This window comes from Salvelinus alpinus, chromosome 35, assembly GCF_045679555.1.
Source record: "Salvelinus alpinus chromosome 35, SLU_Salpinus.1, whole genome shotgun sequence".
In the NCBI taxonomy this organism is placed as follows: Eukaryota; Metazoa; Chordata; class Actinopteri; order Salmoniformes; family Salmonidae; genus Salvelinus; species Salvelinus alpinus.
In genome coordinates this window covers 8,506,526-8,646,290 of record NC_092120.1, presented here as the reverse complement: position 1 = coordinate 8,646,290, position 139,765 = coordinate 8,506,526, and the positions used below count along the sequence as shown (strand labels likewise).

Here is a 139,765-nt window from a genome sequence, read left to right as displayed (position 1 = left end):
TACACAGGTTGCAGCTGGCAGGTCCATAACAAGGCATGCACACACAAGTACATGTGCCACACACACAGTCCAGTCCGGATAACTAGGAGTTGTACTATAAGAACCCAGGTCACCGCAGGTAGCTAGCGTGTCATAATGTGAACTGTCCCTAACCTCCGCCTCCCTCCCTGGGGCCTGGTCTGTCACCCATTGGTCTGTTTACCTGCCCTGTGACCTTCTGCCTGGGAGAACATCCCCTTCATTAACTACTGGAGCACTACTCCGCCATGCACAGAGGGATCACAGCCCAGGGCGCAGCCTCCTACTGAGGGGATTGAGGTGAGACAAACTAACATTTACACTACGGTTTCCTCTACTAACACATAAAAAGAGATGTTCTGAAATGGCATCTGTGCTAGTCTCAGGTGAGGCTGTGTTAGGTCAAAGCAATATCGAGGAGGATGCCTTGCAAGAATTTAATATCACTTATAGCTATCTTTGTTCAACGTCAGTAGAGATGGAGGATAGAGAGGAGATGACTTCAGGCTACTGAGATGTATCCTCTCGGCCACAGCAGGCGGCTAATTGGGGGCCGTCTCCAGTAGACTACCTCGAATAAGAGACTGATTAACAGAACGGGGAGCCGTAATGGCCCCGCTCTCCAGTTGCATTCTCTCTCCTTTTCATCCAATGCCCTTCAAGAGAATCTGCACAGCCAGAACGGCACAGGCCCGGCTCTAGCTCTGCATTTAAACTCTCATTAAGACAATTCTCCTCTGCCATGGTGAACTATTGGGCATAAAAACAATGGAATAGAATAGGCAATGAGGGTAAGATTTTGTATGTCGAAAATAAGGACTTATCGTTATGTGGCGAGCTACCGTGACTAGGTTTAGTTTGTTGTTGATTATGCAGGGTTACAGTGCAAGTAACATGCACATTCAAGTATGCACACGTTATTTGCATGGACATCTAATGGGCCTGTGGGCATATGGGTGTGGAATCACAATGCAAACCAGAACCACAGTTATATATAGTTCCTCTCACATCTCCTGTGTTCCCTGGGAGGTGTTCGAGGTTGTGGGAGCCTTGTGCTGATCATACATGGAAGTCACAGGAGGTTGGTGCCACCTTCATTGGGGAGAACGGGCTCGTGGTAATTACTGGAGCGGCATCAGTGGAATGATATCAAACACATGGTTTCCATGGTTTCCAGGTGTTTGATGCCATTCCATTTGCTCCATTCCGGCCATTATTATGAGCCGTCCTCCCCTCAGCAGCCTCCTGTGATGGAACTCATTACCACCTACTATGGTGTTGCTATAGATGTGCTCTTCACAGCGTCTGTCCTTAACACTAACATTACACATAGCACACTATAAATGCATGGACACATTTAGTGTTACAAAAACACAATCATACAGGCTGACACACACACATACTGTCACGCACACACAATGTATGCATACTAATAACCACATTTACACATGCACACCCACCCCCGCATGTCACATATGAAGAATATCAAACTGCTGTACATGCATCAAAAGGCATTACCGACAATATCCTCCAGACAGACAACCCCATGAGCACATAATGATCCTTCCTACAGCATCTAACACACCGCATCAAGTCTGTCTCTCTCAGATAATCATTTTTATGTCACAATTCATCAGAATCTCAATATACAGTTCGCTATATCATGCTCCTCCATCTCTCCCACCTCTCAGTGTGTGTGTGTGTCAGAGATAGACAGTTCAATAGCAACAGCAAAGTATAAAGTGGGTGAGTGGACATAAATAAATTGCAGTGGGCGAGGAGCACAGTGTGTGAGGTAATCAATAGGTAGCAGTGAAGGACACTTGGTGCAGTGTGGAACAGCAGGCCAGCCCTGCGTGAAAGACATGACACAAACACTGGTTGCGCGTTACAATGACGCTCAACATGACAGTCAACACAATACAGAAAGACACACATACACCGAGTGTACAAAACATTAGGAACACCCGCTCTTTCCATGACAGACTGACCAGCTGAATCGAGGAGATGAAGTGGAAGAGACAGGTTAAAGAAGGATTTTAAGCCTCGAGACATGTGTCATTCAGAGGGTGAATGAGCAAGACAAAATATTGAAGTGCCTTATGACGGAGTATGGTAGTGGGTGCCTGGTGCACCGGTCTGAACGGAGTACGGTAGTGGGTGCCAGGTGCACCGGTCTGAACGGAGTACGGTAGTGGGTGCCTGGTGCACCGGTCTGAACGGAGTACGGTAGTGGGTGCCAGGTGCACCGGTCTGAACGGAGTACGGTAGTGGGTGCCAGGTGCACCGGTCTGAACGGAGTACGGTAGTGGGTGCCAGGTGCACCGGTCTGAACGGAGTACGGTAGTGGGTGCCTGGTGCACCGGTCTGAACGGAGTACGGTAGTGGGTGCCTGGTGCACCGGTCTGAACGGAGTACGGTAGTGGGTGCCAGGTGCACCGGTCTGAACGGAGTACGGTAGTGGGTGCCTGGTGCACCGGTCTGAACGGAGTACGGTAGTGGGTGCCTGGTGCACCGGTCTGAACGGAGTACGGTAGTGGGTGCCAGGTGCACCGGTCTGAACGGAGTACGGTAGTGGGTGCCTGGTGCACCGGTCTGAACGGAGTACGGTAGTGGGTGCCAGGTGCACCGGTCTGAACGGAGTATGGTAGTGGGTGCCAGGTGCACCGGTCTGAACGGAGTACGGTAGTGGGTGCCTGGTGCACCGGTCTGAACGGAGTACGGTAGTGGGTGCCAGGTGCACCGGTCTGAACGGAGTATGGTAGTGGGTGCCAGGTGCACCGGTTTGAGTGTCAAACTGCAACGCTGCTGGTTGTTTTTCACATTATGATCGTTTTACTGTAGACACCAGTCAGTGTGTGTGAGTGCATGCCAGTCAATTTAAGTGTTCACCAGAGCACACTAAGTCATTGTGTGTGTGTGTGTGTGTGTGTGTGTGTGTGTGTGTGTGTGTGTGTGTGTGTTATGTGTGTGTGTACAGTAACAGACTACAATCCTCATTGTAAGTGCTTATGTACACACACGTCATTCAGAGCTGTGTTGATGGGAGTCATATCAGTGTTCCCTGAGGAGACACTACACTACCTCTTAAACACCCAGCACAGCACAGGGCTCTACATATTTAATACAGAGCTCAGAGGACAGAAGAGTGGAAGAAGGGAGAAGAGGGAGAGAGGATTGATTTCTTGCCAGCTTTACTGCCCAATCCTCCTGAAGTAGTTAGTGTGTGTGTACGCTTCTGCACAAGTGTGTGTCAGACCGCGTTAGACACGGCAAAAGGAGGGAACACACACACGGAGAGACAGGAGTGTGTGTGGGGAAGAAAGGTACCTGTGTAACAACACAGAGTCAGAAGGATGGAACAGAGCTGATGTGAGTGTTTTTGATCTGCTGCTAAGGGAATGGAGGCTACTCAATGTGAAGGATAAGGCAGAAATAGCAGCTATTACACACCTAGATGGGCAGTGACTTCCTTTCTACTCCAACTGTCTTCGCCTGGGCCGGTATTCTGTCTGTTCTCAACATCTCACAACGCTCAACTTTCTTTTGGTCTGTGTACCAGGGTTGGGGTAACTTCCATTTCAATTCAATCATTGAAAAGTTTCCATTCACTTTCTATGAGAAGTTTGCAGTTCTTGAATTTCAGTTCACTTCCTGGATTGAAACTGAATTGATCCCAACCCTGCTGTGTACACAGTAGCAGCCACCTGAACAGGAGCAGATCATGGCATTGTTCTCTGTGTAATCTATCAATGGCTTGTTGATGTTCAACACTTCCTGCAGGCGACACACACACGCACAGCGGTATCAGATAGACGTGTATCAGATAGACGTGTATCAGATAGATGTGTATCAGATAGATGTGTCTACTCTAGGTGACACATACCCATCTTTCTTCTAGACACAGACACACCTGTTAGACCTGTATCAGGTGCCTCGGTCTCTGCTCTACCAGCTCAACTGGAGGTGAACAACACCGGTCTCTGAGACACCTGTATTAGGACCATCAGTGTTTCCTCTAGGTGACAGAACTGTCTAGCAGGTAGCAGCAGCCAGGTAGCAAGAGTGACAGGAGCCTGACTGTCTGACTGACTAGCCAAGATAAAAGCTCAACCCCTTCCTCTGAAACACACCTGTCAGCAGACCATTAAGCAATATTAGGCTAGTTGACTTAGCATACATGCCATAGACAACAGTGTCCACTGTCACAAATAAAATGCCACCAACCCGTTTGACAGAAAGACACTCTCCCTTCACCCTCTGCTATATGACACCAAGGAATGTTCACCTGCACCAAAGCCCATCATCGCATTATCTTCACTCACTCCAACTCATTCTTTCTCTTTTTTCACGCACCAAACCTCGAGCTCCTTTCAAAAACGACTGCCATCATACCAGACTTAACACAGGTCCAACGCCTGAAGGAAAAGGGTGTTACTGAAAACTGAGGAAAAATATGACTGAAATAAGAATTCCAAAATGCCTGGCTGATTAAAAATGTGAATTAAACAAAACACTGGGGGGGGTAAAGTCTTTCAGAATACAGAATGAAAGAGAACAAAGGTTATACGAGTCTAATTATTCATCTATCGGTCTACAGATCTACAGTCGTCTATCCATTGTATAGTGGAAGAACATCTCTAGTGACCAGTAACTTGGGTAAATGCATACTGTGTCTGTGTGACATGTCTTGGCTGTGACATGCTCTCCCCACCGCCTGCAGGAGCGCGTGTGTGTGTACACGCTTGTGTGTAACATGCCTCTGCTGTATGGATCATGAATATTATTCATAAGGCTGAATGTCAACATTGATGAATCATTTTGCTGTAAAATGTCACCAAACACCAGTGTGTGTGTGTGTGTGTGTGTGTGTGTGTGTGTGTGTGTGTGTGTGTGTGTGTGTGTGTGTGTGTCTCGCAGCTCCACCGCTGGACGGGGTGGCAGGCTAGCTATGACCCTGGTTGTCATCACTGTACAAAAACATTACTACCACAAATAGAGACAGGAGGGATGGAGGGAGAGAAGAGAGTGGATAGGGAGAGGAGGGGGGAGTCAGTGAAGGAGACAGGGTGGACAGGGTGGACAGGACAGCCAGAGCTATAGGGGACAGGCATGGAGACTTAGCCTCAGAGACAGGCTATAGGCCTGGATACTGTACAGCACCTCAAGTTGCAGAGAGCCCAGTGAAACTAGTCTCTGGATATTAGATGATGTCAGCAGAGAGTTCAACACAATAGTATCAACCCACACAACTCCCTGGCAAAGACACACAACTTCCTGACAAAGACACACACAACTCCCTGACAAAGACACACACAACTCCCTGACAAAGACACACACAACTCCCTGAAAGACACACACAACTCCCTGACAAAGATACACACAACTCCCTGACAAAGACACACACAACTCCCTGACAAAGACACACACAACTCCCTGACAAAGACACACACAACTCCCTGACAAAGACACACACAACTCCCTGACACAGACACACACAACTCCCTGACAAAGACACACACAACTCCCTGACAAAGACACACACAACTCCCTGACAGACACACAACTCCCTGACAAACACACAACTCCCTGACAAAAGCTCCAGCAGATGTTACATAACGGAGCTTTTCTTGTTGCATTTTAAAAGCACTGCTCCATCCCACCATGCCTGTGACCTTTAAGGTTGAGAGAGTGTAATGAGGAGTGGGGCTATACACTACAGTCAGGCTCAGGGCCCATGGATGAAGGACAAGGAAGGAGGGAAGGAATGAAGGAGGGAGTGTGATCTCTGCTCCCTCTGCCTCTTCCAGCTGGTGTTCTCTTTCCCCTCTCGCGTTTTCTCCTCCATCACTTTTCATCTGCACTCATCTTTCACCCCTAACCACTTGTGCCCCTACTCCCTCCTTCCCTCCCATCGCGCTCTTTTTCGCTCTCTCCTCCACACAAATGACTCAGTGGAACCGGTCAACTGTTACAAAATTCCCCCTGCAGCTCAACCTGCCTAATACAAAGCCTGGCTCATCAAGTCAAATAGACTGCCTACACACAATGGGAGCAGACACACACACAAACAAACAAGAATTGAATACAGCAGCAGCCACGCACCCCCCCCACACAGTACTGAACGCAGCAGCCAAGCACCCCCCCCCCCCCCCACAGTACTGAACGCAGCAGCCAAGCACCTCCCCCCCCCCCCACACAGTACTGAACGCAGCAGCCAAGCACCCCCCCCACACAGTACTGAACGCAGCAGCCAAGCACCCCCCCCCACACAGTACTGAACGCAGCAGCCAAGCACACACACCCCCACACAGTACTGAATGCAGCAGCCAAGCACACACACACCCCCACACAGTACTGAATGCAGCAGCCAAGCACACACACACCCCCACACAGTACTGAATGCAGCAGCCAAGCACACACACACCCCCACACAGTACTGAATGCAGCAGCCAAGCACACACACACCCCCACACAGTACTGAATGCAGCAGCCAAGCACACACACCCCCACACAGTACTGAACGCAGCAGCCAAGCACACACACCCCCACACAGTACTGAACGCAGCAGCCAAGCACACACACACCCACACACACACACACACACACACACACACACACACACACACACACACACACACACACACACACACACACACACACACACACACACACACACACACACACACACACACACACACACCCCCACACAGTACTGAACGCAGCAGCCAAGCACACACACCCCCACACAGTACTGAACGCAGCAGCCAAGCACACACACCCCCACACAGTACTGAACGCAGCAGCCAAGCACACACACCCCCACACAGTACTGAACGCAGCAGCCAAGCACACACACACCCCCACACAGTACTGAACGCAGCAGCCAAGCACACACACACCCCCACACAGTATTGAACGCAGCAGCCACGCACACACACACCCCCACACAGTACTGAACGCAGCAGCCAAGCACACACACACCCCCACACAGTACTGAACACAGCAGCCAAGCACACACACACCCCCACACAGTACTGAACGCAGCAGCCAAGCACACACCCCCCCCCCACACAGTACTGAACGCAGCAGCCAAGCACACACACCCCCCCACACAGTACTGAACGCAGCAGCCAAGCACACACACCCCCCCACACAGTACTGAACGCAGCAGCCAAGCACACACACCCCCCCACACAGTACTGAACGCAGCAGCCAAGCACACACACACCCCCACACAGTACTGAACGCAGCAGCCAAGCACACACACACCCCCACACAGTACTGAATGCAGCAGCCAAGCACACATACACCCCCACACAGTACTGAATGCAGCAGTCAAGCACACACCCCCACACAGTACTGAATGCAGCAGCCAAGCACACACACCCCCACACAGTACTGAACGCAGCAGCCAAGCACACACACCCCCCCACACAGTACTGAACGCAGCAGCCAAGCACACACACCCCCCCACACAGTACTGAACGCAGCAGGTAAGCACACACACACCCCCACACAGTACTGAACGCAGCAGCCAAGCACACACACACCCCCACACAGTACTGAACGCAGCAGCCAAGCACACACACACCCCCACACAGTACTGAACGCAGCAGCCAAGCACACACACACCCCCACACAGTACTGAACGCAGCAGCCAAGCACACACACCCCCCCACACAGTACTGAACGCAGCAGGTAAGCACACACACACACCCCCACACAGTACTGAACGCAGCAGCCAAGCACACACACACCCCCACACAGTACTGAACGCAGCAGCCAAGCACACACACACCCCACACAGTACTGAACGCAGCAGCCAAGCACACACACACCCCCACACAGTACTGAACGCAGCAGCCAAGCACACACATTATACAAAATCGTCCAACCACATAAATTGTCACACATTCATATGTGAACCACACATGCTACAAAAGGTACATCACATTACACCAGTAGCCATGCAGTGCCAAAGCCACACACACACCCCAACTTCACACACACTACAGAAGGCAACCTAATGCATTGTTCCACAGACACTGTGAACAGTGATTAACTAGGGAAGAGGAGAGCTGAGAGAGACTGATATAAAAGACATATTACCACACCGGGACAGCAGCAGTGTAGAGGGCCCTAAGCAGGATAAACGACCACAGACAGCCTGGCCACAGACGTGATAGGCTACGCACGCAGAGAAAACCTCAGACACTAGACTGACCATGTAGCACAGAAACAGATCTAGAAATGGAACAGCTCCATACATCACATGGCCTGTGTCCCAAATTCACAACCTATTCGCTATGTAGTGCACTACTTTAGACCAGAAATGGGCTCTGGTCAAAAGTAGTGCACTACATAGGGAATAGAGGGCCATTTTGGCCGCATCCCTGGTGTGGGCCTATGGAGGATAAAGGACAGGAGAAAAGCTTATAGAGATAAATTGTAGAATAGAGGCATGGGGCTACAGATGATTGAAGACTAGAGACTCCCAGACCAGACACACACTAAAGTACAGCTAAACCAATATAGTGCTGCTACGCCCAAGGAGCCATAGGTGGTAAAGATGAGAGCTCTAATATTGCTCTGTGTGTGTGTGTGTGTGTGTGTGTGTGTGTGTGTGTGTGTGTGTGTGTGACTAAGGCCCAGGCTGCTCATTGCTCTCATATGTCACACACACTGCTCTCGTGTCAGACACTCCTCTGCACATGGACATGAATCAGGCCTCTCCATGGAGCCGACCCACAGCACCATATTTGTGCCCCTGTCACTGTGCACCTGTCACGGTGGCCCTGTCACTGTGCACCTGTCACTGTGGCCCTGCAGTGTGTTAAGAGCAGGGCTCAGCAGACAGGTAGATACACCACACAGTTCAATACCTTCAGCTCCCCTCTGTTCTGCCCTCTAGACAACGTCTGGCTTGCAACAGAGAAGCTCAATAAGTTGAAAGGGGAAGGAACTCCTTTCCTCACAGAATAGATTGTGATCTGATGGGCTGCAGGTAACACTGGGGGGTTGTCAGTCTCCTGTGGTAACCAGATCAGAGAAACAGGGAGAGAGATATAAGGGGAGGAAGAGAGACTGTGTCTCTGAGCAGTGAGGTGGGATGTCAGATTCTCACCATCCATCTCCCTTCTTTATTATGAGAGAGTGACAGAGAGAGAGTGAGAGAGAGTGACAGAGAGAAAGGTAAATAAAAGAGGTGAAAGAGTAAGCAGAGAGAGTGACAGAGAGAGTGACAGAGAGAAAGGTAAATAAAAGAGGTGAAAGAGTAAGCAGAGAGAGAGCGAGAGAGAGTGATGGAGATGGATGTCTGATAGAGAGAAGAAAAAGAGGTGTTTAGATGGAGAGACAAAGGTGAATGGAAGAGATAATACAGAGTGTGTGTAGAAGTGTCAAGAGAAGTTGCCTCACACACAGACATAGCTGTGTGAAGTAGTCACAGTACTTCCCACAACCTGACTCTATTTGATGTCAGACAAAGAGAACAGAAATAGACTTCACTCCTACAGAGAGACGAGACCACACAGTCACTGAATAAAATCACTCTGGACTACCTCAGAGAGAAGACGCACACAATCTCTATCCAGTGTGTGAGAGTTGCATGTACATCGTCACAAACACACACTGTGACCAGTTGATTCACTCTAGACCTGACAAGAGTCCAATAAAAATATCCTATGAGTTATCCTGATCAACCTAGAGCCAGAGTATTTCTGTTTGTTTCTGCTCTTCTCTTGGTCTGTCTGTCGTGAGAGCACGATTGAGAGCCTGTTGAGACGGTGAGTGCCCGAGCCAAACACACACACATCTATTCTTAGAAGCAGAGCAGGGGTAACCATTCTCATATGGATAAAGATCTGATTGACAGACAGTAGGTCAGTGCTGCCAGCTAACCAGGACCCTGAAAATGTATTATTATTATTCTGTGTGCTTCAGGGAGAGGTTTAGTTGCAGGTACATCCCAGCATGGGAACTTGATGTACGCACACACACACACACACACGCGCGCGCACGCGCACGCACACCTCTCATCTGCAGCTGCCGTCTGTTTTTGCAGGTGGTGGTTGAGGTCACTGCACCACTGAGTGGGACATATAGAGAGAACACACACACACACACACACGGATCTCACAGAATCTAAACGAACACAGCTGCACTAACCCCATGCCCCCCCTCGTCTAATCCTACTCCCCGCGTTCCTCTCCTCACCCCAAACCAACCCACTCCTAAACCTACATCCTCTATCACCTCCCCCTACACTATACTGAAACCCATCACCCTACAACAACCCCCCCGCTTCTCCTCCACAGTCCTCCTCCCAAACACACACTGTCATGTGGAAGGTGCATTCAACTGGATCTACATTCATCTATCTACCCCCCTCTACCTCCACCCCCATCTCAACCCTGTCAGATGCCCCCTCCCCTCCCCACCCCTACTGCTCTGGTGGCAGTGGGCCAACCATGCAGCACCCCTGGGAGCCCTGCTACCCACAATCCCCTGCTCCCTGTCTGCCGTCAGCTCCAGCCCGGTCAGCATCAGGACAGGAAGAGTAAACTCCTTGGGACGCTAGGGGATACAGGGGGATACAGGGGCATCCACCCCCCCCCCCCCCCCCCCACAACAGCAGACCAGGGGTTGAGTGTGTGTGTGTACAAAATGTAGCTTAATAAAACCCTGAGAAGAGTCAACATTATGACTTACTGATAAAGAGGAACAATACCATTTCCTGTGTCTGTTATGCTAAAGAGTAGTCTCAGTAATCTCAAGAGTTCAAGTGTGTTCTGCTTTAGTGTACTTGACATTGACAAGAATATGGTGTAGTAGTGTGGAATGCAGACATATTGCAGACAGACAGGTACCCAGGCTAGGCCAGGAGAAGCCATCATTTTGCAAACAGCAGGGAGTAGAAGATCAAATACAGCACATGGAAAAAGTGCTCTGTAAGGTGTCAAATATTGTCATTGGTGTGCAGCACCCAGCTCATACATAGTATTTGGTTTAAAAATATATATTTACATTTTTTTGAAAAACAGTACAAAAAAATGAATACACCGTAAATCTGTGGCTCTGGATTGGAGAAAGTCAAACAGAATCTACACAAAGCATGTGATGAAGCCAAAAGGAGTTTCCATTCACATTAAAAAAAGGTCAGAACCAGGCTGGCTACTCACATAGGTCATTGAAGAGATGCCCTCATGGGTCAGCCCATCAATACATCATACTGTGATTCACTCATCAGGCTAGCTATCACACTCTGGGATCGTTGAGTCAGGCCTGGAGCCTAAGGGTGAGGGGTTAAACGGAGACAGGTGGCGGTAGGCTAGCTTCTATTCATCCATCAGCAGACTAGAACAGGTTAATGTGTGTGTTAAGGCTGTGTGTTAATCTATACACTACTGTATGGACTGGACAGTAGCTCAGACAATTAGAAGCCATGGACAGTATAAACGTTGAATGCTGCAGGGTAAACGGGCGTACACACAGATATGTATACATATGTGTCTACCAACTCCGATGTCCACACACACAGGTCTCCTCACACACAGGTCTCCTCACACACACACAGCACACCCCTCAGGCCATCATACCAGACACAGAAACAAACTATCCCACTTTGCTGGAGTCTAAACACACAAATATGCCGTTACAGTACATTCTTCCGTGCACAAACACAGAAACACACGATTATTCCTAACCGAGTCCGACAGAGACACAAAAACAATGTCTGCCTCATCCTCCCGTCACAGGGAGCCAGAACAGGGCCACCATGACAGTGCCCCGGGTATCACTACAATATAACTACAGCGGATTGACACTGGACTGGTACAGCACTACGTTAGAACAGGGATTGGACAACATTGAGAGCTTGGCACCGCAGTGTCAGTTTGGATTCAAATCTAGATTATGTGGTTTTTGGTTGAACAGCCAGGTTTTGGTTTAAGGGGTCACTACTCTTAAACTATTCAATATTTCTGTTGAGCTCAACACAGTCTGGGTGTATCCCTCTCAGGTGTTTCAAGTGATGCCACCATTTCTGTTCTGTTGTGAAAGGAAGTCTTTAGCATTCAGCCAGGAGCCCAGAGAAGAGAGTGAGTGTCGTCTTCTCATTGTTCCAGCCTCAAACTCAAAGCAATTAGTGGAGCCAGATGGCTGTCTGGACTCTGAATAAATAGTTTGAGCATCGGCGGAAAAACCCTATAGACGACACACACACAGACCTGTGGCAATGAGTCAAGACACGGAAGATACGGACCTAAAGAACCAAATTGGTTCTAGCAGAGACTACAGGGCAGAAAAACATTCAAACCTTCACACAATGAATCCATTTCGACTTCATCTCTGCACTGTATTACTGTGGGGAGTGAAGGTCACACGGTTTTACAGTGATAAAATGATGGGCGCATGCAAGCACGCGTCTCCTCCCACTTTTTTGACCAAACCAGTCTGGTTGAGTCAGAGGGTTCAAAGAATGCAGCCCTTGAGAGCTGGTCTAATTACTTAGTTTCAGCCAGCATGCACATTCCCCAACTGATAAACTCTCCCTCTGCCTCCAGAGTAACACTAAAGCAACACCACATTCCTAAGCCATTACACACAATATCGGTATGTTTCCTTGACTCTCCCACTCTTGTCCAAACTACCCGTTACCACAGCAGCGGGGTCACTCCATCCAACCAGATGACATATGCAAATCAATCAAACAAACAAACAAACAAACAAACAAACAAACAAACAGGGGGAGGGGCTTGGGTGTGAGTTTTTTTATTTTACCTTTATTTAACTAGGCAAGTCAGTTAAGAACAAATTCTTATTTTCAATGACGGCCAAGGAAGTGGGCGAACTGCCTGTTCAGGGGCAGAACGACAGATTTGTACCTTGTCAGCTCGGGGATTTGAACTTGCAACCTTTCAGTTACTAGTCCAACGCTCTAACCACTAGGTGTGAGTGAAACGTGAGCTAACACAATTCACCTACAATGGCCTCTCACCCCCTCTAACCTTCATGTTGATTCCCATAGCCTATGTTATCAGCACTCTGTTGACAATGAACAGTTTTATCACAACCGAAACGAGACAAACAGCAAGACTCAGCACCCTCCATGGTGTGCCAACATGTGACACTAGCCAACAGAGGACATTGATAATAAATATACCCAGATACCTACATTAAATTATTATTTATATTCCTTCTATGTACATAATGCACAGCAACAAGGTCATCATTTCAAAAATCAAGAAAACTTTAATTGCAACCAAATAGAAAAAAATACATAAAAAATAGAAAGACATGACAAATAGTGACAAATTCTAAAATGATTCTTTAAAAAATAAAATAAACAAGTTCATAGAATGGTGAATAAAAAGCACATTTTGTGGTGAGATTGTTTTGAGTGTGCACCGTGCACCATTTTGTGGTGAAATTGTTTCGAGTGTGCACCGTGCACCATTTTGTGGTGAGATTGTTTCGAGTGTGCACCGTGCACCATTTTGTGCAGTAAAAGCACATTAAGCCTGTTTTGGCGTAGTAATCACAGCAAAGCAATCGAGAAATAAAGCACTCCAAAAACATAAATTATAAATCACTGCAATAAGAGATAAAAAGATAAGGACTAAGCATTGATACAGAAGAGAATAAATCCTTCATGCTTGCCGCTGAGAAATAGAACACGTGACACCATAAATTAGTAATTCTTTATTTTTCTTTCCGCTAGATACTGTATTTATATATTTATACTATGTACACGTCAGGGGAGAGCGATCGAGACAAGGAAGCTAAGGCTTCGATTAGTCATCAGTGTTTAGAGCCAGAGGAGGACGATGTGGATTATCAACAACAACTAAATAACCTAACGCTGTGTTAGCTGCAGGTCAGGAACATTACATCAACTCTCTAAAAGCATTTTTATATTAAAACCTTTGTGCCAGGCAGTACAAGTGGAGGTCAAGAGAAGTACATTCCCAGAAAACATTTACTTAAAAAAAACAAAATGTTGTAAAAGACTGAAGACATAGTTGGATAGTGATTTTCTAGAAGCATTTTACTTCGGGACCAGTCAGTGGAGGTCAAGTTTGGCCAATTGGGTATTTTATTTTGGGAAAGCTGTAAAACGTAGCACTCACAGAGAGAGAGCAACAGTACAGATGATTCTCAGAAAGTGTTCTTAGAACACATTCTACTTAAAATCCCTGACATTGGGCAAGAGGAGTGTGTGTGTGGCTCTCTCCCAGTCTCTGGAGAACAGAAGGGTCTGTGAATGTGCTGACAGAGTTCTGACCACTGAGCTTAGTTGGGATCACTGAGTGTTTGTGTGCGTTTGGGAAAGTGTCTCTCCTACTAGTTCCCTCTTTCTGTGTGTGTGTGTGTGTGAGAGCGAGATCAGGCTGCAGTGGACAGTGTACAGTAATGTCTCCTCTAACTCCCTATGCTAAGAGACAGAGGGGGCAGGAAATGGGGGTTACATTAGGGTTACACACCCTGTGGCACTGACAGATGTCCCAAAGCCCCTGAGCCACACACACAGCGCTGACTCAGAAACCACACACACACAGCGCTGACTCAGAAACCACACACACACAGGCGCTGACTCAGAAACCACACACACACAGTCGCTGACTCAGAAACCACACACACACACAGCGCTGACTCAGAAACCACACACACACACACACAGCGCTGACTCAGAAACCACACACACACACAGTCGCTGACTCAGAAACCACACACACAGTCGCTGACTCAGAAACCACACACACACAGTCGCTGACTCAGAAACCACACACACACAGCGCTGACTCAGAAACCACACACACAGAGCGCTGACTCAGAAACCACACACACAGAGCGCTGACTCAGAAACCACACACACACAGCGCTGACTCAGAAACCACACACACACACAGTCGCTGACTCAGAAACCACACACACAGAGCGCTGACTCAGAAACCACACACACAGAGCGCTGACTCAGAAACCACACACAGAGCGCTGACTCTGTGGGAGCTAGTCTATCTGATAAATAGTGAGTGTGTTTATGGGTGAAGGGGTAGGTATCTTAAGTATGCTGATTGAGTTTAGTGAACCTGCCAATCCAGTTATTTCAGTCATGAGCCTACTGAAAAACTCATAAGTTTACAAGTATCAACTATTGTTCTTGAGATGAACTAGATTCACCAGTATTTAATAGCTGAAGATGTGCATCATATACATCCTACACCTTTTCATTGAGGGTTGTCTATTCAAGCAGTTACATTCTGAGTACAGTATGATTGGCTCCGATGGAACTTTGACCATGGCCAAACCAGGAAGTGAGTTCCACATGACAACATTGACTCTATACAGAAGTTATTTACACGTATAAATATCCACATTTTTTCCACAGGAGTTCGACAAGAAAAATAAAGATCCGTACATATATACTATACAGATACCTCACACCAAAAAATACATACAACTTTCTCCCTTCCCTCCCTCTTCACATTACAAACAGAAGGACATTATCAATATTTCTCCAAAGACACACTTTATCACCTTCATACAAATATAACTCGTGGGCATATCCTGTTTTGGTGTTACACACAAGTGCAAAGATTGGAGATACGTGTTTGTTAGTGGTCATGATAAGTAGTTCACTACAGGCCTCTACGCTGACCTTCTTTAGGAGCACGTGTGTGGCTAAGTTGAAAAATGTAGGTGCACACAAAGAAATTTAGGAACACAGTGAAAAATATTTGAGGTAATAAAGCTAGAATTAAAAACTGTTCTCAGCACACTGGGGCTCCTAAATAAAAAGTTGCACAGCAAAATATTTAGGCGCATATGTGAGTAAAATGGTTGCACTGTAGAACCCTGCTCTAGGCATGTGTACTGTATCTATAATGTGTATGTAAGTCAGAGTTTTGGCCTATACTGAGGCCATAATGCTATCAATCTATTGTATTGACAGACTTAGGCTATCGTGTTATCAAGTGATGATGGTTAGGCGAGTCGCACAGTGGGTCAGTATCTATCCCTTCCTCTCTGTCTCCCCCCTCTCCGTTCCTTTCTCTCCCCCACACCAAGGTCAACCTCCACCACAAGAGTTAACGTCATCCTGGAACACTACTACACGTCGCTCTCTCACCAGAGTGTGTGTTTCTCTGTGAACCCTATGGGTTAAAGTTAAAGGGCCCTATTAGAGGTGCATCCCACAGGCACCCTCCACCCTCCACCCCATGACCTCTGGCTGGCTGTGACCCAGAAACAGACCCAGGCTTAACGGGCCAATCAGGTGCCTCACCTGGTCAGGGCGGCCAAGGAAACCCCACTGATTAACCAGGAAACACGATGAATCACAGGGGAGTCATGAGCTAGGAGTTGTTAAGGGGCGGATTCAGATCTGGGGTATTGAGGGTAGGAAACTAAGGCTCTTCAGGAAGACAGCTGGTCATAGCCTTCCAGTGGTCATCTGTTTGCCTCTAGTGATGTATAATAGTTGTACATGGTGATATTGGCTTGAACAGCCCTCGACTGTCTTGTTAGAAAGACAAATTAGTCACTAAACTATCAGGCTCCGGTCTGTCTGAATCATGAAGGATTATACCCAGACCTCTGCTAGTCAATATAGGTCCTATAATAGGTCATACACCCCCTGTGTATGCACAGAATCAATCAATTCATTTGACTTAATTTATATCTTAATTGGCTACAGATGCAAATATGCCATCATGTATTTGGATTTCTATATACCTTGTGATTGTATAGATTGACAGAGCAACATATACAATGGGATAGGAGGAAAAGCCGAGATGTACAGTGAGCAGGGCCATGGCTGTCTGAGTCAGGTCTGGCAGGAGGAAGGGGGTACAGTACAGTAAGTGGGGTGTTTGACACGTAGGGAGGGAGCCATGCAATACTCCCTCTGCTCTCCTTGTGTCCCTGACCTCCACACAGCCCTGTGTAAATCACACACACACACAGGGTAAAGAGAGGTGATGGAGAAAGACTGGTGGAGGAGAGACTGAGGGAGAGAAGGAGAGAGATGATGGAGAAAGACAGAGGTAAGAGACAGGGTAAGGAGGGAGGAGGGAGAACGGAGGAGAGGGAGAACGGAGGAGAGCGAGGAGGGAGAGAAAATGTCCACGTCATACCATCTAAGCGGCGGTAATTTGGTGTGTGTGTGTGTGGGCTAAGATGAGCAGTGACTTCACGGCTCATTAGCAATCAAACTCTTCGTGTCAGGAACACCACAAGAAGAGAGGGATCAAACAAAGGAGAGGGAGAACAGCCCTGCTGTTTGAGCCTTTTCTTTTTCTCCCTCTCTCAATTCATCCTAATCCCTCTCTCCCCGTCTCTCCGGACATGAGAACAGCTGTACGGTTCCCTCTATCCATTCCCTCCCTACTATCAATCCCCCTTTCATGCACTCTTCATCTAGATGACTACCCCTCCTTCAGTAAGTTGTTTATCATTTCAGAATGTCCCAAACTAAATTCTGCACATACTTCCAGTTGATGGCACAATAGCAGAGAGAAAATGAGGTAGAAAGAGGAGGCCTACTGCAACATACAGACACAAGAGAGTTTGACATTTTACTTAACGACAACTACATCGACCACTTCCCCTGCCAAACTTCCTGTTCCCTTCCCCAGTACTGTCCCATACAGCAGAAACAAGGTTACTGTAGCCGGAACAAACGTTGTCCCACAGGAGAGAGACGAGAATAGCAGGGAGCAGATACCATCGTGACACCCCTTACATTGCTACTGTGCATTTAGTGGAGATAAGAGTGAATATTTTAGTGAGGAGTTTCTCTAGCTAGCGAGGGAACGGCTGCACGGAGATGCCATTTTACCCACAAGTACCAACTACAATGTGTCTCTCTGGAGGCTTCGATCTCCAAGGTCCCTAAACTAAAGAAATGAGGAACACAACAGACAACAGAGCAGCGATGTGAAAAAGATAGTTTCAGGATTTCTTTCATTGTTTTGGTAGATAGACATCAAGTGATCCACTTTTCATATTGGGACCAGAGAAAAATACTTGTTTTATCAATGCACCAGTCCTCCATCTTGTTTCTGTACATTCCCTCCCTCAGCCACTTCATTCAGTTCATCTTGTTTCTGTACATTCCCTCCCTCAGCCACTTCATTCAGTTCATCTTGTTTCTGTACATTCCCTCCCTCAGCCACTTCATTCAGTTCATCTTGTTTCTGTACATTCCCTCCCTCAGCCACTTCATTCAGTTCATCTTGTTTCTGTACATTTCCTCCCTCAGCCACTTCATCTTGCTCTCTCTATGGGCTGCATTTGTGGTCGTTGTTAATATATTTCAAATGATCCAACAGAGGAGTACCCAACACCACCAACTCCTTTAGAAGGAGGACATTTTCATTCTTCCATCCCGCTTTCCCTTCCTCCTCCTCTTCCTCTGCCCGTTCTCTCTACACGTACACGGCAGTCCGTGAGATGACCGACCCGTCGCGCTGAGACTCCATGTCGTCGTCAAGGTAACCGCTCATGATTCCGTCCTGGTCATGTGGTGGGCGGAGCTGCAGGATGGGCCCGCCCCCTCCAAAGTTGTCGTAACTCTCCTCGTCGTCCTCCAGCTGGTCAAACTTCCTTCGCTCTGCCTCGTCCAGCTCGCCACTCAGCAGGATGTCCTGTGCCGTGGGCGCCGTGGCAACCGCCCCCTCACCACGCCCCCCCAGGTGCAGTGGCACGTGTTGATTGGCCTTGTCAGTCAGGCCATCATGGGCGGAGCCCTCCTTGTAGACGTAGATGGGGCTGTTGTTGTTGCCGCCCGCCCCGTTGCCCCCGGCGCCAGCACCAGTCCCGTTCTTGCTCCCCTTCTTGCCGGCACCGAAGAGACGCGACTTTATGTCGTAGGAGCTGTGGTTTGGGTTGCCACGGTAACCCTGCTGTTGCCGGCGGCTCCGGGTGACCAGGACGGCAATAAGGGCGGCGACGAGGAGGAGGGCCAGAAGGGAGCCAATCACAGCACCTGCCACCACAGCCGTGTTGGAGGGGACCACAGAGGGTTCTGTAGGAAGGAGGGAGGGAAGGGAGAGGAGAGAAGAAGAGGATGAGACCGGTGGAGGAAAGCAGATTGAAAATGAAAGCAGATGGAGGGAAAATAAAGAAAGAGGACAAGAGGGAGGAGGGAGGGCGAGAAGAAGAGGGGGGGTTGGATGATGTCAGTAGTCTGCACTGTATTCCATGTGATGTGTTCTTGCATGTGGGAGTGTGTGTGCTGAGGCTTTAACAGCAGTGTTTAACGTCACTGCCATTTCCTACTCTCCCTCTGAGCTGCTCTTGTCCCCATTCCCTCACAAACGTCCTAATAACGTCAGAGCAACATTTCAACAAGGTCTCTGCAACATCAAGGCAACGTGCCAATGACATCTCCTCCTAAACAGTGTGAGGGCAGTGTGCAGGTTCTCTTTAGTCTCAGCCCCCTCACCCATAAAATAGCAGAACGACTGAGCAAAAACAAAAGACATCCTCTGGAGTCCAGAGGGCAAGAACAGGTGGAGGCCATGCAGGAGGACAGGACAGGATGATGATAAATGGATGGAGGGATGCAGCCAGGGATGAAGGATAAGAGGAGTAGGATGCAGGGTGGTGGTGACTGACAGAGCGAGACAGCAGAATGACAACTCCTGCTTCAAGCTACTATAATGCAAAACAGGGGACAGTCCGTCTGCCCTCTCTCCCCTAGCTACTGAACACCCAGCTCTGTTGTATAAGCCCCGGACGGCGCGCATTTTCCCTCATACCTAGTTTGGTCCTATTACAAGGCTCATGACTCCAGACACACCAGCTGGCGAAATTGCTAGTTATTTGCTACCACTCTCTACCGCTTTCTTCTTAGCCATCTCTCCCATCCTCCTCCCCCTCTATCTACTACACCTTCCTTTTCTCCCTCCCTCTCATGTCCCCCACCCCTCTCCCTCAGCCCCTACTCTCAGTTTCTCTTTCCATACACACACACACACACACACACACACACACACACACACACACACACACACACGCGTACACGCGCATCCCCCCCCCCCCACACAGTAGCTAAACCTTTCCATTGATACATGACAGTGAGACTTGGTCCTCTAATCCATCCTATAATAAAAACACAGGAACTGCATTTACACCTCTGTCTCCAGTGGACCCAGAAGACCTAGAGCCTCAGTACCTGGAGGTGCTAAAGGATGGAGTAGGTACAGGGGTCCCCTAAACACTGATACAGGGTCAGGTGCCACACCCATCAAGATTGTCTCCGAGTAAGAGTGCTGATCTAAGATCAGTCCCCTCTGTCCATGTAATCTATATCATTATGATTTATAAGGCAAAACTGATCCTTGATCAGCAGTGAGACGCTTTATTAATACAGGCCCTGATATTTTCTAATCCTCCCCATGGTTAAAGGTTGGTTAATTAATCTGGTACTAGATATGTGGTTCGGGGCAAAAAGGTTGGTGTCTGGTCTGGGTGATACAGCAGAGGACAGTAGAGCGCTAGTAGAGCACTAGAGCAGAGGACGCTAGAGCGCTAGAGCAGAGGGCGCTAGAGCGCTAGAGCAGAGGGCGCTAGAGCAGAGGACGCTAGAGCAGAGGACGCTAGAGCAGAGGGCGCTAGAGCAGAGGACACTAGAGCGCTAGAGCAGAGGGCGCTAGAGCAGAGGGCACTAGAGCAGAGGACACTAGAGCAGAGGACACTAGAGCAGAGGACACTAGAGCGCTAGAGCAGAGGGCGCTAGAGCAGAGGGCGCTAGAGCAGAGGACGCTAGAGCGCTAGAGCAGAGAGCGCTAGAGCAGAGGGCGCTAGAGCAGAGGACACTAGAGCGCTAGAGCAGAGGGCGCTAGAGCAGAGGGCGCTAGAGCGCTAGAGCAGAGGGCGCTAGAGCAGAGGACACTAGAGCGCTAGAGCAGAGGGCGCTAGAGCAGAGGACGCTAGAGCAGAGGACGCTAGAGCAGAGGGCGCTAGAGCAGAGGGCGCTAGAGCAGAGGGCGCTAGAGCAGAGGACGCTAGAGCAGAGGACGCTAGAGCAGAGGACGCTAGAGCGCTAGAGCAGAGGGCGCTAGAGCAGAGTACACTAGAGCGCTAGCAGAGGACGGCAGAGCGCTAGTAGAGAGCGGCAGAGCGCTAGTAGAGGGCGGCAGAGCGCTAGTAGAGGGCGGCAGAGCGCTAGTAGAGGGCGGCCCTCTAGCTAGAGCAGAGGACACTAGAGCGCTAGTAGAGGGCGGCAGAGCGCTAGTAGATGGCGGCAGAGCGCTAGCCCTCTACTAGCGCTCTGCCGTCCTCTACTAGCGCTCTAGCGCCCTCTGCTCTAGCGCCCTCTGAGGGCAGAGGACGCTAGAGCGCTAGAGCAGAGGGCGCTAGAGCAGAGTACACTAGAGCGCTAGTAGAGGACAGCAGAGCACTAGCAGAGGACAGCAGAGCGCTAGCAGAGGACAGCAGAGCGCTAGCAGAGGACAGCAGAGCGCTAGCAGAGGACAGCAGAGCGCTAGCAGAGCGCTAGTAGAGGACAGCAGTGTTGTGCCCCAAAGTTTCACTAAACAGCTTCCTGTAAGGGAATGCTTCCTCTCCCACGGTGTTTGGCCTTTTAAACAGCATGAGACAAGCTCTCACCAGCATGATCACACACACAACATATGTTTTACTATCCTTGTGGGGACCTAAAATGGATTTCCATTCAACATCCTATTTTCCCTAACCCCTAAGCTTAAAATAGCTTTTGTCCTCATGGGGATGTGGGAAATCTCTCAACGAGAGAGAATTTTGCTTACACACACACACACACACACAGGGGAGACGCTTCTCCCAGTCAGGCAGTAAACACACTGAGCACAACGCCTTGGGAAGAGCGGTACACAATCCTGTCAATGAAAAATGCACTCATATCTCCCTCACTCTCACAGGACTGGCGCAACACAGTTTCTCTGGACCCCCACCAGGTCAGCCCCTCCCCTCCCTCAAATATAATCGAATGCCTCAGCCAGAGAGCCACTCACAAAGTATAGACAACCAATCACTGTCCACGATGCTGAAAGGGTCTATACAGCTGCCTATCAAAACCATGATAGGCTTTCTGTGGTGTCAGGGAATGTAGCCTATTGCTTTACTGGATAAATGTAATCAGTAATTAAAAAGTTGGAAATTCAAACATTGCCAATGGTCAAATGCATGTTCAATACAACAGCATACTAAATCAGCAACCAATTGATGTATTATTTTGATGCACAACTGTCCTGTATATCCTACCTGAACGTGCATGACATGAGCCATTCCTCGGGCTCTCTCCCAGCTTGGATAGAAAGTTGTGTGTAAAACCAGTATTAATGCCAATCTCTCTTTTTCTCTATGTAGAGGCCTATAGTAGCTACAGTATGCGGCTGCGTCGGCTTGCATTTTTGTGTGCAAATGTTTACCACGGCCTGTAGGTCCAGGTTACAGGCCCGACTGTTTTCTATACTGAGTATTGACAACCCATACAGATTTTTCTGCGACATTGTGCATTATTTGTCCATTGCGCTGCACACAATTTAAACTTAGTCTTGAATGACGCATGTCAAGATATACCAGCGATAAGGGACTGTTGAAATTGCAACCACACAACTCAAATGCCGGTTCACCAGTATGAATAGAATCACAACGTGCTTGCTTTGTTTGAGCTCTCAAGAACTGTTGTCCGCTGAAGATAATAATCTGTTTGCATCTGCCAATTTATTGGCTGTCCAGTATCCAGACAACCTGTCCCAGAGCTTCCTATTCAGTTCATCTCTTTCCGTAACCTGTTGAGTCCGGCAATTAAGGAGAATGCGAGAGGCTCAATTAAAGATGTTGCAGAACTGCTAGATTTGAAGCACCACTCCCTTCTGCCCAGTTCCCCTCGTCTTGCTACGGAAATCAAGCTGTTTATAACCATCCCTGTAACTGTCGCTTCTGCAGAGAGATGGTTTTCTAAACTAAAACTCATAAAGACCTACTTAAGAAGCATTAGGCTCTCGATCCGACATACGTTTTTTTAACTCCTGAGTAAGCTCCACTCACTGCACTGGCGCCGTCGTAACCTTGACAACGGCATTTGTTCACTGATATCCCCTTATACTTTCAATCAGTTCAGGCCTGAGGCACTTTGATCAGTCACATTCCTGAAGCCCAAGAAACAAATGCTTAGCTTCATAGTACATTAAAAAGATTCGTAATGGCTTTTTAGAGGGTTACTGTCACAATTATTTATGTCAAGACAGGTGCATGGGGCCAACGACAGAAACATCCCCAGAAACAAAACTATGCATCGCTCCAGCACAAAAACCACTGGCTGAGGAAAATGATGCTTTTTATAGATTGCGTCATGCACGACCATAAGCTCCAAGTAACCGCAAATAATGAGAGAGATGGTGCGGAAATAACGCCTGCTGCCGCCCGCCTCCCAAAGACATGCAGCAGCCCCCCACCACACACACACACACACACACACACACACACACAATGCTGCATGGGCATATATTACATTACATCATGGGAGAAGACTGATTGGTTGGTTTCGGGCTGGTTTCTTCACAGAGAGAGAGATGGTTAGCAGCAGTACTGAATGGTCTGGATCAGACTATTTATACATGTCTCTGGTCTTGATCATGTCTTACTGAGGGGTGGAGGGATGGCAGAGGACAGTCAGGCCTGGAGGCTTGAGAGGAAAAGACTTCATCCTCTCTGTAGCATGGCCAAAGAGTGACAGACCAGGAGGGAAACAGAAGGAAGGAGATGCATCTTCTGAAGGGGGGCTGACACCACATGTGAAATAGGAAGGATGCAGGTTAACTCATTAAGAGTTAAGAGTTTTGACGTGATACCATTGCAGGGGAATAAGGGACACGGAAAAGAAAAAGGTTTGTCTTCTGAGCGAGTGGGGAAGGATTTTGATGTGACACCAGTGCAAGGCAATATTGGAGAGACCAGGTCTGGAGACAGTGGTGATGGCAGAAAATGGGTTAGCCAACTGTGGCGGAGCAGGATCCAGTACAGGATCAAGGGAGCTAAGCAGTGATTAAGAGAGCCGGTATTTAAGAGAAGGAGAGACCAGCTCAACAAGATGAGAGACAGCGATAGGGAGAGGGTAAGGGAGGATGAGAGAGAGAGAGATAGGGGGAGAGGGTAAGGGGGGATGAGAGAGAGAGAGAGAGAGAAAAAGGAAGGGAGAGAGAATGGGATGAGAGAGAGAGGGGGGAGAGTGGACAGAGGAAGAGTGAGAGACGGGGTGAGAGGGAGATAGAGGGGAAAGGGAGACTGGCTCAGTGCTGTGAGCTGGTATTTGAGAAAGACAGAGAGAAGAGAGGGGGTCTCAGAGAGGGCTAACGGCATGTCTCTCCACTGAGCACAGATCAGTACAGTGTTGTAGGAGCCTGATAGAGGCCAGTTATAGAGGATCGGACCAGGGGCAGGGACACAGACAGACAAAAGAGACAGGTCCCAGGTCAGCTCGTAACCCTGTGCAGGGCTCTCTGCGTCAGTTGTCACACAACTGGGGACAGGACAGGCGCAGCAGCAGGACAGGAGCCTGCTCTAGCCTGGTCCAGACGCTGGCCATTTCACGGCCACGGCCCCTGTCAGCCCTGGTTGGACACAGCTCCACTGCATTAGCACTCCATCTGTATTCACACTACCTCTCTCTCCGTCTCAGTCTTTCTCTGTGTGGGCCTGCACTCAGTTCATTCATCCCCCTTTTTACTGTCTTTCTCACTGAGGGGGAATGACAAGAGAAAAGAAGAGAGGACGGAGATGACTGGACAGGACAAGGGAAGGGAGGGAGTAGGTCGTTCTGCCCCTGAGCAAGGCAGTTAACCCACTGCTCCCCAATGGCGTGGATGTCGATTAAGGCAGCCCCCTGCACTTCTCTTGAGAGGGGTTGGGTTAAATGTGGAATTCACATTTCAGTTGAATGCATTCAGTTGTACAACCGACTAGGCATCCCCCTTTCCCTGTAGCAGGAGAGAGTACAAGGACTAGATGAAGGGGGAGGGAGGAAGAGGACAGAGGGAGTTAAGAGGGAAAGAATTTAGGGGTGATGGACCAAAGAGGAGAGAGAGGGAGGACAGGAAATCATTCTGGGAGACAGGAAAGGACAGCATAGTTTATAGGAGACAGGATGATGAGGGGGAGGACAGAAGAGAGGGAGTTAAGAAGGAGAAGCAGCCAGGCGCTGAAGCAGCAGAGGCCGACTGATCGGCTCAGAAAGGATAGTGAGACTACAACACTACACACTCACAGCACCGTCAGCCTGCTCGCTCTCTCACACACACTAAATCAGAGAGAGCGAGAGAGAAAATGGAGGGGGTGATAGTGGTAGAGAAGAAGCAGTACCATAGATTCCCATAGGGGTTTTAAATGGCATCAGCATCCTGTTCCCCTCTCACCCCCCTCTTTACTCTAAAAGCAGACACCCTCTACCCCTCCATCTCACTCGTTCAATCACCCCTTTTTATCCTCTCTACCTCCCTCCCTCCCCCCAACCACCTACCCTGTACCTATACCCAGCCCTGTACCCATAGCCAGCCCTGTAATACCCTGTGGGCCTGCATGGGGACGTCCGTTATGTTCCAGAGAGATGCTAGTGGCCCATCAGAGAGAACACATTAGTAGCATGGGGAGGCGAGGGACGGAGCGAGGGAGGGACGGAGCGAGGGAGGGAGGTGCCTTTTAAAACACATTCACCAGTGAATTGCACTTTTTCTCCATTTGTCCTGCATTCCCCCGCGTCAGCACAAAACAACTTCAGGTAAAGTGCAGATCAGGGGGGCAGATGTATTTTTTATAAGAGAGAGAGAGAGAGAGCAAGGTGGAACTCGTGGAGGGGGAGCTAAATCTGTAGAGGGATGGAGGGATATTTATTTAAACGGCGCGGTCGACCGAACAGCTCTTTCAAGTGGTGTAGTGGTTGTCTAGTCACAGTACACAACAAGGAGATAGCAAGGTTGAGTTCGGTCCAACGCAAACCGTACCCTCAAACAAACCCTGCCAGTGTGTGGAGACCTGAAACGGTCTCTGATGATGATGCAATCCATTCTACCAGTAGATGAACAGACGAGTAGAGCTCAAACATCACAGCTAGGATCCATGGCTATGAACAGAAGGAGAGGATTGCATGCAAACAAGGAGGGATGGGTGATAAAGTTTCAAAGGGTAGAGGATGGATAGATGGAAAACCCAAACCGAGAAATAGAGGCCCAGTAAACTGCCCCCCAACCACTAACCCCAGGGACAGAGCATGCTTCTCTCCCTGACTACAGGCAAGCATCACCACACCCTTTGTGTGTGTGCGTGTGTGTGTGTGTCGTAAGTGTGTTTTCAGGTGTGTGTCCAGGTGTGTTTGTAGCATAGCATGTACATGTGTATGATTACAGTCATTTCAGGTGTGTGTGGACTCACCTCGGACCATAACAGTGACCTGGTCCTTGCCGGTGCCCAGGCGGTTCTTGACCTCACAGACGAAGGTTGTGTTGGCCTGCTCGTCCACCTTCAGCACGGTCAGAACGTTTTCTTTTACCTGCACTGTGTCTGGCATCTGACCGGACATACTGGGGGTAGAGGGAGAGGAGGAGAGGGTGGAAAACATAAGTATTGGAACATGGCCCAGATCTCCCTACTTTCAACTTTCACCTTTTCATACAAGTAAGTGATTATGGAGGAGCCAGTCAGGCCACTGCAGGCTTGTTGTTTCTACTGGGGTTAAACACCACTATGGAAAGTTACACTTCATTTCTCCATCATCAAGATAAGAGGCCAGTGGCTGTCGAGTTGATCCTTATTATCATAATACTATCTGTGGTTTATAGTGGCCTGTGGATAGACTGATAATTAAAGAAGGAGAGAGACCGATACACAGACTGACAAAGAGACAGGCCGACACTCACGTTTTCCATGTGATGGTGGTAGGGATGGGGTTGGCAGTAGCCTGACAGGTCAGAGCCACGTTGGTCCGACCCACGTACCAGTTATTATCATAGCCCACGATGGTCACCTGTGGGGGGTCTGAGAGAGAGAGGTTAATTAGTGGGACTTCCTACACACAGAAAATAATTGTATTTGGATGCATATGCAACATTAAAGAAGGTCTGACAATACGGTCTGCATGAGTAAGTGTGTGTGTGTGTGTGTGTGTGTGTGTGTGTGTGTGTGTGTGATGCGTGTGTGCACCAGTGTGTGCAGTGGCCTTACACTCGACGGCCAGTTTCATCAGGAAGCTCTCAGGCTTGGCCTGGGTCCTATGGGACACCAAACAGCTGATGTCTTTGCCGTTGTCTGCTGCTGTGGGAACCAGCATGTACTGGCTAGTTATCGTCACGGTGTTGTCAGCGCCCGCCGTAGAGGCGGAGGTAGCGTTGCCGTTGACAGCCGTCACCCATGCGATCTGGGCAGCAGGGCGACCGTCGGTCGACTCACAGCGGGCCACGACAACTGGCTGGGCTCCCGCGGCGACAGTGGAGGCTATCACTGTTACCCCGGAGGCAGCGTTCCTGGGTTTGGCTGATGAAGGGATGGAGGGAATAATAATTAATGAATACCAATATTGATAAACGAATAGACCGGCGAAAACAAGACAGACTATCTGTTTGTTTCCCCCCCCCCTTCTCTCTCTCTCCCCATGGCTGTTGAATGTGAATAGAGCAATCAGGACAAGAGCTGACACCAAGCATGACAAGCAGCCGGATCAATAAACGCCAGAGGGGAGAGAGGGGAGCTGCGTCCAGGTTAGAGCAATGGTTCTAACCCATTAACAGAAACACAATTGATCTGACAATACCACTTATAATAGCAATTAAGCTGCATAGACAGGATTTTAACCTGTAGGGTAGAGGTCAGATGGGATGGGGGTAGAGGTCAGATGGGATGGGGGTAGAGGTCAGATGGGATGGGGGTAGAGGTCGGATGGGATGGGGGTAGAGGTCAGATGGGATGGGGGTAGAGGTCGGATGGGATGGGGGTAGAGGTCGGATGGGATGGGGGTAGAGGTCGGATGGGATGGGGGTAGAGGTCAGATGGGATGGGGGTAGAGGTCAGATGGGATGGGGGTAGAGGTCAGATGGGATGGGGGTAGAGGTCGGATGGGATGGGGGTAGAGGTCGGATGGGATGGGGGTAGAGGTCGGATGGGATGGGGGTAGAGGTCGGATGGGATGGGGGTAGAGGTCGGATGGGATGGGGGTAGAGGTCGGATGGGATGGGGGTAGAGGTCGGATGGGATGGGGGTAGAGGTCAGATGGGATGGGGGTAGAGGTCGGATGGGATGGGGGTAGAGGTCGGATGGGATGGGGGTAGAGGTCGGATGGGATGGGGGTAGAGGTCGGATGGGATGGGGGTAGAGGTCAGATGGGATGGGGGTAGAGGTCGGATGGGATGGGGGTAGAGGTCGGATGGGATGGGGGTAGAGGTCGGATGGGATGGGGGTAGAGGTCGGATGGGATGGGGGTAGAGGTCGGATGGGATGGGGGTAGAGGTCGGATGGGATGGGGGTAGAGGTCGGATGGGATGGGGGTAGAGGTCGGATGGGATGGGGGTAGAGGTCGGATGGGATGGGGGTAGAGGTCGGATGGGATGGGGGTAGAGGTCAGATGGGATGGGGGTAGAGGTCGGATGGGATGGGGGTAGAGGTCGGATGGGATGGGGGTAGAGGTCGGATGGGATGGGGGTAGAGGTCGGATGGGATGGGGGTAGAGGTCAGATGGGATGGGGGTAGAGGTCAGATGGGATGGGGGTAGAGGTCAGATGGGATGGGGGTAGAGGTCGGATGGGATGGGGGTAGAGGTCGGATGGGATGGGGGTAGAGGTCGGATGGGATGGGGGTAGAGGTCGGATGGGATGGGGGTAGAGGTCGGATGGGATGGGGGTAGAGGTCGGATGGGATGGGGGTAGAGGTCGGATGGGATGGGGGTAGAGGTCAGATGGGATGGGGGTAGAGGTCGGATGGGATGGGGGTAGAGGTCGGATGGGATGGGGGTAGAGGTCGGATGGGATGGGGGTAGAGGTCGGATGGGATGGGGGTAGAGGTCAGATGGGATGGGGGTAGAGGTCAGATGGGATGGGGGTAGAGGTCGGATGGGATGGGGGTAGAGGTCGGATGGGATGGGGGTAGAGGTCGGATGGGATGGGGGTAGAGGTCGGATGGGATGGGGGTAGAGGTCGGATGGGATGGGGGTAGAGGTCGGATGGGATGGGGTAGAGGTCGGATGGGATGGGGGTAGAGGTCGGATGGGATGGGGGTAGAGGTCGGATGGGATGGGGGTAGAGGTCGGATGGGATGGGGGTAGAGGTCGGATGGGATGGGGGTAGAGGTCAGATGGGATGGGGGTAGAGGTCGGATGGGATGGGGGTAGAGGTCGGATGGGATGGGGGTAGAGGTCGGATGGGATGGGGGTAGAGGTCGGATGGGATGGGGGTAGAGGTCGGATGGGATGGGGGTAGAGGTCGGATGGGATGGGGGTAGAGGTCGGATGGGATGGGGGTAGAGGTCGGATGGGATGGGGGTAGAGGGAGGCACAAGAGCACTCACAGATACATAATAGAACATGGACACACACACACTAGGGAAACAGAAAACACACACACATCCTAAAGAAAGACACACACATACGGTCCTACCTAGCATGACGAGGGAGGTGACACCCTGTTCATTGCCGCTGGGGTAGGTGGCGTATTCACAGATGTATTTCCCCTCGTCAGTCATCTTGACGTCCGAGATCTGGATGGAGGGGTTGCTGAGGGAGGGGGGGTCCGTCGTGAAGCGAACCCGCCCCTTCAGGGGCGATGTGGGGTAACTTGCCCCAAAGTTAGGGTGGTACACGGCGATGTTGAGCCGCTCGCCCTCCTTCGGCTCATAGATCCAGGACACCTGCGTAGTAGAGTCAAGTTCATTCATTCAAATATTACACAACCTGTCAAATGGGGAAAAGGGGTCAATAAATAACAGCGACTCTTAATCTTTTCTTTGTGAACATGTATTACTATCTACCAGACGTATGGACTCGAGTCACAAATATGATGACTTGCAACTCGACTTTGACTTTAACTCCAATGACTCGTGACTTGACCTTGAGCCTTATGACTCAAACTGACCTGATACCCTCCCCAAACTGACCTGATACCCTCCCCAAACTGACCTGATACCCTCCCCAAACTGACCTGATACCCTCCCCAAACTGACCTGATACCCTCCCCAAACTGACCTGATACCCTCCCCAAACTGACCTGATACCCTCCCCAAACTGACCTGATACCCTCCCCAAACTGACCTGATACCCTCCCCAAACTGACCTGATACCCTCCCCAAACTGACCTGATACCCTCCCCAAACTGACCTGATACCCTCCCCAAACTGACTTGATACCCTCCCCAAGCACAAATATTAAAAATGATGCTATTAAAAAAAGTGTGCAGCGCATCAACTCTTCATTTAACGGATTACAGTTTGAATCGGACAGCAGCCAATCAAATTGTGGCAGCTGAGAAAAAGTTGCGTGTGGCAGTGCAGAGGAACGTCGGCGGGCGAATTCAGATGGAGCCCTTGGAAAGATGATACCCAAAATGATTATTTTCGGATATGAAGACGACATTGTATCAACAAAAAACGGATTGCAACTTGCACAACATGCGGGAAGAAAATGACAGACGGAGGCGCAACAACTTCCAACTTTGTTCGACATTTGAAGCTGCACAAAGAACGGTAAGTCGTGGCTAATATAGCCGACAGGTATATATTTTATTACTTTACTAGTGTATCATGTAGTCTAACGTAACATTAAATCAATGAGCCTCCACAAAGTCAGTCGGTGCGGGAACGTGATCATTGCACCCAAGATTGAGCTACAACTGGCTAGGCAGTTGGCAGCCTAAATCCTGCCTGATGTTACTGCTGTTCCTAAAACCATTGACATACGTTAGCCTACTGTAACTACACAGAGAGAGAGAGAGAGAGAGTGTGTGTGTGTGTGTGTGTGTGTGTGTGTGTGTGTGTGTGTGTGTGTGTGTGTGTGTGTGTGTGTGTGTGTGTGTGTGTGTGTGTGTAGGTTGGGCGATTGAGTACAAGCCTACAACGCCCGATATTGCGCCCCATAGCGATCCTTGACAGTCGATCACCATTGGGGGGGGGGGGGGGGGGGGTTCTCATGGCTACCAATGTATTTCCAAGGAAATATAACGTTTATTTGTAAAGTAATAAATATATAGATATTTTTAAAAGCATTCATGATTTGCGTAAATGTCATATACTAACTTACTCTTGTTAAAAATATGAAATGGTATTACATTTGGTGAAGAGCACATTATGACTTGTTTGGGACTTGAGACTTGACTCGGACTTGCCTGTCTTGACTTGGGACTTGACACTTACTTGTGACTTGTAAAACAATGACTTGGTCCACCTCTGCTATCTACACTATGGTAGATAAAAGACCCTCCATGTACAGTGTGCACGTACACTTGGATGATCAGGGACAAAATGTCTTAATAATAATTTTATCTTGTTATTGGTCATGGACGTAAATTGTTATGACGGTAAAAGCCACGAGTCCAGACATTAGTTCCTGTATGTGTGTCTGATCATTTAAGACTTTCTTCTCATGTTGTAAAAACAAATCCATTTGTCTACATACGAGTTCCTGTCTGACACTGACCTGTGTGAGCTGTATCCCTCCAGCATCTGCGAAGGCACACCTCAGGTTGACCGCCTGGCTGGGGTAGGACATCACTTCCGGTTCCACCTTCACCTGCTGAGACACAGTCCCTGGGAGGAAGAGGAGAGGACGTTAGTGCACCTTTCACCACGGCTTCCTGTTTTCCCCTCCATGTTCTACATCAGAGGCCATGAAGGAAAGGGGAGTAGGAGAGGAAGCTTGTTGAGACTATTGGGACCAGGCCACAGCCTGCCTGATGAGAAGAGGAGGCGTGTTGGGACTATTGGGACCAGGCCCCAGTCTGCCTGATGAGGAGAGGAGGCGTGTTGGGACCAGTCCACAGCCCCAGTCTGCCTGATGAGGAAAGGAAGCTTGTTGGGTCTATTGGGACCAGGCCCCAGCCCCAGTCTGCCTGATGAGGAGAGGAAGCTTGTTGGGACTATTGGGACCAGGCCCCAGTCTGCCTGATGAGGAGAGGAAGCTTGTTGGGACTATTGGGAGCAGGCCCCAGTCTGCCTGATGACAGATTGTAGTGCTGTGGAATGGTCTGGTACACCATTAAGACTACCTACAGTAAGCAAGTAGGTCAAAGCTCCAGGAGTCTGCTAGAGGGGTGTGTGTGCGCCTCCCCCATTCTAGCGATGAGTGGAGGAAACAGGACATGTAGTGAAGAGGAAAAAGCCCAGTACGCTCCACACCGGTCATAAATCATTTGGATGGCTTATGCTTTTCTAGAACCAGCCATTTACTCTGGGCTCACACACACACACACACACACACACGCTGTGTACAGGGATTGGTGTGTGTTTGTGTACATGTTTTCCTACATTATCAGGACCACAACGTCCTGACAAGTCACCAGAAGGTGTCTTTCGTGCATGTCTGAATGAGAATGTAATTAACTGTATGAATGAGTGTGCGTCGGTGTGTCTGTCCGGTCTACCTGTTCTACGTAAAAACAAATTATCTGCTGCGACACACCTGTCAATGTTTACCAACATTTCAATCTCTCACTCTGTGTGTGTTCCCACACTTCTTAATATGATGCACACACCGAAGTGATTGATACTGAAATTTATTTTAGCATCATAACTGGTTCTACTGGTTTGTCCATCCTCTCTGAGTGGAGAAACACAAACTACTGTGGAAGACAGAGAAGAAGGTGGGGTGGAAAACACACCATCCCTATAGAGACACGAGTCAAAGGCCAGGACTGACGGTCTTCTCTGGTGGTGGTTATGAGCAATCCACACAGCCTACCTCTGCTACCATGGTCTTTAAACAGGAAGAGCGACACACACACAGAAACACAGACAGAGAGACAAAAAGAGACAGACAGGGAGAGAGAAAGAGAGAGAGAAAGAGAGAGAGACAGGGAGAGAGAAAGAGAGAGAGACAGAAAGACAAAGAGAAGACAGACAGGGAGAGAGAAAGAGAGAGAGAGACAAAGAGAAGACAGACAGGGAGAGAGAAAGAGAGAGAGAGAGAGACAAAGAGAAGACAGACAGGGAGAGAGAAAGAGAGAGACAGAGAGACAAAGAGAAGACAGACAGGGAGAGAGAAAGAGAGACAGAGAAACAAAGAGAAGACAGACAGGGAGAGAGAAAGGGAGAGAGAAAGAGAGAAAGAGAGAGACAGGGAGAGAGAAAGAGAGAGAAAGAGAGAGAAAGAGACAGACAGGGAGAGAGAAAGAGAGAGAAAGAGAGAGAGAGACAGACAGGGAGAGAGAAAGAGAGACAGAGACGGGGAGAGAGAGAGAAAGAGAGACAGAGACAGAGACGGGGAGAGAGAGAGAGACAGAGAGACAGAGACAGGAAGAGAGAAAGAGAGACAGAGAGAGAGAAAGAGATGGAGAGTGAGAAAGAAGAGAGCAGGAGAGAGCAAAGAAAACAAGCAAGGCATTTCCTAGAATTACCCACCATCTCTCCCAGCACTGACCCAATGTCAGACTCAAACCACAAAATAACCCTTCTGCAACCACAGAACCTCTTTACAACCACCCACCCACCTGGAGACTCTGCTGTGGATTAAACAGAGCCAGAAGCACTGGTATTCCCCTCATACTATTAACAGCATTAGGTTGATGAAAGCATGGGGCCAAAGGGAGTTTCCGCCATATTCCTTCACAGATAAGGTTCCTTTCTTATACTGACAAATCAATGAGGGGGAGTGAGGTGAATGAGTCAGTGCACAGAGTGAAGGGTTCAGAATCTGAGCGTGTTCTAGCTGGATCCTGGTGCCTCTCCAGGCCTTGTGACCTGTGTGTATATTGTGTCCTAGTGTAGGGGCCTACTGCTGTGTGATCTAGGTGTTTGGAGTGTTTGTGAGGGATCAGGCAGCAGCCTCACTTCAATCCACCTGCAGCAGATAGACCAACTATAGATTAGCTCTGGGACCTGCTCGGCTCTAGTGAGGGAAGGAGGGAGGCATGGAGGGCTATTGAATCCCAGGATTGCTCGTCTTCACTGGGGAGTATGAATTGAGTCAACCTTGCACGCCACAGGTCATTACACAGACCTGTATTGATAAGCATGCACACATAGTACGCAAGCACACAATACACGCACACTCAACACACACACACACACACACACACATGTTTAATCCCGGGAAGGCAGGCAGGCAGAAAGCCCAGAGGGACAGGGCTGAGGAAAGCCTGCCTGCTGTCAGTCACAGACAGAGCAATAAGAGGAAAACCAACCCAGTTTAACTCTCTCTAAGCCAAGATGAGAGGAGGATGAGGAGAGGAATGGTTTGAGACATTCGACCCCCCAGGGATATAAAATATAACCCACCCTCTGAAATGACTAACCCCCCGGGGGTTGTAGACTATCATTAGAACAGCATGGGTTGACTAGGATATTTATGGTGTGTGTGTGTGTGTGTACGCGCTGTGTCGCTAAGGTAAGGATGCCTTAAACAGATAACTAATATTAAAAACTATAAAATACAGAGAAGAGTGAAGTGGACAAATAAAAATAGAATGAGGAGGGGAGAGGGATTTGGAGATGAGAAGATTAAAGGGAGAGAGAGCGAGAAAGAAAGAAGATTGAAGGGTAGAGAAAACCGAGAGTGAGAGGAGTCTGTAACCAACAAGACCCTGAACATATTCTACCCCCAAGCCATAAAACTGTGTTAAATATACTGAACCAAAATATAAAAATGCAACAATTTCAATGATTTTACTGAGTTACAGTTCATCATATGAGGAAATCAGTTAATTGAAATAAATGAATTAGGCCCTCATGTATGGATTTCACACGACTGGTCAGGAGGGCAACCTTGGGAGCCAGGACCAACCAATCAGAATGAGTTTTCCCACAATAGGGCTTTATTACAGACAGAAATACTCCTTAGCTTCATCAGCTGTCCGGGTGGCTGTTCTGAGACGATCCTGCAGGTGAAGAAGCCGGATGTGAAGGTCCTGGGATGGCATGGTTACACGTGGTCTACAATTTTGAGGCCAGTAGGACATACTGCCAAATTCTCCAAAACGACATTGGAGACAGCTTATGGTAGAGAAATTAACATTCAGTTCTCTAGCAACAGCTCTGGTGGCCATTCCTGCAGTCAGCATACCAATTGCACACTCCCTCAAAACATTGGTGGCATTGTTTTGTGTGACAAAACTGTGTAATGATCATGCTGTTTAATCAGCTTCATAATCGATCCACCTGATAGGTGTGGCATATTATCTTTAAAAAGGACAAATGCTCAAACAAGGATTTAACAAATATTAGGCCACAAAATTTGAGAGAACTAAGCTTTTTGTGCGTATGGAGAAATTCTGTGACCTTTTATTTTAGCTCATAAAACATGGGACCAACACTTTACATGTTGCGTTTATATTTTTGTTCAATATAGTTAACCAATAGCTACCCGGAGTTACTGCATTGACCTTTTTTTGCACAAACTCTTGACTCATCACATACGCTGCTGTTACCGTTTAGTCTATCCTGTTGCCTAGTCACGTTTTCTATTATTATTTGTCTTTTCTCCCTCTCTGCATTGTTGGGAAGGGCCTGTTAGTAAGCATTTCACCGCTAGTCTACACCTGCTGGTTACCAAGCATGTGACAAATAACATTTGATTTGAGACAGTTGAAGGGTAGAGGAAACAGACAGAGAGGGGAGACGGTTGAAGGGTAGAGGAAACAGACAGAGAGGAGACAGTTGAAGGGTAGAGGAAACAGACAGAGAGAAGACAGTTGAAGGGTAGAGGAAACAGACAGAGAGAAGACAGTTGAAGGGTAGAGGAAACAGACAGAGAGAGGAGACAGTTGAAGGGTAGAGGAAACAGACAGAGAGAGGAGACAGTTGAAGGGTAGAGGAAACAGACAGAGAGAGGAGACAGTTGAAGGGTAGAGGAAACAGACAGAGAGGGGAGACGGTTGAAGGGTAGAGGAAACAGACAGAGAGAGGAGACAGTTGAAGGGTAGAGGAAACAGAGAGAGGAGACGGTTGAAGGGTAGAGGAAACAGACAGAGGGGAGACGGTTGAAGGGTAGAGGAAACAGACAGAGAGGGGAGACGGTTGAAGGGTAGAGGAAACAGACAGAGAGAGGAGACGGTTGAAGGGTAGAGGAAACAGACAGAGAGGGGAGACGGTTGAAGGGTAGAGGAAACAGACAGATAAGGGAGACGTTTGAAGGGTAGAGGAAACCGACAGAGAGGAGACAGTTGAAGGGTAGAGGAAACAGACAGAGAGGAGACAGTTGAAGGGTAGAGGAAACAGACAGAGGGGAGACGGTTGAAGGGTAGAGGAAACAGACAGAGGGGAGACGGTTGAAGGGTAGAGGAAACAGACAGATAAGGGAGACGGTTGAAGGGTAGAGGAAACAGACAGGGGGGAGACGGTTGAAGGGTAGAGGAAACAGACAGAGGGGAGACGGTTGAAGGGTAGAGGAAACAGACAGGGGGGAGACGGTTGAAGGGTAGAGGAAACAGACAGAGAGGGGAGACGGTTGAAGGGTAGAGGAAACAGACAGAGAGGAGACGGTTGAAGGGTAGAGGAAACAGACAGAGAGGGGAGACGGTTGAAGGGTAGAGGAAACCGACAGAGAGGAGACGGTTGAAGGGTAGAGGAAACAGACAGAGAGGGGAGACGGTTGAAGGGTAGAGGAAACAGACAGAGAGAGGAGACAGTTGAAGGGTAGAGGAAACAGACAGAGAGGGGAGACGGTTGAAGGGTAGAGGAAACAGACAGAGAGAGGAGACAGTTGAAGGGTAGAGGAAACAGACAGAGAGAGGAGACGGTTGAAGGGTAGAGGAAACAGACAGAGAGAGGAGACGGTTGAAAGGTAGAGGAAACAGACAGAGAGGGGAGACGGTTGAAGGGTAGAGGAAACAGACAGAGAGGGGAGACGGTTGAAGGGAAGAGGAAACAGACAGATAAGGGAGACAGTTGAAGGGTAGAGGAAACAGACAGAGGGGAGACAGTTGAAGGGTAGAGGAAACAGACAGAGGGGAGACGTTTGAAGGGTAGAGGAAACCGACAGAGAGGAGACAGTTGAAGGGTAGAGGAAACAGACAGAGGGGAGACGGTTGAAGGGTAGAGGAAACAGACAGAGAGGGGAGACAGTTGAAGGGTAGAGGAAACAGACAGAGGGGAGACGTTTGAAGGGTAGAGGAAACCGACAGAGAGGAGACAGTTGAAGGGTAGAGGAAACAGACAGAGGGGAGACGGTTGAAGGGTAGAGGAAACAGACAGAGAGGGGAGACGGTTGAAGGGTAGAGGAAACAGACAGAGAGAGGAGACGGTTGAAGGGTAGAGGAAACAGACAGAGGGGAGACGGTTGAAGGGTAGAGGAAACAGACAGAGAGAGGAGACGGTTGAAGGGTAGAGGAAACAGACAGAGAGGGGAGACGGTTGAAGGGTAGAGGAAACAGACAGATAAGGGAGACAGTTGAAGGGTAGAGGAAACAGACAGAGGGGAGACGTTTGAAGGGTAGAGGAAACCGACAGAGAGGAGACAGTTGAAGGGTAGAGGAAACAGACAGAGGGGAGACGGTTGAAGGGTAGAGGAAACAGACAGAGAGGGGAGACGGTTGAAGGGTAGAGGAAACAGACAGATAAGGGAGACGGTTGAAGGGTAGAGGAAACAGACAGGGGGGAGACGGTTGAAGGGTAGAGGAAACAGACAGAGGGGAGACGGTTGAAGGGTAGAGGAAACAGACAGGGGGGAGACGGTTGAAGGGTAGAGGAAACAGACAGAGAGGGGAGACGGTTGAAGGGTAGAGGAAACAGACAGAGAGGAGACGGTTGAAGGGTAGAGGAAACAGACAGAGAGGGGAGACGGTTGAAGGGTAGAGGAAACCGACAGAGAGGAGACGGTTGAAGGGTAGAGGAAACAGACAGAGAGGGGAGACGGTTGAAGGGTAGAGGAAACAGACAGAGAGAGGAGACAGTTGAAGGGTAGAGGAAACAGACAGAGAGAGGAGACGGTTGAAGGGTAGAGGAAACAGACAGAGAGGGGAGACGGTTGAAGGGAAGAGGAAACAGACAGAGAGAGGAGACAGTTGAAGGGTAGAGGAAACAGACAGAGAGGGGAGACGGTTGAAGGGTAGGATGGAGAGGGAGGAGACAAAGAGAGAAGGTTGCAGGGGAGGAGAGAGAGAACAGAAGCTGTGTGTCAGTCAGTGCTGCTCTACTTTACTGTGCTCAGTTTAACGCCTAAAGGATGGGTGACACACAACACGCCAACCAACACACACACCAACACGTACACAGATTTAGCATCTAAAAGTAGCACATCACTGTTCAAGTCAGCATCCTAAGTACTGTCACCAATCATTATGTCTCTCCCTCTCACACACCCTGAGAGCAGTACCACCCCTGCCATATTAACCCCGTCCTCTCTGAGCTCTGCATGACATCTACATATTTCCCACCATGCCTTTGATGAAGGGAAAACGGATGGGAAAGAGGAGGTGTGCCGGGAGGATGGAAGGATGAGACAGCTAGGAGATGTCAAAGTGATGCAGGATGAGTGGACAGCAAGCAAGAGAGCGAGAGAGAGAGGGAGGGAGGGAGACAGCAGGGTGAGTGACCGGTGAAAGAAGAGATATGAGGGAGAAATGGAGAGAACAGGGTACAAGCAATGGAGGGGGAGGGAAAGAGTGAGAAACCGAGACAGACCTCAAGAGAAGGGGAAGCAATCAACAAATTTGATGAGCAACATCTGAGGGGCACAGAGAGAAAGAGAAGGAGAGCAGGAGACAGACAGTGAAAGTGAGATAAATAAAGTAGGAGAGATGTTTAGACAGAGGAAAAGTAGAGAATGAGAGCGAGCACAGGAGAGGGAATCGGTGCATGGAGAACGGAATGACAGAAGGAAAGAGGAAAAGGGAGAGAGGGAGGTGTGGAGCAGTAGAGGAGAGCAAAGGTAGACTACACACACACTTGACCTTGAGAGAAAATGAGGACTGTCTCAGAATAGAGGGCAGAGGAACAGTGGGAGTATGACACCACCCCCCCCCCATTTGAACGGCCGTGGCTTTAAAGGGAACATACGCCTATTACCCTTTCCCTGCTTCCCTCCCTCCCCGTCGGTCTGCCCGGTCGGTCTGCCCGCTTCCCTCCCCGTCGGTCTGCCCGCTTCCCTCCCCGTCGGTCTGCCCGCTTCCCTCCCCGTCTGTCTGTCCGCTTCCCTCCCCCCCTCCCCGTCGGTCTGCCCGTCTGTCTGCTTAACTCCCCGTTGGTCTGCCCGTCTGTCTGCTTAGCTCCCTGTCGGTCTGCCCGTCTGTCTGCTTAGCTCCCCGTCGGTCTGCCCGTCTGTCTGCTTAGCTCCCCGTCGGTCTGCCCGTCTGTCTGCTTAGCTCCCCGTCGGTCTGCCCGTCTGTCTGCTTAGCTCCCCGTCGGTCTGCCCGTCTGTCTGCTTAGCTCCCCGTCGGTCTGCCCGTCTGTCTGCTTAGCTCCCCGTCGGTCTGCCCGTCTGTCTGCTTAGCTCCCCGTCGGTCTGCCCGTCTGTCTGCTTAGCTCCCCGTCGGTCTGCCCGTCTGTCTGCTTAGCTCCCTGTCGGTCTGCCCGTCTGTCTGCTTAGCTCCCTGTCGGTCTGTCTGCTGCTTACCTGAATCAGCGTGTGACTGAGTGAGGGAGTGAGGCTGATGGCTAATGGTTCTCTTGTCCTCTGTCTGATGGTCACTGATGCAGCACAGTCCATCTCCAGCCCCAAAGAGGCCAGTTATTTACAGAGTAACACCACATCCCCAGTACTCACTAGACCATTTACTGGCCAAAACAAGCATTCCGCCTACTGTCTAATACCATGCGGGCTTAACCCTCAAACAGTATTCCCTGCTGGTCTCAAGTCCTGTTCAGTTGGGAGGAAACTGAAAATATTTGGAAATTGAGTAAAGCAGGGAGGTTCAACCTGCATGTGTCCAATAAGAACAAAGAGTTGTGTTTTCCACTGCTAAACATTGTGCTGCGATGTATCCTACTGAGAATGGCCTTGTACATTAGCCCCTATGCTACCCTGTTCTCTCCAGAGCTCTGTGGTGGTCCATTTGTTCAATCATCCTGGACCTTGATTTATTTCATTACCTACATTATCTGCTGCACTCCCTCTGGTATTCAACCAAACACATTTAGTCTTTTATCTCCTCAGTGTGATCCTGTGGGCTGGCCAGTGGTTGGTCTCTGGGCTTGGAGCCAAATAACCTGCATCTCTGCAAGTACTCTGACTGCCATTGTGTCACTGACATCCGTCCCAGATGGAACCCTAGTCCCGATATAGTGTGTGTTTAGAGCCCTGCGGGCTGTGATCAAACATAGTACCCTATTGCCTAAGTAGTGCACTATCTGAAAGAATGCCTGTGACTGGGCTAATAAAGTAGTCTAATAAGTAGTTGCTGCTGTAGGCTGTGTGGTGGCGAGGGAGAACATACATTAGCCTTTGTGCCTTCTGGTCTAGGAGAATAACAGCCTTGATACAGGCTACAGTGGTAGAATCTACAGTAACTGTGTATAATGGCGGGCATTTGCCCTCTAAACTACACACTCTTCTCTCAAAGTAACAGCAGAATTGGGATGCTGTGTAGTCTGTACAGCATCTCTACTTGAAGTGCCTCATCTTGAGGTGTAAAAAACATCCTTTGCTCTTTAGACAACCATAACAACCTGTACTGTAGACAATAAGTAATAACTTTAGTTGACTGTTTATTCAGCAAATTAAACATCCACCTGAAATATCCCCTTATTCAATTACATTGTTAGACTCGTTCAATGACATTCATATTTCAAAAAGAGGGAACATGTCTACACACACAGTTTGGTACGCAGGGAGCAGAGTGTTGCGTAGTAAGGCTTACATGCTGACCAGACCGGACTCGTCACGTGTGCAAGCGTAGCAAAAATGTACACATACATGTTGGGCCTCCCGGGTGGCGCAGTGGTCTAGGGCACTGCATCGCAGTGCTAGCTGCGCCACCAGAGGCTCTGGGTTCGCGCCCAGGCTCTGTCGCAGCCGGCCGCGACCGGGAGGTCCGTGGGGCGACGCACAATTGGGCTAGCGTCGTCCGGGTTAGGGAGGGTTTGGCCGGTAGGGATATCCTTGTCTCATCGCGCTCCAGCGACTCCTGTGGCGGGCCGGGCGCAGTGCGCGCTAACCAAGGGGGCCAGGTGAACGGTGTTTCCTCCGACACATTGGTGTGGCTGGCTTCCGGGTTGGAGGCGGCTGTGTTAAGAAGCAGTGCGGCTTGGTTGGGTTGTGCTTCGGAGGACGCGTGGCTTTCGACCTTCGTCTCTCCCGAGCCCGTACGGGAGTTGTAGCGATGAGACAAGATAGTAATTACTAGCGATTGGATACCACGAAAATTGGGGAGAAAAGGGGATAAAATGTAAAAAAAAAATAAAAAATTAAAAAATGTACACATACATGTTATTCAATCATCGTAGCCAGGCGCTAAAATAGAACTTGGTTCCATTTCAGGTAAAATAACAACCCAATGTTTATATCCCAGGACAAATTAGCTAGCAACAGCAAGCTAGCTAGCTAAAATGGCATCAATGTTTAATGCTTTTCGACATGTCCCCAAATTAATATAGTTGGTTCAGAGTTTGTTTTGATATTTCAACCTGCGTGTCCTGATCGCATCTGGTGTGGGTGGACAGAATCAACATGTGCGCGTGTTGGAATATATACACAGTGAATAACCAGTGCAGAGCGGATGTGCAGGAGTACGAGGTAATTGAGGTAGATATGTACATATAAGTAGGGGGTAAAGTGACTAGGAAACAGGATAGACAATACACAGTAGCAACAGCGTATGTGGAGAGTGTGAAAGTGTGTGTGTGTGTGTGTGTGTGTGTGTGTGTGTGGCATCAGTATGCATGCGTGTGTATGTTGTGTATGTGGGCGTGTGTGTGTGTGTGTGTGTGTGTGTGTTCCTCCTGTCTGTTTGCATACCAAAGCTTGTTTGCTTACATGCTTTGTATTAGAATTTGTTCTGTAGGGAGTATGTTAATATTTACGCACAAAAGTCAAGTTTGTTCCTTAATTACACAAAAACAAAAACTAGTTAATTTAAATAGTAAAGTGACCCTACCTGTACTCTCAGGTCACTGACGCGTACTGTATATGACTGAGTGTGAGAACTACTACAGCAGGATCTGACAGTGGCCTCCAGTCCCTTTACTACAGGGACCCAGCAGGATCTGACAGTGGCCTCCAGTCCCTTTACTACAGGGACCCCAGCAGGCTCTGACAGGGGCTTCCAGTCCCAGGCTCTGACATGGGGCTTCCAGTCCCTTTACTACAGGGACCCCAGCAGGATCTGACAGACTAAATGTATTACATGCTGTATCTCAGTGGATTTCCACCCTTCCCCCCTCTCGTTCCTCCCTTGCTCTCTCTCCCCCCCGTCTCTCCCTCTCTACCCCATCCCCTCCTTCTCAACAGGTATGCACATACCAGAGAACAGAAGGTCAATTCTGGTCCAGTGAGTTTGTGTGGATCGAGTGATCGTTATAAGAGCAGACTTTGAATAAGGCTCCACCCCAAATGGCACCCTATTGCCTAAATACAGTAGGGTACTACTTTTGACCAGGGCTCATAGGGCATGCATCATATGACTGAGTGCAGCCATACAGTAGCTGAATTTAGTTGCAACAGTAGTGCACTAAATGTCCAGAGTAGCGTAGTCTCCTAAGGGGGTTACCTACTAACATACAGTACTGAACATTGACATGGTTTTGTACCATTCTGTACAGTACATTCTACATAATTTAAGAGGCACAGGCAAAGCAAAAGCCCAGTACTCAACTAAACAAAAAACAAGCGGGCGCACACACACCCAAGCGGACACACGGCGAGGCCCAGGCAGGCACTCGTCTCTACAGGCTGAATTATTCATTTCCTGGTGAAAAAGAGCACAGCGGTCTCCTCTTCTCATACCTCCATTATTGATAAAGAGAAACATTTACACTGGGGAGGGAGGGGGGGGGCGCAAGACAGAGCGAGCGAGCGAACAATATAAAGAAAGAGGATGGGTTTGTGACTCGAGAGACTACAGGAGGATGCACATGTGGTTGTGTTGTGGGCCTTTGTCTGGTTGTTGGCCTGTTCAGGCCCCATAAAGACAACACATGGTTGTTTACACAGAACAGAGAGGACACTGCTCTCCTCAGCCAAATATACTGCTGCTACTGCATGACTCCGTCTCTCTGCAGTTATACTGCTACAGTCTCGATGGATGCGTGGGCCCGGGTCAAACGTAGTGCACTGTAAAGGGAATAGGGTGGCATTCGGGACACATCCGACTGCTACAGTACAGTCCACCTCTCCTCTGGGACTGTCTGGCCATGACAGCTTTGTTATTTCCTCACTTTATTTCAGTCCAGGTCCTCTCACTCTCACGTTTTATCCTTCTAGCTTTGGTCTATCCTTGTTCATCTGGTTCTGGCCTAGTCTTCTCACTCCACCTCATTCCAACCAATACCTCCCCAGGGAGATCCTAGCTAATACAACCCAGACCTCAGATCAATGTCAGGGGAAACTTCAGGATCAGTTCCTCAAAAACTTCCCTGATCTCTCTTCTTAGTTTTAGCCTTGTCCGACACCTCTTTAGCGAGTCTAGCAGGCTGCCAGCTTCAGCAGAAAAACACAGGTTCCCCGACATCTCTCTCACCCGATCTGTCTGTCTGCCATTATCTCACCTCAGCCCCAGAATAGTTTCCATCAACTATACAGGTCTAGGATCACAGGGAGTGGCAGGTGATCAGGTAGACACACTCTGCACCAGACAGGTATTCCTCCAAAAGGTTTTTAAGTTATGGACATAAATAAATATACACAATAGCAACTTTATCGCGTGCTGGCCTCTTGTACTACTCAAAACTGTCTGCATTCTATGTGGGTATGTGTGAACGAGTCCATCACTCCTGTGCAGTGTAACAATGTGTCTATAACAAGGGGATATGTCTGGTTACAGTAGGTGTGAGCTTCTGATTCATCTGCTGTATAAAAATCACTCCTGGGGTTTAGTGAAAGATTCCATGACAACACCTCAGTTTACACCTCGTCAACAACACAAACACAGCTGTGTTGCCACACTCCCTCGCTGCCATCAGTTACATTCAACTTTAATTCACCTTGGGCTGTTTCCCCAGCTGCTTTGTCAAAGCTGTCACTCAAACCTAATTACACACGCCCATTGGGTCGCCGTCATGACTTGTAAGAGTCCGTTCCCTAATCAAAGAGACCAATCCAATTTCTGATACTTTTAGAGGATTAATGAAGATGACTTCAAGGTTTTACTGTTAACCTACAAAGCGTTACATGGGCATGCACCTACCTATCTTTCCGAGTTGGTCCTGCCGTACATACCTACACGTACGCTACGGTCACAAGACGCGGGCCTCCTAATTGTCCCTAGAATTTCTAAGCAAACAGCTGGAGGCAGGGCTTTCTCCTATAGAGCTCAATTTTTATGGAATGGTCTGCCTACCCATGTGAGAGATGCAGACTCAGTCTCAACCTTTAAGTCTTTATTGAAGACTCATCTCTTCAGTAGGTCCTATGATTGAGTGTAGTCTGGCCCAGGAGTGTGAAGGTGAACAGAAAGGCTCTGGAGCAACGAACCGCCCTTGCTGTCTCTGCCTGGCCGGTTCCCCTCTCTCCACTGGGATTCTCTGCCTCTAACCCTATTACAGGGGCTGAGTCACTGGCTTACTGGTGCTCTTTCATGCCGTCCCTAGGAGGGGTGCATCACTTGAGTGGGTTGAGTCACTGACGTGATCTTCCTGTCTGGGTTGGCGCCCCCCCTTGGGTTGTGCCGTGGCGGAGATCTTTGTGGGCTATACTCGGCCTTGTCTCAGGATGGTAAGTTGGTGGTTGAAGATGTCCCTCTAGTGGTGTGGGGGCTGTGCCTTGGGAAAGTGGGTGGGGTTATATCCTTCCTGTTTGGCCCTGTCCGGGGGTATCATCGGATGGGGCCACAGTGTCTCCTGACCCCTCCTCTCTCAGCCTCCAGTATTTATGCTGCATTAGTTTATGTGTCGGGGGGCTAGGGTCAGTTTGTTATATCTGGAGTACTTCTGTCTTATCCGGTGTCCTGTGTGAATTTAAGTATGCTCTCTCTAATTCTCTCTTTCTTTCTCTCTCTCGGAGGACCTGAGCCCTAGGACCATACCTCAGGACGACCTGACATGACTCCTTGCTGTCCCCAGTCCGCCTGGCCGTGCTGCTGCTCCAGTTTCAACTGTTCTGCCTGCGGCTATGGAACCCTGAGCTGTTCACCGGACCTGCTACCTGTCCCAGACCTGCTGTTTTCAACTCTCTAGAAACCGCAGGAGCGGTAGAGATACTCTTAATGATCGGCTATGAAAAGCCAACTGACATTTACTCCTGAGGTGCTGCACCCTCGACAACTACTGTGATTATTATTATTTGACCATGCTGGTCATTTATGAACATTTGAACATCTTGGCCATGTTCTGTTATAATCTCCACCCGGCACAGCCAGGAGAGGACTGGCCACCCCTCATAGCCTGGTTCCTCTCTAGGTTTCTTCCTAGGTTCTGGCCTTTCTAGGGAGTTTTTCCTAGCCACCGTGCTTCTACACCTGCATTGCTTGCTGTTTGGGGTTTTAGGCTGGGTTTCTGTACAGCACTTCGAGATATCAGCTGATGTACGAAGGGCTATATAAATAAATTTGATTTGATTAAAATAGTGTATGTCAGAGGTAGGGCAACCCTGGTCCTGGAAGACAACCCTGGTCCTGGAAGACAACCCTGGTCCTGGAAGACAACCCTGGTCCTGGAAGACAACCCTGGTCCTGGAAGACAACCCTGGTCCTGGAAGCTATAGGCTCTTCATGTTTTTGATTTAACTGACCTGGAAGACCAGGTGTCTTGAATTTAGGCTGAACTGAACTGATCAATCAGCTCAGTTGGTCAGGGCTGGGTTCAGTATACAAAAACATAATATAAGGTTATATTGAACTGAAACGGTGCGGTACTGACCAACCAGTTAAACAGGGAGGAGCTGGGTTGTGAGTTTAAAACTCACCACTGCCCTTTAAATACGTCACTCATTACTTCAAACCATGACCCGGCACACCTTCCGAACGGAGAAAACCTCTCTCAGAGTCCGTATAAGAACATACAAGAAGATTTTGGGAAAACGTGTCGTTCAGTAGAAACCATTCCACAACATAGAAAATGTTCAAGCTAACTAAACGCACCCCTGGTGTGGTGCCTAGTTGGAACAAAATCCTGCAGTACCTGCAGCACACAAGTAACAGGGTTACCTACCCCTGGTGTATGTGATATGTAGAGTGCATTAAACCACAATCTGTCTGACTGGATCAGGACTCATGCATCAAACCAATATGGCTGGCTAACAGAACGCTGACTGAGGGACAGGGTAGTGAACGCTTAGTCAGATATCAGCTGATTGTCAACATCAGAACAGCGGAGGATGACTCTGGCCTAAATTAGAAAGCTAGCCCGTTGGAATGAATCACTGCTGACAAGCAAGGGAGGAGAGAAGAGAAGGGAGACACAGACATAATGTGAGACACACCAAGAGGCTGAGAGAGTGAGAGACAGAAAGGGGTAGAAAGAGTCTTTGTGAAGGAAGTAACAGAACAGTTCGATTGTCCTGCTGTTCCTCTCAGGTCTGTTAGGACCGGTAGACGGATGGGTTTCCTCCTGCTATTGTTCCCATTCTGAATAGGTGGCGGGCTATATGAAACCCAGCGCTCTAACACACGCCTCCCATAGGCTCTCACCTCACTGGAGGTAAAGAAGAAGAAGGATGGGATAAGAGAGAGAACACAGCCTTCCTTCCTGTGTGATCATGAACTGGATTTAAATAGAAGCTTTAGTTTAACATTGTAAGAGAGAATGGTGTGAACCAACCAACAGCACGGTCCTATAGCGCTTTCAATCAAACACCTCTACAGCACAAATAGGGAGTTGGTATATTACCTACGTCACCATGGTGACTGGCACTGTGAACACTGTGTCCATCGTGAGCTAGCAGGTTTAAACAGTGTTATTAGTAAAGTGGTCCAAACGTTATCACATCACTGAGGGTTTATTAAAGCAACAATCATTGAGTGGACATTTACCTGCCTCTCTTTGGGCTTTGCACACTGATCTAAGGCAATGGCAGCTCTCTGAAGATCACACAGGAACAATAGTGCACACGATTACACAGTCACACATCATCAGGCAGGAACAGTCACCCATCTCCCAGTCATTACAGTTGGAAAGGGCTGCCTTTGTTGACTGTCAATTCTGTTAAGATAGAGTGATGGATATAGAGATGGAGGAGGGGAGAGATAGGACATAGTCCCTAAATAGACCCTCTCTCATGGCCCTCCAAGTCCCAGTCATGCTCTGATTCCCTACTACAACAGGGGCCCATAATCAGACTGTAATCAGTAACACAGACAGAGAAACAAGCAATTGAGGCTGTATTCTGTTGTAGCCTAATTGACTGTGTTCTCCACATTTCACTGTTTCTCATTTCTGTTCAAAAGGGAAAAGATGTTCACCGTTCCCCCCCAAACCAAGACCTGAAACTATTCATTCAGTTATCACAACGTGTTCTAATTTTGTTCACTGGTATCAAAGTTCACAGTTCTGATTTGGGCCAGAGGACTTCTTTCAGAAAAGGGATGCAAGGGGAATTTGTAAATCACACACACACTTTCATCTGAAGCTGTAACATATAGAGTCCAGTAGAATGGGTGGATTAGTTCCCATCCAGTGGACTACATTCCTTACTAAGCAACACGCTGGTATTTTAGGAGAATTTCCCGTTTCAGTGTAATGGTCAAATTCCAACAGAAAGTGCAGCTGCGAAAACTGAAACCTGCCCAAAACGTCACCATCAAACCAAGACTGTCGGTTGTGAAAGTGAAAGTTAATGTCTTACCGTATTTGTGTGGGTAAAAATGAACCACTGGTCTTTTAGGGGAATTTCCTGTTTCAGCGTCACGGTCAAATTCCAACTGTAGAAACTGAACCCTGCCCATAACGTTACCATCAAACCAAAACTGTCGGGAGTGAAAGTCTTACTCAGTAAACATTGTACTCTGTATTTGTGTTGGTAAAAATAAACCACAGTAACAGGCAGCTTTTTTCTGCTGAGTCAACATGGAAACGAACAATGTCTTCTAGTGTGAGAACTCTGTTATGACTGACAGGTTAATAGATCTTCCTCCCGTCTTCCTCCCCTCTCCAGGTGTGGGATGTTGGGAATGAAAGGACACCTGGGCTGCTACCTACCTGAGGGCAGTGCTGCTGTGCTGTAACACACAAACCAAGTATCACATCAAACGCTAGCTGGCTAATCACACACACTAGCTAATGAGTCAGATCCTCAAAGGAGAGCCAGGAATTGACTGATCCTTCCTTTGAATCTCCATCAGCCCAGGCAGGAATATTCAGATGAACAGCAGCTCTACAGAGAGAGGGAGAGGTTGAAGGTCATAGGAAACATGGAACCAGCTTGTCTTGTGAAATCTGATCTAATAGTATGAGGACAAAGTGCTGTTCCATATCTCTGTTCTCCACATGAGACAAGTAGCACACACACACACACAGCACACACACACAGCACACACACACAGCACACACACACAGCACACCACACACAGCACACCACACACAGCACACCACACACAGCACACCACACACAGCACACCACACACAGCACACCACACACACACACCACACACACACACACACACAGCACACACACACAGCACACACACACACACACACACACACACACACACACACACACACACACACACACACACACACACACACAGCACACACACACACACACACACACACACACACAACACACACACACACACAGCACACACACACACAGCACACACACACACACACACACACACACACACACAGCACACACACACAGCACACACACAGCACACACACAGCACACACACAGCACACACACAGCACACACACAGCACACACACAGCACACACACAGCACACACACAGCACACACACAGCACACACACAGCACACACACAGGAAGGGTAGAAGCTTTATCTCTGCATCCTTTAAATTAGACTGCTTGTTGCGGATTTGAGTGACGGTTAAATCCCAGCTCCTGTGATATTCCGGAGCCGCCGTTCCTGCCTGGCGTTCCAGGGAGCAGCGTTGATTAGGAGCGGATCTGCCACGCTGATCCCAGATTTCCACCCCAGATCAGATCAGAGCCCCATCCATCAGCATAGAGGGAGGAGGTCAGAGGAACTAATTACAACGGTGGCAGCTAGTCTCTCACATACACACCCCTAAGCCCGGCCAATGCCCCCAGTGCTCCAGACATCAGAATGACACGACCCCCCTCCTTTTCAGAGAGCAATACACATAACCTTCAATGAGTTTCTCAGGTACTGTAAGGAACCAATACACACTCTACACACTCACAGCTGACATGTCTATCAATGTCTAGTTCAGGCCAATACAAGCCCCTCAATACTACAGTATAGTCAACAGCAGTCAATACTACAATATAGTCAACAGCAGTCAATACTACAGTATAGTCAACAGCAGTCAATACTACAATATAGTCAACAGCAGTAAATACTACAGTATAGTCAACAGCAGTAAATACTACAATATAGTCAACAGCAGTCAATACTACAATATAGTCAACAGCAGTCAATACTACAATATAGTCAACAGCAGTCATTGGCTTTATGTGACCGGCAGTCAATCCTCCAACATCCTGCTCCATTCAGTCAGACTGGACATAGACTGGCCCCTTGTTCAGATCACAACCCAGTTGTGCTTTCAACCTAGCCAACAGAATTAGAGGGGAATGAGAGACAGTGAGAGAAATAGATGGAGACAGAGAGAGATGCTCCAGAGTTGAGCAACAGCTGCTGAGCATCACATCTGTTCAGAGCAGAGTCATCAGCAAACAGACTGAAAACAGACCCCACGGAGCACTGCCATAGGGAGAGAAAGAGAGAAAGAGAGAGGGATGATGAGAGAGCGAGAGGAGGGAAATAGCATAGATGGAGATAAAGCCACAGCAACAACCAGCTACTCTGAAATGGTACAGGAATCTAGAAGCACATGTTCTCTTCCTGCCTCTGCCTTCCTCAGCCCTTCACATCCCCCTCTCCCTTCCTTCCTCCATCCCTCGCTTTCTGAGACTGACAGAACAACAGGGGCCTGTGAGAGTGGAGATGAAAGGCTGGGGGTGGGGCGTGTGTGTGTTTGTGTGTGTGTTCTCATGAATGAATGACCCCTTGTTGAAAACCCCTCACAAACTGCCCTGTCCTCGACACAATGGCTAAAAACATAAACCACGGGGCAAGAGGTCACACTGTGTTAGAGAAGGGGAAAGTCTATAGAGTTACATATCAGGATATTATTTTTAACGTTATATCGTATTGACGGCAGTTGGCTACACCAAGACTCCAGTATTTGTATAACTTGTTCACCATCTTGTTAAATAGGGCGCCAAATTGTTTTCAGCACTTTCATTTCTGGGCGGCAGGTAGCCTAGTGGTTAGAGCGTTGGACTAGTAACCGAAAGGTTGCAAGATCGAATCCCCGAGCTGACAAGATAAAAATCTGTCGTTCTGCCCACTGAACAAGGCAGAGTTAACCCACTGTTCCTAGGCCGTCATTGAAAATAAGAATTTGTTCTTAATTGACTTGTCTGGTTAAATAAAGGTGAAATTAAAACATTTATTTCCACGATGATCCAAACTCATTTTCTCATGGCTCTCGCTCGTCTCTCTGCAGCAGACATATGGTGAGCAATATGTTTGGAACATCGAATCAGCACCAAAGTATCGTGATCATATCTTATCGTGAGGTCCCTGCTAATTCCCAGCCCTACTGTGTGTCCTTACTGTCCCCCCATCTCATGGGTGGTATTACCAAGTAAACCCCACTTCACCTCTAACAAACATGTCTAATCTCATCTTAGTGCAGGTGAAAGTCATGGCCTCATCCCAGCTCCAGCAACAATACTGGGTGTACTGCGCTATAGCGGCCATTCCACCTGGAGGAACAGAACACAGTACTAGGAGAGGAACTCACTGTCCAGTCATGACTGCATGCCAAATGGCACCCTATTCCCTTTATAGTGCACTACATTTGACGAGGGCCCCACATGTCTATGGCCAGAGTGTGACAGAGGGCAGTTCTGTAGCAGTGTGCTCTACTGTACATCACATGTCATTTGACAGCAAAGGGAGAGAACAGAGTAGTTTATGTTGATATCTCTCCATGGTCCCTGAGCAGAGCACAGAGCAGACTTTGTTGCTATCTCTCCATGGTCCCTGAGCAGAGCAGAGCAGAGCAGAGCAGACTTTATGGATCTCTCCATGGTCCCTGAGCAGAGCAGAGCAGAGCAGACTTTATGGATCTCTCTCCATGGTCCCTGAGCACAGCACAGAGCAGACTTTATGGGTAGCTCTCCATGGTCCCTGAGCAGAGCACAGAGCAGAGCAGACCTTATGGATAGCTCTCCATGGTCCCTGAGCAGAGCACAGAGCAGACTTTATGGATAGCTCTCCATGGTCCCTGAGCACAGAGCAGACTTTGTGTTGATCTCTCTCCATGGTCCCTGAGCACAGCACAGAGCAGACTTTATGGATAGCTCTCCATGGTCCCTGAGCACAGCACAGAGCAGACTTTATGGATAGCTCTCCATGGTCCCTGAGCACAGCACAGAGCAGACTTTGTGGATAGCTCTCCATGGTCCCTGAGCACAGCACAGAGCAGACTTTATGGATAGCTCTCCATGGTCCCTGAGCACAGCACAGAGCAGACTTTATGGATAGCTCTCCATGGTCCCTGAGCACAGCACAGAGCAGACTTTATGGATAGCTCTCCATGGTCCCTGAGCACAGAACAGAGCAGACTTTGTGTTGATCTCTCTCCATGGTCCCTGAGCACAGCACAGAGCAGACTTTATGGATAGCTCTCCATGGTCCCTGAGCACAGCACAGAGCAGACTTTATGGATGTCTTTCCATGGTCCCTGAGCACAGCACAGAGCAGACTTTATGGATAGCTCTCCATGGTCCCTGAGCACAGCACAGAGCAGACTTTATGGATGTCTTTCCATGGTCCCTGAGCACAGCACAGAGCAGACTTTATGGATAGCTCTCCATGGTCCCTGAGCACAGCACAGAGCAGACTTTATGGATGTCTTTCCATGGTCCCTGAGCACAGCACAGAGCAGACTTTATGGATGTCTCTCCATGGTCCCTGAGCACAGCACAGAGCAGACTTTATGGATAGCTCTCCATGGTCCCTGAGCACAGCACAGAGCAGACTTTGTTGATGTCTCTCCGTGGTCCCTGAGCACAGCACAGAGCAGACGTTGTTGATGTCTCTCCGTGGTCCCTGAGCACAGCACAGAGCAGACGTTGTTGATGTCTCTCCATGGTCCCTGAGCAGAGCACAGAGCAGACTTTGTTGATGTCTCTCCATGGTCCCTGAGCAGAGCACAGAGCAGACTTTATGGATGTCTCTCCGTGGTCCCTGAGCACAGCACAGAGCAGACTTTATGGATGTCTCTCCGTGGTCCCTGAGCACAGCACAGAGCAGACGTTGTTGATGTCTCTCCATGGTCCCTGAGCAGAGCACAGAGCAGACTTTGTTGATGTCTCTCCATGGTCCCTGAGCAGAGCACAGAGCAGACTTTATGGATGTCTCTCCATGGTCCCTGAGCAGAGCACAGAGCAGACTTTGTTGATGTCTCTCCATGGTCCCTGAGCAGAGCACAGAGCAGACTTTGTTGATGTCTCTCCATGGTCCCTGAGCAGAGCACAGAGCAGACTTTGTGTTGATCTCTCTCCATGGTCCCTGAGCACAGCACAGAGCAGACTTTGTTGATGTCTCTCCGTGGTCCCTGAGCAGAGCACAGAGCAGACTTTGTTGATGTCTCTCCATGGTCCCTGAGCACAGCACAGAGCAGACTTTGTTGATGTCTCTCCATGGTCCCCGAGCAGAGCACAGAGCAGACTTTATGGATGTCTCTCCATGGTCCCTGAGCAGAGCACAGAGCAGACTTTATGGATGTCTCTCCGTGGTCCCTGAGCACAGCACAGAGCAGACTTTATGGATGTCTCTCCATGGTCCCTGAGCAGAGCACAGAGCAGACTTTATGGATGTCTCTCCGTGGTCCCTGAGCACAGCACAGAGCAGACTTTATGGATGTCTCTCCGTGGTCCCTGAGCACAGCACAGAGCAGACTTTATGGATGTCTCTCCGTGGTCCCTGAGCACAGCACAGAGCAGACTTTGTGGATGTCTCTCCATGGTCCCTGAGCACAGCACAGAGCAGACTTTGTTGATGTCTCTCCATGGTCCCTGAGCACAGCACAGAGCAGACTTTGTTGATGTCTCTCCATGGTCCCTGAGCAGAGCACAGAGCAGACTTTATGGATGTCTCTCCGTGGTCCCTGAGCAGAGCACAGAGCAGACTTTATGGATGTCTCTCCGTGGTCCCTGAGCACAGCACAGAGCAGACTTTATGGATGTCTCTCCATGGTCCCTGAGCAGAGCACAGAGCAGACTTTATGGATGTCTCTCCGTGGTCCCTGAGCACAGCACAGAGCAGACTTTGTTGATGTCTCTCCGTGGTCCCTGAGCACAGCACAGAGCAGACTTCGTTGATGTCTCTCCGTGGTCCCTGAACAGAGCAGACTTTATGTTCTATAGTGGGGTAAACAATTGCACTCCTTTGAGCTCTTCAGCTCTCCTCCTCCCCTCTTATCTCTCTCCCTCTTCTCATCCCCCGCCACAAATAACAATCTACCCCACACAGCAGGCACTTCCAAATATTTACTCAGTTCTGTTCTGAATACAAAGGCCATTCTCCCACTGCCTCAGATGTCTCTCACACACACTTTTCTGGAGACACAGAGAGACACACACTCGTGTACCTGCTCTCCACTAGTGATGGGGGGGGGGGGGGGGGGGGGGTTCGATGCGGTTACCTATCGGAATATAATTTGACAAGATCTTAATATTATTTTTGTGCTAGTTGTCTGTACCTGCACCAAAACTCCAGTATTTTTCCTCCATAGTTTGTTCTCCATCTTCTTTTTAAATTGGAAGCCAATTACTTTTCAGCACCTTTATTTCCATGACTGATCAAAACTTGTTTTCTCATGGCTCTCTCTCTTGTCCCTCTGCAGCAGACATATGGTGAGCAATATGTTTGGAACATCAAAAATAAATAAATACATAATCACACTATCAAATTGCAATACATATAGAATCGCGAAAATCGCAATACACAGTGTTTCGGCACGTAAGTATCGTGATAATATCGTATTGTGAGGTCCCTGGCAATTCCCAGCCCTACACTCCACACACACGTTAGAATTCTCTCTCCTGCTGATCACCTCCGACTGCTCTACCGCTCTGTAACCGCTCTCTAACGAGGAGGACTGCAGGTACAGTACAGTTCGCCCCTTTGGCTTGTGTGTGTGTGTGTGTGTGTGTGTGTGTGTGTGTGTGTGGCTCGCTCTCCCACACAGACACTTCTAATTTCTTAGTGTTCACACCTTTGTCCTCCATCTTTTCCTGTGTAGTTTGTGCCCTCCCTTTGTCTCTCTCATCATCCATCTTCACCTCTCTCCTCCCTCTCTCTTTGACCCCTCTTCACTCACCTCCCATCTCTTTTCCCTTCCTCGCTCACACTCCCTGTCACCCCGCCTCCTCCCCCTCTCTGACAGTCTCTGTGGTTCCACAGGCTGCACCTGTGTCTCATTAACGCCGCTGACGGTGTTGAAACGAGCTTCCCTTTCTCCTCTTCCCTATCCCTCTCTCCTCTCGTCTCTCGTCTCCCCTTTAGCTACTGCCAAGGCACATTTATCTCTGTGTGCTGAACAATTATCTACCTCTCGCTTTCCAATCCCTCACTTTCTTTCTCTCTCTCCCTCTCCTGTCCGTTCAGCCATGGTAGACTGAGTTCAGATGGTTTCCTAGGTGGCCTGGTGGTGGTTGGGTTAGCTAGGTGGTTGGGTTAGCTAGGTGGTCTGGTGGTCAGGTTAGCTAGGGGGTCTGGTGGTCAGGTTAGCTAGGGGGTCTGGTGGTTGGGTTAGCTAGGGGGTCTGGTGGTTGGGTTAGCTAGGGGGTCTGGTGGTTGGGCTAGTTAGGTGGTTGGGTTAGCTAGGTGGTCTGATGGTTGGGCTAGTTAGGTGGTTGGGTTAGCTAGGTGGTCTGGTGGTTGGGTTAGCTAGGGGGTCTGGTGGTTGGGTTAGTTAGGTGGTCTGATGGTTGGGCTAGTTAGGTGGTTGGGTTAGCTAGGTGGTCTGATGGTTGGGCTAGTTAGGTGGTTGGGTTAGCTAGGTGGTCTGGTGGTTGGGTTAGCTAGGTGGTTGGGTTAGCTAGGTGGTCTGATGGTTGGGTTAGCTAGGTGGTCTGGTGGTTGGGTTAGCTAGGTGGTTGGGTTAGCTAGGTGGTTGGGTTAGCTAGGTGGTTGGGTTAGCTAGGTGGTCGGGTTAGCTAGGTGGTCTGGTGGTCGGGTTAGCTAGGTGCTCTGGTGGTCGGCTTAGCTAGGTGCTCTGGTGGTCGGCTTAGCTAGGTGCTCTGGTGGTCGGCTTAGCTAGGTGGTCGGCTTAGCTAGGTGGTCGGCTTAGCTAGGTGGTCGGCTTAGCTAGGTGGTCGGCTTAGCTAGGTGGTCGGCTTAGCTAGGTGCTCTGGTGGTCGGCTTAGCTAGGTGCTCTGGTGGTCGGCTTAGCTAGGTGCTCTGGTGGTCGGCTTAGCTAGGTGCTCTGGTGGTCGGCTTAGCTAGGTGCTCTGGTGGTCGGCTTAGCTAGGTGCGCTGGTGGTCGGCTTAGCTAGGTGCGCTGGTGGTCGGCTTAGCTAGGTGCGCTGGTGGTCGGCTTAGCTAGGTGCTCTGGTGGTCGGCTTAGCTAGGTGCTCTGGTGGTCGGCTTAGCTAGGTGCTCTGGTGGTCGGCTTAGCTAGGTGCTCTGGTGGTCGGCTTAGCTAGGTGGTCGGCTTAGCTAGGTGATCTGGTGGTCGGCTTAGCTAGGTGCTCTGGTGGTCGGCTTAGCTAGGTGCTCTGGTGGTCGGCTTAGCTAGGTGCTCTGATGGTCGGGTTAGCTAGGTGCTCTGATGGTCGGGTTAGCTAGGTGCTCTGGTGGTCGGCTTAGCTAGGTGCTCTGGTGGTCGGCTTAGCTAGGTGCTCTGATGGTCGGGTTAGCTAGGTGCTCTGATGGTCGGGTTAGCTAGGTGCTCTGATGGTCGGGTTAGCTAGGTGCTCTGATGGTCGGGTTAGCTAGGTGCTCTGATGGTCGGGTTAGCTAGGTGCTCTGGTGGTCGGGTTAGCTAGGTGCTTGGGTTAGCTAGGTGGTCTGGTGGTTGGGTTAGCTAGGTGGTTGGGTTAGCTAGGTGGTCTGGTGGTTGGGTTAGCTAGGTGGTTGGGTTAGCTAGGTGGTCTGGTGGTTGGGTTAGCTAGGTGGTCGGGTTAGCTAGGTGGTCTGGTGGTTGGGTTAGCTAGGTGGTCGGGTTAGCTAGGTGGTCTGATGGTTGGGTTAGCTAGGTGGTTGGGTTAGCTAGGTGGTCTGATGGTTGGGTTAGCTAGGGGGTCTGGTGGTTGGGTTAGCTAGGGGGTCTGGTGGTTGGGTTAGCTAGGGGGTCTGGTGGTTGGGTTAGCTAGGGGGTCTGGTGGTTGGGCTAGTTAGGTGGTTGGGTTAGCTAGGTGGTCTGATGGTTGGGCTAGTTAGGTGGTTGGGTTAGCTAGGTGGTCTGGTGGTTGGGTTAGCTAGGGGGTCTGGTGGTTGGGTTAGTTAGGTGGTCTGATGGTTGGGTTAGCTAGGTGGTTGGGTTAGCTAGGTGGTCTGATGGTTGGGTTAGCTAGGTGGTCTGGTGGTTGGGTTAGCTAGGTGGTTGGGTTAGCTAGGTGGTCTGGTGGTTGGGTTAGCTAGGTGGTCTGGTGGTTGGGTTAACTAGGTGGTCTGGTGGTTGGGTTAGCTAGGGGGTCTGGTGGTTGGGTTAGCTAGGTGGTTGGGTTAGCTAGGTGGTTGGGTTAGCTAGGTGGTCGGGTTAGCTAGGTGGTCTGGTGGTCGGGTTAGCTAGGTGCTCTGGTGGTCGGCTTAGCTAGGTGCTCTGGTGGTCGGCTTAGCTAGGTGCTCTGGTGGTCGGCTTAGCTAGGTGGTCGGCTTAGCTAGGTGGTCGGCTTAGCTAGGTGGTCGGCTTAGCTAGGTGGTCGGCTTAGCTAGGTGGTCGGCTTAGCTAGGTGCTCTGGTGGTCGGCTTAGCTAGGTGCTCTGGTGGTCGGCTTAGCTAGGTGCTCTGGTGGTCGGCTTAGCTAGGTGCTCTGGTGGTCGGCTTAGCTAGGTGCTCTGGTGGTCGGCTTAGCTAGGTGCTCTGGTGGTCGGCTTAGCTAGGTGCGCTGGTGGTCGGCTTAGCTAGGTTCGCTGGTGGTCGGCTTAGCTAGGTGCTCTGGTGGTCGGCTTAGCTAGGTGCTCTGGTGGTCGGCTTAGCTAGGTGCTCTGGTGGTCGGCTTAGCTAGGTGCTCTGGTGGTCGGCTTAGCTAGGTGGTCGGCTTAGCTAGGTGCTCTGGTGGTCGGCTTAGCTAGGTGCTCTGGTGGTCGGCTTAGCTAGGTGCTCTGGTGGTCGGCTTAGCTAGGTGCTCTGATGGTCGGGTTAGCTAGGTGCTCTGATGGTCGGGTTAGCTAGGTGCTCTGATGGTCGGCTTAGCTAGGTGCTCTGGTGGTCGGCTTAGCTAGGTGCTCTGATGGTCGGGTTAGCTAGGTGCTCTGATGGTCGGGTTAGCTAGGTGCTCTGATGGTCGGGTTAGCTAGGTGCTCTGATGGTCGGGTTAGCTAGGTGCTCTGATGGTCGGGTTAGCTAGGTGCTCTGATGGTCGGGTTAGCTAGGTGCTCGGGTTAGCTAGGTGGTCTGGTGGTTGGGTTAGCTAGGTGGTTGGGTTAGCTAGGTGGTCTGGTGGTTGGGTTAGCTAGGTGGTTGGGTTAGCTAGGTGGTCTGGTGGTTGGGTTAGCTAGGTGGTCGGGTTAGCTAGGTGGTCTGGTGGTTGGGTTAGCTAGGTGGTCGGGTTAGCTAGGTGGTCTGATGGTTGGGTTAGCTAGGTGGTTGGGTTAGCTAGGTGGTCTGATGGTTGGGTTAGCTAGGGGGTCTGGTGGTTGGGTTAGCTAGGGGGTCTGGTGGTTGGGTTAGCTAGGGGGTCTGGTGGTTGGGTTAGCTAGGGGGTCTGGTGGTTGGGCTAGTTAGGTGGTTGGGTTAGCTAGGTGGTCTGATGGTTGGGCTAGTTAGGTGGTTGGGTTAGCTAGGTGGTCTGGTGGTTGGGTTAGCTAGGGGGTCTGGTGGTTGGGTTAGTTAGGTGGTCTGATGGTTGGGTTAGCTAGGTGGTTGGGTTAGCTAGGTGGTCTGATGGTTGGGTTAGCTAGGTGGTCTGGTGGTTGGGTTAGCTAGGTGGTTGGGTTAGCTAGGTGGTCTGGTGGTTGGGTTAGCTAGGTGGTTGGGTTAGCTAGGTGGTCTGATGGTTGGGTTAGCTAGGTGGTCTGGTGGTTGGGTTAGCTAGGTGGTTGGGTTAGCTAGGTGGTCTGATGGTTGGGTTAGCTAGGTGGTCGGGTTAGCTAGGTGGTCTGATGGTTGGGTTAGCTAGGTGGTTGGGTTAGCTAGGTGGTCTGATGGTTGGGTTAGCTAGGTGGTCTGATGGTTGGGTTAGCTAGGTGGTCTGGTGGTTGGGTTAGCTAGGTGGTCTGGTGGTTGGGTTAGCTAGGTGGTTGGGTTAGCTAGGTGGTGGGTTAGCTAGGTGGTCTGATGGTCGGGTTAGCTAGGTGCTCTGGTGGTCGGGTTAGCTAGGTGCTCTGGTGGTCGGCTTAGCTAGGTGCTCTGGTGGTCGGCTTAGCTAGGTGCTCTGGTGGTCGGCTTAGCTAGGTGCTCTGGTGGTCGGCTTAGCTAGGTGCTCTGGTGGTCGGCTTAGCTAGGTGCTCTGGTGGTCGGCTTAGCTAGGTGCTCTGGTGGTCGGCTTAGCTAGGTGCTCTGGTGATCGGGTTAGCTAGGTGCTCTGGTGGTCGGGTTAGCTAGGTGCTCTGATGGTCGGGTTAGCTAGGTGCTCTGATGGTTGGGTTAGCTAGGTGGTCTGATGGTTGGGTTAGCTAGGTGGTCTGGTGGTCGGGTTAGCTAGGTGGTCGGGTTAGCTAGGTGGTTGGGTTAGTTAGGTGGTCTGGTGGTTGGGTTAGCTAGGTGGTCTGGTGGTTGGGTTAGCTAGGTGGTCTGGTGGTCGGGTTAGCTAGGTGGTCGGGTTAGCTAGGTGGTCTGGTGGTTGGGTTAGCTAGGTTGTCTGGTGGTTGGGTTAGCTAGGTGGTCTTGTGGTTGGGTTAGCTAGGTGGTCTGGTGGTTGGGATAGCTAGGTGGTCTGGTGGTTGGGTTAGCTAGGTGGTCTGGTGGTTGGGTTAGCTAGGTGGTCTGGTGGTTGGGTTAGCTAGGTGGTCTGGTGGTTGGGTTAGCTAGGTGGTCTGGTGGTTGGGTTAGCTAGGTGGTCTGGTGGTCGGGTTAGCTAGGTGGTCTGGTGGTCGGGTTAGCTAGGTGGTCTGGTGGTCGGGTTAGCTAGGTGGTCGGGTTAGCTAGGTGGTCTGGTGGTTGGGTTAGCTAGGTGGTCTGGTGGTTGGGTTAGCTAGGTGGTCTGGTGGTTGGGTTAGCTAGGTGGTCTGGTGGTTGGGTTAACTAGGTGGTCTGGTGGTTGGGTTAGCTAGGTGGTCTGGTGGTTGGGTTAGCTAGGTGGTCTGGTGGTTGGGTTAGCTAGGTGGTCTGGTGGTTGGGTTAGTTAGGTGGTCTGGTGGTTGGGTTAGTTAGGTGGTCTGGTTAGTTAGGTGGTCTGGTGGTCGGGTTAGCTAGGTGGTTTGGTTAGTTAGGTGGTCTGGTGGTTGGGTTAGCTAGGTGGTCTGGTGGTTGGGTTAGCTAGGTGGTCTGGTGGTTGGGTTAGCTAGGTGGTCTGGTGGTTGGGTTAGCTAGGTGGTCTGGTGGTTGGGTTAGCTAGGGGGTCTGGTGGTTGGGTTAGCTAGGGGGTCTGGTGGTTGGGTTAGCTAGGGGGTCTGGTGGTTGGGTTAGCTAGGGGGTCTGGTGGTTGGGTTAGCTAGGGGGTCTGGTGGTTGGGTTAGCTAGGGGGTCTGGTGGTTGGGTTAGCTAGGGGGTCTGGTGGTTGGGTTAGCTAGGTGGTCTGGTGGTTGGGTTAGCTAGGGGGTCTGGTGGTTGGGTTAGCTAGGGGGTCTGGTGGTTGGGTTAGCTAGGGGGTCTGGTGGTTGGGTTAGCTAGGGGGTCTGGTGGTTGGGTTAGCTAGGGGGTCTGGTGGTTGGGTTAGCTAGGTGGTCTGGTGGTTGGGTTAGCTAGGTGGTCTGGTGGTTGGGTTAGCTAGGTGGTCTGGTTAGCTAGGTGGTCTGGTTAGCTAGGTGGTCTGGTGGTCTGGTTAGCTAGGTGGTCTGGTGGTTGGGTTAGCTAGGTGGTCTGGTGGTTGGGTGCCTGGAGGAGGATGGAGGCCAAGCCTCTCCAGCTTTCAAAACATCTCCTGGTCTGGTGGTGCATTCAGCTTCAATCTCCTCTAACCATACATCTAGAATATTCAATCATACAACAGGCCTTGTTGCTCCTCTCCCAGCCTGATTCAGATGGGCTGGTATGGACAACAGAGAAAGTGCAGTACATACTGAAATCTAGAGAATGGTAGATGTATCATTGTATGGGGTTTGTTAACTCCAGCTACATTTGCAATGGTAGGACAATGCCATCCCCTTCCTCAAACTACGACTCACATCATTTACACTGAGTATACATAACATTAAGAACACCTGCTCTTTCCATGACATAGACTGACCAGGTGAAAGCTATGATGTCACCTGTTAAATCCACTTCAATTCAGTGTAGATGAATGGGAGGAGACCGGTTAAATAAGGATTTTAAAGCCTTGAGACATGGGTTGTGTATGTGTGCCATTCAGAGGGAGAGATTTGAGGACAAAATATTTAAGTGCCTTTGAACGGGGTATAGTAGTAAGTTCCAGGCGCACCGTTTGAGTGTCAAGAACTGCAACGTTGCTGGGTTTTTCACTCTCAACAGTGTCTATCAAGAATAGCCCACCACCCAAATGACATCCAGCCAACTTGGCACAACTGTGGGAAGCATTGGAGTCAACATGGGCCAGCATCCATGTGGAATGCTTGACACCTTGTAGAGTCCATACCCCGACAAATTGAGGCTGTTCTGAGGGCAAAAGGGGGTGTACCTCAATATTAAGAAGTTAGGTGTTCCTAATGTTTTGTACCCTCAGTGTACAGCCGTTTAGCACAGAGGGTGGTCGTCTCACATTCACTAACACCACTAACTCTGATTACACCAAAGAGACAGTCCTTATGAACAACTGACTATTACAACACTGGGACATACAAACAAGCTGAGTAGTGTTAGTTCACCTTCCCACGCTGTGAATATTAATTTGTTCTCATTATGTCGCTAAGCTGCGGTTGTCACATTGGACACTGCATAATTCAACAAGGGGACGAGACATGTAGAGAAGAGGAGAGAGGAGCTGTGGATGGGAATACACGTTCAACTATAGAAGTGTGAATCTAAGTCTCATTGCTATACTACAGTCTCTAGAATGAGCTCCAACTCCAGATATCTGCCTTATAAAGGCCAGTTCATACACTAGTTACAACATTTGGCACTTTGGCAGTAGTATGAAATCAGCTTAAGTCCTAAGAGAGGACTTGAGAAAGTGTCAATCTTAGAATAGTGAAACGGAACTGAACTAATTAATTGATGACATTGACAGAACACTAAAACGACTCAACGAACACAGGAAGCCATTAGCCAAGTCATTAGTCAGGTTTAGATTGACAGAACTGTTCAGCGTCTGTTCACATCCTGCCAGCCACCAAACCCCGCCATCCATGCATCCCTCCATATATACCTTCATTCATCCATCACTCCCTGTGCATGTAAATAAATATAGGCAGAGTGGGGAAACAGACAGAGAGAGAGAGAGACAGAAACAGAGACAGAGACAGAGAGAGAAAGTAGGCCAGAAATGGAGAGAAATAAGAGAACAAGAGGGGAAGACAGATAGCGAGAGGAAAGAAGAGTTGAGCTGGGAACAGGAAGGAAGATGACAGTGGTTTTGAGGGGAGAGATGGAGTCAGCTGGAAGGAATGAGGGGGGAGAGATAGAGAGGAAGAGAGGGAGCGAGGGAGGGAGCGTGGAAGGGACCTGTCTGGTGCAGGGAAGAAAGCCAAAGGATTGAGGAAAAGGGAGGATGGCAGAGAGGAGGGTTATAGCTAGGGAGGACATCAATAATCTATGGGAGGATGGCAGAGAGGAGGGTTATAGCTAGGGAGGACATCAATAATCTATGGGAGGATGGCAGAGAGGAGGGTTATAGCTAGGGAGGACATCAATAATCTATGGGAGGATGGCAGAGAGGAGGGTTATAGCTAGGGAGGACATCAATAATCTATGGGAGGATGGCAGAGAGGAGGGTTATAGCTAGGGAGGACATCAATAATCTATGGGAGGATGGCAGAGAGGAGGGTTATAGCTAGGGAGGACATCAATAATCTATGGGAGGATGGCAGAGAGGAGGGTTATAGCTAGGGAGGACATCAATAATCTATGGGAGGATGGCAGAGAGGAGGGTTATAGCTAGGGAGGACATCAATAATCTATGGGAGGATGGCAGAGAGGAGGGTTATAGCTAGGGAGGACATCAATAATCTATGGGAGGATGGCAGAGAGGAGGGTTATAGCTAGGGAGGACATCAATAATCTATGGGAGGATGGCAGAGAGGAGGGTTATAGCTAGGGAGGACATCAATAATCTATGGGAGGATGGCAGAGAGGAGGGTTATAGCTAGGGAGGACATCAATAATCTATGGGAGGATGGCAGAGAGGAGGGTTATAGCTAGGGAGGACATCAATAATCTATGGGAGGATGGCAGAGAGGAGGGTTATAGCTAGGGAGGACATCAATAATCTATGGCGGATAAGCTATTCCGTGTTGAACGGAGGAGAGAAAGAACGAGAAAACGAGAGCGAGAATGAGAGAGATGCAAAAGTTGGTAGGTGGGGCCTTGGGTACATCTATTTAAAAGAGAAATTAAAAGACGCTTGTGTTCGTTTAGAGAGCAGGGCACCCCCCCCCCCCCCACCCCCCCCCCCACCCCCCAACACTCCCTAGGCAATGTCTATTTAAATGTGGGTTTAAAAATCAGAGAGTGTTACAGCTCTAATCATGGCTGGCTGGCGTCACAGCACATTCCCTCTCTCGCTCTACCTTTCTCCAACGCCCAAAGCCCTCACCCGTCGCTCAGCATGAACACACACTCAAACTGAACACAAACACACACCAAGCCCCCCTAGAAGGGCTATTGCACGACAGAGCTGAATTCATGAATCACTGAAAGACGAATCAGCTGCGAGCGAGTGAACGTAGGGAGGAGAGGAGGAGGAGTGAGAAAGGAGAGGGAGGATTGTTTCCTATAAAAAGACACTAAAAGTTAAGCAGATATCAGGAAATTGCCCCTAGCTGCCTACAAGGACAGAACCCCCAGGAAGGTTCCCAGTGACATGCCTGGCTCTGCACACACACACACACACACACACACACACACACACACACACACACACACACACACACACACACACACACACACACACACACACACACACACACACACACACACACACACTGAACAGCCCGTAAATAGCTAAGAAAGCCAGTCGACAACCATGAAGGAGATACACAACACCAACACAGGAACTAAATAAACCAACACACACAAACCAAAGTAGTGCTACCACCAACTAGCCACTTTCTACACATGTTCCTCCAACTTCCATTTCCAACTTCCATTTCCAACTTCCATTTCCAACTTCCATTTCCAACTTCCATTTCCAACTTCCATTTCCAACTTCCATTTCCAACTTCCATTTCCAACTTCCATTTCCAACTTCCATTTCCAACTTCCGCCATCATCCAGAAGGCGAGGTCAGTACAGATGCATCAAAGCTGGGACTGAAAAACAGCTTCTATCTCAAGGCCATCAGACTGTGTTAATAGCCATCACTAACACAGACTTAAAATCATTGGACACCTTAATAAATGGAACACTAGTCACTTTAATAATGTTTACATATCTTGCGTTACTCATCTCATATGTATATACTGCATTCTATACTATTCTACTGTATCTTGGTCTATGCCGCTCTGAGATTGCTTGTCCATATATTTATATATTCTTAAATCCATTCCTTTACTTAGATGTATGTGTATTGGGTATTTGTTGTGACATTGTTAGAAATTACTTGTTAGATATTGCTGCACTGACAGAACAAGAAGCACAAGCATGTCGCTACACTCGCAATAACATCTGCTAACCATGTGTATGTGACCAATAACATCTGACTGGACAGGAACAGGAAGGGGGGGAGCTGGGTAGTCAGACAGATCTGTCCATTCACACAGACTGGACAGGAAGGGGGGGAGCTGGGTAGTTAGACAGATCTGTCCATTCACACAGACTGGACAGGAAGGGGGGGAGCTGGGTAGTTAGACAGATCTGTCCATTCACACAGACTGGACAGGAAGGGGGGAAGCTGGGTAGTTAGACAGATCTGTCCATTCACACAGACTGGGCAGGAAGGGGGGGAGCTGGGTAGTCAGACAGATCTGTCCATTCACACAGACTGGACAGGAAGGGGGGGAGCTGGGTAGTCAGACAGATCTGTCCATTCACACAGACTGGGCAGGAAGGGGGGGAGCTGGGTAGGTAGACAGATCTGTCCATTCACACAGACTGGACAGGAAGGGGGGGAGCTGGGTAGTCAGACAGATCTGTCCATTCACACAGACTGGGCAGGAAGGGGGGGAGCTGGGTAGGTAGACAGATCTGTCCATTCACACAGACTGGACAGGAAGGGGGGAGCTGGGTAGGTAGACAGCTCTTTCCAGTTACAGGAAGGGGGAGGAGGGGAAGGGGGTGGCTGGCCAGGAAGAGGTGGGGAGGGGTGAGCTGGCAAGGTAGAGGGGGGGCTCCAAGGTACAGGCTGCTCTGTGGTGCTCTAGTGGCCCTGGGGGAGGGAAGGATAAGGAAGGGGAAACCGGGAAAGTTAGGGGAGGAAGGGAGGAACTGGGGACTTCACTAGGAACACAATGACAGTCCTGTTTCAATAACAGTAGTATATAATTTATCCACCAACGCCTGGCTGGCCCACAGTACAACAGTAACTTGATATGAATAGAAGTAACTCACATCAAGGCAAGGCATGGTGCTGTTCTTCCTCAATTCCCCAAATCCAACCTGCTGTAGAACCCAAGCATGGTACATTTAGGGGAAGTGACCTGGCTAGACTTCACATCTGTGTATTGTGCTCTATAGCCCTTGTAACAGTAGTGTCAATCACAGACGATTGAGTGTGGCCACAGCATCTCTGTGGGACAGGTTAGTCCTGATAAAACCATACCTCTCTCCCTCGCACAACCTCTCTCCCTCGCATAACCTCTCTCCCTCGCACAACCTCTCTCCCTCGCACAACCTCTCTCCCTCGCACAACCTCTCTCCCTCAGCAATCTGTGATTCAGCCCACCATTGAGCCTGAGGTTCTGTGAAAAAAAAAGTGTGTGTGTGTGTGTGTGTGTGTTGGAGGGACAGCTGAGTGCCATTCTGCAGCCAGGGTGAGGGAGGGAGGAGGGAGAGGGCCTGAGATGATTGTTGGGAAACGTTGTTGTACTGTCGCAGCAACTTAACCTTCAAAAACTGCCTTCTGGGACGGGAGGGAGGGAGGGAGGGAGGGAGGGAGGGAGGGAGGGAGGGAGGGGAAAGGAACATTGTTAGGAGGCAGAGAGAGACTGCAATAGAGGCAGCAATACACCATGATGATAGGAAAGGCACCATTACAAAACAGTGAGGGAAAAGAAGCAGCAAGGAGAATAGTTTGTACTGGCAGACTTAAAGAGAAACTTCAAGGTTGATGTAGGTGAAACAGACAGAGGGAATAAGACAGAGAGAGAGAGCGAGAGAAAGAAGGGAACCAAAGACATTCAAATTACAGCAGGAGAAACAAGGGATGAGGAGAAGGAGGGACGGAAGGAGAGGGGGACACGGACTATAAGACAGGCGCTTACTGAACAGACGGATCAATTACGAGGACCAAATTACAGAGAGGAGGAAGTTAAGAAGCTACTCAGAGGAAATCAACAGACAGACAGACAGAGAGAGAAGGGAAGATAGCGAGACATGGAGGAGGAAGGAAGATAAGGAGGGATGGAGGGTGTGAGACATGGAGAAAGAAAAGCAGAGAGAGAGGGTGGGATAGAGCTACAGGAGGTAGATTGGATTCATTAGTTAGAGGGCTGTCAGAGAGCAGAGGGATAAAGGAATAGGACTGAGTCAGAGACCCCACTGTGGCTGTGTAAGAAAGATGGGATCAGCTATAGTGTGTGTGTGGGGGGGCTCATTCAACACAAAATTCTATTTAGATGAAGTGCCAAGACTATCTGTAGTAAACAAACACTTTGGTACACCCTGTTGACACAACCCAGTGAGAGGAAAAGGCCAACCTGTCACTCCAGTCTCCTCCTGTTCTGCTTTCTACCAGTCCTGGTGGCTGCAATGAATCTCAATGGTGATCATTCAGATAGGCTAGTCTTCTGTAGAAATTCAGGTTGAAAAAGGTTATCATGAGGTTTGCTTTGAGTGGCAGTTGCATAACTACACTATAATTGACAGAGGTTACATCTCAAATGGCTCCTTATTCCCTATATTGTGCACACTTGACTAGGACCCATAGGGCTCTGGTTAAAATGAGTGCACTATATATGGAGCCATTTGGGATGCACCCAGAACAAGCCTAACAGAGCTGGTAAGGTTGACAGCTGTGGGCATCAGTGTGTTGTGACTAATCAGAAATGCAGTCTGCCGACGGCCATCTTCACTTGAAGGTTTCTGAGATTCAGAAGAACATGGGGACATAGAAGACTGAACACACTGTAATATCTCTGTTTTATGTTGAACAATTTAAACATGACTGAATGTTCTGTTCCAGCTCCACTCTTATCTCTGATAAAATGTCCCACATTAAATAAACTCCCACTTCACTGCCTAAATGTCTACCCTGGCTGTAGCCCAGTAATACGGTACGTCCTCTCTCCTGCTCTATATAACTACTTCCCACAAATCTAAAAGCATTGGATTGGTGGAGGTATAGGCTAGTGGGAGTTTACACCATATTTGTAATACCAGTCATTTCCATTTCAAATCAGGGAAGTGAACAAGTGTACACTTTGGGAAGAAGGAGAGAACTGGGACATTAAATTCTTCACCATCAACAGCCCATAGTAGCATGTGATGATGTGGTTGGGTCTTAGGCGTGTCACCCTAAACAAGGTCCTGTCACAACTAAGTAACTATCCTCCCCCAGCCCTTCCCTCCCTCCTGCCTGCCTGCCTGTCTGTCTAGACAGGCTGGTAAGTGTGAATTTGACATGACCTTCTCAAAGTGAGCTGTACGGAGATGCAGAGAAAAGCCAACTGGGGGTGTAGAAGTGAAAGAGACAGATTGTGACGTCACAAAAAACATACAACACACTAAGAAAAAACAGAAAGATGTGAAAAAAAGTGGGAGAGAATGGGAGAGCAAGAGAGGTGGTAACTGTCAAACTGACTTGGACACAAACACAGACACACACACAGACACAGAGAGGAAGAGAGATAGGAGTTTGACGGAGCTGTCAGTGCGAAACCTAAATGTTTTCAATAACACATAAGGACACTGCATCCTTCCCTGATCGATACAGGATCAATAACACAAACCACACTCTCCATCTGGACACATTAAGGTGACTGCCAATGACAACGGAAACATGCGCGTGTCCGTGTGTGTAGCTAGGACAATGTCAAGGGCCTCTGTGCTCAGTGCCATACAGATCTGCTGAGCGCACCACAGAGGATTTTACAGATGGAGAGAGACGGGAGAGACAAGAGGAGAGAGAAAAGTGAGGAGAAAGACAGAAGATGTTAAAGTGTCAGAGGGATGATGCTAAACTACAAATGAGCAGATCCTGCCTCCCTATCTATCTCTCCTCCAAATCCCCTTATCCCTGTGCCAAGTTGCCACTGAGGAATTTAAAAGTATGATGTCATCTCCACTCTGCTACCCCACTAAAGCTGCCCCCTTCATTCCAACTGTTCCCACCCCTCTCAGCCCCCTTAACCAGCAGCCTAGTCCTAGCGCCTTGGTTGGTGGTTTGGGTCCAGTGGTGTAAAGTACTTAAGTAAAAATACTTGAAAGAACTACTTAAGTAGTTTTTTGGGGTATCTGTACTTTATTTATATTTTTGACTTTAACTTATTACTCAATACATTTTCCCTTACACCCAAAAGTACTCATTACATTTTGAATGCTTAGCAGGAGTGGAAAATTGTCTAATTCACACACTTATCAAGAGAACATCCCTGGTCATCCCTACTGTCTCTGATCTGGTGGACTCACTAAATACATGCTTCATGTTGAAATTATTTCTACTTTTAATACTTAAAACCAAATACTTTTAGACTTTTACTCAAGTAGGATTTTACTGGGCAACTTTCACTTTTATCATTTTCTATTAAAAGGCATCTTTACTTTCACTCAAATATGACAATTCGGTACTTCACCACTGTTTGGGTCACCGTTTCATTGGGCACAGCAGGAGTCTTGGTAACTGGTACTGTGAAACCGTTGCTGCAGTGTCATGCCATGTCCTATTCAGGGGCTGCTCCTAGACTCAGTCTTTCTTGATGGGGGTGTGACCACTGTAGCTGGGTAATCATCTGGGACTGTGTCAAAGAGAATCTCCTACACCCAACATAGCAAACTAAACACGGATTCTCTAAGGTACTGTGTTGAGTGTACAGAGGCAGGCAGGGAAACAGAAACTGGTGTGTGTGCAAATGTGTTGCTGTGACGAAGACATTTTTGATAGAGGAATGGATGATAAGGAGCACTATCAGCATTTCAACTGATTCATACCATATCCAGCCTTGATAACATCTACAGACGGGTTTTTGTTTGTGTGTGTGTGTGTGTGTGTGTGTGTGTGTGTGTGTGTGTGTGTGTGTGTGTGTGTGTGTGTGTGTGTGTGTGTGTGTGTGTGTGTGTGTGTGTGTGTGTGTGTGTGTGTGTGTGTGTGTGTCCTGCTCTAGTTGGAATCCAACCTGACCCCAATGACCTCAGCGGAGCTATGATTTTGTAAACCCTTCCACTCCCATTCATCTTAATGGCATTTGGCATTCCTTAAAGGGGGGGGGGGATTACTACTTCTCCCTTTGATCGGATGGGATGGCCTCCAATCTGGCAACCCTGCCAGGAAAACAAACACTCCCAGTGGAGGATCTCTGTATGACCTCATCGTGGGCCACCATGTTTGCTCCCAGCATGCATTGGGAGCAGAGCCTGGGGGGGGACGGGGACTGTGGTTCCCACAGAACTTAAATGTATGTAGTTTTTTTGGGGGGGCTGAGTCATTCCAGGAAAGAAGCCCATGATCCATCCATCATTAGTTATTTACCACCCTCTGAAAGATGCTTTGAAAGGACGTGTCAGTTTAATTAATATGTAGAGATAAAGGAGGCTATTCTCAGACGACTGTGGTAGACAGGAAGGAACACCACTACATCCTGAAGAAACCACCCGGCAAACTGCCTCACACATACACACATCTGACAACTGGTTATTGAGATGCCATCTGACTCTCAGCATTAGGGATTCCCCAGACAAAAAAAGGCATCTTGGTCGACCGAGAGTAGTCACACACACAGTCAAAAGTTTCAGGCTACTAATTCTATCAGATCCTCAAATGGGCACATTTATAGGCCTACATCTGCATGCAGGCCAGGTAGCCTAGGCCTACATCTGCATGCAGGCCAGGTAGCCTAGGCCTACATCTGCATGCAGGCCAGGTAGCCTAGGCCTACTTCTATGCACAATCAGGTGCATGTCCTTACTCAACACTGACAGGAGCGCTCCAAACAAAAGACAACGAATAAATTGACAACTCATAAATGGAATGAAATAAACCAAAACTTTCTCACAAGTGTAGCCTAGGTTGTGCGCTCTACAAACAATGTGTCCACTCCTCCGATGACAAGACTGTAGTAATAATAATATATATTGAGTGCATTAACAGAAATGACCATAACCAAACAAACATTGTAGATTAGAAATTATGGGAATTAACGGTAAATGTACTGGTGACACTGGTGTGCCATCCCTGCAGCCTCCGCAATGGACTAGTCCACTGAGACAGGCGTGGATCAGACAGCTGTCTCGTGTACCATCTTTTTTTTCTTTTTACATATGTGCCACTGCTTGTCGGAAGAAAACAAATAAAAATACACAGCATAGCCTCAGGTTACACACCCTCATTTATCACTAGCTAGCGGTGTGTCGACTACTATTGCTCCTGCCTCCCAGTCCAAAAGCAAAACAATTCAGTGACACAAGAACTGCTGCTGATCGACCAAACTCTCCCTCTCTCTCCTTCGCTCTCTATACATCTCTCCCCTTCGCTCTCTATACATCTCTCCCCTTCGCTCTCTATACATCTCTCTCCCCTTCGCTCTCTATACATCTCTCTCCCCTTCGCTCTCTATACATCTCTCTCCCCTTCGCTCTCTATACATCTCTCTCCCCTTCGCTCTCTATACATCTCTCTCTCCTTCGCTCTCTATACATCTCTCTCCCCTTCGCTCTCTATACATCTCTCTCCCCTTCGCTCTCTATACATCTCTCTCCTTCGCTCTCTATACATCTCTCTCCTTCGCTCTCTATACATCTCTCTCTCCTTCGCTCTCTATACATCTCTCTCTCCTTCGCTCTCTATACATCTCTCTCCCCTTCGCTCTCTATACATCTCTCTCCCCTTCGCTCTCTATACATCTCTCTCCCCATCTCTCTATACATCTCTCTCTCCATCTCTCTCTCCTTCACTCTCTATACATCTCTCTCCCCTTCACATCTCTCTCCCCTTCGCTCTCTATACATCTCTCTCTCCTTCACTCTCTATACATCTCTCTCCCCTTCACTCTCTATACATCTCTCTCCCCTTCGCTCTCTATACATCTCTCTCCCCTTCGCTCTCTATACATCTCTCTCCCCTTCGCTCTCTATACATCTCTCTCCCCTTCGCTCTCTATACATCTCTCTCCCCTTCACTCTCTCCCCTTCGCTCTCTATACATCTCTCTCCCCTTCACTCTCTCCCCTTCGCTCTCTATACATCTCTCTCCCCTTCACTCTCTCCCCTTCACTCTCTCCCCTTCGCTCTCTATACATCTCTCTCCCCTTCGCTCTCTATACATCTCTCTCCCCTTCGCTCTCTATACATCTCTCTCTCCTTCGCTCTCTATACATCTCTCTCCCCTTCGCTCTCTATACATCTCTCTCCCCTTCGCTCTCTATACATCTCTCTCCCCTTCGCTCTCTATACATCTCTCTCCCCTTCGCTCTCTATACATCTCTCTCCCCTTCGCTCTCTATACATCTCTCTCCCCTTCGCTCTCTATACATCTCTCTCCCCTTCGCTCTCTATACATCTCTCTCCCCTTCGCTCTCTATACATCTCTCTCCCCTTCGCTCTCTATACATCTCTCTCCCCTTCGCTCTCTATACATCTCTCTCCCCTTCGCTCTCTATACATCTCTCTCCCCTTCGCTCTCTATACATCTCTCTCCCCTTCGCTCTCTATACATCTCTCTCCCCTTCGCTCTCTATACATCTCTCTCTCTTTCGCTCTCTATACATCTCTCTCCCCTTCGCTCTCTATACATCTCTCTCTATACATCTCTCTCCCCATCTCTCTATACATCTCTCTCTCCTTCACTCTCTATACATCTCTCTCCCCTTCGCTCTCTATACATCTCTCTCCCCTTCGCTCTCTATACATCTCTCTCCTTCGCTCTCTATACATCTCTCTCTCCTTCGCTCTCTATACATCTCTCTCCCCTTCGCTCTCTATACATCTCTCTCCCCTTCGCTCTCTATACATCTCTCTCTCCTTCGCTCTCTATACATCTCTCTCCCCTTCGCTCTCTATACATCTCTCTCCCCTTCACTCTCTCCCCTTCACTCTCTCCCCTTCGCTCTCTCCCCTTCGCTCTCTATACATCTCTCTCCCCTTCACTCTCTCCCCTTCACTCTCTCCCCTTCACTCTCTCCCCTTCGCTCTCTCCCCTTCGCTCTCTCCCCTTCGCTCTCTATACATCTCTCTCCCCTTCGCTCTCTCCCCTTCGCTCTCTATACATCTCTCTCCCCTTCACTCTCTCCCCTTCGCTCTCTCCCCTTCGCTCTCTCCCCTTCGCTCTCTATACATCTCTCTCCCCTTCACTCTCTCCCCTTCACTCTCTCCCCTTCACTCTCTCCCCTTCGCTCTCTATACATCTCTCTCCCCTTCTCTCTCTCCCTAGATCTATCCATCTTGTCTAATGATGTTTGTTAAATCAACAACAACCTAGTCTGGCCTTTGATTTTAAGGAAATGTGAATACATAGAGAAAATAACCATTGTCTCTCCACATACATTGATTATAGACACACGCATCAATAAGCTCTATGGCTTGACTTACTGTAGTAGGTCTTTTCATTCTATGTGGAATGTAGTTCATTGACGAACTGTTATAAACTGCCATAAACTGAGGATTGAATTAGAATTCCATGGAGGCAGCAGAGTCAGGGCCACAGGTGTTGGGCACCATCCATGCACACACACTTAGTATTACTTTCACGACTCCATTGGGCTGTAAATTAAAAACACACATTTATGTCTGAATCAACTGAGGTTTACTGGTGATGAGGGCAACTATTGCTCTAAACAGGCCCTGCAGTGTGTGTGTGTGTGTGTGTGTGTGTGTGTGTGTGTGTGTGTGTGTGTGTGTGTGTGTGTGTGTGTGTGTGTGTGAGAGAGAGAGACTGGGCCAGTGATGAAGCCATACTAAAAGCAGCCAAAGCAAGGCTAACGAACACACACACACACCTGACCTTTTCCCAATCCCCATGGCATTTGCAGCTCTAGAGCGGAGGGGCAAGGACACCTCATTAACATAACACCTCGAAGCATACAGACATTCATTGAAAAGTTCACACATTCAAAAAAAGGTTGCTTTTCCAATTTGAAATAAGACTAGTCTATTTCTGCAGTGTTTTTTTTTGCTGTGTTTGTCTGGGAAGAAACATTGATTTAGATAAGAATGTTTCAATTATAGTCTCCCATCCCCCCAAAAAACACATTCTACATTCTTTCATCCGTGGAATTACACATCTTTCTCTCTCACCCCCTTCTCCCTCCCCCTCTCAGACACCCATAAACAGCGTAGCCTTGAGGACAGAGCGAGGGGGAGAGGACAGAGCGGGGGGGAGAGGACAGAGTGTGTTTGAATAAACCAATAACTAACGTCGCTCAAACAAAAGCGCTGGACAGGAACATGAACGATGGTATAAAATAAAAGACAAGAGAACAAGGCCCCCTGTATGTACTGGGTCTGGCAGGCGGGGGAGGGAGCTCAAGTGGTGGTGGCGGGGAGGACGGGGGGGGGGGGGGGGGGGGGGTCTGAATCAGTTGTTCATTCAGTCCTATAAACCAATGACCTACCAACCATCAACGGACTGATTCCGAACACAATCCTCAGCCTGCACTGTCTCAGCATCATTCTAAAGAAGCCACCTGTTCCCAAATGGCTGAAGAGACCCATCAGGAGGATCTCAAGTGTCTTCACTGCACAAAGTCATTTGGCCTAATGTCACATTTCTCTCTTCTTCCAACAGCGAGCGACTGTAGGCTGCTCTCTCCCCTGACCCTGCCAGCCCACCAGTCGCTCTCACACGCACACCAACGCGGTTTACTCAGCCGTAAAGACGACGTAACCACTCACAGCTGACCCCATAGCCCTATTTCAATATAAAACATCACCATGGCAACAGGGTTCAAGCCCTCCTGACCCACATAGGGCCTCCACCTCGTTAGGGGGTATTACAGTGTCGTTTTAGGGCTCAAAGTGGAATCCCATCCATTCTCTCGAGATAACTTAATTTTCTACGACATGTCTTTTATTGATTTTCATACTATAGAAGCCTACCTTAATTCAAAACAAATTAAACTCACTGTTATTACACTGTAAGCTGGGTTATGAGACTATATTAAATTGAAATTGATGAGAACTGAACTAAGCCTACCTTCCTCTACTAAGCTATTGAAACTCTTTTTGGTCATTTCCTTATAAACAAGATTTTCTTGGCTTAGCAGAGAACAAAAAAACAAAAAAATAAACATTCTCCCACAAAAAAACACAAACAAGGCCTGAACATTGTCGTGTAAGAAAGAGGCTCTTTCTGTAAAATCAGTAAAGTGAAGAGGGAGATGTTTACACTTGAACTGGTTAAACCAGGATTTTCCCTGATAAATATGCAGAAACCTTTTTCTTTGCCACCGTTTTCCTTCCCCCTAAGTGCACTAGATGTTCTGTAAAATGGATTTGGGCTGAAAAGGTCCACGCCATAAATAAATCAGAAAAGAAAATACATTTCTGGGCCGGATGATGATATTATTATTTTTGTGTTATGTACAACAATGCTCCCAAGTGACACAGCAGTCTAAGGCACTGCATCTCAGTGCCTTAGACTGGCATCACTACAGACCCTGGTTCGATCCCGGGCTGTATCACAACCGGCCGTGATTGGGAGTCCAATAGGGCGGCACACAAATGGACCAGCGCTGTACGGGTTAGGGTTTGGCCGGGTTAGGCCGTCATTGTAAAATAAGAATTTGTTCTTAAATAAAATAAAAATGAAATCAACTACAGCAGGCAGTACAGTAGGCCTGGGCTAGGCCACTACCCTCTCTTTCTGTGGCACTAAAGTTTCCTGAGACAGTGTTGACTTTTATATCCATGGGAAAGGAAAAAATAAAGAGGTCTGGGTTAAATTGCCACCACAAATAAATGAATATAGAGATTTAAATTTGTTTGGGCCAACTTGCCTGATCACTCTGCAAGTGTAAGGAGAGAATCTGCACACCTGAGCGCGAAGCCTACCACACCTGAATAAATTAACCTTCTGAATACAGCAAATACATTAGCAACATCTTTTGATCTTTATATGCAAGTGTGACGCCAAAAGTGGGCACAGTTGAGAAGTTAAATATAGCTTAGCGGGAAATTTGTTGAAACAAAACAAATAGGTTAGGCTACTGTCCCCACCTTTTGATGGAGTAGAACTAGTTGATAATCGTACTGTAAGCACAGGCAGAGCCATGTATTTAGAGAGTTGGGCCAATGCAGTTTTTGCATGTTTTTCCACAAAATATATTTCGTATTTTTTATTTTTTTTCCTGCTTTTTCAGGGGGTGCTACAGCACCTCTACTTCCTATTATGCATCCAGGTACTTTTTTGCAGGTCCTGGAGTTCTAGGTGAAATCATGACAAATAACAAATAAAAACACCGCACACTGCTGTTCAGGTGATTGATTTTTATTTCTTTAAATCACCTGGGAACATGAACAGCAGTGTTTTCCTTTTTATTAGCCATGTTAGCTCCCCATTGAAATGACATGGGGAATAGTGTTTTTAAAGACTACAAAACTGAATGTCTACAACGAGCATTATGATGCATTTACATGACATGACAACATTCTATGGCAGCCAAGTTAGCTCAAAATCCACAAAAAAAATAAAAAATAATGCAAGATTTGAGTTATTAGTCCACTGTTGATGCAGTCCCAAAATGTTTTGCATGTCAGAAGTAAAGTAATCAAGATATTGGACTTTCAAGATGCAGTGTCACCAGCCACATCATGCAGATGTAAAATACATCATATGATGCAAAACGGATCATCATGGTTATGTGGCCCGTGACACTTTGCTTTTTGAAAGTCCAATATCTTAAACTTGACTGCTGACATGCAAAACATTTAGAAAAATACCAAAATATAGCTTGAATGGATTTTTCCTTTAACATTATATGGTGAATATTTAAACAATACTATGCAACTGTATGTCTAGAATTAAAACAATATTCAATATTCTCAGTTGGTCTAACTAATTATAAACTGGGTGGTTCGAGCCCTGAATGCTGATTGGCTGAAGCCCGTGGTATATCAGGCTGTATACCACGGGTATGACATGTCTTTTTACTGCTCTAATTACGTTGGTAACCAGTTTATAATAGCAATAAAGCACCTCGGGGGTTTGTGGTGTATGGCCAATATACCACGGCTGCCTGCTATGGCGGACGCACGGTCTACTCAGCATGTAAGGGCTGTATCCAGGCACTCCGCGTTGAGAAATAATAACAGCCCTTAGCCGTGGTATATTGGACATATACCACACCCCTCGGGCCTTATTGCTTAAATATATGGCTCTGGGCACAGGTGTTAATTAAAAATGCACAGGCCACAAGGACGCTATCAAGTGCGATACTGCAGCCTCAATCACCTTTTGTTGTTGTTGGCAACTAGGCTACACCCTGTTGCTGCACTGTTTACATTAAAAGCTATTTCTAACCCAATGTATGTGTTGTGAACTGGAACTAATCGAGGATGACGTGTCGGATAGAGGAAATAAAAGGCGCAGGGGGACGTAAGGAATTGAAGGAGAAGCGTGGTCCTGGGGAAAGAGGATCAAGGACACGCAACAGCGCTAGGGTTGTATTTGGAACAGAACAAGTGACAATGCACCTGCTGGCACCAGAGAGAAACATATACTTCGATTGCCAACAGCCACACCTTAAGAGCAAAAACACCGCGTAGCCTACTTTACGCCGAAACTCTGGTTACCGAGTGAGATAGTGTCACGGTCAGAAAATAGTCTAGTCAAATTAGTTCAGGGACACAAGTAGACTTTATTTATTCATAATTTATTTCACGACCGTAAGAAGGAAAATGTTAGCGTGAAAAAAAACGTTAAGACCTAGTGTACACCTGCACGTTGATTGGATCGAAACTGAAACCTCCCCGCCAGGTGACACAACCAAACGATCCGTGGTTAGAGTATAGGATAACAACCTAGGCTGCTGTTGAATTTCTATGGTGGTTTTTGAAATATGTTCTTCTTACCTTGAAAAGTCAGCAACGTGACCACGCTGAACAGTCCGATCATTTTGGTGAAGTCATGCCAATTTCGAGCGTCTTCTCTCGCCATGCTGTCTGTGCTCTGATTTTAAATGAATCTTATGTCGTTGATAAAAACAACCTCTATCCGTGTCTTTTCCCGGTTTGAACTTAATCGTGAACTAATCAGAAGTGAGTTTTCAAACGTCCTTCACCGACTGCGCGTCTTTCGGAGCCTGTTAAAAACAATACAAATCCTGTCCAAGCGATGCTGACAAGAAACTCACAAATGTATATTTCTCCCTTAGCTAAATAGGTGTTTTGTGGATTGGACTGCGTGCGCTCTAGCAACTATTTCCACACTGCGGAGAGATCGCTACTGGGTGACTGGGTGTGATGTCATAGACTATCCCTAGGCAACGTCACAGTTCCTTGAATTCAAACGATATGTTACTGGCGTTTAGAAACTACCAAAAGGATGAAAATATTGAGGAATTATACTTTTTAAAAGATTGTGTTATCCAAAACGGACAACACAGTTAATAGGGCGCACACCTACATTTGTTTAGCCTCAATGCGAGCTGTTTTGCCTGTATTTTACAAAAAATTAACTAGACATATTCGTCAATGTACCCTCTTCAGTTTTCTACTGTCTTTTTATTGGAAATAAAAACATTTCGATGGAGGATGCTACAAACTTCAAGTTTTGATTTAGAAAAAAAAATATCTACCCGTAATGTGTAGGCTAATTTATGGGAAAGTACACCCTCTCCAATATTTTACACTGATTAGGTCAATTGTAATACATGTACCATTCAATTATCGAATTCTAGGCACAGCAGCGCAGCAGTGGTGGAATGAGGCAAATGGATTATTATTGCGCCCTCTGCTGTTTAGCTCTAACGTCCCACAATCATGACACAGGCTACTAAAGTGTCGCAATAAAATAACCACTGGAACGAACGTTACAATCCAATAACCACTAACATTGATGTCACAATCAAAATCTTTGACGCAGATGTCACAATCAAACAACCACTGATGAAAACTTGAGATGATGACACTCAGGTGTGATTCTAAAGACCTTGATTAGCTGTATTAAAACAGGGCTGGAACTAAAGCTTGCACACCCAGATCAGATCTCTAGGTCGGGGTTAGTCACCCCTGCACACACTAATCAAAAAACAACATTTTCTTATTGTCCACCAAAGCAACATTGCAAAGCCATATTATCCTCCAGCTTTAAGGCTAATCTGTAAACCCATGTGTTTTACAAACGTGCAGAGAACATTGATTCATTGTAATTCCCTCCTTCTCATCGCATATTTCATTCTTTGCCCCTAACCTCTCATTTTCTCTCCTCTGCTCTCCCCTCTCCTTTTCTCCTCTCCTCTGTCAGTCCACAATGTTCACCTCTGAATTCTTCCAATCTATTTTCACTTTCAATACTCTGAGCCCTTCCCCTACATAGGGGCCTAACTCGTTTTCCCCCTCTCCCCTCATCCCTCACTCATCTGGCCAATGTTATGTCTGGATTTGGTCACTCTTCCCTCTCCTCGTATTGTCCCTCACTTTCTTTGTCCCGGCCTTGTCTTTCACTCCTCTTCTTTTTCCTCTCCACTCCCGTCACCCAGTCCTGGGGTTGCCTGTGGGTCTGTGACTAGGATAGTGGAGTTCATAGTTGTCTGGTATTAGCTTATTGGCAGCACTCATTAAACTGAGCCAGAGCTTAGAGTGATTATTTATCCATGAGGGAGGAGATCAGTACACCCATGCTCTCTCTCTTGTCTCTCTCTCAATTCATTTCAAAGAGACTTATTGGCATGGGAAACATATGTTTACATTGCCAAAGCAAGTGAAATAGACGAAAACAAAAGGGAAATAAACAATAAAAAATGAACAGTAAACATAACAGTCACAAAAGTGTTTTAATAATTTCGACATTTCAAATGTTATATTATTGGCTATGTACAGTATTGTAACAATGTACAGATAGTTGAAGTACGAAAAGGAAAATAAATAAACAGATAAATATAGGTTGTATTTACAATGGGGTTTGTGCTCCACGGCTTGCCCTTTTCTTGTGCCAACAGGTCACACATCTTGCTGCTGTGGTGGCACGCTGTGGTATTTCACCTAATAGATATTGGAGTTTATCAAGATTAGATTTGTTTTCAAATTCGTTGTCTCTCAATTCAATTCAAGGGCTTTATTGGCATGGGAAACATATGTTAACATTGCCAATGCAAGTGAAGTAGATAATAAACAATAAAAATTAACAGTAAACATTACACTCACAGAAGTTCCAAAAGAATAAAGACATTTCAAATATCTATCTATCTATCTATCTATCTATCTATCTATCTATCTATCTATCAATTCAATTCAATTCAAGGGGCTTTATTGGCATGGGAAACATGTGTTAACATTGCCAAAGCAAGTGAGGTAGATAATATACAAAAGTCAAATAAACAATAAAAATGAACAGTAAACATTACACATACAGACGTTTCAAAACAATAAAGACATTACAAATGTCATATTATATATATGCAGTGTTGTAACAATGTACAAATGGTTAAAGCACACAAGTTAAAATAAATAAGCATAAATATGGGTTGTATTTACAATGGTGTTTGTTCTTCACTGGTTGCCCTTTTCTTGTGGCAACAGGTCACAAATCTTGCTGCTGTGATGGCACACTGTGGAATTTCACCCAGTAGATATGGGAGTTTATCAAAATTGGATTTGTTTTCGAATTCTTTGTGGATCTGTGTAATCTGAGGGAAATATGTCTCTCTAATATGGTCATACATTGGGCAGGAGGTTAGGAAGTGCAGCTCAGTTTCCACCTCATTTTGTGGGCAGTGAGCACATAGCCTGTCTTCTCTTGAGAGCCATGTCTGCCTACGGCGGCCTTTCTCAATAGCAAGGCTATGCTCACTGAGTCTGTACATAGTCAAAGCTTTCCTTAAGTTTGGGTCAGTCACAGTGGTTAGGTATTCTGCCACTGTATACTCTCTGTTTAGGGCCAAATAGCATTCTAGTTTGCTCTGTTTTTTTGTTAATTCTTTCCAATGTGTCAAGTAATTATCTTTTTGTTTTCTCATGATTTGGTTGGGTCTAATTGTGCTGTTGTCCTGGGGCTCTGTGGGGTGTGTTTGTGTTTGTGAACAGAGCCCTAGGACCAGCTTGCTTAGGGGACTCTTCTCCAGGTTCATCTCTCTGTAGGTGATGGCTTTGTTATGGAAGGTTTGGGAATCGCTTCCTTTTAGGTGGTTGTAGAATTTAACGGCTCTTTTCTGGATTTTGATAATTAGTGGGTATCGGCCTAATTCTGCTCTGCATGCATTATTTGGTGTTCTACGTTGTACAAGGAGGATATTTTTGCAGAATTCTGCATGCAGAGTCTCAATTTGGTGTTTGTCCCATTTTGTGAAATCTTGGTTGGTGAGCGGACCCCAGACCTCACAACCATAAAGGGCAATGGGCTCTATGACTGATTCAAGTATTTTTAGCCAGATCCTAATTGGTATGTTGAAATTTATGTTCCTTTTGATGGCATAGAATGCCCTTCTTGCCTTGTCTCTCAGATCGTTCACAGCTTTGTGGAAGCTACCTGTGGTGCTGATGTTTAGGCCGAGGTATGTATAGTTTTTTGTGTGCTCTAGGGCAACGGTGTCTAGATGGAATTTGTGGTCCTGGCGACTGGACCTTTTTTGGAACACCATTATTTTGGTCTTACTGAGATTTACTGTCAGGGCCCAGGTCTGACAGAATCTGTGCAGAAGATCTAGGTGCTGCTGTAGGCCCTCCTTGGTTGGTGACAGAAGCACCAGATCATCAGCAAACAGTAGACATTTGACTTCGGATTCTAGTAGGGTGAGACCGGGTGCTGCAGACTGTTCTAGTGCCCGCGCCAATTCGTTGATATATATGTTGAAGAGGGTGGGGCTTAAGCTGCATCCCTGTCTCACCCCACGACCCTGTGTGAAGAAATGTGTGTGTTTTTTGCCAATTTTAACCGCACACTTGTTGTTTGTGTACATGGATTTTATGATGTCGTATGTTTTACCCCCAACACCACTTTCCATCAATTTGTATAGCAGACCCTCATGCCAAATTGAGTCGAAGGCTTTTTTGAAATCAACAAAGCATGAGAAGACTTTGCCTCTCTCTCTCTCTCTCTCTCTCTCTCTCTCTCTCTCTCTCTCTCTCTCTCTCTCTCTCTCTCTCTCTCTCTCTCTCTCTCTCTCTCTCTCTCTCTCTCTCTCTCAATTCAATTCAATTCAATTCAATTCAAGGGGCTTTATTGGCATGGGAAACATGTGTTAACATTGCCAAAGCAAGTGAGGTAGATATTATACAAAAGTGAAATAAACAATACAAATTAACAGTAAACATTACACATACAGAAGTTTCAAAACAATAAAGACATTACAAATGTTATATTATATATATACAGTGTTGTAAAAATGTACAAATGGTTAAAGCACACAAGTTAAAATAAATAAGCATAAATATGGGTTGTATTTACAATGGTGTTTGTTCTTCACTGGTTGCTCTTTTCTTCTCTCTCTCAGTATCTCTGGTTTCTATCACTCACCCTGTCACTACTTCTCTTTCTGTTGCTACTTTCTCTCTTACTGTATTTTCCAATTTCTCACATTGTCATACATCTTTCTCTCTTCCTCATTTATCTCCCCCCTCTCTCTCTCCATTGTCCCGTCTTTCTCTTTCTCCCACACCCTTCCCCTCTTCTCTCTTTCCCATGTCTCTCTCTCTCTCTCTCTCTCTCTCTCTCTCTCTCTCTCTCTCTCTCTCTCTCTCTCTCTCTCTCTCTCTCTCTCTCTCTCTCTCTCTCTCTCTCGCTCTCCCCTCTCTCCCTGTCAGCTCAGTGGTAATTAAGAGTGTATCTGGTAATGGAGCTCAGAGGAGCTGATAGCACCGTTAGCTTAATTAAACACATTTATGGGATGTAAAGACATTTAGCCCAGGGGTTCCACTGCTCCCACTATAACCCAAACTCTTTATTGTTCTCCCTTTATCTCTCTAACTTCCTCGTTTCCTCTCTCTGTCTTTCTCCCTCACTTTCATTCTGTCCATCTCTTCCTCTCTCTCTCCACTTTATTGGTCTTTTTCCCTTTCTCACTGTCACATATACTGTACGTGTTTGTTCCTTTTGTCGTTCTCCAACCCCAGTATTGAGGTCATCGTATGGATTGTATCCCAAGTGAAGTTCTTCCCTCTCTGTTCAAGAACATACACAGTACAGTGCCTGAGCTGCAGCATGAGTTTACATCATCATGTAGCCTGGTGTCTTATACTGCGTGTGTGTGTGTGTGTGTGTGTGTGTGTGTGTGTGTGTGTGTGTGTGTGTGTGTGTGTGTGTGTGTGTGTGTGTGTGTGTGTGTGTGTGTGTGTGTGTGTGTGTGTGTGTGTGTGTGTGTGTGTGTGTGTGTGTGTGTTGCCTGTGTGCGTGTTTGTGTTTCTGTGCTCGCCTTTTTCCCCTGTTCCAGTCCTATAAGTGTTTATCAGTCACCAACAGACTACCAGTCAGTGGACACAGTGACACTCTCTTCCTGAACACTATCAAGGTTTTGGACGGGTCGTATCCTGTTCAAAGCAAAGGCACAAGTTTGGCCCCAAATTACACCATATCCCCTATATATTGCACTACTTTTGACCGGTACTATTGGCCCCGGTCAAAAGTAGTGCACTAAATAGGGTATAGAATGCCATTTGGAACGCAACCACATTCCCTGTTAATGACAGTTATAGAATACAGAAATGTTGCTAGTAAACTGGAGATGAGAAGGGTGCTGTTTGTAGTGGTGGTGGGTGCTAGTGGAGAGTGTGTGTGGGTCTGTGTGTGAGTTGACTTTACACCTGCTCGGCTGCCTCCGCTTGGACCATGGAGTTTAGATGTCTCCTCTTTGTTCTTATTTCTTCTTCGGTGGTGCTCATCACTCAATCTGACACGACCACTAAAGGTATGGTGAAATTTGAACCATTGATAGATGACATCGCACAAATTGCCTTCACTTGCAAGTATTCTCCCATACAACTGTTGTGACTGCGTTACTCACTCGTTTTGAAGCTGAAAACAAATGTGAGATTCTTCTGTCGGGGATCAGTGAATCTTTTATCAGAAAGTATATGGAAAACAAAACATACAAAATAATCCAGGTAGTATTTTATGAATAAGGTAGTATTTCAGTAGAGGTTTAGAAATATTCCTGTCATTTGGAGGTCAAAGCAGGGATACACATCTCTAATCCGTCCAGTCTGGCTGGCTCTCAACTCTCCTTGGCGACTAATTGGTCCATTAATGCCATTGATTGGGCTTAAAGAGTCCACAACACACTGGCTCTTCCTGATCTAAATCAGTTACTGATTAAAGAGGAAGGATAAATACCTGGGTTGCGTTCGAACTAGCACTCTATTACCTATATAGTGCACTACTTTGGACCAGGGCTCTAAGACGTAGGGTGCCATTTGAGAGTCCTCTAGAAGCAGAGCTGAGCGTCTCTGGGTTAAGTCTGAGTGTTGATTGTAGCTCCAGAACTAGTCACCTCTTATCTCCTCAGGTCTCATCTATCAGTAGTGAGGCCAGAGCCTGATCCAACTGCAACCCCTTCTACTTGCACCTTAAGTTTTTACAGAGCACATAGAGCTGGATAGGTGTGAGCAGCCATGGCAGAAGTTCCCCTGTAAGCCCATTGGAAGCTTAGACCTACCACTATTTCACTCACTTGTTTTTGTGTGTGTTTTTTGTCGTCATCAGACCCTGACTGGAGTGATGTCGTCGTGACAATGGTTGGCAGGGAAGTCACCTTACCCTGTGTTGATTGGCCTCTCACGGGCTCTGTGAGCATTAATTGGAAGATGAAGTCTCCCGGGGTGGACCACTGGAAACTGGTCCTCTCGGCCAATGAGAGGCAGCAGTTCTCGGGCGCAGCCTCAAAGGCTTCCATGCGTTTGGTTGACTCAAATTTTCAGGAAACTGGGGACTTTTCTCTGCTGTTTGTCCCCAAAATGGAGGACAAGGGTCGCTACTCCTGTCTGATTAAACAGCAAGAGAAGAAACTGAGAGAGAAGATCATACTATTAGCCATCCTCACAGGTAGAGAACTGTGGTCCTGTACACAAAACAGGCTACCGTTACAGTATGTCCATATACATGTAATATACAGTTGTGATGGTATTGATAAAAATATTTTGTGTAAATAATTTCCCATGCACACTTTATTTGACACAATCAGGTGACACAATCTATCTCTTCTATCGTTCCTCCTATTACCTACCTCCTACATCGGCCCCAGTCTCTATCTTTCCTTCAGCCACTCTCCCTCAGCACAGCACACTGCGTCTGATGGCAGAAGTGTCCCCCGCCTCCGCCGTTTCCGAGGTAACCTGGCTGTCCCCCGGCGGGACGCCGCTACGATTGGCAAGGAGGTCAGGGGGGGTGGTCGCCAAGCTGCCCCAGATACTCCCCACTGACCAGGGGGCATACATCTGCCAGGTGTACCCAAGGGGTAACAGCAGCACCGCTATATTCCACTTCACTGTGGACCTCCGCGTGGATGGTGATTTATGACGGTGGGATGGAGAGAGGGAGGAAAGGGTGTAATGACATAATTGGAATCTGGGATGAATCTCAATACTCCAAACAAAGCATTGTATTTAGATCAGCATTGTATTGGCATTGTTATGTAATTGACTAGTATTTATAAGTGCTCCCACTATAACCACTGCTCCCACACTAACCCAAATGCTTTATTTCTGTCCCTTTATCTCTCACTCCCTTGTTCCCTCTCTGTCGTTCTTCCTCCCTCTCTCCCTCTCTCTCTCCCTCCCACCCTCTCCCTCTCACCCTCTCTCACTCTCTCTTTCTAGGTATGAATGTGGCCTCGTTCACCAATATAAGCCATAGTGAGTGACGTCACAGTGTACAGTAGACTCTAGTCTAGCTAAAACACAGAGTCAGCAGCCTCTGGATCAAGCAGCACAATACAAATTGACCTTACTGAGGGACCAGCTATCTCTCAGAAACATAACGACATAATCCCTGTTGCTGCTGTGCACCTCTCTCTATCTCTCTTTCTTTTCCTCTGTCTGTTCTGTTCCTCTCTCCACTGCCACTTCTGTCACTCATCCTCCTCTCTATATCTCTCAACCCCACCATCTTCCCCACATATTTCTCTCACTGTTCCCCCACCACTCTCTCGCTCTCTTCTTATCTCTCACGTTCTCTCTCTCACTTACATACCTCTCATTCTCTTCCTCTCCCCCATTCCCCCCGTTCTCTCTTTCTCTTTCTCTCTCCCTCCCCCTCCCCCTCCCTCTCCTCTCCCCCTCCCTAGGTGCTCAGATCTCTATGGCCAGTCTCACCCAGACCCCTCTCACCCTCGCCTGCCCTCCGATGCGGGGTGACTATGTCCTGCTCTATTGGAAGCCCCCAGACAGCAGAAACATCAACACCACAACCCTGGTCTACGGGTACGACCGCTGGAGGGACCGCACAGAGCAAAGCAAGGTACACCCAGAAGAGGATGTGTGCGTGTGTGTTCAAGCTTGCGTGCATATGAACTGAGTTCCTCTACAGGTTTCTTCCTTCAAGGGTGTTTTCCTAGCTACCGTGCTTCTGTTTCTGCCTGCTCCACAGGGTCCAGGCCGGGTTACTGTAAAAGCACTTTATGACAACTGCTGATGTAAAAAGAGCCTTTATAAATGAATGTGATTGAATGAATTTGATTGATCTAGACTCATGCCCAGCTGAGCCTGGATGGGCCATTGTCTACCACAAAAGAGGGTTTCTTCTCCTTCCTGCTGAGCCCGGGGCTGAACGACGGAGGCCTCTACACGTGTGAGGTCTTCCTCAATGACAACATGTTCAGCCAGAGGACCCTGCTTAGCATCCTCCAAGGTACAGAGGGGAAGAGGGAGGAGAGAGGGAGGAGTGAAGAGAGAAGAGTGATTAATTTATGTCTGAAATAGAGATATCGGTATGAATAAAAACAAAGACTAAAAATACTGTCCAACTCCCACACACGCAGAAACACACCCACATACTCACACACCCATCTGTCCTTTTTGCAGTCTTGGAAGGCTTTAATAATCAGTGTCCCTCTGGCAGCCATCACAGCTGCCCAGACATGACCAAGCGATCTGTCACTGTCACCCTGCTCCACACGTCTGTCACACACACACACACACACGCACGCACGCACGCACGCACGCACGCACGCACGCACGCACGCACGCACGCACGCACACACACACACACACACACACACACACACACACACACACACACACACACACACACACACACACACACACACACTCACACTCACACTCACACTCACACTCACACTCACACACACACACACACACACACACACACACACACACACACACACACACACACACACACACACACACACAGCCCCGCGCACCCATATATTTTTATCTTGCCTCATTATGGGTGTAATTATGTACGATTATACCTGCCGCACTCCCACCAGGGCTGTGGGAGGCACACATTAAATACTGTAATCACTGACAGAGACGTGTGTGTCTGTAGGGCTTGATTACACCCAGATTGATCCTCATTGGGGTTTGATGAGACATGGGGCATCAGTCACCTTCAGGCGACACATTAGAAGCAATTCTGTGAAATTAATATATATTATTTTGACCCCTCTCTGATTCTCTCATTGTTTTCTTTCCATCCACCCCACCCCCCTTAACTCACCTTCTATCTCTCCTTGCCCCCCTTCTCTTTTTGTCCCCTGACTACCCCTTATTGGTACTTCCTTCCACTCTCTCTCCTCTCCTTCTCCCTTTCTCACTATTCCTCCATCCCAGTGAAAGCCAAACATTCTCCATCAGCCCTGGTCCTGACGTGTCATTATACAGAGCGTTCCCAGGTAGGTAACCATCCCCTGACTGGCAACATTCATCCCTCATCTCTTCACTTTGATAGTTAGCTGATGTGTGTGTTGAGCTTTCAGGCACAAAATGGTTCCTTGAGCACCTGGGATGAGTTCATCAGGCACAAAACGTGCTGGACTTGTCAAAACAACCTGGACTTGTCCAATTAGAAACACTTTTTTTGTGTACGTTTTTGCACAGTCCCCTGGACACGGCCCTGGTGGATAAAGAACACGCCGTATAAACCCAATCCATCTCCTCCATCCACCAGGTGAAGCGGGTGGTGTGGAGCCACCAGAACCAGAGTCGCATGCTGAAGTGGAGCTCCTCTGCCCCGGGTCGCCTCAGCACCGAGGTCCCCCTGTCCCCCACCCAGGACACGGCTGGGAACTACACCTGCACCATGCTACTGCGGAACGGACAGGCGGTCAAGGCTGTTTACACCGTCAAACTGCCCCCGAAAGGTGGAGAGAACCAAACAGTCCAACTTGGGTCTTTAGATATAGATCTAAGATCAGCTTACCCTCTCCTAATGCTAACCATAATCAGTAATGCTAAAAATGCTAAACTTTTCTCAGGTCAGTGTCAACTAACTGTACCTAGCAGGACCAACAGTAGATATATAGGCCTACATGTTTGTCCAAATAAGTCCCTTTACAATGCTTCCTTTCCTTCTTGCTATCATCTTATCCTTTCTTCCTCGCACCTACCCAGTCAGTTCCAGGGGCGGTCTGGGCCGATGTGTTAGAAATGTCAGGGCCGATTTCTGGTCCCAGTCCGCCCCTAGTCAGTTCCCATCAGTGATTCTCATCAGTGATTAACAGAAGGGGAAAGTATATTTAAACCACTCAGTGTCACGTTCCTGACCTGTTTTCTCTTGTTTTGTATGTGTTTAGTTGGTCAGGGCGTGAGTTGGGGTGGGCATTCTATGTTATGTGTTTCTATGTTGGTTTAAATGGGTTGCCTGATATGGTTCTCAATTAGAGGCAGGTGTTTTACATTTCCTCTGATTGAGAACCATATTAAGGTAGGATGTTCTCACTGTTTGTTTGAGGGTGATTGTCTTCCGTGTCTGTGTATGTCGCACCACACGGGACTGTTTCGGTTGTCGTTCGTGTATGTAGTCTGTTCCTGTTCGTGCGTTCTTCGTGTCTATGTAAGTTCTCATGTTTAGGTCAGTCTACGTCGTTTTGTTATTTTGTATCATTCAAGTGTAGATCGTGTCAGTGTTCGTCTTGTCAATAAATTCATTATGTCAGAATACCTCGATGCGTATTGGTCCGATCCCTGCTTCTCCTCTTCAGACGAAGAGGAGGAGAGCAACCGTTACACTCAGATGGAACCATACAAACAGAGAAGTTGTAAAACCAGGAAGTTATGTAACTCATCTGTTTGTATGTTTCCACTTGAGAGCTTTAAATATACTTTGCTCTTTAACACCATTATAGCCAACACCACTGTAATCATTATGACCAAATAGGCACTCATCCAAGTTCATGTTTACTGAACATGAACCTCCTCTATCAGTGGCCCCCAACACATGGACAAACATACCTGATTCAACTCTTTGAGGGCCTTATGATTAGTTGCCAAGTTGAATCCGGTGTGCTTGTCTGGGGCTACAATAAAAATGTGTACTGTTGGGGGTACTAGAGGACCGGAGGTGGGAAACACTGCTCTAGATCAGTGGTTCCCAACCTTTTGGGTTACTGTTTCACCAACAGAATTTTGCTCTGCCTGGAGTAGCCCTGAAGTACCCCCTCATGTGCATTTTACCAGTAGGCCTATGGTCTCAGGAGTCTTCTCAAGTACCCTCTGTGGATAGGCCAAGTACCTTCAGGGGTCCTAGTACCCCTGGTTGGGAATCACTGCTCTAAATCCTAAGCACACCAGACATCCCTTCCCAACAGAGAGAAGTGAACAGCAGGCTAGCTCAGCTGCTAATCCGTTAGCTATGTAAACACACCTGCCTGTGTTTATCCCTCTCTCCCGTCGTTCCAGTCCTTCAGTGCTGGATGTGTGCCCACTCCATCCTCATCTCGTTATCTCCAGGGCCCTGTTGTGAGCTAACCAATCAGCCCAGGAATAGGCAGGATGAATTCTAAATTCCAATTCTAAATTCCACATAAACTTTAAATGTGAGAATAACAAGAATTGTACACATAAGACGACAGAGAAAGGCACTGAATTCTGCGTGAGGATTTGCCAAGTATTGACTGAAGAAAACGTCCACATGACACCCAATATGGTCCCATGTCTGATCCAGCCACACACCACAGAGCATTGCTTTGAATGGGAGTCTAATTGTCTGCTTCACCTATTCTATTCTACTCCATTCTATCCTATTCTACATCCTTTACACATTGTTCTGTTGCTTATCACAGCCAGACAAGTTGACCTGAAGTTGCTCTACAACCACTATAAAACGCTTCACAGAGCACTGACCTTGTAGCCCCGCCTGCCTGCCTGCCTGCCTGCCTGCCTGCCTGCCTGCCTGCCTGCCTGCCTGCCTGCCCGTGTGCCTGCCTGGCTGAGTGACAGACTGGTTATGGCTTCTGTCCCAACGGAGGTAATGGGTTGTCACTGTCATCACCACCAGACCCGCCTGGGTTCAAATAGTATTTGTTTCCCTGTCTCTCTGTGTCTGTGTCACTCTCTCTCTCTCTTTCTCTCTCTCCCTCTCTTCACACCCCAACACTTCTTCAGATGATAAGTGTAAATGGTGAGGGAGGACACCAGGACAGCTCTCTGGAATGTATTCACAGTCATTGTATCTGAGGAAGCACACACAGACACAGAATGATCTGACAGTTGAATGAATCTCCTAATGAAGATGAGCTCACTACCAATACCCCCATACATCACTGATACCGAGGAGCCATGATGATGACACACAACAAAGCAATGTTTTAACAAGAGTAATGGATATGCAAAGGGAAGTGTTGCATTTAGAATGAGCTCTTGTTTGTGAGGGCTGATTGAACATTGTATTGTGGTCTTGTTGTCCCATTTACTCTCTTATTGGGATGTGGGAGAGAAGAGAGGAGATGGGAGGTAGGGAAGAGAGAGAGCGAGATGGGAGGTAGGGAAGAGAGAGAGAGCGAGATGGGAGGAAATAATAGAGGAACAGAGGGGAGCAGAGAGGAAAAGAGGGAGGGATGGATGATAGACCCACCTAAGTAAATAATATAGTATACTATGGTATAAATACTGTAGTATTACTATATTTATATACTATAGTATTCACTGTAGTGTTTTTGCAGCCTTTATTGTAGGATTCACTGTAGTGTTTTTGCAGACATTACCGTAGTATCTACTAAGTGTTTTTTTTTAAAATCTTTGACGTAGAGGTGGGTGCTTTCCCCTTGAGGAAACCCACTGGACAAATACTATAAGAGGAAATGTTCCATAACCTGTAGGACTGTAATATGAATGGATTGTTCAATGCTTCTGCTCTTTTCTATAACCTGTAGGGAACACAATATATAGTCTATACTTGGCATGTAGGTTTCTCACTCATGGGTGGCACAATTTTAATTTTAATTTTATTGATCCTTTATTTAACTAGGCAAGCCAGTTAAGAACAAATTCTTATGTACAATGCCGGCCTAGGAACAGTGGGTTAACTGCCTTGTTCAAGGGCAAAACGACAGATTTTTACCTTGTCAGCTCAGGGATTCGATCTAGCAACCTTTCAGTTACTAGTCCAACGCTCTAACCACTAGGCTACCTGCAACCACAAATTGGGATATGGGGGATGGGAATGGGTGGGGTAAATGCAAATTGAATACTGTAGTATTACTATAGTAAAAAAATTATAGAGTTTTTGTGGATAAAACTGTAGTGTCGTGTCTCTGGCTTGTCATTAAATGTGAAGACTGTTATTTTATCAAATCAATTCTCTGTAATTATTATTATTATCATCAGTTCTCATTTCAATCGTCATAAAAATCTTGGCTATCTGCACAAATCCAGCCTTTACTATGAATCATCCATACACCAATTGGCTCAATTATTTATTTCCTAACTAATTAAACAATTACAGAATATACAATACATAATATTATTATACAGTGAATATCGTCCCTAGTAGACTTAACAAAAACTGTTTGGTTATAACATGATAGATTCAGAGACAAGAGAAGGGGGTTTTTGGAAGGAAGACTAAGGAACATGGGTCTCTATCGGACCTGGGAAGCTATTCTCACATAAATACATATGCCACTAACGATCGCTCATTAGGAAAAGTATTGCATTGTATTTACGTGAAGCTGGCTTCGATAGTTGAGCTGGTGATGTGAGGCTCTGGTTTGCCCAGTCGGTGTTGCCATTGTCCTTTGTAGATTCTTCCGGGTTGTTGTGTGAGAGGTTCACGTGGTCTGAGAGGTTCATCTCACTCTGGAGATTCGTCCTCGTCGGTCAGTGTTCTCATACTAGATTTGCGCATATGTTCAGCTGCAATCTGATATATGCTAGTTTAGTATGCACTTCTTCTTTAGGTGATCAATAGTTCAGAGTTCATATCATTTCACGTGTGGAGCAAGCTCTCACGTTTCCTGGTCTGTAGAGTTGAAATTAGAATTAGTACTTTTCAACGTGGGGGACAAGTCCTGCCGTTATTTGGAATTGAGTTCCACAGAGGCTTTTATTCAAGAGTGGAAAGGGTTGGTTCATCATTTCCAACCAATCGTTATTCATTTGGGTGTTGCTACTGACTTAGTTAAACTTTACATGGGTGGCCAATTCTCTCATTTTAAAGGTTAACATCACATTACATAATTTTGCAAATAGTTGAATCTTTTACTCATTAATTTTATACAAGAATTAGATGCAAGCCTCGTAACTGAGGAACCTGTATAAACAGAGTTAGGGTAATGTGGCTGTATTGTCTTTCATGAGGTCACAAACATGAAACGAAATGGACCGGTTCGTAGTTGGCTTCTCCACCGACCGTTTACACATTCTCCAAAATAGGAATATTGTTCAATTCTCAAATTCTGGGATATAGTACAATTTGGCAGGAGAGTTCCTTTGTTATACTGTGACCCTCTCTCTCCCATACTGCATGGTCAGGGAGACAAGAGTCTCTGCAAGGCATTTATGACGTAGTTGTAAAGTCATAAAAACTGCCACTCCCCTCCTAACAGGAGAGTGGGGGTTGTTCACATCTCTGCTAGTCAATTCACTGAAAGGGCTAGCGTCATGACAGTAGTATTCTACACAGTATTATATAGTAAGTACTACACATGATCAAGTGATACTACAGTGTGTAGTATATTATTTGACAGTATACTACAGTTTACTTCAGAATGTTATAGTAAGCACTACATGATTGAGTGGATACTACAGTATGTACTATAGTATTCTAAAGTATACTACAAAATTATATAGTAAGCACTACAGCGTGTAGTATAGTATTCTACAGTATACTACATTATTATAATGTAAGAAATACACGATTGAGGGATACTACAGTGTGTAGTATAGCATTCTATAGTATACTACACATTTCTATAGTAAGTACTACACATGATCAAAGAACACTACAGTGTGGAGTACAGTATACTACAATATTCTATAGTCAGAAGTACACGGTCGAGGGATACTACAGTGTGGAGTATAGTATTTTTTCATGTGGGGAAGTGTGTAGGGAAAGGAAATTAGAGGACAGCAGAGAGGAAGGAAGGGAGGGAAGGTGCACCCAGGCCATTGAGGAGTGATGGTATTTACGCCTCACTTCGCTGCACCAAATTACCATAATTCATGCAGTGTTAAAGAAGCTGGCATTGAGAACAGAGCAGGTCAAACTGGCCCGGGGGTCAGCTCCCTGCCACCACACTTTTCCATTAAGGACCCCAACACACACACACACACACACACACACACACACACACACACACACACACACACACACACACACACACACACACACACACACACACACACACACACACACACACACACACACACACACACACACACACACACACACACACACACACACACACCACCACCACCCCCACCAATCAATTACACCTCACACAGCACTTCATGATTGATTCATTTGAAGCACCATGTATAAATCAAGACAGGAGGGCAAGGTGAAGGCCTGTAGAGGAAACCTCTACGAAACAAACTTCTGGACGTTTTTTTGAATTTGTAACTTGATGATGTAGTACAAATAAAACATGGGTGCTATCAAATTGAGTTTTTTTTATCCAGAAAGACTTCAACCTCACAATAGAATCATAGCAATATATAATTAACAGTAACATGTTAGTAATGGTCACATCAGTGGTATACAAATTAATATATATATATATATATATATATATATATATATATATATAAATGAAGATATACACTGGTGACATCAAAGTCTCTCTTATATTCTGGATGCTTGTGAGCAGGTAGTTGTCACTGTGGTAACTGACACCTCCCACATATCTCCTGTCTCCCTGTGGCTGTTTGCATGAATGATGTCACCTCACCTCACCATGCAAACACACCAGACTACTGTATTCATGTCGCGTGTGGCGCTTTGTCAGTCTACAAATGGCTAATTTGAATACCATGAGCTAATCACATGGTTATGTCATGTAATAATTCCGTGTCTCCCCTCCCAACCTTCTCTTTCATCGGTCTATTTCATCCAGAGTACTGTATGGAGTGTGATTTATACTGAGTGTCTTGCCATGATAAGGAGTTAGACATTTCAACATACCCACATTTACTCACCCTCCCATTTTGTCTTTCGCTATTTAGATAGGACCTCTCTGGAGCTAAACCAGGGATCAGGCCTGCCCCCTGCTGGGAATGAGACCACACTGTTTACTAATCATTGATGTACAAGTATTCAATTCATACAACACTCATTAACTTATTCTCTTTTTCTCTTTCTCACATCTTTCTGTCCTCTTCTCTCAGAGAACACAGAGAGCCCTACTTCTATCTCTCCTCCTCACCCAGAGAGCAACAGTGCCTCGCTCCTTCCCTCCCTCCTCTCTGCTTTATTACTCCTGGTGCCCCTGGTTGCCGCGGTTGCTGGTGTGTTGCTATGGAGACAGAAAGACATTTCTCGCCGCGGTGAGTCTTCCGGCGTTTTCTTTTTTGACATCCCTACCTCCTTCGTGTTCTCTCCATCTCTGGACCTGTCAAGTCCAGTGAGTGATCTGGGGCATGACATATTATGAGTTCGATGCAATGAATCTGGCACTCACTGTGTGTGTGTGTGTGTGTGTGTGTGTGTGTGTGTGTGTGTGTGTGTGTGTGTGTGTGTGTGTGTGTGTGTGTGTGTGTGTGTGTGTGTGTGTGTGTGTGTGTGTGTGTGTGTGTGCGTGTGTGTGCGTATATATATGTTTCTCCACAGGTATTGAACAGTCTCTCTCCCACTACTCTGGGGAAGTGGAGAATATCTATGAGAATCCTGAGGATGTCAGACAGGTGATGGATTCATGCCTTCTCTGTATCTCAATACCCTCTGATGAATCTCTGTTCTCTTCTCCCTCTCTCTCTCCTCCTTCTGTCTCCCCACCATTTAATTTCCTGTCTCTGGCCCTCTGTTTCTGTCTCTTTCTTCTTCTCTCTTTGTTTTCCTTTGTTTTCCCGCTTCTTCTTCTTTACCCCTCATGTCTCCCTGTCTCTCCCTTTCTCTATATTTCTCTACCCCCCCTCTATTCCTTTCCCTCTCTCTCTCTCTCTCTCTCTCTCTCTCTCTCTCTCTCTCTCTCTCTCTCTCTCTCTCTCTCTCTCTCTCTCTCTCTCTCTCTCTCTCTCTCTCTCTCTCTCTCTCTCTGTGTGGTTATTGAACACTGTTTTCTCTCCTCTCTCCGTATAGACTTCTCCCCAGGGTTCAGTGTGGTTATTAAACACTGTTTTCTCTCCTCTCTCCCTATAGACTACTCCCCAGAGTTCAGTATACATGGTGAGTTATTGTGTTCTGTTCTCAGCATCACAGACACAGAAGCGTTCCCCTGAGTCTGATTGGGGAGGTGAGGTTGTAGTGGCCTCCCTTGCTAGTCTGTCCTCAGTGTGTGTGTGTGTGTGTGTGCGCATGTGCGTGTATGGGTGTGTGTGTGTGTGTTTATCCCTCTTCTGTCAGCAGATATGTCTCCCCCTTCAGTCCTGTGGTTCAGAAAAACCTGTCAGTTCTTAACTGTCAGCCTTACATTAGTGATATTAACAAATCAATCGCATCCCACCCAGGAGGATGCCTTTAAATGTAATCTCCTCTCCCTCCTTCTTGTCTCTCTCTCCCTTCCTCCCCTTCACCCCCTTCTCCCCCTCTCTCTCCTTTCTCATTCTACAATGCCTTTGTCTTTCTCTTCTTCTCCTCCCCTCCTATCTCTTGCTGTACTATGCCCTTCTCCCTTCTCTTGCCCTCCCTCCCTCCCACCACTTCTCTCTCTCTCCTCTTCTTCTCCTCTTCTTCTCCTCTTCTTCTCAGGACCTGAAGCCCAGAGGGGAGAATGATGTCTATGAGGAATTGGATCGGTAAGAATTAAATAGCCCAGGGTCATGTGTGGTGTGTGTGTGTGCATTTCTGTCACAATTTCCCATCTGCCCTTCACAGGCCCTCTCACCCCCATCAACTCTGAACATCACTATGACACTGTCAACCTGGCGCTGCACGTCGGTAACATAATGTCACATAATGCACTGACAGTGAAGTGTGTGTGTGTGGTTTTGGGTGTGACGTGCAGAACGTCATGGATGGGTACATACGTTTGTGTGTGTGTACCTGTGTGTGTCTGTGTTGTTTAAGAGCGTGTTATTTTTTCAGATACGAATCATGCAGCCTTCTGGAGACCTCCACATCTCAGGATTTATCAGCAAAAGCTTGAAGCAATATTATCTCTCCTCTGTTCAGTATATGGACAGTTACAGTGCCTTGATTTTTTCCACATTGTGTTGTGTTACAGCCTGAATTTAAATGGATTACATTGAGATTTTATGTCACTAGCCAACACACAATACCCAATAATGTCAAAGTGAAATTAATAAAAATGAAAAGCTGAAATGTCTTGAGTCAATAAGTATTCAACCCCTTTGTTATGGCAAGCCTGAATAAGTTCAGGAGTAACAATGTGCTTAACAAGTCACATAGCAAGTTGCATGGACTCAGTCTGTGTGCAATAATAGTGTTTAACATGAGTTTTGAATGACTACATCGTCTCTGTACCCCACATACACAAGTATCTGTAACGTCCCTCAGTCGAGCAGTGAATTTCAAACACAGATTCAACCACAAAGACCATGGATGTTTTCCTATGCCTCGCAAAGAAAGGCACCTATTGGTAGATGGGTAAAAAAATAAAATAAAAGCAGGCATTGAATATCCGTTTGAGGATGGTGAAATTCTTAATTACACTTTGGATGGTGTATCAATACACCCAGTCATTTCAAAGATACAGGCGTCCTTCCTAACTCAGTTGCCGGAGAGGAAAGTGGCAATAGAAATTAACCTTATGTCCTGAATACAAAGCGTTATGTTTGGGGCAAACACAACACATCACTGAGTACCACTCTTCATGGTGGTGGCTGCATCATGTTATGAGTATGCTTGTCATCGGCAAGGACTAGGGAGTTTTTTTAGATAAAAATAAATGTAATAGCCTCCCGAGTGGCGCAGCGGTCTAAGGCACTACATCTCAGTGCTAGAGGCATCACTACAGATCCGGGTTGGGTCCCAGGCTGTATCGAGGGGCCGGGCGAGACCGGAAGACCATAAGGTGGCGCACAATTGTCCCAGCATCGTCCAGGTAAGGGGAGGGTTTGACCGGCCGGGATGTCCTTGTCCCATCGCGCTCTAGTGACTCCTGTGGTGTGCTGGATGCATGCACACTGACACGATCTCCAGTTGGACGGTGTTTCCTCCGACACATTGGTGCAGCTGGCTTCCAGTTAAGTGAGCACTGTGTCAAGTAGGAGTCCGGCTTGGCAGGGTCGTGTTTCCTCTCTCCTGAGTCTGTACGGGAGTTGCAGCGATGGGACAAGACTGTAACTACCAATTGGAAATCACAAAATTGGGGAGAAAAAGGGGTAAAAAAAAGTACAAAAATGTATAATATATATACAGTCAAAAGTTAAAACACACCTATTCATTCAAGGGTTTTTCTTTTTTTTTTACTATTTTCTACATTGTAGAATAATAGTAAAGACATCAAAACTATGAAATAACACATATGGAATCATGTATTCACCAAAATAGTGTTAAACAAATCAAAATATATTTTAGATTTTAGATTCTTCAAAGTAGCCACCCTTTGCCTTGATGACAGCTTTGCACACTCTTGGCATTCTCTCAACCTGCTTCATGAGGAATGTTTTTCCAACAGTCTTGAAAGAGTTCCCACATATGCTGAGTACTTATTGGCTGCTTTTCCTTCACTCTGCGGTCCAACTCATCCCAAACCATCTCAAGTGGTGAATGTGGAGGACAGGTCATCTGATGCAGCACTCCATCACTCTCCTTCTCGTTCAAATAGCCCTTACACAGCCTGGAGGTGTGTTTTGGGTCATTGTCCTGTTGAAAACAAATGATAGTCCCACTAAGTGCAAACCAGATGGGATGGCGTATCGCTGCAGAATGCTGTGGTAGCCACGCTGGTTAAGTGTGCCTTGAATTCTATATAAATCACTGACAGTGTCACCAACAAAGCACACCCACACCATCACACCTCATCCTCCATGCTTCACGGTGGGAACCACACATGCGGAGATCATCTGTTCACCTACTCTGCGTCTCACAAAGACACAGCGACTGGAACCAAAAATCTCAAATTTGGACTCATCAGACCAAAGGACAGATTTCCACCGGTATAATGTCCATTGCTTGTGTTTCTTGGTCCAAGCAAGTCTCTTCTTATTATTTGTGTCCTTTAGTAATGGTTTCTTTGCAGCAATTCGACCATGAAGACCTGATTGACGCAGTCTCCTCTGAACAGTTGATGTTGAGATGTGTCTGTTACTTGAACTCTGAAGAATTTATTTGGGCTGCAATTTCTGAGGCTGGTAACTCTAATGAACTTATCCTCTGTAGCAGAGGTAAATCTGGGTCTTCCTTTCCTGTGATGGTCCTCACGAGAGACAGTTTCAATATAGCGCTTGATGGTTTTTACGACTGCTCTTGAAGAAACTTTCAAAGTTCTTTCAATTTCCCGCATTGACTGACCTTCATGTCTTAAAGTAATGATGGACTGTCATTTCTCTTTGCTTATTTGAGCTGTTCTTGCCATAATATGGACTTGGTCTTTTACCAAATAGGGATATCTTTTGTATACCAACCCTACCTTGTCACAACACAACTGATTGGCTCAAACGCATTAAGAAGGAAAGAAATTCCACAAACTTTTAACAAGGCACACCTGTTAATAATTGACATTTATTCCAGGTGACTACCTCATGAAGCAGGTTGAGAGAATGCCAAGAGTGTGCAAAGCTGTCATCAAGGCAAAGGGTGGCTACTTTGAAGAATCTAAAATCTAAAATATGTTTGGATTTGTTTAACACTTTTTTGGTTACTACATGATTCCATATGTGTTATCTCATAGGATTTGATGTCTTCACTACTGTTCTACAATGTCAAAAATAGTACAAATAAATTAAAACCCTTGAATGATTAGGTGTGTCCAAACTTTTGACTGGTACTGTATATGTAAAATGAAATAGAGCTATGCACAGGCAAAATCCTAGAGGAAAACCTGGTTCAGTATGCTTTCCAACAGACACTGGGAGACATTCACCTTTCAGTAGGACAATTACCTAAAACACAAGACCAAAAATACACTGGAGTTGCTTGCCAAAATGACATTAAATGTTTCTGAGTGGCCTAGTTACAGTTTTGACATAACTCGGCTTGAAAATCTATGGTAAGAATTGAAAAGGGCTGTTTAGCAATGTTCAACAACCAACTTGACAGTGCTTGAAGAATTTAAAAAATAATAATGTGCAAATATTGTACAATCTCTTGGAGACTTGCCCAGAAAGACTCACAGCAGTAATCGCTGTTAAGGTGATTCTAATGTGTATTGACTCAGGGGTATGAATACTTATGTACATTTCTGCATTTAATTTTCAATAAATTGGCTAAAATTTCTAAAAACATGTTTTCACTTATTTCATTAGGGGTTATTTTGTGTAGATGGGTGAGAAATAAACATATAGTTTATTAATTTTGAATTCAGGCTGTAACAACAAAATGTGGAATAAGTCAAGGGGTATGAAGTTTATAGTGATATTGATCACTGGTCATAAGGATAGATCTGGGCTGGGAGAAATGTAAACCTTCACCTTGGACTTTTGGTCTGTCTGTTTCAATAAACATCACCAAATAAACGGGTCAAATGAATCTTAATTGTCTGTAATCAAACCAAATGTTATTGTCACAATTGTGTTATTGCAGCATTTATTACAACAGTAAAATGAAAAATGATTCCTCCTAAAACTCATGAACGGAAAGTGACAAGTTCTTCCGAGAAAGGGCTGAGATGGCGGAAGTGGAAGTGTTGTTTGAAGATGAAAGCGCGTCGAGTACCGTTAGTGAGGAAGATGAGTGGACAACAATGAAGCCCAAGAATGGTACAAAAACGGCTAAAATTGTTGTGGAAAAGGACTCTTATGAGTCTTTGCTTGTTGGAGTACGTTTTTTGGTTAATTATGTTAATTTGGGAAACCCTTTTGAAGTCACGAGGATTGTGAAGAAGGCGTTGGGAAAAGTGGATGCAGTCAAAGTAACCAGGAGTGGTATGGTGTTAAGCACGTTGTGACATCTGCTGATGTAAAAAGGACTTTATAAATACATTCGGTTTGATATCGTGTGTATCTAAAGAGCGTGCATTGTGGCTTGTGAAATTATCGATGCATGAAGTGGACAGCTTTGATTGTTGGAGCAGGGCACCGGTAAAAGGTGTTATCTCTGGCGTCCCGTTGGACATTGATAATCAATATCTTAGGCAAAAAAATCCAGGAGTAGTTAATGCACGTCGCTTGACCCGTATGGAGAATGGGGGAAAAGGAGCAAAGTTTATCTGTATTATTGATATTTGATGAAGAGTTTCTACCACTCGATGTAAAGCTGGGATATATAAGATACCCCATAAGAGCGTTCGTGCAAAACCCGATGCAATGCAAGACATTTAGAAAGTTGTAGTTTGGCCACGTGTCAAGTGTTTGCAGACGGAAGGAATATGCTATTGAAGAGTCTGTGAATGTAAAATGTTGCAACTGTGGTGGGGATCATATTCCCGAATTCCCAGAGTGCCCTGTTAGGGTGAAAACAGTTGAGGTGTCAAGGATCAGGGCTGTACAGCAAATATCTTATATGGAGGCGGTGAAGAGAGTTGAAGGGGAAACAGCCCACAGTTCTGAAGAAGATATGGCCGTGGATGCACCGCAACCTGTTGCAAATGTTAAATATCAAAGTGATCTGGATACACTTATTGTAAAGAAGGTGGATTTTGTAGTATTTATAGCCACAGTTATTAATTGTACTGCACAAGTGTCCAAGAAGCTGGACATCATTACATCTGTACAGCTGAGAAGACTTCATGGCAGAAGCACTGCAAGGACTACTGTCGCCAGAAAATATGCCACCCTCACAGGATCGTTCTGAGCCTGTGTTAAGTACCTGATTAGAACAGAAAACCATGCTGATTTAGTTGAATTAAAAGTGTGTTATTGATCGTTTGTATGGATTTATTTTTACCCCGCATTATTCCCTTTCTTGGATATTTATTATCTACCTGTACAGTAGGTGGCGGAATGCACATATAATTGTTGGGAACGCTATTATACTGAAGAAGAAAACGCTTGGACTTTGTATGTCTGGAATTTACGTCCTGTGTCGGCTTCCGTAGCTACCAGAGGAAGAATGGCCGGTTGGATGTGGTTTCGCTGTTTTTTGGGGCCTCATCTCCAGAGAGTGCACCGTTCACAGGGGGAGTCCCGACCCGAAGGAAGAGCAGGGAGGAGGGTAGGCTCACGGCAGATAACGTGCTTGTGTTTGTGACCGACCCAGGAAGAGATAGGAATGCAACTTTGTTCAACGCTAGCACTAGTTCGCGCTCCGGTCAGGACATGTTATTGAAACTGCTGTCAGTCACTGAATGACAGAGGTGACAATGTGAAAATGTATGCATAGTTAACACATTTGGTAATGTTCAGCTAGATACCAGGAGAATCAAGTATAATGGCTATCTTTGCGTTGTTGCAGGTGAGCATGCTAGCAAGCACGTAACCTAAGTCACTGTTAGCTATGCTAGGTAGCTAACGTTAGCTGTACTAGCTAGGCAGGGAGATCATTGCGCTTATCCATAGCTGGCTTGGCTAGTCACCACTCATTTAGCAGCTAACTACTTTCCCCTTATCTTACAACCCCAGGGATGGACTTATCAACCCAAGAGCCTGGAGAAACACACCGACAGCATCCTCGGATGGGTCAGTATATAACTAGCAAGTTACCACAAGTTGTAGTATCTAATTGTTGATTATGACTTTGATTAGCTAGAGAACAAACTCTATTTTACTATTACATGCAGTGACCTGCACTGTAATACACAACCTTTGATCTTTGTTTTTGCATAAATTGAAGCCACAAGTAAAGACAAGTAGCACACTTGCATAGCTATACGGGTAGTCTATACATTCTCATACTTTGTGTTGAGATGCAACTGTTCTCTTGTGTGTTCTCCCACCAGGCGTCAGCTTTGTGGTCTCTGTCATACTACAGCTCTCCTCTCCTCCTCTGCTACCTTTACAGAAAAGGTAGTGTGTGTGTGTGTTCACTCATGCGATATGAAAGGTAATAAAAATTACTCATGCAATAATAGTCTTATTTGGTTTAACTATTAATACCACCCAGCTGTAGTGTAGTAGGTAAGTATTGGTACTGGCTAGTGGTGATATGGTTTGACATAGGACATGTGTGCATGCTTGATTGCGAAAGAGTGCAAGAAAGAGGGAGCAAATGGGTATTACTAGCCTAATTGTTTGTGTGTGTAGTGTTCGTAGGCCAAACTGTTGCTGTGTGTTTCAGGGTACATCTGCAGCAGTAAGCTGGTCCCAGTCAGTCAGTATGTGGGAACAGTAATGGTTTGTCTGCTGGGAGTCGCCTGTCTGAGAGGTGAGAACTTTACCACTCTTTTTACTGAACTTGTTTTGCTCTTCCTGGATTGGTCTGGTTTGAGAAATCCTCTGTGTTCAATGGATTTTTTTCTCCCCATAAAATCTTAAAACCTAATTGTAGAGAATGTAGTGTTCTTCATCTGCTACACAGACATTGGATTGTGTGTGACTAGGCTACCGGCAACTACAATTGCATTCCTGTGGGGTTACGATTTCACACACTGACTCCCTCACAGGGTGTGGGTCTATCAGGTACACTAAGTACACCCCTGAGACTCTCTCTGGCACTCTCTGCTTCTCTCTCCCTTTCCCTCTCTCAGGTTGGGGACGGTGGAGGAACTCGGAGTATCAACAGTTCATCTCCATTCTGGAGGAAACCAGGAAGAACCACACGCCTAGCAACAAGGTAACACTGCTATGTCAACAGCTGGGCTGCGTCTCAAATGACACCCTCCCTATTCCCCATATGGTGCGTTATGTCTAACCAGTACCCTATATGTCATTTGATATTATTCTCAGGCCTGTTTTGCTAGTGGTTGTCAATCTTGAATTCAAGAAACAAGCCACATCTATTCTTCCTGATCACAAATTTTGAATGTTCTGTCTGTAGAAAAAATTGGCCTGCTATGATTTTGACTTCTCTCACTGGCCGGCAGACTTCAGCTGGGAAGAAGTTAGCAATCCGTGAGTTGTGTGTGTAATTTGCGTATTGATGTGAACCTTTTACACGTGTGTTAATTTTTACACTGTGATTGTATTTTTTTGGTTTGAAATACACAAGGTGGTACAGTAAATGTAAACAGGATGACTGTGTCTGGGTTATGATTTGAGAGTAAGGCTCTATTTTCACTATATAGCTCTGGTTGATTTGTTAAATGTCCCTTAACATCCTGTGTGACAGGAAGCTGCTGTCCAAGACAGGAGTGTCTCTACTGAAGCCAGAGCCCAAACTGAGAGGGGCAGCAGACAGCGTGCTCAACTCTTTACGCACTCTACCATGCCACATCGTCAGGTATAGACAGACTACAATATCCACAATACACTGTACTCTACCAGGGCTTGACATTACCATTTTTAGCAACTTGTAGGACAGTTTTTTTTATTTTATTTTATTTTTTAACTTGTGCGAAGGCTCGTCACCTTTTTTTTTGGGGGGGGGGACAAGTATGTAACACCATGGGCCAAAAAGGTGACTGAAAATTGTGTTGTATTATGTAAAACATCCTTCATTACTATACATTATCTCCTGCTGTTGTGGCCTTGAGCAAGGCACTTAACCCCCCACAAAGTAAAATACTGCACTGATAGGCTTCTGTTTAAAACACGTGGTCCGTCAACCCCTCCATCTGGATAGCTGCCGGGTGTGCAGACTTTGGATCCAACCCTGCACAAATATCAAGGTCCTGTTGAGCAGCTGATAATTTTTTGCAATGTGGTGTGTTCGAGCATGGCTGGAGCAAAAGCCTGCACACCCAGTAGCTCTCTTGGAGGATGGTTTGTCCACCCTGCAACATTACAATTACAACTAAATACTTTATTTTTTGGCCTCCCTGGTGGCGCAGGGGTCTAAGGCACTGCATCGCAGTGCTAGCTGTGCCACCAGAGACTCTGGGTTCGAGCCCAGGCTCTGTCGCAGCCGGAAAAATATTCAGTGTTCAGGGAAGATGTTGACAACATTGGAGTTACTTGTCAATTAGGATATTCTAATATATATTTTTTACTTTGTTAGAATTACATGGCCAGTATTGAATAGAAGAGAATCCTAGCCAATTTTGAGTGCTTGAGAGACTGTTTTACAACCGGAGTATGCCGCATTTGGTTTCATCAACTGCACCCGTATCAACTGTGTGTCCCCCATTTGCGGTTATACACAAGTGCCAGTGGAAAGTTTTATTTTAGGACATTGGATATGTCAATGACATTAATACATGCTAAGTAGTTAACGAGCAAGATACCCAGCCAAACTACACTGTTTTGAATTGGCTATCTAGTTAGTCTGTTGTATATCATTATTTTACCTACCTGCTCTCCTCTGGCAACGGCCCACTGGCACACGCGGCCCACTGGCGCACACACCATGAGTTTTCCAGGATTTTCATTGCTGACCAAAAATCAGCTATAAGTGGGCAAATGACTCACTAACAAGCAATGAATATCAACAAATGTGCACATGCGACTCGCTTTGATCTCAAAAACGCATCTCTCGACTGCCTGATTGAAAGAATACTCGTGCCTGTCAATGCAGGCTTTCAATAATTATACTCTGATGCGCTCTGCATAGATTAGGAGAACAGTGTGTAACACTGCATCTGGAGGACACAGATCCAATTCTGAATGGAGTACCCTAATTTATATTGGAATTAATTTTACTTGTCCATTCGGACAACTTAAATCTATATTCTTATTGTCCTTTTTTTACATTTATTTTTTACTTGCCCTCGACCCCTCTCTGCCATGCTACATTGTCAGGTATAAACAGACTAAAATACCCACAACACACTGTACTCTACCATGCCATATTGTCAGGTACTAAACTACACTGAACAAAATATAAATGCAAAATTCAACAATTTCCGAGTTACAATTTATATAAGGAAGTCAGTCAATTGAAATAAATTCATTAGGCCTTATGGATTTCACATGACTGGGAATACAGATATGTATCTGTTGGTTACAGATACCTTAAAAAAATAGGGGCGTGCATCAGAAAACTAGTCAGTATCTGGTGTGACCACCATTTGCCTCATGCAGTGCGACATCTCCTTCGCTTACAGTTCATCGGGCTGTTGATTGTGGCCTCTGGGATGTTGTCCCCCTCCTCTTCAATGGCTGTGCAAAGTTGCTTTATATTGGCGGGAACTGTTGTACACGTCAATCCAGAGCATCCCAAACATGCTCAACGAGTGACATGTCTGTGTATGCAGGCCTTGGAAGAACTGGGACATTTTCATCTTCCAGGAATTGTGTACAGGTCCTTGCGACATGGGGCTGTGCATTATCATGCTGAAACATGAGGTAATGGCGGTGGATGAATGGCACGACATTGGGCCTGTACTTATGCCTGCACGTACCGTAACCCAGCGTTTCCCAAACTCAGTCCTCGTGACCCCAAGGGGTGCACGTTTTGGTTTTTGCCCTAACACTGCACAGCTGATTCAAATTATCAAAGTTTGATGATTATCTGAATTAGGTGTGTAGTGTTAGGGCAAAAACCAAAACATGCACCCCTTGGGGTCCCGAAGACCGATTTTGGGAAACCTGCCATAACACCATGGGGCACTCTGTTCACATTGTTGACATCAGCAAACCGCTTACCCACGCAACGCCATACACATGATTTGCGGTTGTGAGGCCCGTTGAAAATACTGCCAAATTCTCTAAAACAACGTTTGCGGCGGCTTTTGGTAAATAAATTAACATTCTCTGGTTACCACTCTGGTGGAAATCCCTGTAGTCAGCATGCCAATTGCACGTTCCCTCAACTTGACATCTGTGGCATTGTGTACTGGGGACAATAAAAGGCCACACAACAAGTTGCACCTGTGTAATGATCATGCTGTTTAATCAGCTTCTTGATATACCACACCTGTCAGGTGGATGGATTATCTTGGCAAAGGAGAAATGCTCACTAACAGGGATGTCAACAAATTTGTCCAGAAAATTGGCGAGAAAAGCTTTTTGTAACTATGGAACATTTCTGGGATCTTTTATTTCAGCTCATGAAACATGGAACCAAGACCTTACATGTTGCTTTTTATATTTTTGTTCAGTGGAATTGCATTATATTCTAAGACATCGTCAGGTACTAAACTAAATACACTATATTCTACCATACCACATAATCAGGTACTAAACTAAATACACTATTTTCTACCGCATCGTCAGGTACTAAACTAAATGCACTATATTCTACCATACCACATTATCAGGTACTAAACTAAATACACTATATTCTACCGCATCGTCAGGTACTTAACTAAATGCACTATATTCTACCATACCACATAATCAGGTACTAAACCAAATACACTATATTCTACCATGCCACATCGTAAGGTATAAACACTCAATAGACTACAATATGCCACACTACCATGCAACATAGTCATATCGTACTACACAGGTCGTAATGTAACTAACTACAACTACTGTTTCTATCACTGTCTCTCTGCGTCACACTGTTATAGCAGGCAGGCTTGGTATATTTGATTGATATTACATTACTGCCTGCTAGCCCACTGACTCGACCTTTTCTCTCCCCTCCCTCTTTCTCCTCCTCTCTAGTTTTCTGATTGCCCACTCATTTGGGAGGAGGATGCTATACCCTGGGTCTGTATTCCTACTGCAAAGGGCTATGAGACCCATGCTACAACAGGGCCAGGCTAGACTTATAGAAGAGGTGAGTCACCACACACACCCCACAGTAGGGTCAGGTTACATTAATTTACAATAGTTAATGTATTCATATACAGTGCATTCAGAAATATACAGACCCCTTTTTCCACATTGTGTTATCAATCTACACACAATACTCCATAATGACAAAGTGAAAACAGGTTTTTAGTATTCAGACCTTTTGCTATGAGACTCAAAATTGAGCTCAGGTGCATCCTGTTTCCATTAATCATCCTTGATGTTTCTACAACTTGATTGGAGTCCATCTGTGGTAAATTCAATTGATTGGACATGATTTGGAAATGCACACACCTGTCTATATAAGGTCCCACAGTTGACAGTGCATGTCAGAGCAAAAACAAGGAATTGTCTGAAGAGCTCTGCGACAGGACTGTGCCGAGACACACATCTGGGGAAGGGTACCAAAAAACAAAACATTTCTGCAGCATTGAAGGTCCCCAATAACACAGTGGCCTCCATCATTCTTAAATGGAAGAAGTTTGGAACCCCCGAGAGAAGGGCCTTGGTCAGGGAGGTGACCAAGAATCCAATGATCACTCTGACAGATCTCTAGAGTTCCTCTGTGGAGATGGGAGAACCTTCCAGAAGGACAACCATCTCTACAGCACTCCACCAATCAGGACTTTCTGGTAGAGTGGCCAGATGGAAGCCACTCCTCAGCAAAAAGCACATGACAGCCAGCTTGGAGTTTGCCAAAATATACCTAAAGGACTCTCAGACCATGAGAAGCAAGATTCTCTGGTCTGATGAAACCAGATTGAACACTTTGGCCTGAATGCCAAGCATCACGTCTGGAGGAAATCTAGTACCATCCCAACGGTGAAGCATGGTGGTGGCATTATCATGCTAAGGGGATGTTTTTCAGTGGCAGGGACTGGGAGACTAATCAGGATCGAGGGAAAGATGAAGGGAGAAAAGTACAGAGAGATCCTTGATGAAAACCTGCTCCAGAGCACTCAGGACCTCAGACTGGGATGACGGTTCACCTTTCAACAGGACAACGACCTGAAGCACACAGCCAAGACAACGCAGGAGTGGCTTCGGGACAACTCTCTGAATGTCAGTGAGCAGGCCAGCCGGAGCCCGGACTTGAACCTGATCAAACAACTCTGGAGTGACCTAATAATAGCTGTGCAGCGAACTCCCCATCCAACCTCACAGAGCTTGAGAGGATCTGCAGAGAAAATTGGGAGAAACTCTCCAAATACAGGTGTGCCAAGCTTGTAGCGTCATACCCAAGAAGAATCGAGGCTGTAATTGCTGCCAAAGGTGCTTCAACAAAGTACTAAGTAAAGGGTCTGAATATTTATGTAAACGGAATATTTCAGTAATTTATTTTTATAAATTTGCAAACATTTCTATTAACCTGTTTTTGCTTTGTCATTATGGTGTATTGTCTAGATTGATGAGGGGGGGAACTATTTAATCCATTTTAGAATAAGGCTGTAACAAAATGTGGAAAAGGTCAAGGGGTCTGAATACTTTCCGAATGCAATATATGCAACCTTTCGCTTTTAGACCTGCTTAACTTAAGTTTCTCTTCCGATCCGTTTCTGTACCTCCCTCCCTCTCTTCTCTGTGTGCAGTGTGATGGCCAGAGGAACAAGCTGGTGGCGTGTGATGGGAATGAGATTGATACCATGTTTGTGGACCGCAGGAGAGACGAAGGACAGCACGGACAGACTCTGGTAAGGACCTGCACAATGCTCTATGAACCATCATAACTACATTACCCGTGGTTCCATGTGAGGTCTATAGTGTTTGCTGTATGTCCTGCTGTAGGTGATCTGCTGTGAGGGGAACGCAGGCTTCTATGAGGTGGGCTGTATGAACACTCCATTGGAAGGTAAGGAACCTCTGTGTCTGACACATTTGTTTTTACACATTAGAAATACTTTCTTTTTTAGTTCCTTCCACTCATCTTACTTACCATCCTTCCTTCCGCCCTTTGTTGTAAAGATCACTGTTCATACATGGTTGTTAACATATTCCCATAACCTGTTAAATTCAAACTAGAGCAGTATAAAACTGTTTGTCTGTCTGTGTTGCAGGTGGATACTCAGTGCTTGGCTGGAACCACCCTGGCTTTGCAGGAAGCACGGTAAGCCTTAGTGTCCCTCGCTCTTCCCCATCATGCTTTTGTGTGAACTTACCAGCATGTTTCAATGGCATTATTAGGTAAGTTTGTCTTATGTGGAAAGTCTGGTTTGTCTACACGGGTCATTCTTGGAGAATGTTGGAAGACACACAGGGTTGTGGGTTCGATTCCCACAGGGGACCAGTAAGTAAATGTAGGAAAATGTATCCACTCACTACTGTGAGTTGATAAGAGCGCCTGCTAAATTACTAAAATGTCTGTGTTAGCAGCAGATTTGTTTCCGTCTCAAAATGTGCATTGACATGAAAGTAAAACCACTGCTTTTAACCAGGGCAAGGTGACCGGAAACATGACCGAATACACACAGTGTAGCTATTCTCTCCGCAAGGCTATCAAACAGGCTAAGTCCCAGTACAGAGACAAAATTGAATCGCAATTCAACAGCTCAGACACAAGGGGTATGTGGCAGGGTCTACAGTCTATCACGGATTACAAAAAGAAAAGCAGCCCCGTCGCGGATCAGGATGTCTTGCTCCCAGACAGGCTAAATACCTTTTTTGCCCGCTTTGAGGATAATACAGTGCCACTGACACGGCCCACTACCAAAACCTGCGGGCTCTCCTTCACTGCAGCCGAGGTGAGTAAAACATTTAAACGTGTTAACCCTCGCAAGGCTGCAGGCCCAGACGGCATTCCCAGCCGCGTCCTCAGAGCATGCGCAGACCAGCTGGCTGGTGTGTTTACGGACATATTCAATCAATCCTTAGCCCAGTCTGCTGTTCCCACATGCTTCAAGAGGGCCACCATTGTTCCTGTTCCCAAGAAAGCTAAGGTAACTGAGCTAAACGACTACCGCCCCGTAGCACTCACTTCCGTCATCATGAAGTGCTTTGAGAGACTAGTCAAGGACCATATCACCTCCACCCTACCGGACACCCTAGACCCACTCCAATTTGCTTACCGACCCAATAGGTCCACAGACGACGCAATCGCAACCACACTGCACACTGCCCTAACCCATCTGGACAAGAGGAATACCTATGTGAGAATGCTGTTCATCGACTACAGCTCAGCATTCAACACCATAGTACCCTCCAAACTCGTCATCAAGCTCGAGACCCTGGGCCTCGACCCCGCCCTGTGCAACTGGGTCCTGGACTTCCTGACGGGCCGCCCCCAGGTGGTGAGGGTAGGTAACAACATCTCCACCCCGCTGATCCTCAACACTGGGGCCCCACAAGGGTGCGTTCTGAGCCCTCTCCTGTACTCCCTGTTCACCCACGACTGCGTGGCCATGCACGCCTCCAACTCAATCATCAAGTTTGCGGACGACACTACAGTGGTAGGCTTGATTACCAACAACGACGAGACGGCCTACAGGGAGGAGGTGAGGGCCCTCGGAGTGTGGTGTCAGGAAAATAACCTCACACTCAACGTCAACAAAACAAAGGAGATGATTGTGGACTTCAGGAAACAGCAGAGGGAGCTCCCCCCTATCCACATCGACGGGTCAGTAGTGGAGAAGGTGGAAAGTTTTAAGTTCCTCGGTGTACACATCACGGACAAACTGAATTGGTCCACCCACACAGACAGCGTTGTGAAGAAGGCGCAGCAGCGCCTCTTCAACCTCAGGAGGCTGAAGAAATTCGGCTTGTCACCAAAAGCACTCACAAACTTCTACAGATGCACAATCGAGAGCATCCTGTCGGGCTGTATCACCGCCTGGTACGGCAACTGCTCCGCACACAACCGTAAGGCTCTCCAGAGGGTAGTGAGGTCGGCAGAACGCATCACCCGGGGCAAACTACCTGCCCTCCAGGACACCTACACCACCCGATGTCACAGGAAGGCCATAAAGATCATCAAGGACAACAACCACCCAAGCCACTACCTGTTCACCCCGCTATCATCCAGAAGGCGAGGTCAGTACAGGTGCATCCAAGCAGGGACCGAGAGACTGAAAAACAGCTTCTATCTCAAGGCCATCAGACTGTTAAACAGCCACCACTAACATTTAGCGGCCGCTGCCAACAAACTGACTCAGCTCCAGCCACCTTAAAAATGGGAATTGATGGAAATTATGTAAAAATGTACCACCAGCCACTTTAAACAATGCCACCTAATATAATGTTTACATACCCTACATTACACATCTCTTATGTATATGTATATACTGTACTCTATATCATCTACTGCATCTTGCCATCTTATGTAATACATGGACCACTAGCCACTTTAAACTATGCCACTTTATGTTTACATACCCTACAGTACTCATCTCATAGGTATATACCGTACTCTATACCATCTACTGCACCTTGCCTATGCCGTCTGTACCATCACTCATTCATATATCTTTATGTACATATTCTTTATCCCTTTACACTTGCGTGTATAAGGTAGTAGTTGCGGAATTGTTAGGTTAGATTACTTGTTGTTATTACTGCATTGTCGGAACTAGAAGCACAAGCATTTCGCTACACTCGCATTAACATCTGCTAACCATGTGTATGTGACTAATAAATTTGATTTGAAATGTAAAACAATAACTCTTCGTTCCTCTATCCACTCCCTTATTTCTCTTAGGGCGTACCGTTCCCCCAGAATGAGGCCAATGCCATGGATGTAGTGATCCAGTTTGCAGTGCACAAGCTGGGCTTCCAGCTCAGTGACATAGTGGTGTATGCCTGGTCCATAGGGGGATTCACAGGTATGGACTCTACTGGTATATGCCGTTTGTCTGGCCCTAGTTTGTTGTGGGAATGAGTTGACCAATTTCACCAACATACTGAAAGCACCACTTCTTTATTTCTCCCCCCTCATCATTTTCTCTCCATCCTGCGCTTCTCTCAACCTCTCTCCTCATTCTTCTCCCTTCTCTCCTCCTCCCCTCTCATACTTCCTTTTCTCTGTCTATATATTTCTCTCTCTCAGCCAGTTGGGCGGTGATGTCCTATCCAGAGATCCAAGCACTGGTGTTGGACGCATCCTTTGATGACCTGCTGCCTCTGGCCCTCAAGGTCATGCCCGACAGCTGGAGTGAGTCTCGCGCAGGGGTCATAGGTCAAGGCGTGGAAAAGACCAATGATGTCATATAAACAGAAATGTATTATGTCTTTGGATGACACTTTTTTTCCTATTATGAGATATATTCTTTAAGAAGTGAATAGTCACTCTGGATAAGAGCATCTCCTAAAGGCCTGAGGTGTGTGTCTTTGTAAGGGCTGTGTTTGGTTCAGGATCTGACAATGAAAATGGTGTGTTTCAGGGCCGCTGGTGACACACACAGTCAGGCAGTACATGAACCTCAACAGCGCAGATCAACTCTGCAAGTAAGTGCAACATTCTTTACTCACACAAACACTTTGTGTGTGTGTGACTGACACAAACATATCATCCATGGAAAATATGTAGTAAATCTATTTGAATTTAATTACTTTTTGACAGCATCCCATTTGATTTGAACAAAACTTTCCGTATATGTTTACACATGGAAGAAGTGGTCAGAAAGGGACTTTTTGGACCTGAATGCCAAAATATTCAGGAGAATAAAGGTGCTCAAAGTTGACCTATTTTGCATACCCCACCATACCATCAGATAGCCATGTCTTCATCACTGGAAAAGATAAACAGTTGAGGTCGATATCAATTAAAAGCTTAAAAACAGGGTTGTCAAACTCTTGTATAAATTCTAGATGTTTCATTCCCCCCCCCCCCCTTGCATGAGCAAGCATGAGTTTTTAGTCACCAATGTAACAAGTGTGGTCAAAGACTTAGTAGCTTAGTTGTAGTCACGATCTGGTTACCTATAAGTAAAAATATGTAGTTATGTTTTTAAGTTATTACAGGTAGTAGGCTGGCTTGCCGGGTCCTCAATTACTCCAGAAAAACATTTTCCTTCATGACTTCAGCATTCTTCGGAACACTGATCGGTTTTATGTAATAACTCCAAAAATAGAAAAGTGAGGTGTAAGTTTACATTAGTGCTTTTGATGTGTATTCTAATGCAAATCCATGTTACATTTATGCTACCTTTAATCTCAATGATCAATTAGCTTAGACCCTATTTTCCATAGAGATTTTTGTGTTGTGTCCGCCATCAGTTGAAACACAACATGCTCTTGAATACAGGGTCATTTTAATCATAGGAATATAATTAATAGGATGGACCTATCCCTTCAGACCACTGCAATTTAGCTGTTACACCATTGACATTTTAACTTCTAATTACTACCACAGATGGCCCACCGTTGAATGTTAACATTAATGGTCATACATATTCTATTATTTATATTTCTATAGGTTTTCTATGGAGGGCTGACAGTAATTTAAAACAGATATTCCCATTCAAGTCAACATTCTGTGTGGACCACCAACCATCTTTGTGGTACCATTTGAAAGTTGACATTTCCATTGTATTAGCTTTTTTTGGTGCATTTAACAGCCAAAACATGACACCAACCCTGCATTCTTGTGTTGCATGGTATGCTTATAAGGTACGAGGGGGTGTGGTAAAATACCACGGCTAGGGCTGTTCTTAGGCACGACGTAACAGCCCTTAGCTGTGGTATATTAGCCATATATCACCCCCCCCCTCCAGGTGCCTTATTGCTATTTTAAACTGGTTACCAATGTAATTAGAGCAGTAAAAATAAATGTTTTGTCATACCCATGGTAGTCAGCCAATCAGCATCAGGGCCCGACCAACCCAGTTTATAATGAAACTTCGGTACTTTTTCAATACTAGAACATGAAAAACAGTTTGGTACTAGAATTTGTTACATTCAGTACTTCTGTCAATCTGACTCGCGGATCAAGTCTCTGTCAGCGCAGCTAATGTAAAGGCACGTCTCTCCCAAGGATGATCTATTGCCTCAGCGAACTGAATGGTGTGCTAATACGGCTCCGACGGGCCCCCCCCCCCCCCCCCACCCCCCTCTTGTGAATGACGTCATTACTGGTTAGACACAGCACGCAGTTTTATCAAATAAGCTACTTCTATGCAAATGTTGTTGATCATTACAATAAAATAAGTCCCAAATGGGAGGGAAACTGTGTTATCTGTAGCCCCATGAAATCAGCCAAAACAAGCTCAACTCAATGCATGCACTCACTCCTATTAAATATGCACACACATGTATTGTGTACAAAACATTAGGAACACCTGCTCTTTCCATGAGTGACCAGGTGAAAGCTATGATTCCTTATTGATGTCACTTGTTAAATCCACTTCAATCAGTGTAGATGAAGGGGAGGAGACAGGTTAAAGAAGGATTTTTAAGCCTTGAGACATGGATTGGGTATGTGTGCCATTCAGAGGGTGAATGGGAAAGACAAAAGATTTAACTTCCTTTGAATGGGTATGGTAGTAGGTGCCAGGTGCACCGGTTTGAGTGTGTCAAGAACTGCAACGCTGCTGGGTTTTTCCACGCTCAACAGTTTCCCGTGTGTATCAAGAATGGTCCACCACCCAAAGGACATCCAGCCAACTTGAAACAACTGTGGGAAGCATTGGAATCAACACAGGCCAGCATCCCTGTGGAACAATTTCGATACCTTATAGAGTCCATGCCCTGATGAATTGAGTCTGTTCTGAGGGCAACTCAATATTAGGAAGGTGTTCTTAATGTTTTGTACACTGTGTATAGGCCTAGGCTACAACTTGATTTACCCAGTTTATCAATAGAGATTAACCATTCAAATAAATTACCGTTATGTAAATAGATGAGTAAAAACCAAGTAAAATTAATTGCTATGTATGGATTAATTAATCAATTATACAGTCTCTGAAAAATGCTGCAGTAAAAACGTTCAAATCTAATGATATTGAATTTAAAAGATGCCCAACGATTGAACAGAGCAGTCAGTAGCTGAGTTTGTCTGGATCAAGTGCCATTCTGTGACTGGCTAACATTCATTTGTTTGGTGTTGAGTATCGTAATTCTAGTCCTGGTATCTGTATTGAAGTCAAAATTCTGGTATCGTGACCACTACTGAATTCGAGCATATTGTCTCAACCGGGCACAATTTTATTTTATTTTTATTAATTAATGTAACCTTTTTATTTAACTAGGCAAGTCAGTTAAGAACATTCTTATTTACAATGATGGCCTACCCCGGTCAAACCTGCATGACGCTGGGCCAATTGTGCGATGCCCGATGGGACTCCCAATCACGACCGGATGTGATGCAGCCTGGAACATCAGATGTAAAGTAGGGTATAAGCTACAACATATGCAAATATGAAGAACAAAAGAGTTTACAAGTTTTTAGATAATTGTGTTTAAGGTTAAAATGACTATAAAAAATTCATTATTTAAGATAAGAAAATAGTTGGATAACCCTGTTTTTAAAAAAGCTTTTAATTGATTACAACTGTTTATCTTTTCCAGTGATGAAGACATGGCTATCTGATGGTATGGTGGGATATGCAAAATAGGTCAACTTTGAGTACCTTTTATCTCCTGAATATTTTGGCATTCAGGTCCAAAAGGACAATTTCTGAGCACTTCTACAATGGGCAAACGTGTATGGGAGGTTTTGTTCAAATCAAAAGGGGTGCTGTTTACCCTAAGGGAAGATGGGACTATTTTATGACCCTAACACTCAAGATTTCTTCCTTAGGTACCAGGGACCAGTGCTTCTAATCAGAAGAACCAAAGATGAGATCATTACCACCACGTGAGTCACTATGAAGACATGAATAAAGAAGACTTAGAGCCCGTTCAGGTTACCTCGACTTACCAGCGCATAGCTATAGTAGCTGGTTTCACTGACTGCCTGTTGTTTCAGGGGTCCAGAAGACATCATGTCCAACAGAGGAAACAACCTCCTGCTCCAACTTCTGCAGTTCAGGTCGGTTCTCTGTCTCCAAGACCTCACATAGGCTGTGTCTGTCTATGTACACTACAGACGTTATTATCCACAACCTCACACAGACATCTGTGTTGCCTTGTACTATATACGGTTGAAGTCGGAAGTTTACATACACCTCAGCCAAATACATTTAAACTCAGTTTTTCACAATTCCTGACATTTAATCCTAGTAAAAATTCCCTGTCTTAGATCAGTTAGGATCACCACTTTATTTTAACAATGTGAAATGTCAGAATAATAGTAGAGAGAATGATTTATTTCAGCTTTTATTTCTTTCATCACATTCCCAGTGGGTCAGAAATTACATACACTCAATTAGTATTTGGTAGCGTTGCCTTTAAATTGTTTAACTTGGGTCAAACGTTTCGGGTAGCCTTCCACAAGCTTCCCACAATAAGTAGTGTGAATTTTGGCCCATTCCTCCTGACAGAGCTGGTGTAACTGAGTCAGGTTTGTAGGCCTCCTTGCTCGCACACGCTTTTTCAGTTCTGCCCAAAAATTATCTATGGGATTGAGGTCAGGGTGTTGTGATGGCCACTCCCAATACCTTGACATGGTTGTCCTTAAGCCATTTTGCCACAACTTTGGAAGTATGCTTGGGGTCATTGTCCATTTGGAAGACCCATTTGCGACCAAGCTTTAACTTCCTGAGATGTTGCTTCAATATATCCACATAATTTTCCAACCTCATGATGCCATCTATTTTGTGAAGTGCACCAGTCCCTCCTGCAGCAAAGCACCCCCACAACATGATGCTGCCACCCCCGTGCTTCACGGTTGGGATGGTGTTCTTCGGCTTGCAAGCCTCCCCCTTTTTCCTCCAAACATAACGATGGTCATTATGGCCAAACAGTTCTATTTTTGTTTCATCAGACCAGAGGACATTTCTCCAGAAAGTACGATCTTTGTCCCCATGTGCAGTTGCAAACCATAGTCTGGCTTTTTTATTGCGGTTTTGGAGCAGTGGCTTCTTCCTTAGTGGCCTTTCAGGTTATGTCGATATCGGACTTGTTTTACTGTGGATAGATACTTTTGTACCTGTTTCCTCCAGCATCTTCACAAGGTCCTTTGCTGCTGTTCTGGGATTGATAGCACTTTTCGCACCAAAGTACGTTCATCTCTAGGAGACAGAACGTGTCTCCTTTCTGAGCGGTTCGACGGCTACGTGGTCTCATGGTGTTTATACTTGCGTACTAATGTTTGTACAGATGAACGTGGTACCTTCAGGCGTTTGGAAATTGCTCCCAAGGATGAACCAGACTTTTTTTTTTTTTGGAGGTATTGGCTGATTTCTTGCGATTTTCCCATGATGTCAAGCAAAGAGGCACTGAGTTTGAAGGTAGGCCTTGAAATACATCCACAGGTACACCTCCAATTGACTCAAATTATGTCAATTAGCCTATCAGAAGCTTCTAAAGCCATTACATCAATTTATGGAATTTTACGAGCTGTTTAAAGGCACAGTCAACTTAGTGTATGTAAACTTCTGACCCACTGGAATTGTGATACAGTGAATTATAAGTGAAATAATCTGTCTGTAAACAATTGTTGGAAAAATTATTTATCATGCACAAAGTAGATGTCCTAACCGACTTGCCAAAACTATAGTTTGTGAACAAGAAATTTGTGGAGTGGTTGAAAAATGAGTTTTAATGACTCCAACCTAAGTGTATGTAAACTTCTGACTTCAACTGTATACATACACTTGGAACAGAGTGAGCACTGTGTTTCTGTTTTAAACCCTTTCTGATGTCATATCTTCAGGTACCCCAAGGTGATGACAGACGATGGAGTCAGGGCCATCAGAGCATGGCTGGCAGCCTCCAACCACGTAGAAGAGGCAGCGGTGTACAGTAGCTATGAGGTGGATGATGACTGGTGTGTGTCTGTACTGCAGTCGTATAAGACGGAGAGAGACGTTTTCTTCCCCTGGAGCGTTGGTAAGACTGCTCCTCAAATGACAACACCATTACAGCTGTTTGACTTAGATTAGAATCTCCTAGATGAACTTCTTGATGATGGAATTTATTTTGGTCTTTTACTGCCTCTTAGACACTACTCTCTGCCAGAGGTGGGAAAAGTACTCAATTGTCATACTTGAGTAAAAGTAACCCAGTAAAATACTACTTAAGTATATTTAAAATCTGATACTTTTACTAAAGTACAGTGGTGGAAAAAGTACAAAATTGTCATACTTGAGAGAATGTAAAAGCTATACATCATATTCCTTATATTTAGCAAACCAGACGGCACAATTTCCTTTTTTGACAGCTAGGGGCAGCTCCAACACTCAGACATAATTTACAAAGGAAGCATTTATGTTTAGTGAGTCCACCAGATCAGCGGCAGTAGGGATGACCAGGGACGTTCTCTTGATGAGTGTGTGAATTGGACCTTTTTCCTGTACTGCTAAGCATTCAAATTGTAACTAGTACTTTTGGGTGTCAGGGAAAATGTATGGAGTAAAAATACATAGAAGTAAAGTACAGATACTCCAAAAAACTACTTAAGTAGTATTTTTACACCACTGCTCTCTGCTGAGATTGTGTATCCATATGTATTTTTTTTATTAACAAGGCAAGTTGGTTAAGAACAAATTATTATTTACAATGGCGGCCTACCAAAAGGCCTCCTATGGGGGATGGGATTAAAAATATAGGACAAAACACAACATAGAGACAAAACACAACATAGAGACCTATATAAACACTTGTGTGTGTTGTGGTATTAAGCTTTTCCTGCCTGTTTTGTCAGGTGAGGACATGACACTGGAGGGAAGACGGCAACTGGCTCTTTTCCTGGTGAGAAACCGCTTCTTTCATCTTCCGTTGTTCCTCCTCTCTACAACATGACTTGCATTCTATTCCCCCCCTCTCCATCAGTGCCTTTCATCTTGTCTCCTTCACCCCATCCTTTGCTTACCCCCCCCCAATGCTGAAGAACACTTGAGGTTTCCATAGTAACTAGGTCACCTGTGCTCTCCTTGCGTCTGGTGCAATGTATTTCTATTGGCTCTGTGGTTTAAGTAATTTACTACAGCTGTTCTGTGGTGGGCTAATGCCTGTTATGTACATCTGATTCCCTTTATATGGAAATGGTAAGGAGGTGAGTGGGCTTCCATTAAAGTCAGACAAAAGCAAATCTACAGATTTCCACTGGGAATGTTCTCTCGTTCATTGTTTTCCCTCCCATCTCCATCACTTGTTCCCTCCCTTTCTCAGGCACGGAAGTACATGCGGAACTTCGACTCAACTCACTGCACTCCTCTCCCCTACTCTGAATTCACTGCCCCTTGGAGACTGTAGAAAGAGGGTTGAAGGATGGATAGAAACGAGAAGCAAAGAGCCTGGCGAGACCAACCAATGAGGTTTACAGCGCATGGATTGAATGTGTTATATGTATCTATGGGAGCTGTTCAAGGCAGCTAGACCCAGTCGGTATTAGAACGTTGCGACCCTGCCCACCTGTGGTTACCCCATTGGCTCATAGCAAAAACTTGGCATTTGTCTACTTAATTCTAAAATGAAATGTACATGTCTAAAGATTACTGCTCCCTAGCGTTCTCACTACTTAGAAAACGTAATATTGCCTCATGCCCCTTTTTTATGAAGATGCTAGCGGCCGACCGGAACATCAAGCTAGTCAAGACCAACGTTATACAGCTACAAGTAGTGAGTGGAGTTACAAACGAACTGTACTAAACAAGTTAAGTCTTACCTGTGATAGTGCTTTCCCCACACGTAGCCTGCTTTCCCACGCCAAATAGCCTGAAGCCACAGGGCTCTTCCTCGACATGGGAGCATTGCGAACAGTAGGTTGTGATTTTTGACCTGGCTACATGTACATCGAACACAGCAGCTTTTTAGCATGTTTTATTTCTGTACAAAACAAAAATAAACTAAGTTGGCTCTTTTACAATGGGGTGAATGGTAAAGAATTTTTGTTTTCACAATGTGGGCGTGGTCTAAGGGAATTCCTTATTATCGTCTGAGAATAATACCTTGACTACATCGCGTCGCAAAATAAATATAGAAATCTATATTATTAAATTATTGCACCCACGCGTCAACGAGCGTTTGTGTTGCCGAGAGGTAAAATAGAAGTTACACAGGACCCAAACTGGATGCCCGCGTGCGCCATCGTGCATAAATATATTTTTTTTAAGCCTGGAAGGAGGAGAGATGACTAGAAACGATTCTGTTGACCGTTTTATGTATGGATTAATTGTCGAGGTAGAGGACCTTGTGCATTTCAGGTAAAATAACAATGTTTATGAATTGCCATAAACGTTTAATGCTTTTCGACGTGTCCCCAAATCAATGTAATTGGTTCAGTTTGTTTTGATGTTTGGTGTGGGGGAACAAAATAAATGTGCGCACGCATGCAGCTGGTTTGGGTTCCGTGTTGTAATGGCTTTGTTCATATTTATAAACTGGGTGGTTCCAGCCCTGAATGCTGATTGGCTGACAGCCGTGGTATATCAGACATTTATTTTTACTGCTCTAATTACATTGGCAAATCGGGGGGTTGTGATATGGCCAATATACCACAGCTAAGGGCTGTATCCCGGAACTCCGCATTGCATCGTACAAAAGAACAGCCCTTAACTGTGGTATATTGACCGTATACCACACCCCCCCCTCGGGCCTTATTGCTTAAATATACACTGCCGTCCTCAAGAAGCATCTGGTACTATGAGAACTAGATATTTAAAATGCTTCCTTCCATGAAGTAACCATTGATCTCTAGGTAATTAGATTTTAAAAAGGCTCTATCCTATTGCCTTTGATTACACTACTACAAGGAAGGAAAGATGCATCTTAAATGAATGAGGTCTTCTCTCCCTCTGACTGCATTTAAAAAAAACTGAAACAGTTATTCCAAATTGGCTTTGATCAAAGATCTACTTTTTGTGGACACTCATTATGAACAAAGCTGTATCCTGATAATGCTCTTAATGTTAAATAAAATGTTAACATTTATTTATGAAACTGCGATCTTACATGTTTTTTTTTTTCTGACCATAACTCAAAGTTCCAGGCCCTGAGGTTTTCCAGGTCAGGTCACATCCTCAGGAAACTCCTGGACCTAATAATTTCACCAAAGGAGTAGAATGCACAAGAATGGCAGCAAGGACATCAAAGAAAGAACAGAGATCCCAGCCTGTCTAATAAGGTCTTTATTCACTTCCCTCCAGAGAATCCTTTGTGACATAGTACTTAGACATGACAACAGGAGGGGGAATACAGTGAAATTGTTGTTTTGGAACAAAGTACAGACTGTCAGCTTTAACTTCAGTATTTTCATTCATATTGGGTGAACCGTTTAGAAATGACAGCACTTTTTTTTTGGGGGGGGGGGGGGGTTGTGTTTCAGAATATTTTGTGCCCAATAGAAATTAACGGTCTCATTGGAGTCACTTATTGTAAATAAGAATAGAACATTTAATATGGATTCTACCATGATTGCGTATAATGATGAAAGTTAGGCACAAGTCATATGTACGTCTAAATTTCTCAATCATGGTGGCGTTCACCCGATATGGATGAAAATACCCTCAAATTAAATCTAAACGTCTGCACTTTAACCTGTCGTCATTGTATAATTTCAAATCCAATGTGCTGGAGTACAGAGCCAAAACAAAATAAGTCAGTCACAATACTGTTGGAGCTCACGAAATGTTGTAAAAGGGGACGAGGAGAGGTTACACCATTCTCTTGAAGTTGTCTATGGCTTCCGTTGCTTTCTCCAGCTCCGTCTGGCTCTGACGCAGCTGGAACAGGGTTAGAGAGCAGGATCACAGGTCACCACACACTTCAGAAGCGGCTGATAATCTCACTTCACAAGCAGAGCCAAGCAAAACGTCTTTACTGTGGGAATGCCCCACGTTCCAAAACTAAAACCTGAGTAATAACATTCCACCACATCCCTCCTTACCTTCTCAGCGTCCAGCTCCTGTACTTTAACAGGCACCTTCTCCTTGTAGTCACTCTTATCTATCTTTTCTCTCAGTTTATCCATTTGTTTCTCCAGCTCTCCCTTCTTCACAGTCAGCTTGGCCACCTCCTTCTCCAAGTCTATCAGACCCTGGGAGAGAGATTAACGAGGAGAAAAGAAAAGGAAACGTAGTTGTGGAAAAAGTGAAACAAAATTTCACTAGGGAATAAACAGATGTCTGTTTGGCACACAGTCATCAGATGACTCTGGCTAACAGTGTATACTAATCACAACACAGAATAATGTGCGGTTGAAGCCCGTAAAATAGACCTCTTACCTTGAGCATGAGGTGGACGGTGCATCTGTCGGAGGCAATGGCCACAGCACAGCCCTCTGGGACGGCCCCGGTGGCTGGGACGGGCTGGATGGTCTGGGAAAGAGACAGGGTCTGGATCTGCAGACTGTACTGCTCCACCAGAGACATTGTCTCACTGTCTATACACTGGAGGTAGCCTGGGGGGGGGGGGTATAATATGGTTATGTAAAACAACACTATGAGAAGTGTTCCTTCTAGTCACCAAAGTAGATAATCATGCCAATTCTGACTAAATCATACACCCTTGCTATAACTAAGTAGTAAATATAGTACAGTGCTTATGGTCATGTATGAACTCACAATCGGCGCGTGTCTTGGTCAGGTTGTAGTCGGCCCTGAGTGAACGGATGGTCCGGACCACGGTCATCACAAACTCCATCTGACGGTCCACGTCCTCACTGTGCCAGCAGAACTAGAAACCACACAGAGACAACGGTCAGACAACCTCAAACCACAAATTACAGTCAACATAACACATTATACTGACATAGTGTACTCAGTGTATCAATAAAGTTCAATCCCTCAAATCTCTCCCTCCCTCACCTCCTCAGTCTCAGGGTAGGGCGTAACATGGATACTAGAACATTCATCCTGGGATCGTCGCCGTGGCAACCTCTGGTAGAGCTCCTCGCCCACGAAGGGCATTATGGGAGCTAGGAGACGCAGGCCAGTCTCCAGGCAGGTGAACAGGGTCTGTCTGCAGACTACAGCCTGGCTCTGAGACCCAATGTCCTCCTCCACCCTGGAGAACACTGGCTTCACACTCTCCTGCAGCGGTGAGCGAGGTAGAGAAGGGGGGAGGGACGAGGATGGCGGTTGGGAGCAGGAAATTAAGGAGTGGCAATATATTAATCCCACACACACACCATTTCACACTCGCAGGCAAACAGACTCACCAGATAGATGTCACAGAGCTCGTAGAGCCAGAAGTTGTAGATGGCTGTGGTGATAGCTGGGAAGTCGTAGGCCTGGAACCCTGCATTACACAGACCCACAGCAGTACACAGACGGGACAGAATCCACCGGTCTGACACACTCTCCTCCCCACACAGCTGACAGGAGGAGGAGAATTGGACATTTTACAGAAATATAAAACGAAATACCATCTTATCATACAAAGACCCATTTTCACTCACTATCAAATTAAGAGCATTTTCTCTAAGCAACTTTATTTTCCTTCATTTACATGGGCATGACACTGCAGTAAGCACACACTGAATAGATACAAATTCTATGGTAGAGATGTCACCCGTCTCTCACCTGGGCTTTCTCTGAAGGAACAAAGTTGTCTCCCAGCGTTCTCATGGCAAACTTCACAGCATTCCACAGTTTGTTACAGAAGTGACGGTAACCAAGGATACGATTCACATCCATGTTAATGTCCCTGCCTGAGAGAGTTAGAAAGGGTAGTGGTGGTGTGTACATGGCATGCCAACCATAGCAATATGACAGCCACACCACTAGATGGCAGTAGTGAGTGGTGTACCTTGGCTGGTGTAGGCACACAGGGCGAAGCGGAGGGCATCTGTGCCACACTCTGGGATACCAGTGGGGTAGTCAGACTTCTGTCCCTGCTTGGCCTTCTCTACCTCTACTGGGTCCAGATTACTGTCCTGCAGCTGGGCATACAGACCCTGCACACACACAGAGTCAGCAGAGACATCTCTCTGTGTCCTGGTGCTTTGTTCTAGGTCCTTAACCACACTTGCAGTTCAACAGCTATGTGACAACATAAATGCATGCCACTTTTATTCAACGCAGCAAGACACTGTTGGTTCCTCAATCCACCTGATATAGTAAGAGTATGTGCTGCCTGTCCCCAGAGCCCTGTAGAGCAGTGGTCACCAACCGGACAATCTTCAAGGCATTCCTAGTCGAGCAACCAAGGAAAAAGGCTTGCGCTCCTTTAAAAAAAATAGTGTTGCGCTGTTGGCGGTAGGTGCACTTGATTCAGATGCACTGTGCACCGGGTAGGCAAAGTATTTCCATTTTGACCCATTTCATTTGTCTGAAAAGACACACTCCGCCTACCCAGCACACCGGAAGAACTGTGACTAAATCTAGTGTGCTTATTGCGCTGGCCATTCAGATAGCTCAAATCACCATGCCTACAGCTTCCACGACCCCGGTTACAGCAAAGTTTGATCCAAACCTACATGAGAGTTTATAAAACTATGACCACAGAGCGACTGTCACAGAATACAGCAAAGAGCTGCTGTTTTTATGAGTTCATGTCAATTTCTATTCAGTACTGTCAACGCTTTTTTTATTCAACACTATTACAAAACATAAAAACGCGCTTCTCCCTACTTCCACTCGCGCTGCAATGAATTAGTAGCCAAGTGTCTCGATAGCCCTGCATTTGTATTATTATTAGCAGCTCATCATGTCTATTTTAATATGGAGGAATAGAGCAGGGACGTGAGAGGCGGACCCTCTGCTGCTCTCTCCCTCCCCTGAGACTAATGTAGTGTTCAAAACAACAGGGAACTCGGAAGAAAACGAGATCTGTCTGGGGAAATCGTTTCTAGATCACCGATGTCATGATTTGACCTCTTTTTTTCTTCTTCAGTTGTCTTGAAAGCACCATTACCACCAGATAGATGCAGGTACCATAGTCCAGTATAAAAAAACGGATCTATTTTGTTATCAAAGCTTGAGTTTTTTTAAATATAATATGGTCTGAGAATTACTATATTGGCAGGCCAGGCATATGGCCAATATGCTGTGATAATGTATTAGGCCTACTGCACAAACCTCATTCCTACAGAATAGTTTTTATTAGGTTAAATGTTGTTTTTTTCTTCAAAATCATAGCGGTAGATATCGGCTTGCTTTTTGACTACGAAAGTGACCTTGACTCAGAAAAGGTTGGTGGCCACTGCTCTAGAGGGCTGACTCAGCTCTAGGCTTGAGTTTATACCGTTTATACTGTATACCGGGGTATTTCAGCTGGGGGGTGCGTGCTACGCCACTGCTTTTAACTAGAAGTATAATTATAAGAAACCTAAGATGTGCCAAATAAATTATATCCAGCTCATGGCTCCAGCTGTGCAATTGGTTCACTAACTTGCTAGCTGTGGCTAGATCAAGCTTCTTGGTTACAGCTTATTGGTTACATTCAATCCCCTCCTGGATCAAGATCCCTGTTGCCTAAATTGTTTTGTGCCCCTTGTGTGCATCTCCAGTAATACTGTATATCCCAGTATGCTACAGAAACGGTATGACGGTAAGGAAATGTGGATACCTCCAAACCCTACTCAGCTCAGTTTGAGGGAGCAACACTAGGAGACAGATAAATGGCCTCAATAAAGCCTGGAATAGCTGCTTAATAAAGCAGACAGTACAACACCCCCCATGGGAACATGGTGTGTTACCTCCAGAGAGATGCCTGTGATGACGTCCAGAGGGTCGATGACGTTACCCAGAGATTTGCTCATCTTCCTCCCGTGGGCGTCCCTCACCACCGCATGGAGGTACACCTAGTATCAAACACAGCCATTATCATTACTATACAGGCTGTCCCCACTGTAATCAATGACATGCTACACCGGTCAGAGGCAGCAGGTGATTACTTCCAAATGAGCCAGACCTCTTTGAAGGGCAGCTTGCCGGTGAGTTTGAGGCCCATCATCACCATGCGGGCCACCCAGAAGAACAGGATGTCATGACCTGTCTCCAGCAGGCTGCCTGGATAGAACACACTCAGGTCCTGGTTCTGGACAGAGAGAGGACAACATGTATTACACACAGAGGGTATCACTCACTCAGCTCTAGACACACCTTACCCACACATTCAATATAGTCAAGACAGGAACTATGGAAAACTTATGTTAACTTTAATACACACACAGCCTCAGACACACACGCACCCACACACACAGCCTCACCTCGTTGGGCCAGCCGAAGATGGAGAAGGGGAAAATACCAGAGGAGAACCATGTATCCAGGACATCCTCATCTGTAACACAGGAAGTGAACAAAAATCACTGGGCAATTGGCAGAATACTCCATTCCACTGTAAATGATCATCATTTGAGAGAAGATCTTACCCTGTCTGAGGGTGATCTTGTCAGTGGAGACGTTGAAGCGCTTGGCAGCTTTATCTCTGGCCTCCTCCTCTGTCCTCCCACTCACCCAGTAATGACCATCCATGTCCTAGAGGACGGGAGGGAGGGAGAAGGAAGCCAGAGAGATGGGACACGGGTTGTTAGGACAGGTGTGACTTAAAATGACACAGAGAAAATTAGAGAAACAGATCTCACCTCTCCTGGTTTGACTGAAGGGTCGTTCACGGTGACAAAGTAGGCTGGGATCCTGTGACCCCACCACAGCTGACGAGAGATACACCAGTCCCTGGGAAGGAGGGAGAATGAGAGAGGGATGAGTTCAAGTGAATATGTAAGAAATAAGAGGGGTGAGGAAACCTGAGCACAACTTGTGACAGATGAAACACTAAAGAAGAAAAGGGGTTTGGTGCTGGAGTAGAGGTGCTCCCTGTTTTTAACTAGGGATCTAACCAGGATCTGTAATACACTTTATTTCTATAATGGAGAGAGTGTGGGGTGTCACCTTCTAATGCGTAGAGAGATGGAGCACATTAAAGAGTAGAACGGGGGGGTTCGAGCCCAGGCTCTGTCGCAGCCGGCCGCGACCGGGAAGTCCAATTGGCCTAGCGTCGTCCGGATTAGGCCGGTAGGGATATCCTTGTCTCATTGCACACTAGCGACTCCTGTGGCGGGCCGGGCGCAGTGCACGCTGACCAGGTCGCTAGGTGTACCGTGTTTCCTCCGACACATTGGTGCGGCTGGCTTCCGGGTTGGATGCGCGCTGTGTTAAGAAGCAGTGCGGCTTGGTTGGGTCGTGTTTCGGAGGACGCATGGCTCTCGACCTTCGTCTCTCCCGAGCCCGTACGGGAGTTGTAGCGATGAGACAATACAGTAACTACTAATAATTGGATACCACGAAAAAGGGGGTAAAAAAAAAATATATATTTTTTTTAAGAGTATAACGGGAAGGACAGCGAGGAAAGAGAAAGACTGATGACAAAAGAGAGGTATAGAAGGAAGAGGAAAACAGAACCAGAAAGGAGATGGAGGTTATCGAGTGATGGAATGGAGGTGATAGAGGGGATGGAGAAAGAGGAAGGGACTGGGAGAGGTGCAGAGTAAACCTACCTGATGTTGTCCAACCAGTTGAACCAGGTCTTATGGTGGTGGTCTGGGATGATTTTGAGTCTTCCCTCCCGGACCGAGTCAGCTGCCTGCTTGCCCATGTCAGCACAGTCCACATACCACTGAGGCTTCAGCATGGGCTCCACTATGTCCTTAGAACGACTGGGGAGGAGAAACACACTCACAGTCAATACTATTCAACATTTTCTCACTAACACGCTCCCACACCTGGACACAGACGTGACCACATTTCGCCCACAGATGCACGTGAAGCTGGAAAAAGGAATGCACATTGACTAGACTGTGTTGATGTGCTCGTAATGTGGACTGATCGTAGTACACCTGCAGACAGGCACCACCATGGGGTTATCTTTGGTCTCCTTGAACTGGCCTCTGTCCTTCAGAGCCTGCAGCACAGCCTTCCTCGCTTCGAAACGTTTCATACCCTGAGAGAGAGCGAGAGATGAGAGAGAGGAGGTAGGCAGAGAAAAACAGAGAGGAAGTTACCAAACAGAACAACAAGGAGCAAAAGGAAGAAGAAGAGTGACAACACACCACAACTACTAAGACAGCATGAAGACAAGATCCAGTGAAGAAGTAGTGGGGTATACTGTACCAGGTGAAGAATTAGTGGGAGTGTACTGTACCAGGTGAAGAATTAGTGGGAGTGTACTGTACCAGGTGAAGAAGTAGTGGGAGTGTACTGTACCAGGTGAAGAAGTAGTGGGAGTGTACTGTACCAGGTGAAGAAGTAGTGGGAGTGTACTGTACCAGGTGAAGAAGTAGTGGGAGTGTACTGTACCAGGTGAAGAAGTAGTGGGAGTGTACTGTACCAGGTGAAGAAGTAGTGGGAGTGTACTGTACCAGGTGAAGAAGTAGTGGGAGTGTACTGTACCAGGTGAAGAAGTAGTGGGAGTGTACTGTACCAGGTGAAGAAGTAGTGGGAGTGTACTGTACCAGGTGAAGAAGTAGTGGGAGTGTACTGTACCAAGAATGGAGCCGGCACATTGATGAGCAGGCCGTTCTCATCAAGGATGTTGATGAAGGCCAGGTTGTGTCTGTTTCCAACCTCATAATCATTATGGTCATGGGCTGGGGTTATCTTCACAGCACCTAGTGGAGAGAGAAGGTTCCGTACATCTCAACCATACAAACTAACAGTATCCCACTATTCATTGGGCCACCAGACTAGCCCAGGACAGACACATGGCCAAACAGCATGGTTAGTACCCGTTCCAAAGTTGACGTCCACAAACTCATCAAACACGATGGGCATCTTCCTGTCACAGAAGGGATGAAGCACCATCTTCCCTTTAAGGTGCTGAGAGACACAGATAAACCAAAACCTGTTAGTTCTCAATTAGAATGACAAAAACATTCATCAAAACAACATTTAAAATGTCAAGAAAGCATAACCTTTCATGGATTTTTCCAAAGAACGCATGTATTGGAAGGTTGTAGAGACGGCAGGGTGTGTGTGTGAGTTGTAGAGACCTGGTATCTGGGGTCGGCAGGGTGGACGGCCACAGCAGAATCTCCCAGCATGGTCTCTATACGAGTGGTCGCCACAATCACCTCCTCATCTGACAGTGAGACATTTAATGAGGGAGGGAGAAAAAAATGAAAGGGTGAGATCAATTAACATAATTGACAGAAACACTCGAGATAAAGCTGTGTCCCTGTACCTCCCAAGCCCAAAATGACTCTCCCTTTTCTCTCTGTCTTACCTGATCCCTCTATCTTGTAGGAGAAGGAGACCAGTACTCCAAACTCCACTTTGTCCTTGTAGCCAGGCACGGGCAGCAGAGTCCTGCCAGTCAGCTCCTTCTTATCCACCTGGACAATACAGCATCATGGGAGTGTTCATTATGGTATGCAACAGAATGGGCGTTTCAAAAACGGTTTAAAACATTTCACAACAGAATCATACCTCTATATCCGAGATGGCAGAGTTGAGGGTGCAGGACCAGTTGACCAGCCTCTTGCTCCTGTAGATCACGCCGTCCTCATGCAGACAAATGAACGCCTCCTGGACTGCATAGGACAGTTTCTAGAGAGGGCGTCACAATAGTTTAGTGTTGGGAACATTACAACGTTGGTAAACGCTCAGTCTAGACATAGTACTTTATGTATTAGACTAATAAAGCTCTCATAAGATGTCCATGATGACACAGTAAAAGGTGACAGGTAATGTAACGTAAAGTGTGAGGTAATGTAAATGATAGTAAACTCACAGGGTCCATGGTGAAGCAGGCTCTGTCCCAGTCCAGAGAGGAACCCAGCTTCTTCAGCTGGTGGTAAATACGGTCTCCCTTCCTACAACACAGCGCAGGGAGGAAGAAAGAGGGTGAGGGAGGAAGAAAGAGAGGAACTCTAGCTCTTACTTTCTCTTCTATTGTTGTTCTTTCTTTTGAAACCCTCTCTTCTTCTCCTTCCTCTCCCTCTACTCACTCGTTCTTCCACTTCCAGACCTCCTGGATGAACTGGTCTCTCCCCAGGTCGTGACGGCTCATGCCCCTCTCCCTCATCAGTTTTTTCTCCACCACCACCTGGGTGGCGATACCCGCGTGGTCACAGCCTGGGTTCCACAGGGTCGTCTCGCCACGCATACGGTGCCTGGGGAGAGGGAGGAAACAGGAAATGCACCATTATACTGCGATAAGGACAGAACTAGATTACAGCACTCCAGAATGTTGAGAATGGGATAAGACATGAATGTTGAGAGAGGTGAAGAGAAAAGTGGGACACGTAGAGTCATGACAGCAAGACAGAGAAAGCAAGACAGCGAGAGAGAGAGAGATGGCTAGAGAGAAAGAAAGAGTGTGAGAGGTTGGTAGAAAGAATATAGAGTGAGACTGGTGAAAGGAGGTGAAAATAAAAACTGCTAGAAAGGGAGAGAGCAGGTTGGTGTAATCATATAGAGAATCCCATTACCATCTGGTCAGACAGTCCTGGATGGCATTGGTTAGGGCATGGCCTAAGTGAAGAGATCCCGTCACATTTGGCGGAGGGATACACATCATGAACACTCCACGGGGATTCGGCTCACTGATACTCTTCCGCTGAAGAATATAAGAACATCATAATAGCTTGATTATGACCTCAGCCATGGGCTAGTTAAATGTCACATTTCATAAACAAGCATAAACTATGAAATACATAAAGAGAGTGACAGTCTCACCCCGTACTCAGGCTTGAAGTAACCCTGCTTCTCCCACCAGGAGTACCAGGCTGCCTCCACGTACTGAGGACTGTACGAGTCTGGCAGGGGGCTCAGGACGTCTGACACAGGGAGAGATAGGAGTTTAATATTCACCACACACACTTGAGTATAATAGAGAGCGTGGTGGATTATACATGGTTAATAACAGAGATCCTATTCAATTATTCACATTCCTAATTCTATGGTTAATAAGCACCTTTTTTCTCTCCAGGAGGGGTAGGGACGTCGTATGAGATCACTCCCAGGTCCTTCTTCTCTGGTTTGGCCTTTTTCTGGAGAGAGACCAGAATGAGACTGATGAAACCTATTGGCAAGACACCTACTGAATGACCTTATCTAGGCTGTAAAAACTGTAAAGGGAGTATACTTTAAGGATCATCATCTTGTTGGGTCCCAGTTGATCCACACAGCAATGGTCTTTGCAACAGGGAAAATGAGAAATGAAACCAGCCACCTGTCCATCTTCATACCTCTGTCGGGGGTGCCAGTTTCTTTTCTTGCTTTTTCTTCTCCATCTCCTTCTTCTTTTGGAACTTCTCCAGCTTCTCTCTGTTTTTAGCCTCCTTCTTCAGCTGAGCTTCTGTCTTTGGTTTGCCTGAGTGAGAGAACACACTTCTGAGAATAACACACTGATATGATAGAAATTCATATGATTTATATGTTTAAGGTAATGGTAAGATACTGACTGAATGATTTATATGTTTAAGGTAATGTTAAGATAATGACTAAAAATATTCCACCCTGAAACCGTATGAAATTTATTAGAATCATAACTATAATCTGATGATGTGTGTAGTTTTAGTCAGAATTAGAACACGGACCTTTTGTTCCTTTTTAGTATGTAAGCAGGGTGCAAGTGGGAAACAAATGATGAGAGGAGCTATTGACAGACAAGCTGGACCACTGTGTTCCTTACAGGACATTCTGTCTCCACCCGTGGAGGGGAGAAATTGTTATGCTTGCAGAAAATTATGAAACATATTGCAGATTAAACAATGTATCTGTGTAGTGGAAAACCACCGACTGTCTGAGCAAGGCGTAGCTTAAGATTTGAACTTGTATGTGTGTGCCTAAGAAAATACAGAGAACAATTAAACTGTGTTTGACTCGACCTGGCTAGAACTCTGAGAAACTTATGATAGGACAGGGAGTACTTCTCAAGGTTTCTCTATACTCGGGGGAATGGAACTGTCGGCTGGGTAGTGATACACAGTGGTGAGAACTCTGGAGAAGCATACAACTCACCTACTGTTCGTGTGTATGTATTTGCGTAGGATATCTACTGTTTGTGTGAAAGTATGTGCGTAAGTAAGGAGCAAGGTATAAAATGGATGTCTTTGTATAATGGACTTCAGAGTGCTCTCGTGAATAAACATTTTGACTATTGTAAGCTGGGAAATCTGTCTGTTTCATTTCAACCAGAACCTTACAAACTCTGGGTTGCAGACTGATTAGTATCTGAGTAGATTAATTGAAGTTTATGAACATTGATAATGAAATTCTCATAACACACACACTCAAACAAACTCAAGCTGACACACACACACGGAGTCACTCATGCTGCTATGTATCCAGAAAATATTCCTCTGATATAACTAACTGATAAGATGCCAAATGTAGTGAAAACAAACAGGTTTGCCATTCAGCTTGACAAGACACCGTTGGTCTTCAGGATAATAAAGTTATTCTTCAATCTAAACTGATCTCACACAAAGAAACTTGGCAAGAATTTCTCTTGCATTTGCAGGTTGCAAATGTCATCATCTCAAGCAACTTTGCAGGTATACGAGTCAACTCACAATTATTATAATTGTTTTATTGCAATATACAATCGAACTGAAGCTGTTTGTCATTTTATTGATTCCATATTGTTTGAAAATTCTTAAAGCTGCAACGTAACTTTTTGGGCGACCCAACCAAATTCACATAGAAATTTGTGTTATAGATCTGCCATTCTCATTGAAAGCATGTTTAAGAAGTGGTAGATCTGTTCTAGTTTCACTATTTCTATGCTTCCCGTTCTCAAGTTTAGTTTTTGCGTCTTTTACTTTCGGTATTTGTACACCAGCTTCAAACAGCTGAAAATACAATATTTTTGGTTATGGAAAATATATATTTCACAGCGGTTTAGATGGTACAATGATTCTCTACACTATACTTGCTTGTTATGTTATGTTATACAAACTGAAATTAGGCGCACTATTAGAATCTTAGCAACCAGAAAATGGGGGAGCAATTTCTGCATAGTGCGTCTTTAACACATACTACCAGACGAGTTTCTCACAGTCAAAGACATGGCCTAAGCCTCTTACCACTGGCAGCGTTGGCATCAGCAGTTGGATTAGCGTTAGCAGCAGGAACAGGAGCAACGCTGGGTTTGGGTGTGACGGGCACCATCTTCTCACACAGAGAGATCTGTCCCAGGACCTTGACAAACTGAGGCTGGTTGACACAGGTCAGAAACCACCTGGTCACGTTCGTCAGGGCTTTCCTGTTGGACGGCTCCAAGGCCTAGTATGACATAATAAGAGGAATGTTATTGGAGTTCAAACAATGTGAAACAGGAAGATCTTACATTGGATGTTGCATGCAATTTCAGTCGAGTTGCTTTGCGTATCACCAAAGTTGCTTGAGATGATTTCATTTGCAATCTGCAACAGAAATTGCATACGGATTGCTTTGTGTGACGTCAGCTTTACAGTACAACTGGGGTGTATTCATTACGCCGATTCTGTTGCAAAACGTTTTGCAAGAGAAACGGTTTACTCCAAATGGAAAACGTTTTATACAACGAAAACTAGTGTTTCTATAGGACAAACGCAGGTAGGCCCCCCGTTTTGTTCTGCTTGCTCCATTTGCTTCCATTTAGTTCTTAAACGGTAAACAGGTTCTGTTGCAAGACGTAATAAATACAACCCAGCACTCACTTACCAGACAGTCTGTTAACAGAAGACAAGTACTTTCACTTCTTCCTAACTTTAAAGAATGAGGAAGAGGATATACATATAAGATAAATGTTAACAAAGATTTGGCTCACGTATTTGAAGGGCAGGAGTGCTGCGGTTGCCACAGCGATGTCGGCCAGAGTGAGGCTGTCTCCCACCAGGAATGTTCTAGGCTCCAGGTTCTTATCTAGAACGTTTAGCACGCGCATCATCTCAGCATGAGAACTCTGCTGAAGCTGCATGGAATCATCAGAATCAGAAAAAACAATTGGTAATCAACATTGTTAACACAGGAATTTGTCTTGGGCTGTGTTTTATTCCAGATTAGTGTTCCCTCTACTTGCTTTGTCATTGTTCAATCACTCCCATACTAACATTAATTTGAAATTAAGCAAATATTCACCATTATACTCCTATTTGTGTTTGTGACTGCATGGGTTGCTGCCAGTGGTAAGACCCTCTCCCTCACCTTCTTATCCACTCCCATCACCCCCAGCAGTGGGAACACCACAGCACAGGACACAGGAGTCAGCTCATTGTCTGCAAAGCTGAGCCACTGCCACACCTGGCTCTCCTGCTTAGCATTCGATCCGGTCCTCTTCCCCTGAGAGGCTAGGTACCATGCAACAGCACTGGCCCCAGAGAGCACCTCACCTCCCCCAGAGTCCAGCACCAAGCCGGGGCGAGAGCACAGGGCCAGGGAAGCAGGAGGGTCCTCTATGAGTGTGCAGGGCAGAGAGGGGCAGAACTCTGCAGCGACCAGGGCCATGAGGCTCCTGAAGTCATCAGGATGGGGGGAGACGTAGAGGGAAGCCATCCCTAGGAGAGGGGGGAGAATGATGACGGAGATGGGTGTGTCAGACAATATAATGGCTGGCAAAATATAATGCTTCGTGAAATAGTACAGACTATTGGATGCAAACCACTTCACAAGTCATCCAATCTCAGCTAAAACTAGCAGGCTAGCTACATAACAGTAGGCAGTACCGTTACTGTTTTGGGCATGTTTGTTTATGCTAACTTAAGTTATGCTATACTAACGTGACATCTCTTGCAAGTAACAAACGCTAACGTTAGCTAAAAATATGGTAAGTAAACAGACAGTTCCACAAACCGAGATGTGCGCAGATAGCTATGCATCGACTCATGCAATATTTTCTAGTGCAACTAACCTGTCAAACAGAAAATACATGCTAACAGGCTAGCCAGCTAACTTAACCATTAGCGGACTAAACTCCACTCTATGGCGGTGACCCGTTCCTGTAGGTTCATGCTCTACAACATTCGCAGAGTACGACCCTGCCTCACGCAGGAAGCGGCGCAGGTCCTAATCCAGGCACTTGTCATCTCCCGTCTGGATTACTGCAAATCGCTGTTGGCTGGGCTCCCTGCCTGTGCCATTAAACCCCTACAACTCATCCAGAACGCCGCAGCCCGTCTGGTGTTCAACTTTCCCAAGTTCTCTCACGTCACCCCGCTCTCTCCACTGGCTTCCAGTTGAAGCTCGCATCCGCTACAAGACCATGGTGCTTGCCTACGGAGCTGTGAGGGGAACGGCACCTCCGTACCTTCAGGCTCTGATCAGGCCCTACACCCAAACAAGGGCACTGCGTTCATCCACCTCTGGCCTGCTCGCCTCCCTACCTCTGAGGAAGTACAGTTCCCGCTCAGCCCAGTCAAAACTGTTCGCTGCTCTGGCACCCCAATGGTGGAACAAACTCCCTCACGACGCCAGGTCAGCGGAGTCAATCACCACCTTCCGGAGACACCTGAAACCCCACCTCTTTAAGGAATACCTAGGATAGGATGAAGTAATCCTTCTAACCCCCCCCCCCCCCCTTAAAAGAATTAGATGCACTATTGTAAAGTGGTTGTTCCACTGGATATCATAAGGTGAATGCACCAATTTGTAAGTCGCTCTGGATAAGAGCGTCTGCTAAATGACTTAAATGTAAATGTAAAAATGTAATGGTGAAGGAAGTTTATGAGCTGAGTTTAGTCGGTTAGCTAATCATCAGCTTTGGCAAGCAGTAACGTTACAAGTGACAATATGCATTTGCTATATCCATTGTAAATAAATGATATGTACCCATTCATTCTTGAAAAATATAACATAGCTAAATGCCTCATGAGCTTCGTTCAATGGTCGTACACCATCAGAACCCAAAATATAAGCTTGTTTTACTCCAATGTTTGTAAACAAAGTAACGTTAGCTAAATGTAAACAAACACGGTATAGCCCCCAATTATTTTTTAAACTATCATGTTGAGATCATGAATGGTCAGTCCTTGCATCCATAGCTCCATCTATGAACTTGAGAGTTGTTACATTTCACCAGCCCCATCCCTCTGCTTTTTACCGTAAAAATTGGTAGTTATTCGCCTGCCTTACACCATTAATTACGTACACAAACTTTTGATATAATACATAATTTTAAACTAAATGGCACTTGCAAAAGTTGTCCATACCTTTGAATGAATAAGAAAGGGACGTCAACTCATGAGTTCCGGATAAGCAGCGTATTACAGTAGTCGGCCGTCTGACGCAATATGGCGCACATGTTTGGTTCGAAGGACTCTTTGGTCAGATTCATTTCCGCCACACCAAGGCGGTCTGCAAGAATGCCTTTTCCAAATTGACAATGACATTTGTCCAGAGTCTCACTCAGACCAATTATTGCAGTGTTATGAATGTGCAAATTAAAACGATCCAGCTTTAAGGCAAAATATATTGATAGACAAATTAAAAAATTGCATTAGTCTGAGTGGGTGTGATCAATCAATTATCCTTTTTTAATCAAGCAAGCATATAGTTCATAAAGTAACATCAATTCTAACACCTATTACCATTTGAACTCACACAGTGAAAGCATGTTTCCTCAAAATAATACCATATTGTAATTGATCAAATGGCCATGGGGCTACCCTGCTTCACTTTCTGACACATATACCATTCATCTCAGCTTTAGTCTTTTGGGATCCTGCTTCTTTACAACTAAGAAGTAGTAGAAGTAGAAGTCATCTACTTTAGGGAGCAAAAAAATATGAAAATGTGTTGTGTGACTAACTATGGGTTTATGTTAGACAGCTTAGCTAGAGGCTTTGGCATTGCGGTGTACCCATCAATTCTCTCTTGCTATCTGGTGCATATTTACATACTTTATAAGAATACGATACACAATTTTCAAGGTTTGCAATAAATCTGCAATGTTATTGATGAACATTCTCTGTAGACCCAAACCATCCACAGTTCTGGTCCTGCCCAAAGGCCTCCATCACATTCTCCACAACCGTTTCCGCGCTCCCTACTACCAGCCCTCCTGCCAACCTCACCGCGTTCCCCACCCCATTCCCACACCTCCACGCCAGCTTCCCCAGTCCCCCACCCACTGCCTTCACCTGCCCTCCCATCTCAGACACCACCGACCCCACATACCCCCCACCCTGCTCCCACGCCTGGTCCCCGACCACCCTGGACACCCACCAGGCGTTGTCAAAGATCCTCCCGAATATGCCCACCCCATCCCAGGCCAGGGTGCCCACCCCTGTGACCCCGTCCTGGCAGCTGGTGAACAGAGAGCCCACCAGTGGGGCTGTAATGCAGTACAGGGTGGAGAAGCACATCTCCCCCACACCAAGTATCAGGCCTGTGACTGAGCCGACCCCAGACACCAGGTCAGACGCCATGTTGTAGAACACAGAAAGGATGTCGCCTGGCAGGGCAGACAGGACCCCCAGGTCTTCCTGTAGGACAAAGGCCACCTAGACGAGGAGAGGAGATATGTTCTGTTACAAGATATTGTCTGTTATAACAGAAACTTATTTTTGTGATCAGAAATATAAAAGGATATGGAACCATCATGTGTTATTGTTTTTACCATCGAGGACCACTTTGGAAACGAGCGTTTTAATTAATACTTTCAAGTGATATCCTCTGAGTCCACCTTGTACATTTTGTTTAATATGTCTGTTACCCAAAATAAATTCAATTCAATTCAATCACAGTATTGCATTCCATCAGTAATCACCTGTCCAGGGATCCCAATGAGGGTGGAGACTACAGGGCGTAGAGGGGCCATGAGCAGGGAGACAGAGGAGGTGATGATATACACCAGAGGGTTGCTGGACGACTCTGTGTCCGACTCAGAGGCCAGTGTCTCGTTGTCCACTGAAGGAGTGATGAGAGGTTCTGTGTCGGCAGGTAGTGCCTCTATGCTTTGGTCAGTAGTCTCATCTAGTGTTTCCTCAATGGCGTCTGGCCTTGCGACCGCTCTTTGCTTTTCTACGACTCCGACCATCGCATCACTGAGCAGTGTCACTATGTCTTCCTCCGTTTCCCCATTTGCTTCCCCGCAACCCTCTGAAAATAGATCTGTCACTCCAATCATGTGTTCCAGCTCCTTAACACTCACCACCCTCTCCCCTCCCCCTGTCTCTCTCACTACCCCCACACTGAACCCACTCTGTCCCTCTGGGCCAGCACAGCACACTGCAGACCATTGCACCCCAGCCTCACACCCCCCATCCCCACCCTCCTCCATCCCGGGCCCCAGCCTGAGCCCTGTCAGGACGTAGAGCTGGCCCCCTGTGGAGCCACACTGGGGCAGGACGCTGCTCTGGATCAGCTCTGTGGCCAGGGAGCCCCACTGGTGGAGGGGAGAGTCAGAATGAGCTTGGGGATTACCCCCCGCCACATCCCCTTGGAGCAGGGCTGGGGTCATCACCTGGGACCCTTCGTCCTCCCCTCTGGCATCCTCTTCCTCCTTCTCTGTCTATGAGATAGGTTAGGAATCATTAGTCAAAGTGCATATATTGAATCACTAATGCAATTAGTATTAACATCATGATAAATGAATGTTTGGCCCTTATTTGGGTAAAGCTTACTGTACATTACAGTACATTTAGTGTCAATGTAGAGTAGGATAGAGGAGGACGTCTTTTACTCAGGTGTCATGGCAGAAATAATATGCCATGCAGACCATTCTAGTTTTGTGAGTGTTAGGGAGCTTGTCTCCTGACAGACATCTGAGTCAAATATCAAACTGTTGTTCACATTCATCTTTCTGTTCACTCTGACTTGTTTTAACAAGGCCAGGTTTGCATGGAATGTTGATATCAACAGTAAGTTGACTGCCTCTACAGGACGAGAGTTTCCTTTCACTTGAACAAGTTTCATATCACAAAAACATGATTGTACTACAGCTGGAGGAAAAGAGTGGTATACTGTTGGTTTGATCATGTCCGCTATAACTTGTGTGATTGTGTTGAGAATGTACACTAAACTGTACAAGGTAGTGCTTACGCAGTCCATGCATGACAATGATTCCACTGTTTCCACATAATAGAAATAAAAGAATGCTCCCTTACCCCCTCCTCCTTTCCTCCTCTCACCCCCCATCCTTGGCTGAGTTGAAAGGCAGAGTAAACAGCTGCGTCACAGGTCGGGTGGTAGAGCGTGGCGAACGACTGTCCCCTTGGCAGCCTGTGACAGAGGGGTGTCAGGAGGGGCCCCCCACCTACAGAGAGGCCCAGGGGGGGGGTCTGTCTGTAGAAGCTCTGTCTGCAGAGGGAGAAGCCTGGGTCTGGTTCTGATAGTGCCGTGACTGGTAGAGACAGCTCCAGAGTCAGCCCCAGCAAGATCCAGCCTGCAGTACTGACACTGACACCAGCAGGACACCACCGCAGCAGCAGCATGGTGAGCTCAGCAAACCCACACACTCACAGAGAGAGAGGCTGGTAAATAATCCAGAGGTTTGTGCTGTATCTACGCAGATGGGAGAGGATAATGGCCGGTAGCTAGGGTTGACAGCCAGGGAATCTCTGGTATGTCGTTCTTCTATCCCTTTCTCAATCTCTCCCTTCTTTTTTCTCTTCCACCCTATCAGCGCCTCCACCCATGTCTTTCTCCTTGGACTGTGTGTGCTGTGCTGTCTGTATGTGTCTGGGCACAGTCTTGCTTACACTCTGCTTCTCTCTCCCTCATTGACAAGCTCACTCTTCCTCCCTCCCTCCCTCACACACACATTCTCCCTCTAGCTACACCTCTACCTGGCTCTCCCTCCCTCCTTCCTCTCTCTTTCATAGCTCTTTTTTGGTTACACCTTTACCTCTCATTACTGTTAGGTACACAGCAGACCCACACCCAGTAACCAGTTCCTATTACCTGTAAGTCTCCATTCCCAAACAAGGTTTGGCTGTCTGATTGACAGCTTAATGATTCATTTTCTCTGTTAAAACACACACCTCTTAGAAAGTGCTGACTTGGGCCTCCCAGGTGGCGCAGTGGTCTAGGGCACTCCATCGCAGCGCTAGCTGCGCCCCTAGACTCTTGGTTCGCGCCCAGGCTCTGTCGCAGCCGGCCGCGACCGGGAGGTCCGTGGGGCGACGCACAATTGGCCTAGCGTCGTCCGGGTTAGGGA

General features: G+C 46.7%; 6 protein-coding genes across 18 annotated transcripts in view; 3 read left to right on the top strand and 3 right to left on the bottom strand.

Annotated features, from left to right (window-relative positions):
* Positions 1–18,288: 18,288 nt before the first annotated feature.
* LOC139564709 (poliovirus receptor-like) lies at positions 18,289–77,594 on the bottom strand. The gene is made up of 7 exons (XM_071384484.1): positions 77,246–77,594; positions 31,673–31,782; positions 29,643–29,892; positions 27,223–27,531; positions 26,919–27,036; positions 26,434–26,582; positions 18,289–19,048 (listed from the first exon to the last, which is right to left on the bottom strand). Exons 1-7 carry the CDS (start codon positions 77,328–77,330, stop codon positions 18,450–18,452), a joined length of 1,620 nt encoding a protein of 539 aa, XP_071240585.1. The 5' UTR covers positions 77,331–77,594; the 3' UTR covers positions 18,289–18,449.
* A 5,461-nt stretch (positions 77,595–83,055) lies between these two features.
* LOC139564384 (basement membrane-specific heparan sulfate proteoglycan core protein-like) lies at positions 83,056–96,197 on the top strand. 4 transcript variants are annotated; one of them, XM_071383865.1, is made up of 13 exons: positions 83,056–83,232; positions 84,027–84,365; positions 84,565–84,777; positions 85,139–85,174; positions 85,606–85,778; positions 86,006–86,168; positions 87,113–87,174; positions 87,450–87,642; positions 94,106–94,264; positions 94,548–94,621; positions 95,076–95,102; positions 95,625–95,671; positions 95,961–96,197. In XM_071383865.1, the coding sequence occupies exons 1-13, from the start codon at positions 83,154–83,156 to the stop codon at positions 96,019–96,021; spliced, it is 1,626 nt and encodes a 541-aa protein (XP_071239966.1). In that variant the 5' UTR covers positions 83,056–83,153; the 3' UTR covers positions 96,022–96,197. The 4 variants fall into 4 exon arrangements, with proteins under 4 accessions (XP_071239966.1, XP_071239964.1, XP_071239967.1 ...); XM_071383863.1 differs by having other exon boundaries at positions 84,565–84,828; XM_071383866.1 differs by lacking the exon at positions 85,139–85,174.
* A 3,506-nt stretch (positions 96,198–99,703) lies between these two features.
* Positions 99,704–120,682, top strand: LOC139564154 (phosphatidylserine lipase ABHD16A-like). 3 transcript variants are annotated; one of them, XM_071383383.1, is made up of 20 exons: positions 99,727–99,757; positions 101,035–101,150; positions 101,558–101,614; positions 101,875–101,941; positions 102,213–102,299; positions 102,622–102,707; positions 102,912–102,985; positions 103,203–103,313; positions 106,586–106,700; positions 108,304–108,405; positions 108,500–108,563; positions 108,769–108,818; positions 111,402–111,525; positions 111,750–111,854; positions 112,084–112,147; positions 115,440–115,496; positions 115,608–115,670; positions 117,456–117,631; positions 118,446–118,492; positions 118,913–120,682. In XM_071383383.1, the coding sequence occupies exons 1-20, from the start codon at positions 99,742–99,744 to the stop codon at positions 118,994–118,996; spliced, it is 1,665 nt and encodes a 554-aa protein (XP_071239484.1). In that variant the 5' UTR covers positions 99,727–99,741; the 3' UTR covers positions 118,997–120,682. The 3 variants fall into 3 exon arrangements, with proteins under 3 accessions (XP_071239486.1, XP_071239484.1, XP_071239485.1); XM_071383385.1 differs by lacking the exon at positions 101,035–101,150 and having other exon boundaries at positions 99,704–99,757; XM_071383384.1 differs by lacking the exons at positions 99,727–99,757; positions 101,035–101,150 and adding an exon at positions 101,205–101,390.
* A 170-nt stretch (positions 120,683–120,852) lies between these two features.
* On the bottom strand, positions 120,853–135,918 carry LOC139564152 (valine--tRNA ligase-like). 3 transcript variants are annotated; one of them, XM_071383378.1, is made up of 30 exons: positions 135,816–135,918; positions 133,816–134,165; positions 133,439–133,582; positions 132,714–132,912; positions 130,872–130,996; positions 130,598–130,673; positions 130,360–130,460; positions 130,113–130,240; positions 129,630–129,794; positions 129,413–129,494; positions 129,109–129,228; positions 128,906–129,014; positions 128,673–128,761; positions 128,409–128,499; positions 128,167–128,291; positions 127,521–127,624; positions 127,182–127,340; positions 126,270–126,360; positions 126,057–126,162; positions 125,895–125,965; positions 125,597–125,722; positions 125,382–125,486; positions 123,491–123,638; positions 123,265–123,392; positions 122,901–123,056; positions 122,548–122,772; positions 122,305–122,416; positions 121,966–122,141; positions 121,629–121,778; positions 120,853–121,464 (listed from the first exon to the last, which is right to left on the bottom strand). In XM_071383378.1, the coding sequence occupies exons 2-30, from the start codon at positions 134,161–134,163 to the stop codon at positions 121,396–121,398; spliced, it is 3,828 nt and encodes a 1,275-aa protein (XP_071239479.1). In that variant the 5' UTR covers positions 134,164–134,165; positions 135,816–135,918; the 3' UTR covers positions 120,853–121,395. The 3 variants fall into 3 exon arrangements, with proteins under 3 accessions (XP_071239479.1, XP_071239480.1, XP_071239481.1); XM_071383379.1 differs by lacking the exon at positions 135,816–135,918 and adding an exon at positions 134,991–135,097; XM_071383380.1 differs by lacking the exon at positions 135,816–135,918 and adding an exon at positions 134,519–135,074.
* A 194-nt stretch (positions 135,919–136,112) lies between these two features.
* Positions 136,113–139,357, bottom strand: LOC139564156 (uncharacterized). The gene is made up of 3 exons (XM_071383386.1): positions 138,714–139,357; positions 137,375–138,118; positions 136,113–137,108 (listed from the first exon to the last, which is right to left on the bottom strand). Exons 1-3 carry the CDS (start codon positions 139,038–139,040, stop codon positions 136,557–136,559), a joined length of 1,623 nt encoding a protein of 540 aa, XP_071239487.1. The 5' UTR covers positions 139,041–139,357; the 3' UTR covers positions 136,113–136,556.
* LOC139564157 (zinc-binding protein A33-like) overlaps positions 138,906–139,765 on the top strand; it is a 16,263-nt gene continuing 15,403 nt past the window's right edge. For all 6 annotated transcript variants that reach the window (XM_071383388.1, XM_071383387.1, XM_071383393.1 and 3 more), the window contains exon 1: positions 138,906–139,041. The gene's annotated coding sequence lies outside the window, so the exon portion shown is untranslated. The remainder of the gene's footprint in view (positions 139,042–139,765) is intronic.

Excerpts from the sequence above, each read along its gene's own strand:
- LOC139564709 (XM_071384484.1), bottom strand. The coding sequence starts at position 77,330 with ATGGCGAGAGAAGACGCTCGAAATTGGCATGACTTCACCAAAATGATC. Across the intron at positions 27,532-29,642 it reads CACCTCCCTCGTCATGCTAG|CCAAACCCAGGAACGCTGCC; the intron begins GTAGGACCGTAT and ends TCCCTTCATCAG. Across the intron at positions 19,049-26,433 it reads GGTCACTGTTATGGTCCGAG|AACCCTCTGTGGTCCCCTCC; the intron begins GTGAGTCCACAC and ends TCCTTCCTACAG.
- LOC139564384 (XM_071383863.1), top strand. The coding sequence starts at position 83,154 with ATGGAGTTTAGATGTCTCCTCTTTGTTCTTATTTCTTCTTCGGTGGTG. Across the intron at positions 87,175-87,449 it reads ATTATACAGAGCGTTCCCAG|GTGAAGCGGGTGGTGTGGAG; the intron begins GTAGGTAACCAT and ends TCCATCCACCAG. Across the intron at positions 95,103-95,624 it reads CCCAGAGTTCAGTATACATG|GACCTGAAGCCCAGAGGGGA; the intron begins GTGAGTTATTGT and ends TCTTCTTCTCAG.
- LOC139564154 (XM_071383383.1), top strand. Across the intron at positions 106,701-108,303 it reads AGGCTAGACTTATAGAAGAG|TGTGATGGCCAGAGGAACAA; the intron begins GTGAGTCACCAC and ends CTCTGTGTGCAG. Across the intron at positions 112,148-115,439 it reads AGCGCAGATCAACTCTGCAA|GTACCAGGGACCAGTGCTTC; the intron begins GTAAGTGCAACA and ends TTTCTTCCTTAG.
- LOC139564152 (XM_071383378.1), bottom strand. The coding sequence starts at position 134,163 with ATGGCTTCCCTCTACGTCTCCCCCCATCCTGATGACTTCAGGAGCCTC. Across the intron at positions 130,241-130,359 it reads ACTTCAAGCCTGAGTACGGG|CGGAAGAGTATCAGTGAGCC; the intron begins GTGAGACTGTCA and ends TATATTCTTCAG. Across the intron at positions 121,779-121,965 it reads CCGTCCACCTCATGCTCAAG|GGTCTGATAGACTTGGAGAA; the intron begins GTAAGAGGTCTA and ends TCTCTCTCCCAG.
- LOC139564156 (XM_071383386.1), bottom strand. The coding sequence starts at position 139,040 with ATGCTGCTGCTGCGGTGGTGTCCTGCTGGTGTCAGTGTCAGTACTGCA. Across the intron at positions 138,119-138,713 it reads GAGGAGGAAAGGAGGAGGGG|ACAGAGAAGGAGGAAGAGGA; the intron begins GTAAGGGAGCAT and ends CCTATCTCATAG. Across the intron at positions 137,109-137,374 it reads TCATTGGGATCCCTGGACAG|GTGGCCTTTGTCCTACAGGA; the intron begins GTGATTACTGAT and ends CTCCTCGTCTAG.